Source organism: Aythya ferina (genome assembly GCF_964211825.1).
Source record: "Aythya ferina genome assembly, chromosome: Z".
Classification (NCBI taxonomy): Eukaryota; Metazoa; Chordata; class Aves; order Anseriformes; family Anatidae; genus Aythya; species Aythya ferina.
In genome coordinates, this window is record NC_140299.1 from 24,187,356 (window position 1) to 24,310,534 (window position 123,179).

Below are 123,179 nucleotides of genomic sequence, written 5' to 3' on the forward strand. Positions count from 1 at the left end.
TGCCTGTAAGTGTGGAAGCAAGGGGCTGAAAGGGGTGATTTGACAGTTTATGCTGCTGCAGCTCTGCGGTGGCTTTACTCAGGTGGGCAGCTGAGCTCCACCACAACCACTCTCTCACTCTCCCTTCTCAAAGGGAAAGGGGGAGAAAATATGATGCAAAGGGCTCAAGGGCTGCGACAAGGACCGGGAGATCACTCAGCAATTATTGTCACAGGCAAAACAGACTCAGCATAGGACGATTAATAAAATGTATTACGTATTCTTAACAAGCTAGAAAAGTGAGAAAACAAAACAAAACAAAACAAAACAAACAAACAAAACCAAAACAACAACAACAAAAAAACACCTTCCCATCCACCCTCTTCCACTTCCTCTCCCCAGGCAGTGCAGAGGAACAGGGAATGGGGGCTGTGGTCAGCCCCTGACGCTTCGTCTCTGCTGCTTCCTCATGGTCACTCTGCCCCTGCTCCACATGGGGTCACTCCCAGCAGCTCTTCAAGCACTGCTCCCACGCGGCTCTGTCCCACAGGGTCCATCCATCCCCCAGGAGCAAACTGCTCCAGCACGGGTCCCCCACGGGTGGGGGCAGCTCCCCCCAGACCCCCTGCTCCTGCGTGGGCTCCTCTCCACGGGCTGCAGCTCCGGCCCGGGGCCTGCTCCTGCGGGGGCTCTCCATGGGCCGCAGCCTCCTCCAGGCCACATCCACCTGCTCCACCGGGGGCTCCTCCACCCATGGGGGGGCTGCAGCGTGGAGATCTGCTCCATGTGGGACCCATGGGCTGCAGGGGGACAGCCTGCTCCACCAGGGGCCTCTCCACGGGCTGCAGGGGAACTGCTGCTGCCTGCCTGCAGCACCTCCTGCCCTCCTGCTGCACTCACATGGGGGGCTGCAGGGCTGCTGCTCACTCCTCTATCCAGGCTGCTGTAGCACAGCAGGTTTTTTCCCCTTTTGTTATATCTGCTCTGCCAGAGGCCCTCCCATTCACTCTCCCTGGCTCGGCTCTGGCCAGCAGCAGGTCCCTTTTGGAGCTGTCTGGAGCTGGCTCTGGTCTGACATGGGGCAGCTGCTGGATTCTACTTACCAGGCCACCCCTGCAGCTGACCACTACCCAAAGCTTGCCACATAAACCCAATACATGGTTTATGTATTATTCTTATTTTTTCCCTGCAGAGCTAAGGAAGCACAACAGCACTACAACTTAATTGTTCTTTTCAGTGATGCCCCCTCAGCAGCAGTCCTAAGAAAGGTGTCCCTGCTGGAAGCATCACTCTTTGTTCTCACTGTCAGCCTCACTTCTGCAGTTTTATTCTGCTTTGTCTTCATGCCAGACTGGAAGACTCAGCTGAAGCAAGCAGTGAATCTAGGGAGTATCCAAGGATTACATCAACCAGTAATTTGGGAAGTGTTGCTCTGCATTCATTTCAGTGCCACGAGTCTGATAGGTTTGCTTTCCAACGCGTATGTATGTGATCCATTGGGTTCATAAAAAGTGTAATTAATTGTACTTTAAAAAGAGGAGCTAGACATGCTGTTACACATCTGTTACAGGCTGGCAAAAATAAAAGTCTGGCCCTAGCATCCAGGACATCTCTCTTGCCTATTTGTCCCTTTTCATATAGAGTAAAAGACAGCATTCTCTTGTTCCTTGGGTCATGGCAGTAACAGCTCCAAGCTTTTGATTCCCTGTGCTAACATCCTGCTTTCTACACGAGTGGTGCTGGCCATGTCCTTGGATTTGTTGCTTTATTAGCATCCTTTGGAGGGTGAGGGCACTGTGTCTTTTCCTTTAGCCTATTCCTCCATCACCTTTCCTGTATTGCACAGCCACGGCAGTGCAGGTAATACAGTAGCCATGCAGTTTCAAGAGGGACTATGAGTAGACCATGTGCACCACCTTAAAACACAGATACCTGCCAAGAGAAGGCAGATAACTGTTTTATGTTTGGAAAGTTAAAGCCAACATGTTTAACTCAAGATCAATACTATATTAAGTAAGAGAAGAATTTCACTAATGTACATGTCTTAAATTAATTCTAGTCTTGCTTGGAAAACAGCAGTGTAACAGTAATGAAGACAGAGCTCTGTATAACTGCTTGGGATTTCTTGTAACTCATTTTTCTGTTAGGAGGGATCTTGATTTTTTAAAGATAGGAATATGCTACAAAGTGCTTGGAGAGCAAGTACTCAGTTTTTCCTTCTGCTGAGCAAGTAGCAGTACAACAAACCCTGCCCTACAGGGGCACACAGCCCCATGTTCCTCGGTGGAGTAACTGGGAATGAGGACTTTGGTTAATTGAATGCCATCTTCAAGGAAATGAGTTTAAATTCTCATGCAGTAATTTTTAAACAAAACCAGTGATGTGCAAACCTGCCTGTCCTGTTGGCTCGAGCAGAAGAGGTACTTCAGGGGTGAGTAAGGCCCAAAGTATGCTCTTCCACCATGAATGCTTCTTGCAGTGGAAGTACTGTTCAGATACTCTGCTTCTTTCTTGGGATCTCCAGGGTCCAGGAGCTTTGGAAGAGTATCTGGAAGAAAAGCATACCATTTTCCCACCACAGATACACAGGTGTCCTGGGAGTCCCACACGTTGAGGAAATGCCTGATTTATTGCTCTTTAATTGCCCGGGTGATCCACATGTGGCCAGCAAGCCCAATCTATTCAGGCTCCACTGAACTTACCAAATCTGTGCAAAAGTAACTGCAGACCCACACCACAAAGCTGAGTCTTGTTACATTGCAATCACAGAACATAGCATCAGTTTCTGCTTGAGAAGCATATAATAGAAATATGTGGTCCTAAGCTAAGATGCAAACTTGAACTTGGGCTTAGTGCTATTTTTTTTTCTCCTACATCCCTACTACATACCTACATACCCCTGTCTCCCCAGAATGCTACTATTTAAGCCCCCAAATCTGCTTTCATACCCTAGAGAGTAATGCCCTTATGTACTTAGGGTGGACTATTTACATATTCCTATGTAATTCTGCTATGACTGAAACACAGAAAATTATTTACGTGTCTGAATACATGCCCTTTCTTTGAAAGGGAAGTCTTCACTTTGTACTTTAAATACTGATGCAGATTATTTCCTAAACACTACCAATCATTTAAGTCATCTGCACATCTAGTTGCACATTTTGCACATAGTATTTTTATCAATATTTTTTAAGAAAAACAAACAAACAAAAACATAACCAAACAAAAACAAACAAACAAACAAAAAAATGAAAACAACAACAACAAAAACTTCATGGTTAAGATAATGATACTAGTAGCTACTAGATAGCCAATGTGGACCTCCAACACCAGTGGATGCTGTTGGAGCAGCATGCATAGCTCTCTCCCTTGTCAGCTAGTATTCAGAGCTCACTTGTATTCAGTCTTATTCCAAAGGTTATAATTCATTCTATAAGTATTATTTTTCAGTAATCTTCTTTCTTTCTTTCTTCTTCTTTTTTTTTTTTTTTTTTTTTTTCCAGAAAAACAGACAGACACATATCTAAAATACAATCACAGTCTATGTAAAGTAATCTCTTAAATTCACTTCAAAACGTAGTTATCCTCTTTGCAAGTAAGAGTTGTGGGACTACATATGCACTGTGCATCCTGAGCCAGGCTCATGACATGGTGTGAGATTGGTTTTTACAACATCACAAGGTTGGTCTACACAAAATAACACTCAAATGAAGGTCTCCTTTTGCCAGCCCCAGCGCTGAGAGCCACACTGGTTTATCTGTTCAGCAGAAGCCAGTTCTCTCCTGTAGCTGCTGTGGCCAGGGATCCAGCTCTCCATCCCTTACTCCTCGGTAGTGTGGTAATGCTTTGGCAGGTTGAAATTCAGCTGACCTCTGTATTAGCAGTGTATGATAAGCTATGGGCTATTTCCCTCTCTGCTTGCAGCAGTGCTTCTCCAAGGCTGAGAAAAACATGTTTTAGAAATGTTTTTACCATGCCTCTGTAATATAAGCCCTGAAGAGGAAGGTGTCTTTCTACACAGACATTTTCCAGAGTGGAACTGCACTTGAAATACACATACATTAACTGTTAATAAAATCATTGTAGTGGAGATCTCTTCCACCTCCTTCCAGGCTGTGCTTGTGCTCCAGGAGCTGTCCTGAAAGTGGTCCCTGACCAACAAATGCTACTTTCCACTATGGCAGAAAATCGCCAAACTCTGCATGAAAAAATGAAGATACTTTTCTACTCCCATCTCCCTGCCACAGCACATGGCTGGAAGCAGAAGAGACACTCACTTCCTTGCTGGCTGTGTAACTATCTGAGCACATTAGCTTCTTGAGAGCTAGCAAATCCTTCAGCAAAATGACAATAATGCAGCAGCGATTCTAGCACAAAATGTAGTTTTCCAAATCCAATTTAAACCTCAATACAGCAGAGGTCTTATTTATTATTCTGCAATGAGAACAGTTCAAAAAGATCATAACTTTATATTACTCTAACACCCATTGCTACGTACCTATTCAAACCCCTGCTGATAGAAATTGTAATTCACATGTGCATCACAGACAATATCACAATACCGTGGATTTAGCAACAATTTATTGGTACTGTGCCGTGCTGGGTATATGTCTTACTACAGCCTTAGTGATAACATGTAATTAAGCTCCACAATAGTAGTATTGGGAAGGGGGAGGATGTTCTTAACTTCTAAAGTAAGGTATCAGTGGACCACTTTCAGTACAAACATGTTTACATTTTAGTGACATATTCCTTTGTAAAAAGGGCTCGCATGAGAGTAAAGTTGTCCCTGTATGCAGGCACAGCACGTGCTCTGTGGTTTACAGATACATGGCCAAGCTCCTCTGCCTGATGTTGCAGGGAAGCATTAAAATCTTTCTGGAGCAGAAAGACCTAAGTAGGATTTGTGGATCAATACTACAGATACTAGCAATATTGCAGCCTGGCACTGTTTTGACAGTAGAAATCAATGTTTCCCTCTTACAGTCAGGCCTATATTCTCATTTCAGAGCTTGATGGTTTATGAGCCTAATCTAAAAACCACTGGAATGAAATCTTTCCCTTTAATGTAATAGGTTTCAGATCATTCCAAATACTTATTAATAATAATTGCAGTATTAGGTATCTGCTTTTGTACTTTCAGAATAAAAATAAACACCCAAATATTGGTACTCATTTATGGTTCTTTCTCTAACTCTTAAAATCTAATCCTATGTATTTCTAAGCATGGGTTGATGATCAGACAGCATACACGCACTACGTAACCCTGCCAGCCCTAATACAAAGGCTTAGCTACTGTTAGCCAAGCTAACATCCTTTGCTGGAAAGTAAGTCACACAACTTTTAATATATTTCCAGTGCTAAACTCATGAAGTGCAGGAAAAGACATTGACCAGGAGCTTTTTGCCCTTTTTCCTCTGGTGTGTGGTTACAAACTACAGTGACCAGGAAAAATGGATGCAACAAGTCTCGAAATCTCAGCTCATCTGAACAGGAAGTCAGACAGACTGCACTGTTATATTCAAACGTACATGGACAGATACCTTCTGGAAAGTGAGTTCCTGAATGGTGCCACTTCATGCCCATCAGGTAAATAAAAAATCAGAGCAGATGTACCTCTAGGTTTTCCACAGGTGGTAGAGTTTGTACCATACATTATGACAACGAGCAGCTTGAATTTGGCTTTCAGGATCTGCTTTCCTCACCAGTATGATTTTTCTGCCTAAACCAAATCTTAAGTCTTGCATAGCATTTTTTTGTTTACTGTACACTGTCTTCCATCTCTCCAAACCAGGATCCTGTCTCCAGGCATTTCTTCGCTTGACACGGCTTAATGCAGACCAGATTTAGAAAGTCAAATTAGCTTTTTTAGGGTTGCCTTCAGTGACATTTTAAACTCCAAATCATTTATCCAGCTTTCACATAAACAGTAACTACACTTTTTGATACTACCCAACTAAAACTCTGAGCCTTAAATAAAAATTGGGAAGAAAACAAAGCAGGTATGTTTTTTTGTTGTTGATAGTGGTGTGGCTTTTTTTTGTTGTTGTTATTGATGTTGCTTGTTTGTTTTTCAGAATGAAATAAATATTTCCAACAATGAGGTCCTTTCAGAAACAAATTTTGCCAAGCTGAAATGTTCCGGTAGTTCCTGAGTAGCAGTGTGTGGCAATAGATGAAGCCTTAGCTTTTTGTGTTAAAATCATTGTTTACTCATACACAGTTGCGTTTGACAAGGCAATTGCTTCTTGCCTTAATTGAAAATCTACCCAGATAGTTTCATGTCATTTTGTTCTCCTTGCTCTCTGCCCCCTCGGCAATACATCATGTTCGTGTTGGTGAAGCAATCCCACCCCTGGGACAGCAACAATCAGGGAGGGGAGAGCACAGATACAACTGCCCCAGTGCTGGGATTTTTCAGATTTGATTCAAAGCCCCTTGTTAAGCTCCTGAGACAGCCAAACCTCTGGCGAGCTCAGTGGCGGTGGGAGCCTGAGGAACACACGCTGCTGACACCACTGACCTGACACTTGGTTTGTTACCATCTGCTCTGTGTGAGCTTCCGTCCTGCCTTCTGCCTCCATCTCCTCAGCCTTCACGATAACATTGCCCCCAATACCCTTGCTGTCTTTCTTTTCCAATTAATCCTGGACCTTTTTCTCACCATCCTCCACACTGCTACAAAACACCCTTTTGAGCCAATAAGGCGCTACCCTGCTTTTTCATTCCCTTCTCTCCCCAGCAGGAACTCGGAAGTGGCACTCTTTAATTGAAATGCCAAAAAGAACTCTGGCTTAAGATAAATGGTCACAGGATCTTGTTTATCTTGCCTCAAACATCCCACCCTAGCCTGCTGTGAAACTTAAAGAGTGTGGCTTCTCTGGGACACTGAGCAAATCTCATTAAGCAAGTTAAAATGGTCGTCTAGGTGGTGTTACACCATAAATTAAACAGCAACAGCAAGCACCTCCTCTGAGCATAAAAAGCAGAAGTCTTGTTATAACCCACTGAAGTTCTCTCTTCAGAAGCAAACCTTCTCCATTAGGCTCTTGAAATCTGCTTTTCTTCAGGGAGTATGGCTCTTCAGCTGAGCGCAGAAGTGAGTCTGGCAAAGCAGTCCCCTATGGCAGAAACTGCCAGAGCAGGCCCAGTATAAAAACCACCACCCTTGTTCCCTAAGATTAATTTCTGCCCAGCATTCACTGGAGTGTGGCACCACTGGCCCTCATGTGTTCTGCCTTTGGGGAAGGCAGGAAGAAAGCAGTATCACTGATTTGTGTAGTGCTTTGAAACTTGGTTTGAACAAGCCAAGGGGAAAAAACAGCGTTCTGTTCCTCTGCTGGCATCAACCATACTCAGCCTGCCTTGTTCAGCTCCCCTGAAACACTGCATCTTGCCAATGTGGTTCTGGTGCTGGTGTGGATAACTGGGAAGAGCACAGCAGACTCACGGAAATGCCCACAAGCCTGAAATTAGAAGCATCAAATCTGCAAGTGCAAAGGCAAGAAGCAGTGATGGAAAAAGGGCAATCCACAAGAAGGTTGCTGGTAACTTGACTGTTCTCTAATGTCCCAGGTGCCAACTTCCCCTTCACCACTTAAACCATCCACTCAGCAAATTGAGGGTGAAAAACATAGGGAAAGATTTCAGCACCGATGTTTTGTTTCCTCATACATGTTCTTCATGAGTACTTATTTACATGTACAGATATTTACTGAAACACGGTTAGATTGCTTCTGTTAGTCTGGTGTGAGCAGGGTAGGCAGGTGTTGTATATTCAAACTTCATGTGACTGATGTGGAGACTGCTCTGGGATTCATTCTTTTTGCAAACATACAGATTCCTAAGTTTTCAAGTTTTCTTGTGTATTTAAAGAAAAGTGTTGGTCAACAATAACACATGATGTATTAACCTGCAAGATGTTGCAGTTATTGGAAGTTTTGCACATTTTTCATACACATCATCTTGGATTCGGCTTTGATTGTCCTGGAAAATGATGAAATGATGGCTTTTTCTGACAAAAGAAGTCATGTATTGCAGTGAGAGATGCATTTATTTCATACACAGGCTCATCATCAACTTTAAAAAGACAGCAAGCACTGTCGTTATCTTCACAGGGAAAGTACATTTCCCCCCCTCTTAAAGCTCATATCTAACAAATCATTTTTTCCTCCTCCAAAATACTGCTGTGTATATCACTAGGTGTACATTCCATCTGAAGGTGCTGTTTTCTCTCCCGGCTCAAGGTGATTATGTGGCTGAACACTAACTACAATTACTGACGATGTGAGGGAGAGCCATGCACGTAGCATTCATCAGAGAAAACTTGACATCCCTCCCTGACTATCCCCTTTCCCTCCCTGACCCTAACACTGAAACTGTTAGTATTCCTGAGAGTGTGAAGCAGGGAATTAGCTGTGCTTCACAAACTCTGGCAGCTCCATTCCTGTGTGCAGGGTCAGCACTCCAGCCTTTTCCAGGGCAAAGGCCGGGTGAGCAGCATCAGTAAATTTGTGCCTGATGGCAAACAGCACCAGTCCTCTCTCTGCATTGAAGAATAACAGTCTGCCACCACTGTAATCCAACAGGATGCCGATCCTGGCTGGCTGCTCTGTCACATGGACATCGCTCATCACGCCCGTGTGAAAAAACCTGTAAAGAAAGCTGTGGGAAAACGGAAATTAAAAGCAGTGAGCCTCCTCATTGTGATTTAACAGAAATAATGTACCACTTAATTCCCACCTATTAACAGCGGGATACAGCAGCGTATCACATGGCAACAGGATTTTGCTCAGTGTATAACCTGCCTACCTAAGCAAATATGGCATTGCTTCAAAGCCCTGTCCAGCATGCTGATGAGTCTTTTCATTCAACATCTTCAAACCCTCCTGCTGAAAGCTGACTTGCTAAAATTGTATTCATCTGTATTTTTCTTATTACATGTCTTTGTGGCGATTTAAGCATGAGCTATGCTATGGCAAAGCCCTTTGCATCCCAGGTGTTTCATTTAGTTGGTTATGTTCATGTGTTCACACGATCTCACACACACACACACACAAAAAAAAAAAAAAAAAAAAAAAAAAAACAACAAAAAAAACAACCAAACAAACAAAAACAAACAAACAAACAAACAAAAAAAACACTTGTTTACATCAAAAACACCTTCACATCATTAAGAGGGTTATGACTCACAAATCTCCACTAGCCTCCTGACACTGGCCTACTGAAGACTACCCTGCAGTCCTGCCGCAGTAGCAGGTGGGTCCCTGTTGCTGTGAAGGGCAAGGCAGCAGAAGGCATTCCCTATAGAGGCTTGAAGCTGGAAATAGACTCTATAAAGACTATGCTTAAGGACATTGGTGGCATTTTGTGAAATGGTTCAGGATATGATCCTGGAAAGACAAAGCAGTAATAAATGGAGTTTTGATTCATTGGCTGGGTAAAGGGAGGTAAGTTGGCCTGTTTGAGATTTTTTTAAGATGCATTATAAGACTTTTTTTAAGAGGAGGAGGTTTTAAGATACTTTGTAGTTGCCCTTTTCTTGCTACAAAACTTTCAGAAAGAAAGCAGAGGGGTCCTTTCTGCTCTTGGCATTCTTGAAGCTCACCAATTTTGTTTACAGGACAGACAAGTAACTTCTCAAGCAGCCAGACTCACTCAGGTTTACCTGGTTTGTGTAGGACAGCAGTGCATGCACCAGGAATTATCACTCAGTCCCAGGGCACTGCTCTGAGGTGTTGTCTCATAGCAAATCCCAATCCTGTAGCTTCTGCAGGCAGAGACAACAGTTTCCCAGTAATGACAACCCCGAGCAGGCAGCAGCTCACCCAGGACTGATGGAAACCTATTTGTGGAAAAGGCATAGGGTAAAGTGAGTGTGGTGATAGACAACCATATTGCGATATTCATTATAGTTACATCATGCAGCATCATCTAAAATTACTAATGGGTTACAAAGTGAGGAACAACGTGAAAGGAGAGATTACTTTTAGCCACAACATATTCAAAAATAAACCAACAAATCTCATCTTTTCAGTACAGCAAGTTTCTTTGATACTATAGTGCACTCAAGGATTAAGCAGTGACCACAGACCGAGGCAAACTCAGCTGTCGCACTAGGTAATTTCTCTCTGACCATTGTCTTTGACTTTCTGTGGAGATTCCTCCATTCACCACTGAACTCTGCCCAGCACCTACATCACTGCTGCTACCAGTATTATTGAAGGATTGCAATGTTTAAAAGGAGGTCTGTCACATAATGTACAGGGGCTGCATGACTGAAAAATTCAGTGCTTCTACAAAGTTAGTTAGTGATGTGCGAAAGCTGCCTACAGAGAAAAGAAAGAGTTTTGCCCATCCAGAATCCCCCAGGCTGGCTGCGCTCAGCATGCTGCTACTCACCCAGTGAATTTGGCTTTCTCGGGAAGGCAGATCACAGTTGCATCAGGGGAGATTTGCAAAGCAGGATGAGCTGTGCCACTCAGTACGTGAAATCGAGTTGCTAGTATAATTCACAACAAAGAAATGCCAGTTCAGAGAGGTTACCAACATTAACATGAGATGAACCATAATATATTAAATAACAACCACTGTCACCTTAGCAGGACAGAGCTGTGCCTCCTGGCAGGTAGGAGTAACATAAAGCTGCAACAATGCAAGGACTCTTCTTCTGGAAACCAGGCTCAAGGATTATAACAAGTTATACCATCCAAAAAACTAACTAGCTGGGTGACAGAGAAGTCTTTGGTGTTAAAGATGGTTGAATTTTCAATGGATTGCTTTTTCAGAATAGCAAATTTGAATTTTGAAGCTGGTTTGGAAGAACGATGGATGATTTAATCATTTCAATCTCTGACAGAGTTAGAGAATTCAACAGTTTTGCTTCTGAGGTCAAAACACTTTTAAACTGACAGACAACTACCAACTTCAAGTAAAGTAGTCTCAGATTTTGCTAATTGTAAGGAGATAAAATATGGTGCCTTTTACCTCAATAACTTTCCCACTCCCATAACGGCAAATTCAGTTACGATTTCTGGAGGAAAATTATATACTTGACTGCTTTGCCCACTTACCCCATTGTTTTGACATCAGAAAATGGTGATATACCTTTAGTTGAGATGAGAGCAGCTTCACTCTGTTCACTTGTCCCAAATGTGTTGACAGCCCTCAAGTAGAAGAAATAGTTCACATTGGGCTCCAGGGATACTTTCAATTCATTTCTCTTTATACCAGAAAAAGATCTGAAAATATTTAAGATTTTCATACATGAAAACACATGCAGATACACAAAAAAGGAAAGACTAATCTAAACCACCTAAATATATTGTTGACTATTGAAGCAGGCACCATAGGGAAACTACAAAACAGAAAGGTGATCACTGTTTTCACAAACAAACAGGTTCTGCAGGAGCTTTGCAATTTTACTTGAGATATCCTGACTACTTTTTCTGATGAATTTTCAGACATTTGTCCCTTAACTCCTTCTCACTCAGTGCGGTCATTTGGTGCAACACTGACTTTATTTTGTAGCATAAGTCATCACATAAAATGTTAGCAGCACAGCATCAAATTCTCATCAACCTCCTGTACAAAGCCTGCATTACAAAATAAACAAGCTTATGAAGAAAAAAAAAGCTTTTAATTAACTCAGCTGCATAATTATGAACACTCTTGCTGTGTTTGTACTGTCTGGGCACATGCTTTAGGTCCAAAAGAAGGGATACCCTTTCCTAAGACCACATAGAAACCTTGCAGTTATTATTATGAATGCCTTGCTCACCAGCTGTTCATCAACAAAGTTTTGGCTTTGTCTCCCTCGCTGTGCCATGCCCTCTAACAGGCTGGTTTTGAAAAAGGCAGCAGCAGGAGAACTGCCTTTGCACAGTGCCCTGTTTTGCCTCCTCTTTGAGGTGTCTAAAAAGCTCAAGCCCTTGCATTCTCAGCCACTGAAGTATTGACACACGGCAGACAAATAAGTGTCAGCACCCACTCAATCTGCTTCACAGGCACTTTGAAGCACCAGTGAAAGTACTTTGCATGGCTAGAAAAATGCCAATTTTATTTTATGTATCATTGGGAATACGAAAGATTGGCTTAATAGATTCTCACACAATGGGTCCTGCTTTCCCTCATTTTTGTATCACGTGGCAAAGCCAGACAGTGTATACCTGGTGCACTGTATGCTTGTTGGTAAAGACTGTGTATCTGTAGAGATTAGGCAATTTCCTCCAACAAATGCTTATGGAAGTCTTCAAGGCACGTATTTAATTTTCAAGCATAATACATGTCTTTTGAGATAACCCCCCTGCCCTCCGGGCTGAAAGACAATAACCTCAGCGGTAAGAGGGAGAGCTGAATGCAGGAGTGTTGCTCTGCACTCCAGCAAATTCACAAGCAGGAGATTTGTCTCCAGTGAGCATGCAAGGCACCTTCTTTTCCAAACAGGGTTTGAGAGTGGAGCTCAGGATTGTCTGCCTCCTGCAGGTAATGTCTCCACGGGGAGCCAGATTAAACAAATCACCTTTACCACCACTAATTACTGTGACCCCAGAGGAGGTACGGCAGGCAAGTCAACTGTGAAGTAAAATCATTGCTATTCATTTGTTGTGAATGTTTTTCCCCGTATGTCCCACCAGAGAGCAGCACAATCTGAAGAATAATCTGTGCTCATCCATTATGATTTTTAACACGCCTCCCTCTGCTGCATTTATCAGACAAAGCTAAAATCCCACAGTCCTACACACAGCATATTCCTGTTAACACCACGTAGAGCTCTGCGTCTAGGAGGACAGCATCCTGGGGAAAGGCTGGTGCCTCATCCTTATTATTCTGTAATGTGTATTTTGTACCGAGAGTTGACATTAAAAGTGATTGAAAACACAGAAAAAGCACTGGGTTCCTCTGTGATCTTTCAAATTTGAAAGAATTTCAGACAGTTTGGAGCTCTTGCACGATCAGCACTGGGCCTTGCTGCTTTGGGGCATGTGTTACATTAGTGCTAGAACTCATGCAGTAAACAAAAGAAGTGGGTTGTCCAAACATGGAAGCAATTGCACTCTCGCTTCACCCCTGTAATTAAGCAAAGCCCTAACCATGACAGCACTTCAGCAAGGCACTGGGAGTTAGGCTGGGTGATAACTTCTTCCTGGAAGGTTCAGGGAAGAGGCGCAACCTCACAAGTGAACATCACACATGAAACAAGAAAAAGGCTTTGTTTGAGTACAGGGAACATGAGAAAATGGAAAGATAAGTCAAACAAAAATACATAGGAACTGAGCAAGGAGGCAAATATAGAGGAAGCAATAGAAAGGAAAATGGGGGTGGAAGCTGAGGTATTGGAAAAGAAGTGGACACCCAAGCTTTGAGGAAATTCTGCTCTTTAACAGCATCATCTTGACATCTTTGGTTTGAATCTGAAGCGCAAATCACCAGAAAGAAGTTTGAGCAAGTAGTTGCAGGTGAGATGAGATGAAGATATGTAAGCTATTCCTTGAAAGCTTTTTCTGGCAACATCCATGTGTCTTAAGCACAGTGATGTTCTCTGTGTCGTGCCTTCTTCTGTCTTCTGGAAAATGTTACTTAAGCCAGTGCCCTCACAAAGAAATTAGAAAATATTTTCTTTTTCACTATTAGCTAGTTAACTGATGGCTACTTAGTAAAACATGAAAATGCTTTTAATTCTAAGTAGTCATGTACATTTCAGCACAAGAAGTAGATCTGGGATATTCATATTCTAAAGTGTGGATTCCAGAGCCTGGATGTTCGGAAAAGATTTGGAGTCTAGCTGACTGAAAACAGGATCAGCCATCAAAGTTCAGCCTTGTGTTTCTCCCAAACCTGAAATTCTCCAAATAAGAGTTTGGTTGCATGTTTAAATATAAGAGCAATACCATACCTCTTTTCAGCTGTAATAGTGAGAAGGAAATGCCTGGAGTTTAAGCAGGTCTGGTCAGTAAAACAATGAACAGGTTTTCAAATAGTGTTCTCTGCTTGGCAATCTTTTTTAGCCATCTCTAAGCTGCCTAAGAGTAAGAGTCCATCATTTTTAGCTACGATTAAGGCTTAAAAACAGTACTGCTGCTGCCAACTAATGAAACAGTATATGCCAACAAGAAGGAATTTCACTTGCAACACTGAGCCAGCTCCAAGCTCATGAAAAGCTGAGTGCAAAGAAGAAATAGGTTTTGCTATTGCCTTTCTGTCTAGAGGATAGGGTGAGGGAGGAAAGTGAATACTGAGGGCTTCTCAGGCTCTTAGCAATTACTGTTGTTTGTCATGCTTCAGGTTAACCATGTAATCAGTAATGAAAAAGTAAAGAGGAAAAGAAGGTATGATTACTGCCCAGCTTACAGCAACAGAGGACAAGAATGGGAGAAGGGAAGGGGAAATGCGTTTCTAATATCCTGATTGTTTTGGGTAAAAGCCTGTTTAATTTCTGAGTTCTTGTAACAATCATTGCAGCTAGGTCTTTCTCACTCCCACCTGAAGTATTGAAGCATGTAATTTTGGCCATGAAGGAAAAAGAAATGCAACTACAACCTTTTTTTTTTTTTTTTTTTTTTTTTTTTTTTTTTTTTTTTTTTGTGGCACCTTTTTTCTACGTGAAATATACCTGACTACTTCATAGGTGATTGAAAATGTAATAATGTTATTGTCAAAGCATGATGCATTCTGGCCTTTAGCATAAATATTATCACATTTACACTTTCCCCACAACATCTTGGTATCATGATACAAATTACAGAGCACAGAAATTCAAGAAACATTGAATTTAAGTATTCTGTGCATCTCTTCTTTATCTTCCTAAGAATAATCTGTAAGTTTCAAAATTCAGGCTCCAAATTTCAGGCATGCGCTATTCAAAGCAGAGCAGAAAGGAGTTCCATGCTTCTTCACCTTTAAATTGACAAGTAGCAACTGTCTCCTACATTTGTGATTTCCCTGTTTTTAGGGAAACCTGATTCTGTGTTTTGATGCATGTTCCTCTCATCAGCATCCTCATTTATTTCAAGAAAGCAGTATCTAGAGGGTATTTCTTAATATTGCATAAACCCAGCAAATGATATGCCTTGTAGTGATTCAGAACACCCTCTGTGTTGTCATTGCAATTCCCACCCCCAATATCACACTGAAACAACACCTCCAGACCTGTGCAGGTACCACTGATACCAAGTCATAGCTGAAGATATGCAGGCTTCCAAAGACAGATGCAGAAGCACACAAAAGGGGTACACCATGAGTGCAAAAAAGCCCTAGAAGCTAAATATAAAGAGCAAACTTCTCTGAGTTCCCTTCCAGCTGCGCTGCATGCTTCATTTCCTCTCCTCTGTCCTGGCTCTGACTGTTGCAGTGTTAGATCAACAAAGCACCATCTGCAATGGTCTTCACCTGTATCTAGGATGTCAAACTCAGAACAGGCAGAGAGGAGGAAGATACCCTATTTTCTACACATTGCTTCCTGAGCTGGCTGGAGGGTCATGGGCAAAACAGCAGGAGAGAGGTTTGCTCTCCTGTTTCCAGTGTTAGACCTGTCCTTTGAGGAGACAGAAAATTTCAGTCACTGGTGGTGTCAGTCTCCCATTAGTGGAGAGGGTGACATTCAGTCACTTCCACTTCTATGAACTCACCGCATAATGTACTAATTTCTGTCTCCTTGAGCCTTTCATATTTCTCATGATGTGATACATGGCTTCCATCTGAACAGCCCACACACCTAATCCCTGGACTACACTTCTCACAGTTTTCCATCTTCCACCCACAGTTCCATTGACTTCTCAACAGAAAGAGTCTGAACAGCAAGAAAATAGCAGAGCTCTGGAAACTGAAAGAAACGTTTCAAAGCTGCATAAAGACTCTGGAAAAAGAATCAACCCAGTGAGGAGCTTGAAAAGCACAGCAGCAGGCCAGGGACTTGTGGTTGTAGAAGGCTTAACACCGTTTTATACAAAACCATGCCAAGCTGGCAAAGAGAACCCAGAAATGAAAATCTAGATTTCTTGATGGTATGTAGAAGAAAACTTTTTTTGTGAGGATTTATTTCTAGAGGTTCCTCAAGTTTTCTCCTTGGGGAGCTGGGATTGCCCAAGGACATGCTGAAGGCTACAATGGGCTGGTCCCATCCAGGGGCTCCACACATGGCCCCAGCTGTTTGATGGGGGCATTTCACCCTGCTTGCTCCCTTGGCAGTGTTCCTTGGCTTGTGTGAGCTTCCAGAACAGCTTGCATGAAAACAGCCATGCAAGCTGAGACGGAATCGTTTTCTCCAAGTGAAGTTAGTGAGATATCTGAACATTATTGCCCACAAGTTCTCTAAGTGGCCTTCCCTCACTGCTGCTTACCCGCTGTGCCCCTGAGAGCATCTGTATGAACTTCACAGGGCTGCTGGGAAATGAATTTGGACTCCCACCCAGTGACGGGGGAATTGCTCATCTAAGGGACTGGGGCAAGCATGAGAGGTGCAGGCTGTCTGTTGGAAGGCTGTGTGTTTGGCAGGTCCCCAGGATGAATGTTGTTCAGGAAATGAGTGAAGGACATACTCTGAGCTTTCAAGGAAAGTAGCCAATAGAAACTATAGCATTTCAAGGCCCAAATGCTCCTAGGTGGATATAAATACACTATTTTATCCCACCTAGTATAGGTACTTTACAGAGTAACTCAAAGCTCCTTACGTGTACTTCCAAAAAGCACCTCTGCTCATCTAAGACCTGACTCACCTCCTGGAGCTATGTGTCTCACTGATCAGCTACATGACAAATTGATTTCTAGTCCTAACTTGCACATCAGCAGTGTTGGAAGCAATACAGGCAGTATGCTCCATCTACCAAATTTCTATTTTTTATGAAAAAAATAAAAAATTTAAAAAAGAAATAAATTCTCCATCCTTTACCATTATGGACTAAACTTTCCAGGTTAATCTTAGGGGGGTTGCTTTTGGAAAAGTAAAGAGAGGCAAATGAGAGGGAAAATAAGTGGTAAAAGGTGGTCTTTGACACTGTAGAAAGATGATGTCAGAACCCTTCCACAAACACAGAGATCTTCAACTGAAGCATTCTGAGAAAAGTCATGATTTTGTCATCTGTGAATTTTTTGTAGTTGCCACAGTAAAAAGACAGCTGCTGCCCACATAAAGGCCAAAAAGTCAAATGTGACTCTGTATGATTATAAACATTTTAGATTTTGCACGAGCTTACTCAAAAAAGGTAATGGGTCAGTTCTGGCAGCTTGTTGCAACAGTTATCTCCACACTAGCAAACGGCTTGGTTTTAACAGCACTTCTCTCACAGATTACAGAAATGGACACACTTGCTGGTTCAGTTTTGAGAAAAAGAGGCAATTGCAGTTAACAGCAAAGAAATTTAAGGACAAGTACACAGCCCAGATCTGGGGAACAGCTACATTATCCCTGACCGACAGTGACTTTGGGAGTTCGACAGCAACCTGATGGCCTCATGAAATATGTATAAAACAGAGGAGGTCATGGCTGCCCTCCCAGAGAGCAGGAAATCTGGGCAAGATGCCTCCTCCTCCTCTTGTTTGCATTAACACGGCATGCTGGTACTGGGTGAAACAAGGTCTCCCAACCCTGCAGAAGTTTCTTCTTTCAGTTTTTAGCCTACTTTTCTAAGGAACAAGATACACACAAATGCACTTACTTGTCTACTAGAAACCTGTGAGCTCTTTAATCCACTTAACTAATTTTTATTGCAAGGGAAATTTTTTGAACAAACAAACAGCAACAACAAAATACAAAATAAGGACATACAGACTACCACATATTTTTTTCTGCATTTCAACACAACCAATGGTTTTGCTGCCTAGTGGTGTCTATGTCTCTTCTTGGCTTCTCCTGTATGCCACTCACACTTGCTGTAGGGGAAACCAGAGAGGGTCTCACAAAAGCATATGCCACCCTGAATTTCAAAGCTGTTGTGTTGCTGCAGACTCAAGTGGTATTTTTGCAAAGAGTGGTGCAGACACACACATGCAGAGCAGAACAGCGCAGGGCTCTGCTGTGCTTTGGGAGGGATCTGCACATTCACAGGTGGGTAACCAACATTATGGAGATACCAGTATCTCACCTTGCTGTGTCCTCCAGCTGGCTCCTATCTTGTTCCCCAGAAAGCAGAGAGCACACTGGGCTGGACTCCTCCATTCCACTGTCTCCCACAGAGCTCAGCTGCCCTCTCCTGCCCTGCCTGGGGCTATCACAGCTGTGGGGGAGTGATTGCTTCCCCAGCCAGCACAGCCCTGCAACTTCTGGTTGATTGCAGACAGTGCAACATCTCCAGGGTTTTGACCCCAAGCAAAAGGGATTCTCCGGTTAAGCAGAATAAAAAAGAAGTATTTTTATGTCTCTTAGCCTAATCTCATAGATTAGTATCCAGCCACTAAATTCTTCAGCATGCAGAAGCTGATTTCTTTCTTGCGCAGCTGAAGACAGAATAATCTCTTGCATAATGACCCGCAGTCTGGGAAGCACTCATTAACATCTGCCTAATCTGATTGAGCAACATTTGCAACCGCAGCACTGACCTGAGACCCTCTCCTTCCGGCGAGTGCTGTCGGCAGTACTCCAGGGTGAAGGACTCTGCTGCTGCTGAGCCATCGTGCCAGCGTATGGTGGCTGTGTCCCAGCACACCATGCAGTCTTCAGCCTTGATGGTGGGGATGGCAGGTGCTGTGGACACAGGAACACATTAGCTGCACTGCAAGGCAGGTACCAGCAGCTGCTGAGATGCTGTCAAGGGAAAGGAAGACTCATCTCCCCCCCAAAAAACAAAGGACAGTTAGATTTACCTGTCCAGCAATGATCTTTTGCTTATTTGTGTTTCAACAGCAAACGTTTACATTACAGGGGAAAAAAAGACATGCTGGAAAAGTCACTGTGAATATATGTGCATACCTGCACATCCTTAGAATGTCCAAAGAGATTTTTATGCCTTTGCTCAAGCACATTTTCACCATTTCCACCATTCTTTATGGAGCAGAGCATCAAGACTCTCCTGTGTATAGCCCTGCTTAGGTTACCTCAGTCCTGTCCTCAGCAGTTTCTGTATGAACTGCATCAGAAAGAAATGTACTGCCACAGAACTGAGGGATGATGATGAGTTTCTGCTTAATTATGTCCTGTTTATTTTTGCAATGCGGATTCTAAAAATTGGTTCGGTAATTTCACTTTTTTAGAGCCTCAGTTTAAGAACTGCAAACCCTACTGCAAGACAGAAAACTGAATGTAAAGCAGTGCACTGAATGCAAGTAATCAAAAGCTATTGTGTAAAATAGCACACCCAACACCACAGGCTGAAAATTGTTTAGTTGTATTCACTTACTCTATCTCTTTCCAGGGAACAGCAACATAGGAACATTGCAGTCTGTTGTTGACTCTCAGATAAACAGTCTTAACACTAATCATTAAAATAAACGTTTTTAATTTAAAGATGTCATAGGAAGTTGTCTTGCTTTTAAAGTAATTAAGTTTCAAATAGAAGGCCTACTAGGTAAAAGATGGAAAAAGGACAATTTTATGACAAGATAATCTCATAGAGCTGCAGTGAAGGTTCAAGATCACTCTGTTTTGTAACAAAAATAGTTTCTTATTATCAGAAAAGGAAACAAACAAACAAACAAACAAACAAAAAACACAACAAAGTACATATTGATTTCCTGGTTTAGTGAAAATCAGGTTCCAGGTTAACTTGATGTTTCACTAGAGGAACAGCTAATCTAGGTATTCACCAGAGCAAAGAATCTGTGGGATAGATTCTTATCGACTAATAAATCTGTGCAGTTCCCTTGGCAATAGTCCTTTAATTCACTTCTGACATACATGATTACTGTCTATTTTTAAAAGTATCTATTTCTAGAGAACGAAAAATGAATAGCTAAATCTCCAAATGCCTGCATTCAGAAGCGGACACACATACCCACATTAATGGATATGCAAACAATACATCACAAGATCTCACACACTTTTTTATCTGAAATTATCTGTCTAGAGAATAGATGGAGTCAGAAAGCCAGAAAAAGTTGTTACTGTGCTTCTGAGTTTTTTAGCAAATTAACTGTAGTTACTCAAGCTGTTCTAATTAGAACACATATCTGATTTCCTGGTAATATTCCTGCACACTCATAAGTGATCTTACAAGATGCGAAGAGTGGAAATGTGTTATGTTCTTGCTCTGTCCCTCAGATACAGGATAAATATCAGATAAATTTTGAATGACAAGTTTTGAGTTTAGGATTGCAGAATTATGATCCAAATTTCCCTTTAAATCATATAATCATAGAGTCATTAGGGTTGGAAAAGACCTCCAAGATCATCTGATCCAACCATCACCCTACCACCAATGTCACCCGCTAAACCGTGTCCCTAGGCACCATGTCCAACCTTTCCTTGAACACCTGCAGGGATGGTGACTCCACCACTTGCCTGGGCGGACAGGTAGAAGGGGTGTAGGTGGATATTTTGCTGCCATCACCAAAATATATCTGTGAAACAGTGTGTTCCCCATTAGGAAAGGATACGAGTTTTGGAGGTGAAGGAGCCAGACATAGGAGAAGCTCCTCCTGCCTTCCTCACAGGCCTGCGAGTGCAATCTCAATGGGGAAGCCTTGGGGGGAGGGGAGGTAGTTCCCAACAACTGGAAGAGGCACAGTTTTGATCCACTATTAATGTTCCCATAACTGCATATACCATCAGATGTTTTTCTCCTACAGACATTTCATCTGAAATACTGAAAATAAACTCCCTAAATTATTGTTTTTGAGTTCATGTGGCTAAGTGGGCTATGAAGCACCGAAGCTTTGGGTGAGAGGGGTGAGAACCTCTTTATAAATAATGACTTAGCTGGCAATGATCTGTTATTGATTGACCACTTCAAAGGAATTCTGCATCATGCTCACAACTACATTGTTGATGTCATAACATTTGAATTTCTACTTTAAAATCTTTGGAAAATCAGCTTTGGTAAAAATATGAACAGCAAATTGAATATAATGGAAAAATAACAAATTTGATGTCTAAAGGAATAAGCAAAAGGCTTGAAGTTGTGTTTGCTGCCAAGTGATTTCAACAATACACTCAATGTTGTACAAAGTTATCACATTATGAAAATGTTGAGTATCCTTGTCTTTATTTTGCAAATTCAATTACAGAATGATTTTATTATTTTTTTTTTAATTTTTACCCTTTAGCACTAGAAAAATCGTCTGGCATGAGGGCCTCAGATAAAGTCTAGAATACAAGATGCTTCATCTTGCTCGTAATTTAAGAAGCAACAGTTTTGTCAATACGAATTATTTACGAAATTAAAACTCAGGAAAATGAATCAGTCAAATGAAGCTCATAAACAATACTCGTCTAATTACTCATCCCAATTTACACCACTTAAACAGCAGCAGAGCCTCTCACAGCCACACCTGAGATTTGTGTCCCACAGAGCTAGACATGGCATGTAACCTCTGTAGAACAGGCCTCCCCCTGCAAAGTTAATCATATAATCAATGTAACATAGATGTACTTGGGAGGATGGCAGAGAGGCAAAACCAGGCAGCTGCTGCCTGCATTTTCCACAGGAGAAGCAGTGGCAGAGAGCAGTAGGGTGGATTTCCCAGAGCTGCGCTGGAGCACTGCAGCCCATTCAGAAGAGAAGTTCGTAATGTGCAGGACCTGAGACTGCAAACATCTTCAAATCTGAATACTTCCAAATTTCCTCTCAGGAGCAATTATGCTGCTATCTTTTAGCAAAAAGACTGTGAATTGCCTGCTATCCACCAGATGGACTAAACAAATCGGCTTTATCTGCTTTAGTAACAACATGGACAAAAATTTCTCTAGGAACCTGAAGCTTACACTAATCAAATGCCAAACTATGTACATACCTGTTTTAAAAATGGCTTTTTCACTGGGCAAGCTACATCCTGTGCAGTTCACAGCCATGACCCACACACTGTAAGTGCGATCTGGCTCCAGGTCCTCCAAAATGCAGTGGCTTTCCTTCACTGTCACTCTGTATTCTTCCACCAAAGCTAGGAGAAACATACACAGGCTGTTACACCTATGCATTTCACTGTTAGGGTCTATAATTGCTCCTCTCAACTCAAATGTAAAAAATAGAGTGTTAAAGTCCAGAAGGTGCTATTAGCCAAGATCTCAATATTTTACTCCAGCTCAGTTTTGACAGAAAGTTTTTGACATGCTCGTGAGTTGAGTGTATTCTCAGTCTTACTGAGGATTGTGCTGCAAACTGGGACATACAATCAATAATTATTAGCCCTGGTTTCATTTCTCTAAAGAATATAGAGAACAGAGAATAAAGAATAAGAAATTCTAGAGAATTCTAGAGAATTTCTTATAGTGGAATTTATATCTTATGCATCTTTTAGTGTGCACACATGGATATGTGTACCACCCAGGTGTTTTAAGTGACCCTGTGAACAGCCCATGCTTTTTAATGAATGAGCATTTGAATCCCCTTTTCTCAATTTCCATATTTAATCTTTAAATAATATAATGTCATTTTGAAAAAATAAATATCTGGAACATGTGGAAATACTATGGAAATATTGATTATCTTTTCCTGTATTTTTTTTTTAATTAGGACACATTTCCAAAATACATGCAGGGCCCTAAAAACCAAATCAGGTCCATCCTCTTGGGATCTCTGTCTGCAGCCCCCATTACTACCCACAGGGCAGCAGGGACACATCCTCTCTGAAGGTCAGGTTGCTTCATAAAAGCACCTAAATACACGTGTTGCTGTTTCTCTATGAGCAACTAACTGCTCAGCACTATGCAGACCACAATATTTACCTTGTATTTGGCATGAAGGAGAGAAGAAACATCATCTACATCATGCTCTCCTCCACTGTTATTTGCCCTATATATTATTTTTTCACTGCACCCTGGGCCCTCCCTTGTAGCTCAGGCTCCCCTCTGCTGACCTGAGATCATTGGAGAAAGGGTTGCTGCTGTCATGAAGGCAAGACTGTACGCACCTGCCTCATCTTTGCTGGCTTGTGGCTCCTCCATACAATACACCTGGAAGCAGTCAATGGCATCCCCTTCATTCACAGTCCAGTAGACAGCAATGGAAGTGCTGGTAGCTGAGTTTTGCTCCTGAGGTATTACACTCGGTGTCTGTGGGACTGAATGGAAAGTCTTCAGTTGTTATTCACACCCCGGTATATTCAGGTGAATTTACTACATGTTCAAGAGGCAACAAAATTGCTTATTTTCCCTAAGGTTGTTATTTTCACAGAACAAATATATCAAATATTTGAAATATGGACAAAACTGGTGAAATTTTGCAGCAATAGGTCTGTCTGAACTAGAGAGGGAAGAAATTAATTGTTCAGAATAGAATCTGATGGCCCATTTCCCTCACAGTCCCAGAAAATTAAGATCCAGTTCTGGGACCACTTGAACCCAGCACAAAGCTTGTGTTCATGCCCTGTGCAGATCTCACAGTCCTTCCCTACAGGACCATTGCACAGATGAGTAATTTCTTCTCATTTCTGACTTCCAGCCGGGTGAGGGGAGCAGCACACTGCCTCCCAGGCTTGTGGCAATCCTGGACATGCAGAACTGTCACAAAACCCCAGCGGCATGAAGGACCACTCTCCTTTCCCCAGGAGACCTGCTCCCTCCAATCACACAGAGAGCTTTCCAGCTCTGCACTCCATTTCACAGGCACTCTGCAAGCACATGCACTGAAGGAACCCCAGGAGACACCTATTAACTTCAGGCCGTCTCCTCAGATGGGCCAGGAGACCCTGGACCTCAATGCAAGCTCCTTTGGTCAACTGCCTTCTCCATTACCTGACCACACCAGAGGAGAGAAAATCCTATGGAAAGGATGCTTGTGAAAGTGGGGACTGAAAGTACTTGTTTGTAGCAAGCAGCACAGGATAGATCACTGATGGGGAGAGGGAGCTTGCAGAAGCAGACAGCCTCCTGCAGAGATGTACATAACTGACACCAGAAACACAGGCGGGGGAAAGGAGCTACCACACTGGGGTGTGATTCATGCAGAGTCTCAAATCCACTGATAGACTGGCAACACCAGGCATATGCCTTTAGGATAAGGAAGGCTCAGACCTCCTGCACTCTAAGCCTGAGGAGCAGGAGGCTCATTGCTATCCCATATGCCCAGAAGTGGACCCTCATTGCAGTTAGACAACTGCATACTCCTGGCTGGCATGGGCTGGTGAGACTGAATAAATGCTATAATAACTATAATATATAGTAAATGAATAAATGTAGATGCTTAGCCAAAGCATCTACACCCCATGAGACAGTCAGGAGCATCCCTCACAAAGAGTGCTTCAAAGACCACCACAGTTCCCAAATTTATTTCAGACTTTGTCTGCTGATATGCACGGATCCATCCCTGCTGAGATATTATTTCCCTCTAAGATTATGGCTTAACAGAGAGGGAGGGAGAAGAAAGAAGCAAAAAGCCCCCAAAGATGTTCATTGTTAAAGTAAATGCAGGGAACAAAAATACATGGGTCTTTATCCTCATCTAGTATCACAGAATCACAGAATTTTCTAGGTTGGAAGAGACCTCAAGGTCATCGAGTCCAACCTCCAACCTAACGCTAACAGCCCTCCACTAAACCATATCCCTAAGCTGTACATCTAAGCGTCTTTTGAAGACTTCCAGGGATGGTGACTCCACCACTTCCCTGGGCAGCCTGTTCCAATGAAACAGTAAATTTCAAATAATGAAACAGTAAATTGTTCCAATGAAACAGTAAATTTCAAATAATTAAATTAGTAAATTTCCATGTTGCATGAACTCTGTTAGAATCTCAGCAGAAAGCTTTTACTTTTTCTCAGTTATCTTCATAGTAATGATGATGATCCCCTGTGGCATGTACAAGGCAAATGCAGATGCTGACTGTTGATTTATGCAGAGAGCTACTGGTACAGTAAGATTACATCTGCTTCCCACTAGAAGAAAACATATCTTTTTCATTGCTAAAAACAATCGATGTTTTGTCTTTTGATTGCATCTAGAGTTGGTCAATCTAGAAATTGATCACCTTTAGGAAAGGACTTCCTTCTAGTGGAGCCAGTGGGAAAATCAGCTTTTTTTTTTTTTTTTTCCCTGTGAAGTTGCCTAGAAACTGCCTTTTATGATCACAGAAACCCCACAATTACAAAATTTATTCTTATGCCAAATCTGAAGAGAAGCTAGCTTAATGAATGAGACTTCTGAAAAAATAAAACCTACAACAACAAAGAAACCTTTTGGGTCAAAATTGAGTTCAGTAACAATGAAAAGCATTTGATTTCTAATTTACTATTGCATAATAAGAAATAAACTTTTGAAAGGAAGTAATTTCAAAGCAAAAAAAGTTGAGCTATTCTCTGTGGAAACAGAACATTTCTGTGCTATCAAAATGCTGGTCCTTTTTAAAATGAATTTTAGTCAAACAAAAGAACTATTTGCACCACAAGTTTGACTAAATTATATTTTTCAACAGAAAAGTGGGACATTTTCTGATCAGTTCAGTTTTCACTGAAGTATTCTATGGTAAGGAAACATTTTGTTAATGCTACCTGATCTCCATGGCCCCCAGGTGAAAAAACAGTAATCCCAAATATTTTATGGATATTTACACCTTTCTGGTGTAATAGTAAATAATATTTCCTTTGCTTCATGTACTTCAAGACAGAGAGCATTTACATTCCTCTGTGATTTTAATGGATGATTGTTACCATCACAAAGGTTCTTGTCTTTTGCTATGAATGGGCAGCACTCACAGTAGGCTTTGGAAATAATGATTTTCTGATTTTGAAATGACTTAACTCCTTCTGACAGAGCATTTATTCCAGTGTGACCAAGGGCATACTGCAAGGTTGTCTTTATGCTTACACATTTGTTAATGGGTGGTTTACATGAAAGTAGGAAGAATTTGAGAGAAAAGGACTTTCCATTAGTGGATGTGGAAAATTTGGAAATGGAGGGTGTTTTGAAGGAAAGATATTTTTGAAGCAATGAAAATAAAGTTCTGTGAAATTGTTCAGTGAAAGACTATTACTTGTGAAGGAAAAATATGTTGATTGGAGAAACATAGCAAATTCACATATTTTTCATCAAATGGCTTCAGTCAAAACAAATGCTGAGAGTGTCTGGCATTTGCCTTCAGTATTTGATAAATGATGTACTCAAAGTTTTAAATTCAAAATTGATTTCATGTAGGTATTTACCTTCATTTTCCTTCAGCAAGGGCACAGTGTTGAAAAACTATATATATATATATATTTGTCCTACTGCTCACCAAAGTAAAAATCACAGTAGCCACTGAAATACTTTGTAGTGGAAGTGAAGAGTGAAAACTGTGTATTCTAGAAAAAAAAAGGGGAAAAAGAAATAATAAAAAAAAAAGAGTAGGAAGCATATAAGATGAAGAGCCTTGAAGGGTGGTTGCTATCTGACAGTCATTTCCACTTGGTAAAAGCAAACCTGGTCTGGAGCCATTTGGTGTTCAGTAAACACGGTAGCTAATGCATACAAAACTGAAAAGCAGATCTCAGCAGTCTGGGGAATAACATGTTGGAGTGACTTGTGGGAAAAGGAAACACAACATGTAAAAATTAGGTCTGTTCTCCTGTATGACCTTGCCAGTAGGTAGCAACCTAGGAGGAAAGCATGGTTGCACAAAGGGGACTGTGACAGGGAGTCTAGGAACTAAACTGCAATAGATAGCACATTTACAGTACTAAGTGAACACCTGCTAAATGCAGGTTTAAAAAAAAAAAAGAAAAAAAAGAAAAAAAAGATCTTTTCACATGATTTCTTAAAGAAATAAGGCTGAGATAACAATGCACGCACAAATGCCTGTCTGACTTTACCTGAGGAGTTTGGAATACCTCAGGCAAACTCACAAGCATTACAGGGAAGTGAAGGTCTGAGAGATATCCAGTACGTCTACATCTAATAAAAACTAAGTGACCACTTGCAGGAGAGAGACAATCTTCCCACAGTGACATTGCTGAGTGCATTCAGCTCATACTGAAGACAGGAAAGTCTGCACAAGACAGCACTTTGCCAGTGTCCCACCTGATAACCCAGCAAGGAAACAAAGCACCTAAGGGAAATGTGTGCTCTAGCTGCACTGCCCAGGGACCAAAAGTGAGAGAGAGGCACCACCTGAATAGCCAGAGAGTGACTATGATGGCAGCGGTGCATGTGACAGTGTATGAGAGGTCACAAAAATCATGACAGTGAGGTGTGAGATCCCAGAAAAAAACCTCCTCTTGAGAAGGTTACACTGGACCGAGACCCCATTATGAGGAACAGGGATCTTCCTTGACTGCTGACCAGAACCAGATAATTTCTATAGGTGTGTATACAGACAGAGCAGAAAGCCCCCACAGGCAGGCTTTTTACAGTGTATGCAATATGAGATAGAGATAAATAAATCTCTTCATCACATGCAATTTTTGCCACTGTCCTCAGTAGAGGCTGTTTCCAGCTACAGTCATCACTAGCTACATCCAGCTCCACCACATCCCCCTATACAGTGGAGTTTCAAGGTGGTTTCATTCACATGGCACAAACCCAGGGTCCTCAGCCATCCCCCTGCTCTCCCCCTCTCCCCCCCACCAGCACTGCTGGGGCTACCCCCAGTTGGAAGAAGCAGTCTCAGGAGATCATTTGATTGACTCTTCTGTCCCTGCCTGCAAGGGAACAGAAACTTCTTTAGCCTCAGAAGACTTACAGATAAAAGATCTGCTGCTAGTCTGAGATACTGATATTTTAAATAAGGCAAGAATGCAAGAATCCCCCTTTTTAGCACTTTTCCCTCTGCTCATCTTAATGCCCTGCTATAAGCCAAACACTTGTGCACAATTAGACTTCATTTTATATTCAACTCTGATTGCTAATTATATGGTTTGCAAATTCATACTTCTCAAATAGATACTGTTTTTAGCTTCCCAAAATTTAGAAAGCATTGCCAAAATGTTAGCTTTTGTTAGTTTTAAGATAATATTCAGAGAGTCTTACCAGCCACTTGTTTTAAAGAGTGCTGGTTGCTTTTTCCTGGACTGTCCGCGTAGTGCTCAAACAGTGAAAAAGCACTGGGCACCTTTTCTAAAGAGAGAGTAGTATCCATTGCAGAAAGTAACCTATGTGGAAGAAAACAGCTGTGTAAATCCCTTCTGGTGTCACATAACTTGCAAGGGCCAGAAGCAAAGCACATGCAACATGCGCTTCCCTAAATATTTCCCATGAACTTGAAGACAGCATGCAAGGAGAAGCTGTTTTCCTGATTTTGAACATTTAGAGCATACTGAGATTTCAGATAAGGAGTGTGGTGAGAACAAACACAATCTGTCTACACTTGATCTGTGAGAACACGAGGATTTGAAGTTCACAGCAAGACTCCCGAGAACCCAGGGGTTTGGGCTTGGTAACACACTGCCTTTAAAGGTTACAAACATCAGAGCTAAACTACAGCAGCTGACTCCAGAGACATAATGTAAAGCAGCTGCTTGTGGCAAGCAGGAAAAAAAACAAAACAAAACAAAACAAAACAAAACAAAAGAAGAAATACAGATTCCACCTAATTAGCCCATATTTGCTGAGTTCATTATAGAAAGAAAAAAAAAAAAAAAAAACACTACACACATATTTTTAACTTTGAGGCAGAAGCTGCTTCAAGAGTATGAAAGATTATTTTTTCAAAGCAACCGAATTTTACCTTTCTTCCCTGCTTTTTTTTTCAGTCACTGAAGTAGTTAATTATGCATAATTTTCACAAAGCACAACAAATATAAAATATATTTTCTTTAGAAGAGCATGCATTGTGATACAAGCTTGTTTTTAACCTTTTTAGTAAGTCAGGTATTATCAAATAAACTGATAAAGTAATAACCAAACCCATGCACAAAACAGAATCAACTTTAGGTTTAGCATGTAAGTTAAGAAATAAAAACTAAGTATACAAAAAGCCTTGAAAAAAAAAAACACCTACAGGCAGACTGTCACATTTTGCTATACAACAGGCGAGTCCAAATTAATAACCCTCATTTTGCAAATTAATGGAAACTTGTGAAGGGATGTTTGGCACATACTCATCAGACCATTCTCCTGGGGTTGTAATTTGACTATGAACTGGAACCTTTGTGTCATTTTTACATCTCAGTCCAGCAACCCATGTCAGCACATGCATCACTGTCATGACTGAGGCAGCACTGACAAGGGTAGGTTTGCACCACACAGTGCCCCAGCCCCTTGGGCAAAGTCATTGGTTTTTGAAAATGCACAGGCAAAGAGGAATTTTCCTTGTTTTGTGGGCTTGCATAGGAGAATCCTGGAGACAGCCTGTCTAAATATTCATAGTTCACCTTGGAAGATTTATAGGGTGAATATGGACTTTTGGGCAAACTGAGTATTTCCCTCCTGAAGGATGGGTGTAATCAAAATTATTCCCTTGAGGAAATCACACATGACAGAGAATTATTTGCAATGTATGTATTTATTGGTTTCTGCAGGTGGGCCATTATGCAGCTGTGATAAGGCATGACCCCTTAGACACATCCTGAATCAGATGGTGTTGATGAGGAGACAGGACAGCATCGCTCTGTAGTCTCCTGGTAAGCTTTGGAAAGAGCAATGATGGAAAATGTAGATAAAACTGTTACTTAGTCTCTTTTTTTTTATTTCTTCTGGAGTTTTGTTCACAAATACAGCCCATCAACCCCAGACATATGAGTGATAATTTGCATTATAACCTTTCAGAGATCATATAATACCAAACTAGACTAGTAAACAAAAATACATAATAATGATGTTAAGAAATGTGAGCATAGACAGATGATTTCTATTATATGTGTATATAGTAATAACTACAAGGAACTTGCTTAAAAAGCCTCTGTAGAGATTTAAAATTGAGTTGATATTTTAAAACTGTACTTAACTGATAAATCACAGAACTTCTGCAAAACACCACAAAAACAGTGAATAAAAGCAACAAGTATAAAACATCTTCTCTTAATTTCATTATTTGCAAGGTTTATAAAAGTTACTACTAATATTAGCAATGTAATTAGTAAATGAAGCATCCAGCAGGCAATGCCTAGTATTCACTACAGTGCACTTAACCCATACTTCATATACCTTTTATTCAATTCTTTAGATGACTAAGGAAAGAAAGAAAGAAATGTATTAGCAGTTTTCAAAACCCTGAGAGTGCTGTAGAGCCACTCATCTAGCAGTTCTGGTACTCGCCTCAGAGATAAATACACACAGCTTTATTGACTTGATATTGGCTGGGATGCTGCTCATTCACACCTGCAGAGAATTTGTTTCCTTAACAATATTTCACTTCAAAGCTCTTGCTCAGCAGGCTGTTAGAGTCTGTATCTGGTTTAAAACTCCTGAGGACTCAGCATTCAATATCTAGCTATAAAGACCAGGGTACAGTCAAATACTGTTGTAAATGAAGGCTATTGCAGAAGGAAATCACTTTTACATTTATAACACTTAAATATGAATTCTGGATGAAATCTTCTTCATAGCTTCTGATTGCCAGAAGCTGGGTGAGATTTGTACCCACAGAGGAAGAGTTTCTCTCATATTTAGTGAATCTTCAGCTAACATTTCCTGTCTCAGAGAAAGAGAAGTTCCTGTCCTATATCACTAACAGTAAGGGCTAGGGGATTTTTATGATCATATCTAGTTAAAACCTTGAAGGTTGTGGGAAATAGTTACACATCCTACAAAAGAATTTCAGATTACAAGGTTTTCTTTTTGCCAAAGGACTAATCCAGTACCTTGCAAAGTTCGAGAAGATAAAATACATTTCTCGCCCGTCCCAAAGTAGCCTATTTCCCAAGGGACTGACTTGGTTACAGGATATTAAGTCACTGGGCAACTCAGAATGAGGAAAGCCAGGTATCGTTCCACCATTTCTATAACAGGTATGTGGACCGGGAGCTTCTACTCAGGAAGCCGTCTTATTTTGCGTGAATGATCAGTCTTCAAACAGTAATTTGAATTTTTCGTTTTCTTGCTTCCCAGAATAGTTTCTGCAACTTCCAAACTATTGGCTAATTCTGTAACAGCTAAAGACTGTTGTCCCAGAAATCTCACCCCATGATACACTTCTGTAGAGGAGAAAATGCCACCGCTGACCTGTGGGCAATTCTTGCAACACAAGAACAGTCTTGGAGGACCCAGGCCATTAACAATTAACCTGCTGGACTCTCTAAGACCAGCTTATAACTGTATCAGCCAGGTAACTCAAGTTATACAGATTCACAAAGTTTTTAAAATCCAAAAAGGACCATTAGAGACAAGAGTGTCATGTTCACATTTCTAAACCTAATCCATTCTGAATTTTTATCACAGCCAATCTGAGTACATAACTTTTCCCAGTGTTTCTTCATAAAAACACAAACCAAAACCACCAAAAGAACCCACTCTACTTACAGTTTGGGTAACTTTCAATTACGCTTTCTTTTTCCACCTTTCTTTCCAATAGTAATGTATCTTTTACTGTGACAGTTATTATTCCTCAGTGAATAATTCTAGATTAATTATTGAGACGTCTCTCAGCTTTCTCCTCACAAAACAAAATAGATAGAACTCTTTTAATGGCGTAAGGCATGTTTTCAACCTATGCATCATCTTTGCAATTCTCTCTGAGTGTTCACATGACAAAAACAACTGATCTGGCAGTTTCAGAGTGGAATAACTGAGCTTGCAGAATTTAGTGATCTTAGAAAAATGGAAGATAAATAACTCATTCTCAGCCTCGGCACTGTGTAAGTGCTTTCCTAACTACAATCATAAAAGCTATGGTATGAATGTCATTTATACTTACATTTAGGAAAACAAATCCATCAAGTTCTTCCATTTCCTTTACTGTTGTCTCCAAAGTTTCCTTTGCTGAATCAACAGTTTGCTGGTAGTTAACCATCTGCTCATACAGGTATTCCATTTTCATCTTCTTCACTTCTTCAAAGTTCTCTGATTTCTCATCATATTGTGCTACCACTTTCTTAAGCATCTCTTCATTCTGCTTTTCCAATAACTCTGCATTTTTCTTACAATTTTCCTGACAAATGAAAACAAATGTAAATTGATCTGCAGACTAAAATTACAACAGTTAATGAATACACAGAAATACACGATCCATCCACCAGACTCCTTTTGGCATCCTGACAGTAAGAGAACTTTATTTCTGTAAGCAAGCTCATCTGGGAGAAATTATACTAGAGAAATACACTTAAAACAATGGTACCTCTTTTATTTTATTTTATTTTATTTTATTTTATTTTATTTTATTTTATTTTATTTTATTTTATTTTATTTTATTTTATTTTATTTTATTTTATTTTTTACTGTGAATGTTTAAAATTAAACTTTTATACTTGAGCATAGAGATGGGTAGTCTGATTACAAAATAGCTAAAAATCCATATTTTTAACTGAAATTAATACAGTCCTCAAGGCTTAAGAACTTACAGGCACTGAGCAACTCCTTTAGGTATTCAACACAGGACTCTAAATACAGACACAGTGTGAGCTTTTTATAAGCATAACCAAAATTAAGGAAACTTTTTCCTCCAGTGCTTGATAGTCACATATTCCATTTCGCAATGATGTATGAAAAAAGCAGTATTTTGTCTCCCTTAAAGTAACTCTTTCCTGCAGGAGAAGTGAGTTTGAGGACTGGAGAAACAGCCCATTTTAGCAGAAAAAAAATGACACATCATCAACAACAAAAAAGGCAAACATAATTTAGAAGAAATTTTGTAGAGGGAAAGAACTAGTAAGAAAAAACACTGGACTTACCTCAACACAGTTAAATAGGGATTCAATATCACTCACAAACTCTTCAATCTTCATTGACTTTTCTTCCAGTGCTTTTAGCAATTCACCTAACTGATCCTGAAATTTAAAGTTTCAGAGATTAAGTATGTTGTTTTCATGTGGAGCATAGTTGAGATGAATATTTTGTTTTGCCATAATGGAACAATGGCTAAATTAAGTTCAGCCATCTCCCTGACTACAAGCACAGATATAGCAACTGGAACAGCTACAACATTGTTTCCAAAAGAAAAAAAAAAAAAAAAAAAAAAAAAAAAAAAAAAGAAAAGAAAAAGAAAAAAAAAAGTGATATCAGTTCAACAAGGTGGTGAGTTCTCTACAAGTTGTTGGGCACTACAAATTCTACTGTAGCTTTGCTAGAAACAGAGGGTGCTCTGAGCTTCAGTGTCCTCAAGGAGATAAAGCCCATAAGAAGGAAAATATGGCAGGTAACTATGAGGCTAGCAGATTGATTTTAAGACACAAGCTAACACTGCAATATTTTTAAAACTAGAAATTTGAAGATATTGTCTCTTAACCAGAATCTATCAAAATCACTGATTGAATTATGTGTGCAAAGAAAAGCAGTCCAAGAGACAACAGGCACCAGAGACAATTCAGAACTTTTGTCTTAGTGCTTCTTGACCTTTCTTGAGAGCAAGCTGGAAGAGTGCTCAGGTAAAATTTATAATTTTTAGAAATCCATATTTGTGATTAGCTGGAATAGATCTAAAAGGAAAATTAACATTCTTTGGTAACAGCTTCCTATTATAGCAAACTTCTACAGCCATATCTGCTTGAAAAGTAGCATATTAGTTAATATAAACTAACTATAAATGCACTTAGGACAGTAAAACCAAAAGCTAACTTCATAAATATTAGGGCCAGTCACCAATATTCAGAGGCAAAGTTCTGTTTGTCAAGATAACTTATAAAATCTGACAGGTGCCATTCATAGCTCATTTCTTTTATTGTGAAGTTATGTCCCTACAGTTAAAATTCAGGCAACCAGCATTTTGCTATTTTAATGTCTTCTCAGTAATTATACAGAAGTAACAAGAAACATACAAACACCATCTCAAGGTAACCTGAGCCCTGAGTACTAGAAATCATGTGAAGCCAGGCCTGATTTGTGGCCAGAATTAATACTGGCTTCATGTCCATCCTGCGCAGCCAGGGAGTGATATCATGGGACATTTATTTATGGCTTGACTTGACTTGCTGCAGTGTAGGTACATTTGAGGGATTGCTGTGGTCTGTGACTTTATTACTGAATTATTGCTGGCTAATTATCACTTCTAAGTCAAGCATGAATGGCCATATATAAAAAGCAACACTGCTGTCATACATGTACACCTACGTGCCACGGAGATAGTTTGCAAATGCTGATATTTGAAACTGGCACATTACTCCCCTACTTTTAATTTCTCTTTCTTATATACATAAAAGTAACAGAAATACCAGCAATATAAACCCTTCTGAAATTTTAAGGAAATTTCACTAAATCTGAATTGTGGACAACTGAACCTTTGCTAGAAAAGAGACTTCACATTTCAGACACTGGGGTGAGATTAAACTGCTGCTAAACAAGAAAGGAACATCTGTATATTTATATATAAAAATCTGATATGGGAAAAGTGAAACATCACATGCATGCAGTCTTCACAAGCAGAACTGCAATTAAGTAACAAATGAGCTTCCACAAAAAAAACAGCATTTTCTCTAGTGTTGATAGCAAAGGTGTACTATTTTGAAATGGGACACATTTCCATCTGTCTTTTACAGTAGTACAGCTTAGAAATAGTGGGAAGAAGTAGGAATTGCAAAACTTACCTGTGGTATAACTAAAATGATACTGAGGTGATGAACATGAACTGAACAGAAAATGAGGATGGGGGTTCAATAAAAATTTACAGCACGAACTCTGTAACTAGTCTAACATATCCAAGCAGCAACACACATAACTGGAGTGGAGAACGTTTTATGATGATGGTAGTCCCTGCATATTGAGGTTTCTGTACCTCGTCAATTGAAATGAGCTGCTGTTACTAAAATTCTCTTTACAGAAATATCTTCTCATTTCTTACTCTACATGTACAAAACAGATGAACATGCACAGACAAGAAGACTAGAAGATGGAAAATCTGGTAACAGCTATGTATAAACATAGTCATCCAAACTGCTGAATAAATAAGATCGGCTTAGAAAGCCCAGGGCTCTACAGAATACCTTAATGATAGGATATTCTCCCTTCAAGACCTCTTGTGTTTAGGAATAACTTTTATTTTATAGATATTGTTACAGTCTCTGGGCTGCTCTCTGGGCCTTTCCACTGACTACACAAGAGGCCTAGAGAAATTAGGTTCAGTATCTCCTTCCACATACAAATTAATTCTTACCTTCATCTTGGTTGCAGCATCATCTAGTGTTGTGACCTCATGGTCTTTGTGTTCTCCAAAAAGCTTGTCAATAGCAGATATTGGACATTTGCAGTGGTAACAATATGTGTCTGTTTGCGCTTTCTTTAATTCTCTTTGTGGACTCTCAACTTGAGGAATGTTTGCCGTTGATTTTTCGGGATACATCACCACAAAGCCTGAATCTTCAAGTTCAACAGGTGTTCTTTGCTCTGGTTCATTAACAAATTCATAACTATCCCCAACATGCTCAAAAGAATCCCTGTCTTCAAATAATAGCTCCTCATGTGTGAATTCAGATGATATTTCATCTTGTAACAGTTCTTCTTGTGTAATCACATCATAGTCCATTGACTCAGCAAGATCTTCATAAGCATCAGGGTGCTGCTGCTGCTCTCTTTGCAAATCTGTCTTCTCTCTTTGCTGAACGGTAGGAACACATGAGATACTTTCCTGGGTATACTGATCATCTTCACTGTCTTCAACAGGAGTTCTGATATACGGGACATATTTTTCCATTTGAGGAACTGCTGTTACTTTGTGCTGTTCTTCCCACTTATTGCCAGCTTCCGGATGTGCAGCTCCCTGAGAATCGATTATTTGGCTATACTCTTGACTCATTTGCTCTGGCAATTCCTCAGTTGTTTCTACAGGTACATTTTCTTCTTCTCTTTGTTCAGTAGTATCACTTCTAGCACCTGAAAGAACTGCTTCTCTTCCAAAAGGAATGGCATGCATTGGTTTACAAATTGTTGCTTTAATGTCACTATCAACCTGGACTTTCTCTGTCTCCACAACACCCCTTTCTGGCAGAATCTCAGTTCCTAAAACACCAGCAGAGCTATACTTGTACTTGTCCTCATAACTCTGAACTGAAATTCCTCCACTAAAAGACTCATCCTCTGGTATCTGATCCTCCTGATGATCTAAGACCTTACCTGGAATTTCATCTTTAAGAATGTATTTTTCAAAATATATTCCTGTTCCATCATCTGTGTCTGAATTTCTACTAGGAAAAGATGCATTAGAATTTCCACTCTCCTCATCAGATGGAGTCTCACCCTTTGTCTTTTCTCCTACTGCTTCTGCATAGAGATCCTTGTACAAAAATGACAAAGCAGGTGGCTCTTCTAGAAGCTCTGGGTTAACAGCAGCAACTGATGTTGGAAAAAACAGAGATCGTTCTAGCACTCCTTCTTCTGAATCAAATAGTGGGGTTCCTGGTGACTTCCGTTCATCTTCTATATTTGTAACTCTTTTACTGCTAATGTCAATTGATTTCTGCAGAGGTAAAGATTCTGGAGCTGCTGCATAGGCCTGCATTTTGCTTTCTCCTTTTGCAGTACCATAAAAGACTTCATCCAGATCCTCAAGCAGGGAAAACTCCTCTTCCAAAGTATCTGCCTCTGTGCTTTCTTTAAAAGATGCGGCTTGTTCCACAGGTTCATTAGGATCTTCTGTCTCAGGAAATGATGAACTCAGTCTTTCAAAATGTGGCTTAACTGGGGATTTGTCATCAATCAAGGTGTACTTTTCAAAGTAATCCATATCAGCCATACCATTATCAGGATCCAATATCACATCAGTATTGCTTTCTGGCAACAGTGGACTTTCCTTTTGTGTTTCTTCAGTTTCCTCAGTGTCATCATTCTTGACCAATTCTTTTTGTTCGTGGGTTTCTGGCTTTCCCAACATTGAGCTGTCTGAAATTTCTGTGGTTGTTCCAGAAGCTAAGGCACTATGACTATCATGAGCTAATTTTCTTTTAAATGAAGGATTTGTTTCCAAGTATTCTAGTTTATCTGGCATGTGTTTACTTTCTTCTTGATCAACAGAAGAAATATGTGTAGGAGCATGAATATTGAGTATTTCATAACCTTCTGAAATTATATTAAATAGATCTTTTTGTTCAGTAGGTTCTGGCTCATGCTGAGTGTCTTCTACAGCACTCGCTTGTTCCACTTCTTCCTCTTCTCTTGTCACATAATGTTCAGGCACTTTAGACGTTTTGTCTACCTGTGGATGTTGCACTGCTTCCCTTTCTGTAGGGTTTCCAAACTTAGTTTCACTCTTTGGAACTTTGTCTGCACCTGGATTATCTGCTCTTGGAGACAGTAAATCATGTCTTTGCATTCTGTGACCAGTTTCTGAGGGTACTCTGTGGGAAATTTCACTGGACACTGAATCAGAAACTCTAAATGTATCTCCTTTATTGACGGCAGTGCCATGAACTGTAAGTTCTGCACAACTTCCAGCTGGGAATTGTTTTGATCCAAAGCCAGAAATTCCCTTCAGAGAAAGTTGAATTCCTTGCTTGTCTACTTCTGTAGCTCGAATAGGATGAATTGAACGAGCTTTCACCTCTTCTGCCAGCCAGCTAGCCAAATCAAAAGATGGAATGTCTGTACTTGGCTTTTCATCAGAATTAGAGCAGACAGACTTTGACTCTGCTGAAGAGAGTCTGTCCTGTTCACCAGAAGAATGCTGAATTTTGTGTGTCACAGCTTCATAAACAAGATCTGGTGAAACAGCTCCCATTTGCTCTAAGGATGTATACTTCTGTTCTGCCAAATAGGGTTGCATTACATGTCTTTCCTCTTCTTTTTTTGTTTGGTTTCCAGATGTACCTACTATTTTAGATAGAGATAATGAAATATTTTTTTTCTCTTTATCACCAGTGAAAGACACAGATACTGACTTTTCAGATGAAGTATGAAAAGGAACAAATGAATCTGAGGATATTGGTTGCTGGTCTGCTACAGCAGTCACCTTTGACTCTGTGCTCATCAATGACGGCACCTTCTGCACATCAGGTTGTATTTCTTGCTTATCCTGGTTGGCAGTGAATGTGGGGTGACTTCTTAGCTGCTCTGATGACAAGTATTCTGTGAGGTTTTGCTCGTCTTGTTCTTGTGTGTGCAACAGGGACTTATCCCCCATCTGTGCTATATTCAAGCTTGCTGTTTTAGGTGAATATAGCTGATCTTTTTGCAATTCTGTTTCATCATGTGGTGGAATTACATATCTACTCTCTGATTGTGCAGACTGGGGAGTAACCAGCAGCATGCTCTGCCTTTCGTGTTCAGCTAGGGAGCACTTGGCAACCAAATACTCAGAGGTAGGTTTTGAATAAGGTGGAATTTCTTGCTGACATGTTTCATCAACTGAATAAAATGGAACTGAAGGTTCAGTCTCCAGTTTTGAAGGTACGGTTAAATACTCTTGACCTTGTACAGTTTCTGTTTTATCTGTAGAGTATGATGTATTTAATTGCTCAGATTCTAATTGTTTAGTTGTGTGGAAGTAATGTGGAGTCTGTTCTCTCTCTGCTTCAGATGTAATTATATGTTCAGCTTCTGAATATGCAGCCATATGCAAATGTGGATGAATTCTTGTATTCTCCACTTCTTTTCTTGCAGAGAAGAAACTTGACACAGGCCGTGCAGTTTCTGACTGCTCTGTTTTATAATGGGTGTGAGATAAATCTAAGTGCTCAGGGGACATGCCTCCAGCTACAGGTGAAGACTTCAGACTTCTTTCCATTTTTGTTTTAGAAACAGATTGTGAAACACCCAGAGGAACAGACACGGATTTTTCAGTAGGAGATGAATAGGGTTGAATTTTTGGGCTTGCTGCTTCCTCAGTGGAAAAGGATAAATCTTGTTCAGTTTCCCACTGAGTAGTTAGAGATGAAGTAGTCCCAGTGTCCCCCTTCTCTGAATGTCCTGCTCTCAATAGAGCCATTTCATGTTTTTCTGCTTGTTCAGTAGAGGTTGAAAAAGGTTGTTCAAACTTTGGTTGTGCAGTTTCCTGCTCCCCAGTCCTGCCAAGGGTATAAAATACAGAAGGTGTTTCTGGTTGCTCTGCTTCAACAACAGAGTACTGCAAATTAACACACTGCTCTTCAGGATGGGCCCCATCCTTTTGCTCTGTTTCACCCATGAAGTATGGTGTCTCTGGATGTTCCATCTGGGCAGCCTGTGGCTGCTCTGCTTTGCCATAGGAGTACATTAAACTCGATGGTTTCACTCCATGAGTTTCTAGTTTGCCAAGAGAATATGACAATTCTGGACATTTTAATTTCATTTGTTCTCTTTGCAACTGGTCTGCTTTTCCCATAGAATATGAAAAATCAGAAGGCACAAACCCTTCTTCTGCAGTTTCCTGTATTTCTGTTTTACCAAGCAGATGTGATACACCTGGCTGCATTGAGTCTAACTGTGAAGTTAGTTCCTGCTTTTCTTCACCATGTGAGTGCAAAATGGAAGGCTGGGCCATTGCTTTTTCCTCCAGTTTGCCAAAAGAATCCAAAACCTCTGGCTGTTGCAGTACTATTTGGGCTGGTTGTGAGATTTCTGACCTGTCACTTGTATAGGATAAATCCATTTCTTCCAGTTCTGGTTGTACTATTCCATGGTGCTCTTTTTGGCCAATGGAATGTGACAAATCTGTATAGTTTGATTTCTGATGTGTAGCTTCCTCTTCTATTTCTCTAACTGGATAAGATAGCTGTTTATGTTGCAACTCTGACAACATCATTTCTTGTTCTGTTTTGCCGGAAGAATACTGCAAAGATCTATGTTCCAGTTCACCTCGCACAGTTTGTATTTCATCTGCTTTACCAAGGGCATATGTTAAATCTTGGTGTCCTATATCTAGTTTTGTCCTTTCTTGTGACAGTGGTTTACAAACGGAATATGGTAAACTGGGAAGTTCCTGCTCTGGATGTGCCACTCCATGTTGCTCTGTTTTTACAATGGGATGGGGTGTTACAGTCTGCTCTGATTCCCATTGCATAGCCTGTGGCTGCTCTACTTTGGCAATAGAACGTGACAAACCTGGATGTTCAACCTCTGGTCGTGCTGTTCCTTGCCGCTGTGTTTTACCAGGTGAATGTAGCAAGTCCTGATGTTCTGTTTCCACTTGAACAGTTTGTGCTCGCTCTGTCTTGTCAGGGCAAGATGATAAATCTGCTTGTCCCAACACAAGCTGTGGTGTTTCTTTTCTCTGTGGTTTATCAGTAGAGTATGATAAACCTGAATGCTCCAACTCTTGTTTTGCCATTTCTTGTTTATCTTTTTTGCTAAAGGAATGCAAGACGTCCAGGAGCTCCCCTACCACTGAGGCCCTTTCTGGTTGCTCCACTGTTCTACTTGACAATGTTGGCTGTTCTAAGTTTAGTCGTGCTTTTTCCTCTGGGTGTAATGTATGGCTTTCCCTCTCCTGTTTGAAATCCAGTTGTGCACTTTGCTTTTCTTTTCTAATGGAAGAGGACAAATCAGGCTGTAGTGCTTTGGCCATGGCATCTGAGACATCTGGATGTTCAGGGTCTAGTGCAGCAGCCCATGATTGCTTTGTTTTGACAGTAGAATGCAACAAATCAAGTTCTTCCAACTCTGGTTGTATTGCTTTATGAGGTTCTGCTGTGCCAACAGAGAATGACAAATCTGCATATTCTGATTCTGCTTGTGAATTTTGTAGTCCTTCTGTTTTCTGAACAGAGTACTGCAACTCAGAGCGTTCTGCCTGCATTCCTGCACTTTCCCATTGCCCTTTGCTGAGAGATGATGAAAAATCACCTGGCTTTTCCAGCTCTGGTTGAACTCCTTCTTGTTGCTGTAAAGCACCAGTGGAATGTGATAAATCTGGACATTCCAAATCCAGCTTGGCAATTTGAGTTTGCTGTGTTTCACCAACTGAGCATGATAAATCCATTATTTCTGTCTCTGGCTGCATAACTTCATGGTGTTCTAATCCGCCAGCAGATAAATCTGAATGAATTGATTTCTTATGTGGCGTTTCTTGTTCTGCCTCACTAACAGAATAAGATAACTGTGAATGTCCCAGTTCTGGCTTTGCTTTCTCTCCTTGTTTGAAAGAATGGAAGAAGCTTGACTGCTCCTCTTGAGCAGCTTGTGCTCGCTCTGTTTTGCCAGGCCAAGATGATAAGTCTGGTTTTCCTATCCCCAGTTGTGTATTTTTTTCTGGCTGTGTTTTATCAATGGAATATGATAAATCAGGATGCTCCAGCTCTGGTTTTGCCATTCCTTTTTGTTTTTCTTTTCCACTGTCAGGTGATGCACATGGAACTCCTTGCTTCTCTTTTGCAGGTGGTGGATGCTCTGTTCTGCTGACAGACTGCACCTCATCAGGGTGTTCCAAGTCTGTATGTGCCATGTCTTGCTGTCCCACTTTGTCAGCAGGGGATGTCAAGACTCTGTGGCCCAGCTCCAGCTGAGCAGGTGGATGTAGCTCTGTTTTGTCATGGACATGCAACACATCAAATTGTTCCACTTCCAGTTGTGTTATTTCTTCTACTTTCCTGAGGGAGCATGATAGACCAGGATGTTCAGGTTTCAATTCTGTAGTTTTCAGTTCTCCTTTGAAAACTGAATAAAGCAAGTCAGGATGTCCCTGCCCTGGCTCTGCTGTTTCTTCTTGTTCTACCGAACATTCTCGTTGGCCCACAGAATGGGCCAAATGTGAAATATCCACTTCTGACTGAACCATTTTCTGTTCAGGTTTTCCAAGGGAGTAAGTTAAACCCACTTGCTCTGATTCTAGTTGCACCTCTGATTTATCCAGAGGATGTATCACATCAGCATGTTCTGTCCCTGGCAAGGTCATTTTATCAACTGGCCTGTCAGTGGGAAATGATACACCTGATTGTTCCAAGTCCTCTTGGGCACATTTTAATTGTTGCATGTTGCCAGGAGAATATGAAAGCTTTTCTTGCTGTAACTGTTGTTTTGGGGTTTGCTGATGCTTTTCTCTGTCAACAGAAATTTTTCTGTGTTTCTGATCCAAAAGTATTGCTTCTGGTTTGTTTGCCTCATTGGTGAAATGTGACAAGTCAGTTTGTCTCACTTCTGATTGTGCAGTTTCTGGCTTCTCAACTTTGCTGAGGGAATACGTCAAACCTGGATGTTTTGTGTCGATTTGTGCAATTCCTGGTAAAGCTCTTTTTCTGGCCACTTTAGGCAAATCTTTACATTTTGACTCAAACTTTTGAGTTGATTGTTCTGCAGATTCACCAAAGGAAAATGATATATCTGGATGTTTTGAGTCCAACTGTACGGTTTCTTGCTGTTTTTCTTCACCAACGGAACGTGACAAATTTGTGTATTTAGATTCCACCTCCATGGCTTCATCTTGTGCTCCACTCAGGGTTTCTGGAGAATCTAAATACTCTGATTCTTGTTGCATTTCTCCCATGGAGTGTAGTTCTGACTCCTGCTGTATGGCATCATATGATTTCACTTCAGCCGTGGTACATGAAAAATCTGGATGTTCCATCACCAGTGGTGCAGTTTCTTGTTGCTTCGAACTAAATGGCAAAGTTGGATGTTTAAACTTTTTTTGTTGTTTAGGTCTGTGAGAGGAATATGACAAATCTGGATATTCTGAACTCACTTCCATTTCCAGTGGAGACTCTTTTCCACTGGAAGAGGGCAACAATGTTTGCTCCAGCTCTGGATGTGTTACTTCATCTTGTTCCATTTTCCCAGTAAAACATGAAAGAAGTGGTTGCTTTGATTTGCATTGTGTCACCTCCTCCTGCATGCCTGTACTTACATAAAATGTCTGTTCTGGGTATGCTGGCTTCATTTGCATTTCTTCTTGCATTAGTTCACTGAAAGTATATGGCAGAGGACATGCTAACTCTGGCTGAGCTGTTTCTTGCTGTGCCAAATCCATTTGGTCTATGTCTTGTGAATCTGCTTTCCCCCAGGTTTCTGACAAATCTGAATGCTGCAATTCCATTTGTGTAGCTTTTGGTTGGGCTTCTTCCAGCTCTTCCAGCTCTCTGTGTTCTGTCTTTTCTTGTTCCATTTTTCCAAAGGAATAAGATGTATCTGACTGTGCCAAACCCAGTGGTGATGTTCCCTGTTGCTTACTGTCAGAAGCAGAATAGGAAGGAAATAAATCCTTCTGCTCCAGCTGTGCCATTTCCCCAGAATTTGGTCTGTCAATTGAACATGAGGAGTATAATGATCCTGAATCTATTCCTTCTTGCACTATGTCTCCAGTGGTGAATGACAGGTCCCTGTTTTCTGAGGGTAGTACATTTTCATTTTGCTCTCCTTCACTAATGGAACTTGGCCACCCTGGACCTTCTAAGTCTTTGTGGACAGCTTCCAGTGCTGCTTCTCCCTGGGAATATGGGACATCTGCATGTTTCAGCCTTGGTTGCAATAATTCCTGTTCTGTTTTGTCAGTGGAATATGAAGTACCTGCCCCTTCTGCCCTCAGCTGTGAAGTTTTATGCTGTTGTTCTTTTGTAGTAGAATATGACACAATTGGATGCTCTGACTGAGCAAGTTGAGTAGTTTCTCCTTGTACTGCCTTACCAAGTGAGTACAGTGTACCTCCAAGTTGTGAATCCTGCTGTAGAGGCTGTAACTGTTCTCCTTTGTCACCAAAATGTGAGGAAAGAGAACTGTCCAAATCTACTTGTGCCAATGCTTGATGCTTTGTTTTATCCATGGGATATGGTAAATTTGAATGCCCTGTTTTCAGATGCCCCATTTGCTGCTTCTCAGCTCCTCCAGTGGAATCGTATATATCTGGATGTACTGAGTCAAGTTCTGTAGTGTTTTCTTTCTCTGCTTCTCCCCTCAAACACGATAAAACTGAAGGTTCCAGCTCAAGTTTTGCTGTTTTTTCTTGTTCTGCTTCTTCAGGGTAGTAAGACTCTGGGTGTTCTAGTTCAATAGGAACAGATTTTGGCCTTTCTGTTTCTTCCTTGTAAAAGGAAAAGTCCTGATGTTCTGTCTCCAGTTGTGCACTCTCTGATTCCTCTGTTTCTTCTCTGGAAAATGAAAGGTCTGGATGCTCCAGCTGTGCACTCCCTGATTCCACCATTTCTTCTCTGGAATATGAAAAGTCTGGCTGCACCATCTTATGTTGAGCATTCTCCAATTCTTCTGTTTCTTCGCTGGAAAAAGAGAAGCCTGGCTGCTCCATCTCCAGCTGTGCACTCTCCAATTCCTCTGTGTCTTCCCTGGAAAATGAAAAGTCTGGATGCTCCAGCTGTGCACTCTCTGATTCCACCATTTCTTCTCTGGAATATGAAAAGTCTGGCTGCTCCATCTTATATTGAACATTCTCCAATTCTTCTGTTTCTTCCCTGGAAAAAGAGAAGTCTGGCTGCTCCATCTCCAGCTGTGCACTCCCTGATTCCACCATTTCTTCCCTGGTATAAGAAAGACCTGGATACTCTGTGTCCAGCTGTGTACTCTCCGATTCCAGCATTTCTTCCTGGGAATATGAAAGACCTGGATGATCTGTCTTATGTTGTGCACTCTCTGATTCTTCTGTGTCTTCCTTGGAAAGAGAGATGTCTGGCTGCTCCGTCTCTAGCTGTGCACTTTCCAATTCCTCAGTTTCTTCTCTGGAATATGAAATATATGGCTGCTCATCTTCCTGCTGTTCACTCTCTGATTCCACCATTTCTTCTTGGGAATATGAAAAATCTGGATGCGCCATTTTATGTTGTGCACTCTCTGGTTCTTCTGTGTCTTCTTTGGAAAGAGAGGAGTCTGGCTGCTCTGTCTCCAGCTGTGCACACTCTGATTCCTCCATTTCTTCTCTGGAGTATGAGAAATCTGGATGCTCCATCTTATGTTGTGCACTCTCCATTTCCTCTGTTTCTTCCCTGGAAATAGAGATGTCTGGCTGCTCCATCTCCAGCTGTGCACCCTCCAATTCCTCTGTTTCTTCCCTGGAATATGAAAAATCTGGCTGCTCCATCTCCAGCTGTGCACTCTCTAATTCCTCCATTTCTTCTCTGGAATATGAAAAATCTGGATGCTCTGTCTTATGTTGTGCACTCTCCATTTCCTCTGTTTCTTCCCTGGAAATAGAGATATCTGGCTGCTCCATCTCCAGCTGTGCACTCTCTGATTCCTCCATTTCTTCTCTGGAATATGAAAAATCTGGATGCTCTGTCTTACGTTGTGCACTCTCCATTTCCTCTGTTTCTTCCCTGGAAATAGAGATATCTGGCTGCTCCATCTCCAGCTGTGCACTCTCCAGTTCTTCTGTGTCATCCTTGGAATAAGAAAAGCCTGGATGCTCTGTTTCCAGTTTTACACTCTCTGATTCCAGCATTTCTTCACTGGAGTATGAGATGTCTGGATTCTCCATCTCCATTTGTGCACTCTCTGCTTGATTGTTTACTTCAGTGGAAACAACAGGGTGCTCCATATCTACTGCTTTATTCACAACGGAACTTTTCTGGGTTTCTTGTTTTTCTGTGCGAACAGCATAGGAAATGCCAAGATATTTGGAATCTATCTTTTCAGGAATATGTGATTTTAGTTTAACTCCTTCATCCTCTGTTATCTGAGTAGAGAAATCTTGTTCTGACTCTGTTTGCTTCTGTAAGTGAACATTTTGCATTTCTGGTATTGGGGTCCTTTGACTCTCCATTTTTTTAACGGAATCCAATGGACCTGAAAGATCAGTTTTTGACTGTGCAGTTGCTGACGAGTGACTCTCAGTTTCTTTCTTCTCTGTTTCATCTACAGAATGTGGTAAAAGCACATGTTCAGACTCTGATTGTGCACTCTCCGATGACTGAGGAATAATATCCTCCTGTCTTGTTTCAGATAGAGTGGAATATCTGAATTTAGCTGATGGAGAACTAGGTAAGTAAGACTGAACTGCTGACTTCTGTATTTCCTTCTCAGGATGTTCTGATGCTGATGCTGTAGGCAAAACAGGTTCAGTGCTTTGTCTATCTGCTGAATCAGGCTGTGGTGCTGAACTTGCCTGGGTTTCCTGCTCCTTTGGTTCATCCAGAAGATCTGATGCTGTCAGCAGTGATTGCTCTGTTTTCTTTTTTGCAGTTTCAGCTGAAGGAATCAGCACTTGTTTCTCTGATTTGTCATCAGACTCTAATGCAATGGATGTCGACTGCTCTGTTATTGCCATTTTGGCCACCGGTGAATAGGAGAAACTTTGCTGCTTCCTTGCTTCTTCAGGAGGGCAGGACTTCACTGACTGTCCTGGTACCTCATCTGGAGTCTCCAGTAGAGACTGTCTGTCTGTTCTTTCTTTATGCTGAAGAGTTGTTTTTTCAGCAGAGCTTGAAAATTTGCTTGGTGTATTCATTTTAGTAGGTTTAATATTTTTAACTGAAATATCATCTTTATTAGTACGTTGTTTTTCAAGATGTGTTGCTGAAGAATAGCTTTGACTTGGATATGTTGCAGATTGCTGCCTTTGATTCCTTCTTCTTTCTGATGGTGTTTCAAGATTTCTGCTTATCCTCTGGAAAGGTTTTGGATGTGTTGCTTCTGAAAATGTACTGAACTGATACAATCTTTCTTTTACTGATGTATCTAGGAACTGTTCAGAATCTCCTGAAACTGAGCTCTTTCTTTGGATTCTAGTTTTCTCTAGTGTTTCAGGGGCTGGCCCAGTTCCTCCAAAAATGGAGTTGAACAGCTGAATTCTAGCTTTTACTGGTCCTCCAAGGATCGGTCCTACTTTTCTCAGTCTGCTTTCTCTAAATATGGATCTTATTGGAGCACGTTTTACTGGTTCTTCTGCAATGTTCTCCAGATCTTCTTTGTCATCCAACATTTCCTCATCTGTATCTCGTGTTTCCATCTGTTCAACATTTAACACTGAGCCTTGCACATCTCCTAGAACAGTTCTTGGTTCTTGTCTCTGCATTCCAGAAGAGTCACGTTTTTTGTTGCCCTGGCCTCCTTTGAGAGTTGTAGGCAATGGCACCCTATTTGAAGGTTTACGCTTCCTTTTCCTAACAATTTTACCTTCATCCATGATAAAGATAACTTTTCCTGGAGGAGAACCTACTGGTGAACTTTCCATACTGTAAAGATCAGAAGTTGTACTAGTTTCTGAGGTCCAGGGAGTAGAACATCTGCTCGAGCTGGTTTCCCAGGTTATTCCACTATCTTCACTTTGAACTGTTACCATAGAAAAGGAGGGGTTATTCATGATGTACTGCAGCTTGGGTTTCACATCTTCACTTTGGATAAGATCTTTTAAACTGAAGAAGAAAAAAAAAAAAAAAAGAAAGAAAAAAAAAGGAAAAAAATGCCATAAAATCACATAACATCAAATTACTGCTATGAAATCCAGTACACTAAAACAACAATGTTTTTTAAACTTTCAAAAATACTGCATGTGCATATATTTTGAAACACAAGCAGAAGCGAAGTCATATTTCATCTGACGAATGTACTTTAGAAGCATTTTTCTAAGTGTGCAAGTTGCAAGGTTAGTTCACCAAAGGAGAGGTGTTTAAATGCTCTTGACAATGCAGGAAAAGCAGTCTTTGATCAGGCCTTGATTTGCCAGTGTGAGATTGAATGGATTCTGGGGTTATTCTCCAGTGCCTGATTATCTCACGGTATAATTTAAACCTAGCACTAAACATTTATAAGATACTGTCAATATTTTAATAGCATCCACATTTGCTTTGATATAATGTGCAAAGGAGTAGCAAATCTGGCTCGTTACTGTCTTCACCTATGTTTCACTGTATAAGCACTCTACATATTTAACAAAGTAATTTAGAATATGTTCAACAATTTAAATATTCTGAAATAACAGTGTTTTATAAAGCTAACTTTAAACCTTATGATATGCATGTGACAGTACACTGTCACATGCTGCAATTAAATCTCATCTTAGTTTAAGAAAAAATGAAGAAATGTTTTCTGAGAAGCTTTGGAAAAAAAACAGTCTTAGGTGTAAGAACGTAAAAAACAGCAAAAGCAATTATAAGACATTGAAACATGGTGCTATTTAAAAAAAAATATCTTACTAGCGTTGCAACACTTACTTTGAAAAAGCATAGAAAAAGCGATCATAACACTCAACCCCCATACTCCTGGAGTAGGTAGAAGTTCATTGGGGGAAATTGTGTTAGTAGCTGAGGGAAAGAAATGCAGGGTGCCTGCTGGCAGAGGTGGAGGCTTCAGCAGAGCAAAGCTGGTGAAGGAGGGGTGACCTCGGTCACTCCCACAGAAGAGTGCAAAACTATGGCTACACAAAGCCCTCTGTAGCACTTTGTATGTGATTTGGATAGAGTGCTTCACAAATGTGAAGAAATCTGGCTCCTGACCACGGGCTCTGAGCTGCAGCACCTGACTCACCGAGTGCTGCAAGTGATGACCCAGCTACGACCAGAAGGGTGCCCAAGGCAAGGGGAACACAGGTGTGGAGCTCTCAGCACTGCTCTGCAGGGTGCTGAGCAAATGCCAGGAGGCGAAGGTCTCTGAGGGAGGAGAAAAGGCAATTCTGCAGAGCCATCATCTCTCCATCAAGTGAACTTTGCAAACCATAAAGAATTCGTAAAGGTCACTCAGCAAAACTGCTCAGTACCTGCCAGAAGGTTAAAAAAAAAAAAAAATCTAATACTGCTAATACCTCCAGCACTGCTGGTGTTACCTTTCCCTAACTTTTGCTCCTAAAAGGTAAAAGTACAGCACAAGAGCTGCCCTGGGCTGGCCCATGCTGAGGTTCATGCAAACTGTGTCCCATCTCTGATGTGTTTGGTGCTAACCAAAGACTGAAGTCACCCATGGGACACAGCCTGACCAGGCAGTGGTGGGACAACACATTGTTTAAGTCCAGTGACAGGACTTAAAGACAGTTGTGGTGACTGGGTTGGCCTGAAAGTTGTGCTTAGTAGGACAGCTTGGAGTCATGCCCAGAGTCTAAGTCTGACAGTACAATGACAAATAATCGTGTCTTAGCCAAAAACAAACAAACAAAACACCACCAAACCAAACTAAACCAAAACCAAACCAAAACAAAACATAATGCAATGCCCAGCCCACAAACCAAAGCAAAACCAAACTAAAACAGCAGCATAGACAGCTGATTACCTGCCTAGGTGTGGTACTCCCTAGCAAGGCTAGCTTCATAGGTAAGATTTATAGTGTGGAAGAACAGACAAAGCAAACAAAACCTGCATCAATTTTGCTGCTACCTCTTCCTTTGCCTGTTTCATGATTTGGTATTGGGTTGACTTGGGCATAGCATAAGCAAATAAATAAATAAAATCCATAGCATTAGTACTAAGGAAGTACATTCAGGTCCTATCTGAGTCCACAATAACAGAAGCCTAATCTTTTTATAGATTTTTCAACTTCTGAATAGCCCTCATATATTTTTTAACCTTCTCCTCTGCACTGGTGTTATTAAATAAAATCCCACACAGAATAGAGCAGCTCTCCCACTTCATCTAGTATTAGTTATTAAGAACAGGCTGCCCTGGCCCTGCCTATGCGAAGAGCTTCAATTATTCAAGTCATCCTCTGTTTTCCAAAGTTGCAGTCACAGTCCATCTTCCTCTGCAGCGCAATGAGCTGCTGCTTTATATTTTTAAGCCAGAATGAAAGACATACAATTTAAGCCTTTTCATCCAACATACTTCCAAATGCTCCTCTAGTTCTCTGTAGAATTTGTATGCTGTACAGCAGTAGGCTTCTAGTCACTGGAAGTGTCTGCCATTGCAAAAAGACATTCCCAATGTTCCAGGTGCATAAATAGAGATGTGAAAGTGCTGACATCCAGGGACATCAGACAACGTTGCTTTTTTCCAAACAGACATTTCACACCCAATCTTGTTGGCAAACCAGCCAGTCTGTTATTTCCACGCTAGGACATTGGCTCAAAACTTTTATAGTTCTTGAAGACACCAACAATCTGTTTTGTGCTTCCTGTTGTAATAGCCCAAACCCCAGAGATTTCTTATCTTCTTCTGTTTCTCACAGTCTCCTGCCTCTCACCACAACTTGCATGCTGTGCCTGCTGGGATTTCAGATTTCTAGCCCAGCGTGGCAGGCTGAGCTCGTGCTCCCTTGCGTATGATGCTGGGGAGGACTTTTCACCTCCCTAGATGCCAGGATGTCCCTGTACGTCCTGGATGTCAAGCTGTGGCAGTGGCCTGCACAGGCAAGGTCTCTCATTTCCTAAAGTCTCCTACCACAACTCCGCAGCACAGCGCAAGGAGAAAAAAATTGGTTAGGCCAACTTCCCATCCTAGCTGAAAGAAACATGTTCTTTTTCTGTGATTTTGTTCTGCGCATTCCTGCAGTCTCTGCCTTCACCATGCTGCCCCTTTCGCCCTACAGCAATCTGTATGCTCAACTGTGTCTCCCTATTGCTCTGCATTTCCTAGGGCAATAGATCATCCTTTTCCTTCTGCAGGGTAAGAGAATTAGGAACTACCAGAAACTCATTATTTTAAACCCAGCCTTTCATGTATTAGCCTACTGTTAACTTCATATCTTCCTGTGGAATGACTACTTCATGTAAAAATGAGAAGGGGGAAAAAAAAAAGGAAAATAGGGGGAGTGGGAAATGGAATTTCCAGAACTCCATGACTTTCTCCCCATTAACTGGCCTTCTTAGGTCATCACTAAATAGATAAAAAGAGTCCCACACCCATTCCAGCTACCTGGAAACACACATAAATTGACTGCAGAGCCCTTATAACATAAGCCCTGCCTTATGTTATAAGACACATCCTGAGACCTTCCCTTTCTGCAAAAGGAAATCAGTTGGGAAAGTTATGAGAGGCAGAACTGTGCTGCAGCTGCTCAAGTGTCACGTAGCGGTTAGAGGCTCAGGTATTCTAGCAGGTACACAAATCACTTGGGTGCTATCTTCCCACAACAAGACTGTAATCTCACAGTTACCAGCACAAAAATTAAAATCTACTCATATTTGCTGTTTGCCTTAAAATATAAAACAAGCGCTTTGAAAATATTTTTGCTATTTAAACGATTTATTCTACATGGAACTAGGAAAAAAATAAATAAATAAAGACATCTGTCAAGAGCCATTAGTCTCAGACAGCAAAATGCCCAAAGGCAAGAAAATATTGCATGAACCTTCCGAAGATGAATGGGTTATTTACACTGACCAGGATGTGATGCCTTACACCAGCTTTATATTGGGTTCTGATGTCGTGTGTTAGTCTCACTACTTGCATAACAAACTGTGATAGGAAACCAAATTGTTTACAGATTACATTACAAAGCTTAGTAAAACCTGAACTTTTCTGCTTTATGTGCAGGCATCATAATTCTTGGGCAAGCCATAAGCTCTGCTGCAACTTTATGCATTTTTTTAACACTCTAAAGAGACTTATGAATTACTTGGTGCATTTCCAACAGGAAAGCACTTTCTATCAGGGAAGAATAATTTTCTTAGTCCTCAGAAGTGCTCTCAGTAACCCATGCGGGTCTGATAGCTGGCTGGCGTTTTACCTGTGCTATGGAAGGGAAACAAAACCAAACCTTTACCCTGGCCTGCCATCAGAGCCCTGTACACAGACACCTGCTCGTTGCTCAGGCAGCTGGTGGGGATTAACAAGACGCAGAAGCCAGGCTTCTCTGCTGGAAGGGGCATGCATGAAAAAAGCTGCAGCAAAAACTATGCCCAGCTCCATAACTTCTGCAAAGGAACACATGTGGAAGTGGTGCAGGTCAGCCAGGGCTTGTACAGTGACGTGAAGGGAGCAGGGGAACACCGAGACTCTTCTGCTTCACTCCCTGAAGCACTTCCCGACCTTGGGCCAGCCGTTGTGTTGCATAACTCTTTTATAAAATAGGAATGAGAATTTGCGTGCTCGAAAGATGGAAATAGAAGGAGCCAATGGGGAACTTCCCACTGACTGCAATGTTGCACAATCAGGTGCCATTCAACTGCATGTAAAGGAGGAACACAAAAACGGCAGAGAGCTTGGGGCTGTTAAAAATAAATCAGTGACGACAGGGGCCAGGACAGGCTGTCTTCAGCCAAGTTTGCATATTGGTTACATCTCCTCTCAGCTACGTTTTCAAAACACCAGAAAATTATGTTCTGCATCCGAGGCTTTAAAAAATGTTTGTCAACCAATAACTATCTTACAGACTCAGTGAGTGCATGGAAGGGGCTTCGTCCTGCTGTTCTTGCTTAGCCAGTACTTCCCAGGAATTTTGCCCAGGCAGTGAGCATAGCAGAAGGCTTTAAACTCTACTAGCACATTGACATTTGCAATAGCAAAATTTAAGCTGTTAAAGAATCCATTTTATTTAACTTTAATAAGCTATTTCTGAATGCCCAGTGCAGTTAATGTATGTGCCAAAACCAAAATTTTGCATCTCAATTACCCTAATTAAACTAATCAAATGGAGTTATATACTCAGTTACCACTGGGCACTGCTGTTAAAGAACTCACTGGTAGGCTCTGATCTCTCTTATTAGTAGATGGTTAAGGGTAGGTATGAACTCTGGAATTTGTAATATAACTGACTGCTAAAGGGAATTATTTCTGTGGTTTAATTAAGCATTGCAATGCAACGCCTGAGCTTTGGTTGCAGAGGCTGCTAGCCAGCAGCAAGTCACAGCTGTGGGGAGCTGCAAACAGGCACCTGAGGAGAAGTCGTCCTCCCATCGTGAGCAGTAAATAACTGCAGTGCTACATACAGGCATGTATTTCCATTCCTTTAATGGAAAAGTTAGCCATTCCTACTCTTGCTGTGTTCTACAATTTGAGTTTTATTATTAGCCATTTAATTGCAGATAGCATTAAAAAAGAATCCAGGCTGTTGTGTTTTAGCTGTCTGCAGTGAGTAGCTCCAGCTTCAGCTGGTTTTCTTGTCAGGTTACAGCTATGCGCAGGTGTAAATACCATTTATAGTCACGTAACCCCTCTCACTGCCTGTGTGGACCTGAGTAAACGTCTCCCTTGGGAGAAAAGCAGCATTACCTACAGGAGGCATCCCCCCCTTTCTGGAAAACTGGCTCTTCATTCTCAGAGCACAGAACTTTCCCAGCTCTCCTGAGCTACGTTTCCCTGTTTAAATTTCACTCCTGCAGGACTCAGGGTGGTTTAGGCTGCACAGATGCTGCCCCACCACCTCTCTTCGGCCATCTCTTTCTCTCCTGGTGAAGCTCAGTGAAAATGAGAAATGTTTTGCATTTTCATACTCAGAGCAGTTTCTAAATGCAGGATGGCTCCACAGCACTTTGGTTTTAGGTCCTGTATGACCAAAATTTCATATAAATGTTCTTTCTGAAAATATCTTAAACAGTCAACGGTGATGTTACCGGTTCTTCCTGAAGTATGCACCCTGAACTGGTTGGCTTTGCTCCAGAAACCTTGCAGCCTGGTACAAAGGAGTGGCCTCTCTGTCTCTTTATGAAAGCAACAGCGTTTGCATGGCCAAAGATGACGTTAGGGTGAGTTGAGCTGCAGACGCCCCCACATGCAGTGTGGGACCAACACCCCACATTGTGTGCTGGGCCAAGTTCCCTCTTCTTATTTTCCTCACAGCAGAAACACAGTGTTAGGAAAAACAAACAAACAAACAAACAAACAAACAAACAAAACCACAGCTTCCACGTAAGAGTTAAAAAAATCAAAAAATCAAAAAATCAAATGACACCTCATTCCACTCCACAAATCTCCTGAGATCTCCTGTTAGTGGAGTGTGTAGAACAAGTTTTACTTTTTTGAGAAACAAAATGACTGATGAGGGAGGGACGGGAGCGAAGGCAGAAAAAAGGAACAAATTTAACTGCACCATTATCATATTTGACCGTTTTCTCTCCGACAGGCAAATCTCCAGCACGTCTCAGATCGAAATGTGACAAAGAGTCAGCCAGAAAGGGAGGAGCAGAGGGAGATGCCACTTGAGCTGGCATGCCGGAGGCTCTTTAAATAGAAAAGCTTTCAGGGAACTCAGAGCCGGCGCTTGCTGCACAAAACCTAATTACGGCCATCCCCACCCAAGACACCCCCCACCTCATATCTGCAGCAGCCAAAGAGCCCCTGCAGGGGTGGGAAGGGGGAAGAGGAACCGAACCGGGCCCAGGCCCAAACCTTCACCTCCACAGGGCAGTGCTGTCAGGCGAGGCCGCCAGCAGCCCCCACAGGGGAGGCAGTACCTGTTACTCAGCTCCTCTGCTTCCTCTGGGTCCACGGCCTCCTCCTCCTCTTCTTCCTCCTCTTCTTCCTCCTCCTCCTCCTCTTCCTCTTCTTCTTCATCCTCTATGAAGGAGGAGGTCTCGGATGCCCGGTCACACTCGGCGCCACGGTACCCCTCCATGCCCTTTCTAGCTCAGGCCCTCTACGGTGATTTTTACCCCCGACCCTGTCCTCCCCAGGGTTGCCTGAAGCAACTGTCATCCCCAGCAGCTCTCGCTTCTCCTGACTCAGGGCAGTCTTTAAATAGAGGCAGTGAAGTTGCAGCACCGACTCGCTGCCGGTCCCACCCCGGGTCCTAGCACCAACCGGGTGCCAGGGCACGTGGCAGCGGCCGCCTGGCCGCACGCCGCCCCAGAGGCAAAGGCCACCACGGGCTGGGGAACGGGGCCCAAGCCCCGGCCAAGCTGCTCCAAGTGGGTCTGGTTAAAGAGCTGGAGTGGGGGGAGGCACAAACAAAGCGAGTGTTTTCTCCTGCCCCTGCAAAAAAAGGCGCTTTTGGCATGCCCAAATGCTATTTCCAGCGTGGAGCCCAGCTGGGGACATGTGGTGGCTCAAGGCAAGACCTCCTGGAGCTAGAGAGGTCACAGGAGATTACCCAGGGGGTGACTTGGATGTGCACCTTTAGTAATTAATGCTGTGCTCTGAGGGGTATTGGGTGCACTGCTGATTTCAACAACATGTAGGGCATATGTTTGAACCCCGAAATCAACTGATGTATTAAATCCCAGGGCATCTCAAGTATCTTTTTCCGGTGGACTAGAACTGATACTAATTTAAAGCAAAACCAAATCGTATTACCATGAAGAGTTAACGTCAAGCCCCATTTGTCCTTTAACATTCTGCATTATCACTCAGAAGCCTGTGGTTTTCACAAACAAAATGGAAGCACTTCCAAATCACTAGCCAAAAAAAGTCTTTAAAAATAATAAAAATGAAGTGAAATCAAATAAAACAAAAATAAAATAAAGTAAAATAAAGTAAAATAAAGTAAAATAAAATAAAATAAAATAAAATAAAATAAAATAAAATAAAATAAAATAAAATAAAATAAAATAAAATAAAATAAAATAAAATAAAAATGAAAGAGGGAGAGAAAAGCATCTATGCTCAGATTCTAACTGAAGAACTTCCAAATTATTTCAGGTATATACAATGTTTGTACACCCAGCACAACTCTAATCTCAGTAATTTTAGTTCTAAGACAGTTGTCAAGCAATCAGCGAACTCTTCCTAGTGTTTTAAGTACAGAAACACCCAAGCAGGTATTTCTAAGTACAAGATCTTTCTGCAGTGCTAAATTAAAACTTTACTGTCAAATTCACCTGATGTAAAATACCTCCTAAACAGCATGTGTGTATAAAAGCAATCTGTTCTCCTGACCAACCCACTGACACCAGTGGTACACAATTCACAAGGTCAAAATGTAATTTCTCAAAGAAGAGTACTTGAAATGCATACTAAACTTAAACTCTAAATTTTATTGTGAGTGCAGAGAAAGTGTATGTATGGTAGATGAGCATTACAGCCTGGTAGAAATGAATCTATATGAAACGTGTGTATTGCACAAGTTTTGATTCATTCCACATACAGTGAGAGGAAGGTGACAACAAGGTGACAACCCTTTCACCAGTACCACTCCAAATTATTTTCAGAACTTGTTCTCTCCTTTCTGTATTTCTCACAATTTACTTTAGCCTTTAAGTTGACCAAAACAGCATATTCTTTCATGCTTCTCTTACAACCATCAAACTCTGTATGAGGGAAAGATTTATATCAATACACATAAGGATTAAAAGATCAACTGAATTTCTAGAGAAAACAAGACAAACATGACAAAAACAAACGCTACAAAGTACATGTGAGATTCTCCAGAGCAAGAGTACATTAGATCAGGAGTGACATTCTCTGAAGGACTGAAATTTAACATCAAATAAATGTACTGTGAATCAAGTTCAGTGACCTAAATTCAAATAAAGCATTGTTTCCAAATAGGCATTTAGAATGATATTCACAAACACTACCTTTAGGTGATCTAGAATTCCTCTTGCATCCTCCTGTTATGTCTGCCTATTTATCCAAAATAACCATGTAACCCTTCAATTTGGGTCTTAAAATTGTTTTATATTGAATTCTTTGAGCAACCTGGTCTGGTGGGTGGCATCCCTGCCTATGGCAGTGGGTTTGGAAATAAATGATCTATGAGGTCCCTTCCAACCTGAGCCATTCTATGATTCTTCTGAAGGCATTTCTTAAAAATAACTCTCATATTGTCAGAACACCTTAAGATACGTAGAGTATATTTGTTATGCCCCCTCCCCCAGTTAGTTCAAATATCACATATAATGAGAAGCAAGAGAGCTAGAAGATACATGAAGTTCAATTTTCACAGCATACAGCCTATGCCAGTTCTGGTAGTACTCTTATTTAATTGGAAGCTCTTGGTAACATTGAACTGGGAGCTCTTGCTCCCATACAAATCTAAGCCGATTAATTAAAAACCCCGCTAGAAGATTAAAGAGAGTTCCTAAAATCCTAGATAAGACATTAGCAGTTTCTGACATTATTTATGTGAGAAGTGACAGGTGAACCCAATGCCAAAACAAGTACACAGAACTACCCCTAAAATTACAGAGCTGAAATAAAGCATTTTTGATTGTAGGTAGTAAGAGGCCTCAGAGATGTGAGTGTCTTGCACACACATTAAAATGTTGGTCAGCAATGAAAAACAGACCTTTTAGTATATGCAGAACTGAATCCAAGTTAAAGTTCAACTCCTAGTCCTTATCCCAAAACAATTGATACTGTGGCACTTTAACTGAAGTTTTCGGTCAAGAGTTGCAGCCTGACATCATGTCCGCTTGTTCCAGTTGTCTGGCATTTCCATGGAAAGTAATGACACTTGTTTGCCTTGACAAAAGAATAATATAAGATGACACTAGTGAAATTTGTTTTCTGGACCTCTCAGATTATCTTTTAATACATGAAAGTATTGCTGCTGTCTGTGCTCTTGCTAGATACCCACTTGTCCAATTCGCTTCTTTCACCGTAAGGTAAACCAAGTCACATTAATTTGCACGTCACCGGATAGTGCCTGTAATTGAGCTAACACAGCTAAGTGCTACTTCAGTGTTAATTACTGTGGAGTTTTCTCTTAAGAGAGGATGTGACAAAAATGCTTGTCCCAACATTTGCAAAAACTAACATCTAGACTTTACATTTTTGATTATAAATATAGCTTATCAGAAGTACATCAACTTTTTTCTTTTCTTTTTTTTTTCTTTTTAATATTATTTTTAAGGATACAGGCCATTGTAAGATTGTATTCAAAAGATTACTGAATTGGGTCACTTTAAGAAGTTGCTTGAAGGTTTCAGATTTTTATTGGTCTATTTTGAAACAGATACTGAAAAAAAAAAAAAATTTCTAACACAAAACAACAATTTAAGGTGTGGGACATGTTAACTCCAAAAGTGATGGTTATTTTTTACTGTACATGTGCTGACCATGAGCCAGCACTGTGCCCTCATGGCCAAGAGGGACAATGGGATCCTGGGGTGCGTTAAAAGGAGCGTGGACAGCAGGTCAAGGAAGGTGATGCTGCCCCTCTACTCTGCCCTGGTCAGGCCTCACCTGGAGTACTGTGTCCAGTTCTGGGCTCCCTGGTACAAGAAAGACAGGGATCCCCTGGAAAGAGTCCAGCAGAGGGCCACAAAGATGATATGGGGCCTGGAGCATCTTCCCTGTCAGGAAAGGCTGAGAGACCTGGGTCTGTTCAGCCTGGAGAAAAGACTGAGAGGGGATCTCATCAATGTGTATAAATACCTGAGGTGTGGGAGACAGAGGGATTTGGCCAACCTCTTTTCAGTGGTTTGTGGGGACAGGACAAGGAGTAATGGTCACAAGATGGATTGCATATAGTTCTGCACCAACACGCAAAAGAACTTCTTCACGGTGAGGGTGACAGAGCACTGGGACAGGTTGCCCAGGGAGGTTGTGAAGTCTCCTTCTCTGGAGATATTCAAGGCCTATCTGGACACCTACCTGGGCACCCTGGTCTAAGGAACTTGCTTTGGCAAGATGATTGGACCTGATGATCTTTCGAGGTCCCTTCCAACCCCCTCAATTCTGTGATTCTGTGAGTCTATATCTCTTATGAGATAGTCATGCATGAAGTTTTGTCATTCATGTCCAGCTCACTTAAAACACATTTTTGCAAAGTTTAAACACATGCCCATTCTTAGTTATACTATTTTCAAGAAAGTTTACATTTTATAGACAAAAAGATGGCAAGATTTTTATTTTATTTTTTTTTAAAGCAACATCTCCACCTCCCCATTTGTATGCCATCTTTTAATCAAGGCATCATTCTGCACTAAAAACTTCTGGTTGCATTTCAAATAAAATGAGGTAAAAAGGAAGGTGGAAAAACCTATCAACTTATAAAGATGAAGGCCAATATGGAGGCAAATACACATGGAGGGACAATATTTTAGTGGTTTGCCAGTCAGATTAAAACTGAAAGCCTGTGTACATTGCAGAAGGAAACTGTTTCAAGAAGCAAGCCAAACTATTAGATAGACTGGATCACAATTGTTTGTGTAAGTGACATCTCAGGAGGAAGTTTACAGTTTGTATTACTTCTGCATTGTAACACTTACATTAGAATTTACATTTTGCACAAGAAGCAATGTTTGCTGTTTAACAGTTATAAGGGCTTTCACAACCATGGTAGAAGCGGCAATAGATGAAAGTTATACCTGGATGCAGTGCAAAATAGCCATAGAAAAGTTTTAACAGCTGCCTTGACCTTTACATTCATTTCCTTTTCTATTTAATTTTAGAAAATATTTTAAATGCCCAATACCAAACAACAAAAAAAGGAAAAAAGCTGTATTTTCCATATATAAACTTTATTTCACTGGACACCATACAAAATATTAAACTTTAAAAATGAACACGATTTTGACATCAATTTTAAGTACAGTTTCGACACTTAATTGGTCTTTAATAACAAAGAAATGAGAGGCACAAACTGTGCTACAGCAGGTCTAAAAGAAGTTTCACAACTTTCATTTGGAAAAGGTAAAATTTTCAAGATTGAAATTTTCAAGACTTATTTAAATTCATTTTATAGTACCTGACCAATTTACAAATACTTGCACAAAATCAGAACAAAAGGCCAGCTTACTGTAGCAGTTGAAGGTTGAGTTTTTTTTAAGCAGACACCACTACTACTCTGAATATGTAAAATGAAGCACTGAAAATTATCTTGCCTACTGTTGGTCAATACGAAGCATTATATAAATTGTTTTGTCCCTTTTTATTTCAACTTCTTTGTAGTAGAACTGTTGTTTGAAAATTCCAGTTTACAGTTCTTGGTATCCAGGAGTTAACAAATATAATCTTAATTTGCATAAACTTTTGCCTTTTGTTCCATATAAATGGGAAATAAAACCAGAAAGTGCTGAGCCGAGCAAAAGTGCATACTGCGTTAAGCACACATAAAGCACAGACTGTCTGTTCATCCAGAGAGTAAAGTGTGCAATGATTTAAGGATTCAGACTCAATCATTTGCTCTGAATTCCTATATTTCATTGTTAGATGTGTCTCAACTGATGATTACACAGATTATGGAAACAAGTCAGTACATTCCCCATATCTCCTTAGAACATATTTATTCATGTAGTCTGCTGTTTGAGTCACAAGTCTCTTCTAGAAGTCAACAATGCAAGTGTTTTCAGAAAACACATTTGAATAAACAGCAGTATTAACAAGTGTCAATAATAAAATATGTATTCTGTCTTATAAAGATTTCCTTAACAAAAGTTTACCAAGAAAAGCACGTCATAAAAAAAACTCGTGCCCATAACTGCATTTTTATTTTGATACTGTTCTGTATTTCAGCAGGATTCAAAATGGAGAAAAAGAAGTTGGTTATTTTTTCCGTCGACTTCCTCTTACGGGTAGTATACAGTTTAGGTTTTTCTTTATTTGCAGTATCTGCCAAGACTGGGGGAAAAAAGTAAAAGAATTAAAAAGGCAAAAATCATCTTTGCCATTTATATTTAAATATCACTGTAAGTAGTAAGCCTCACATATCCACAAATATCAGTTTGATTCTTTACCTCCACTCCAAGTCATAATATTTATTTATTTTAGGGAAGAAGAATCCTAAAGGTACACAAGATGTACTGAATTATTGAGAAAGGTATGTGCTTTCAAGAAGAGAGTAGATTTAATGTTTGTGGAGACTGAAGTGTTCACATTATTTATTACATTGATAATCTGCCTGTAAAAAATAATTATCTGAAAAGCATGCCACTGCTCCTGAGGCAGGAGGTTATACTCTAACATTACCAGAATTTGTGTCTTTAAAATAGGTTATTTACAATTTTTTCTGTATTCTTTTCTGGATTCCAGGATACTCCAACATATAAGCTTCCAGACAGCTTGGACAACTGCTCTTACTTTTTCCAGAAAACCACACAGGTTTGAAAACAATTTCTTAATTCAAAACTCTGAAAGGAGAAGTTCATTCTCATTTCAGCACAGAACAGCACTGAGATCCCAAACTATGTCAATCATTGCTTTAGCGGATTATCAAGTATTTTATGGAAAAAAAATGTGGACAGTTAGGTATTTTTTATGCTAAAATAGATAAATAGAAGGAAGCCAACGTTTGTGAACAGAATTACGATGTCTAACTGGTTAAAGGTGGAAGCCAGTTCTGCACACCAATCACTACTTATAACTGCGCTATGAAGAGTCAAATCTCAGAACACCAGAATTTGAGCTTAGATACATGAGCATATTCCCAAATGTAGTAACTATCATAGCAGAAAAGAATACAATAACTGGATGTAAAGATTTTTAAAAGCACAATATTTAACCAAGGCCTAAATCACAGTTTTTTTCACTCAAAGTTTTTGTCTCCTCCACTGACTGGAACAGCGTAAGCTCCAGTTTTAATTACTCATGTGCTAAAATTATGAGCGTGATTTCCCCAAAGAAAACTAACAAATCACTTCTGTTGTCAAAAAACAGCAGAAAAACAAGGCATTAAAAAAAAAAAAAAAAAAAGGGGGACGGTAAGAGGTATAAAACATTTTTTATTACCAGTCAAATTAGCGTAGGAAGAAATAATGAGTGAAGATGGTTATGTTTTTACAGCTATCAACTATCACAGTATTTTCTTGTTTATGTAAAACTGAAAATTCTTAAGACAAAGGGTTTACGATTTCAAGTACTCATTTCAATTTAAGCCTGATTCTTATTAGCATAGATATTAATAGTTTTACTACTCCTATTTAATCAAGATTTACATATATATGTAATTTTATATGCAATATGTGTAAGTTTGTATATACATACACACACTACAAAGCATAAATCCAATCATAACACAAACATCAGAAGCAGGACAGTTCAATGACTATCCTTTTTATAATTATTTTGAAAACTAAAGTGACAGGAAAAATGACATCAGATGCAACATTTACCTTGAGAAGTTCATCTTTGATACAATCAAACTTCTGTTTTTCATGTACAGCTCTAGCAGTGTTTGTCCCATCAAAGGGCTCTGCAAGATCAAATGCAAACATTACATGTTAAAAAATTACAGCTATGCTGTCTTCACTGAGCTAGGAATGAAGAAAAAAGAAAAAAGAGTCAAGGTGTCATTGCTTCCCAAAAGGTAAAGCCAATTCCACTTGTGTTATGTCTATATAATATTCCTCCAAAAAATGCTCACACCCTGAGCACTCTAATGGTAGGTAAACCACAATAAAGCAAAATTATTATTTCTATCTAAGCATGGTATGATTGTGTCAAATTCATGCATCAGTAATTATTTGTGACTTCTTTGCAGTCTGTGATGACATATCAGAATATGATTTTGCATATCGAAATGTTCTGAGACTTGCTGCATGTTATGTTCATCTCAATCAACAGTTTTAGTGAAATACATAAAGAACGTTAAAATATTTGCTGCAGCTTTTTAACCTAAGTGCTGTAAAAACATTTTCAGTTCTTACCTGTTGTACGGTATCTGTTCAAAATTTGCAGCTTTCTCCTTCTAACAGACTACAAGTTCGTGATGTTTTCCTTTTTTACCCCCTAATAATTAATACTTCAGAACTTTTTTGTAATTGAAGGATTAAAGTATTCCTTGCAATTGATAACATGCTAGTAACAAGGTACCAGGTTCTAAACAATTATGCATTGCAATGCTCTAGAAAACAGATTTCATACAGTCTTTTTTTTTTTTTTTTTTGCCTTACTAGAGAACTATGTAAATAACACATTTCACACTGGCACAATGTCTTAAAGTCCTCAAGGACCAGTGAAGCACTTGCTAGATTAGGTAATTTTTTGTTTAGTTGGTGTACTGGCCTTATATGTCTTTCATTTGCTTTTAGTTCTTGCTGTTCTAGTCTCTTAGTAACAGGCAATAAATGACATTAATCTTCCCTATACTGAGTCTGTTCCCTACATTGACTGTCACAGTAACTGGTGAGTGATCTCCCTGTCCTTATCTCAACCCATGAGCATTTTTCATCTGATTTTCTCCCCCTGTCCCATTGAGGAGGGAGAGTAAGAGAGAGACTAGAGAGCGGCTGTGTAGTACTTGGCTACCTTCCACTGTTAAACCACAACAGTTGGTTATGTATTGCTTTTATTCAGAAAGGGACATAAAGTAACATAAAGCATTAAACAGACATCAGATGGGATTGTGCCATTACATAGAGTGGGACTTTAAATTTGGAACATGTTCCATGGCATTACGATTTTATTACTGAAGGCTATTTAAACTTGCAATGAAATAAATTGTTTAAAGCAATAAATGTATTATTTCTGTAAGTTTTTTCTTCAAACTACTTATAAAGTTTTCTAGTGGATGTTTACAGGCAGATTTATTTTACTGTAGAATGAATCAGACATTTAGATTGCAGCAGAAAACTGTCAATGAAATAAAAAAGGTACCTCTTCCTCTACTACCAGCCACATAATTTGGTATACTGACCTTCTACTACAAAGAATTCCATATCCCTTAGCATGTTAAGCAGTACAACTTTTTTTTTTTGTCTTATATCTGATGTTAACTGTTTCTTTAATTCTAGGACCTTTACATATTTAATGTTGAGTCAGGAGATTTTTTGAAGCAACAAGACCAATGCCATACAATCTTCCAAAACTGTCAGTGGGGAAAAAGGCATTTTTCCTAGTCAAAAAAAGCTGACTCACACCTTCCCTTTATTCTTCTTGCACATTTACTAGCTGTCAAAAGACAAATTCATGCCCTGGAGCGCAACAAGAATACTTTTATAATCAGATACTACTTACACCGCTTTATATTTTCTAACCACCAGAAGAGAGTCCATCATAAGTCACCTTGTTCATACACTGAGTTGAGAAAAAAAAGTAATCCAACTCCAACACTGATATTAGAAGAAAAGACTAAAAGGGATCATATTTCCAAATAAAAATAAAAGAAATCATAAAACTTAATAATTCTTCAGGGTGTGTTTTGATCGTTTTTAATACCTGAACTGAAAGATTTGTAAATACGAGGATGAATCAGATGCAGCTTATACAGGTTCTGATCCAGTTTCCCTAAGTGACTAAGACAATTAGTTGTCACAAAATTACCAAGTTTCTATCTTTTCCAAATTTGTCTTTTTCAAAAGAACAGTTTAATATTGATATGATGTTGTTTGATGTAGACAAGATTTAAACTCACACTACAGCAGTCAACAGTAATTTAGAGATAACCAACAATGAATGTTCACCGTCATTAGCTAAAAGCAGTATTCTCTCTACACCCATGATAGTAATAGCTTGCCAGATTTTAAAAAAGATCACCGCTACTCCATTTGTTTCTCCAAAAGCAGAAAAACTGAGAATCAGTCTTAAGACAAGTAAAACTTAAAACAGAACAATTTTTTTTCTTTGAGTAACCCTAAATATTGTGCTACATAGAGAATTATGACAACTTGCTGGCACAGACTTCTATAACCTATCAATAAATATATTTAAGATATTTAAAACACACACGCTATACCAATTACTAAAGTTTTAGTCCTCTAAATGGAAAATCTGACAGACTTGGAAACCAGAATATGCTGACGTGTTTAAGTAGCTTTTGTAAGCTTCTTCTCAAAGTACACAGAAGTCTATCCAAATACTTTGTTAAACTTTTTACAGCAGCTGCTAAACTGAACTATGAGGCCTATTTTGGGCTGAAATAAGAAATGTAATTTTCTCCCTTCTGATTTATAAATAAAAATTTAGTATATGAGGATTAATCCCACTCTTAATAAAGTCTGGATGCACACTGTAGCAGGAAGGAATCAGATATGCCAACTATAGATAATTTTACATTTTAATAGTTCAAATGCAAATGTACTCTTAGGAAAAAATTACATGTAATCAAGAATATTCAATACAAAATCTAGGATGACTATTTTGTGTCCTAATATTCTGTTTTCCAACCTAGCAGAAAGAAAATCTAATTATTCAACCACTTTGCAATGTCGTGAAAAGATTGAGAGCCTGAAACATACAGCCGCCCTGCAACTCAGAGGATCAGCATCATATGACAGCAGCAGGCACAGCTGCTCAGCATTCCCACCTCCCACATTCAGAACAGAGCCTTGGCAATGCCTGCACTACTAGCATAGTAGTGCATTTCAGTTGTGCAGATACTCTTAATTCTCTTATTTCTTAACTCTGAGACTGTGAAGTCAAATGTGCAGCCTTCTTCATGGGTTTCAGTTTATTTTTCCCTATGACTGATATTTGCTTTTTCGTTTTTGTCTTTTTCTTCTCCCTCCCCCCCCCCTTTTTTTTTTTTTTTTTTTTTCTTTTTTGCTTCCTTTTTTCCAACCCCCCCCTTTTTTTTTTCCCACAAAAAACAAATAAAGGACAGGAATTCCGGCATGTGGGTTCACACTGTCACCCATACAATTACAGCCAAGTTGGTGAGCTCCAGTCAAAGTATAACTAACTTCACCAGTTGGTAATTATTCTCTGTATAGAGCAGCACAAATGCAGGAAATGAAGTGCACATCCTGCACTCTCTCCCCACAGGAATTTTGAAGAATATCTGCACCTAACCCACAGGTCTTCTGCCTTACTGCCCCCATAGCAACAAGATTTTCCCAGTCTCTTTAACAACTCTTTTCCATACTGTTGGGCTCCTATCCAAGCTCCATCCCTCTTTTAACCTAAAATTTCAACCCTTGATACTGTAATCCCCAATAGTCTCCCATTTATTTACAGCCAGGACCCTGGCCACCTCCCACATTTCAGACCTTCCCTCTTCACCTTAATGTCCTAAACCAGCTACTTCTAATTCCGCTTATTCTCCATCCTAGTACCTCTTCCATGGTCTTCTGTCCAGCCGATTCACCTTCAACTCCTGCATTCTACATTCACTTCCCTTTTTTGATTATTTTCATAGTCAACTCTTCCCACTTCACGTGGTAGTTATCGGCCCCTTCCCTTTTTTTCTTTTTCCCCCCTCATACTCCTCTCTAACCACAGTCCCTCTCTTAGTCTGTTATCTTCTCTCTCCGTGGTCCAAGATTCACCACCTATGCATGTTAACTGTTTGTTTTCTCCATGAAGACTACCGATTCACTGTTGAAAGGTAAGAAGCGCACATGGAGGTTCCCTGTATTGTGCTACTCCCCAGTTCAGTCTAAATTTCAACAGCTGATACCTCTGACTCCAAAACGTAGCCTCTTTTTTTTCCCCCTTCAGTTCTGGAGGGCATCACATAGTTTCTATGGAAATTGTACATTCAAAAGACAGTCAAAAATAGTAGCCACAAGTGGATCAACATATGCACAATTTAGTTACTGCTAGGACTTGAGATGCCAGAGCATTACTAGAACAAAGAATATTCTTAGAGAGGAATCTGATTATGTGCCCACTGTGTTTTTTCAGAAGCACAATCTTGGCAAAACTGAAGACTATTTTTACAGAGCAGCAAAACATGCTACTGTTCGTAAAGCCATTCCTTGTCAAAGCCCTAATCTCTGTTCCAAAAGTAACAGGGCAATGAGTCCTCTTGAAGAAAAGGTCAGGAGAACTATTTTTAAACTCTATAGAACTTAAAGCTTCCTTCTCAAATGTTTTTGACGAGACTGTTTCCAAAACTATTGACATTGGTTAAACTTCATTTTCTATATACATACACTACATGTGTGCATTATTAAAATATAATCACTATAAAGTGACAGATTAATGTATTTAGTGACTTAGCAGTTAAAGATGATAAAGTAGCTTTATGTTTTACCTTCTATGCATATAAATTTGTTTCTCCATGCAACACCATCAGGTCTTGGAAGAGCTTTGCCCTCACGAACTGAAATCATTTGATGGCTCCAACTGGGGAAAAAGAAAACAATTTGCAGACCTTTTAACTCTTGATTCTGAATAATGTCCATTTACATTAATAAGTTGTCATACTGCTACATAAACAAGCCTGGATAGCACAGTACTTTACAATACCAAGCAATTTAATATAAAGTGCTATACAAGAGTAAGGAATGATGGGTAGGAAACAAGAAAAAAGTTTCCACATGCACTTAAGTTTTTGTAAGTAAACATTTGCAAAACAGAACATCAGAGGTTTCCCATGATTAACATATGTTCATGACAGGTTTTTTTTTTTTTCCAAAGCCAGTATCAACTTGAATATGGACACCTACATTTATTTCTAAATTCAAAAGAAATTACAGCCTCAAAAGTTTGTCTTTCAGGTATTTCTGTGAAGGAAAAAAGGCCCATAAGGAATTTAAGTGCAGAGGAAGTCTGATACTGACTGACTGATACTGTACATATATTCAACAATCAAGTGACACAAAGAAAGCATGCTTACAAATTAGCATTCCCAGTAGAAGAGCATTATTAGAAAGCACTAATACTTTGAATATGTGGTATTTTTGATATTCTGTAACATCAGTGCAACAACTCAAATGTGCATCCAAAGATAATCTACTGCATTCTGCACACAGATTTAGAACAATGAAACCATAGGAAATGATCACACAAACAGGAACAGCACTACAGCATAGAGGGCTATCTTTATGAGTCCTGGCACAAGGATATGCCAAACACAACGGCAGCCAAAGCTACCACCTGCAGTTTTATGATTTTAACCAGTTCTACCCAGCCAGTTTTCATTTGTTTTTAACTAAGCCAGACAACTGCTGTATTAGCAAAAAGCCTGGAATGCCAACAAGAGATCATCATACACCCTGACTAGATAGGGATTAGAAATAGCAGGGTAGCATGCTGATAGCTGAACTGGTGTTACATACACCTGACTGGATCTCCTGAATGTATGGATGTTTTGACATAATGCAAAGATACAGGCACTCAGCTGAGTATATCAACCAACTGCAGTAGATCTGTAAATATCAACTGCATAACAAAATACAATCTCTAAATTATCAGTTAAATTTGGAAGAACTCTATGTTCCATAGGTCGATCAGCTCTCATAACACCACTAAGTCAGTAGCAATAAGACAGTTATAGCAGCTAAAAGTCTGTGCCTGCAGATTCTACAAGTTAACTTGGGTACAACTCATTATTAAACATACTTATGAAATTCGGTTGCTTGAATTTAATTCAACATTTTTAGTCCAACATCTTTACTTCCATAGAGCACATACACTACTCTTCTGTTTAGGAATATAAATAGGGCTTTGAGAATTCAAAAAGGCACAGGGCACAACCAGTGAAGTACATGCTTGTACACCTTAGATTACTTGTTACCCACTGCCATGCATTTTTATATTTTTCTTCACTCTAGAAAATTAATATGAGTGAAGATCAGTCCTAGCATTCAATGTAAACTAAAGTGAACACCGAATCCTATCACTCTCCCTCTTCTTAATTCCTGGAGTAGACTACTCGTCTAATTTTGCAAGAACTAGAGATATTTTAAAGAACCAAATACTCAAATACTTTTCTGTCATGTCTTTTTAATAACCTGTCATCAACACAAGCTTAATAAAAAATTCAGATGAATTGCTTATAAACAGAAACATGTACACACACACAGAGATTACAACAACAAAATAAGCAACCAGAATTATCAAAAAAGCTTGAACTGCAGCTCCAGTACATTGGTCATGATGGGAAGAAGCAGACAGTTAAATACTATTTTAGACAATGCAGAGTAGTTAAGAGAGATCCAGACAAGCAACAAGTTACACAACAAAAGCATTTGATCTATATTTAGTTTAAACAGGCAATATTTTTTCATTTCTAACACTTAATTTTTGCTCATCTTTTTATCCACAGGTTATACTTGATTCCTCAGCAAGAAATAAATGCATTTATAATACACTTGTTAGCTAGAAGCAACAACAACAAAAACACATTTCTACCTTTTAAACAGTTCCATATTTAAACTTAGGAAGGACTAGTTTCTCACATTAAACCTTCATTAACCCTGCCTTGGTACCAAAATCAACTTGAATTATAAGTGAATTACGAATAGGAAATGATTTGTTTATTAATTTTAAGCATTTTGGCTTGCACACAGAAACTTCATAATTGCCAGTGTTAAGTGAATAGCCTTAAAATATGTATTTCAATCTGTAAATTAATAATAACCATTTGAACAGCAATCATTAGTTTTTTCTAGTGTCACACTCCACATCAGGTACGAGTGCCTCATGAAGAACACAAGAATTTGAAACAAAACCAGGAATTTCCAGGTGTAAGCCTTGTGTATGAATATGTTACAAATAGATTAAAAAGTCTGTACTTTCTGAAGCAATATTATTAATCTATTTCTGCAAGTAGCTTTGGCTTATGAAATGTGTACCAACTGCAAACGTATTTAATATAGTTCTATTCAAAAATATATTATTATTATCTGACTAATTCTGCCCTGGAGAGAGCAACTGTATTTTATATTTTGTCAAGACAGTGTAGCTTATCTTTGATCATGTCTACCAAATACAACCTAACAACAACTTAAACACCTACAGCATAACTCGAAATGAGAAATACAAAAGCAGCACAGTCCCAAATGACAATCTCTAGGCTCCCTAACAGCATTTTAAGGGTAACAAGGCTTCAAGGTCTCACTTTATAAAGAGGCAGCCAAGTGAAAACCTGCTGCCTTCACTCACTGCTGCAGATGTGAAATCAGACACTTTTTTAAGAGAGCCTGGTAAACATGGAGCAGTTTCCAAATACTTTCTTCTAAGACACCTCCATACATTTTTCTCCTTTGTCACATTCACTGCATGATCAGCAGAGCTTTATTAATTTGAAATAATGAAAAATAAAACAGCTATAAGCATACTTTTTGTCAGCTGTATCATGTGAAACACTATGCAGACTTGAACTCTGTGGCAAGAGAATCTCCAACCGTGCTGGTGTATTATTTAAGCCTTGCTCTCTATAGACTCATATGTGCAGCAATTTCCAAATCACGTTTCTGATAACTTCTGAAGGGGAAGAAAACAACAAAACAAAACAACAAAATCTTCAAGAAAAAACAAAAATCCCAGACTCAGACTGTGCAATTAGCACATGGTAACCAGCAATCTCTTCTTAAAGAGCTTACAGTCTAAATAAACAGAACAGATTAATAGCATATGGGAAAAAAGTCACAGCACAAGGTGATAAAATTATTTATGTCTGTGCAGAATGCAGTGCTCTTTTTTCTTCCTCTGCACCCTATTCCTTGGACCTATCCTGCTCTTAAGTATTACTCACTGCATGAAGTGAAACAAAATACACATTCTAACTGAAATACCTGCTGGCCTTTGCTATACTGGGGAGGGGTGAGGGGGGGAGAAAGGTTGAAAACAACATATTTCCATCTTCCCTTCACCTTCGTGACACATACATGCACATAGTTGATCAGTTTCATTTAATCATTTTATACAAAGTGATGATCTCTACCCATTATCTCATTGTTGACTACATGCTGTTCCTTCAGCAAATTGCATCCCGTTTATCAAAACCCTGTATTGTGGTGACCTACTCCATAGACAGGAATCTACAAAAGTCACTTTTATGAAAATTGATGTAGCAACCTTTTTAATCAAATTACAATTCCACAGTGACAGCTTACTGACACAGTACAGGTCAGTTGAATGTGACCTAACTTTATACTTTTGTAATTTGAAGAATAATTTCAAAAATTCTGTGCATAAAAAGAACACTAGTTTTAGTGGAAAAGGAAAGAATGAAAAAGACATTGATTGCAACAATGAAAATATTCAACACATACAGGAGTAAAATACTAGCTCTTCCACTAAAGGCACCACAGATCCCTGTATTTTGTCTATTTAACTCTTACCCTCATATGCTAGTGTTTCCATCAGCAACCTCAAAGCAAAGATAACATACTGTGGATAGCATAACTCTGTTTCGTTCTCACTGGCGGGCTATCACACAGAAAATATTTAAACGCTATGTTCTGCCTGCTTTTTCCCCAGCATGGGCATTCATTTGGGTTTCTCTCCTAAAGCCAACTAGCAATTTCTTAATGAAACTATACAGAATTCTGATATCTTCAAGGCATACGTTTTGCTCATTTCAAACAGGATGTAAAGTTATCAGGGATGTACAGATGGCTAAATCAACAGTACAATTCATTTTTATTTCCCTAGCAGAAAGGGTCAAAAATAATCTAAGTTGCTGAGTGACGTGCAACATTTCACAGGATGACTTCTCAGCTATAGAACATTTTCAATACAGGATTTGTAATCGATAATTTTTACTTTTTTAAGCAAAATATCATTAGTCCATTGTTTAAATAATTTGCAGTTACTTTATGCTGGAAAAACTAGCACGATGTTTTTCTTTATTTTTGCTTTAAATTCCCTATCTGAATGAATAATCTGCCTAGTTAAGCAAAAGACTTCAGACACTCTATCAGCGTTCCTGTTTTCCTTCAGTCTTCTCATCTGTTTTATCTGTCAGTTATTACTCCTGCATTACTGTTATTCTTTCCTCTTCAAAGGTCATGAAGTGTTGATATAATGAATAGAACGAATGAAAATTTTAATATTCTGAAACACTAAGAAGAGTTTATTACTTACTCAAATTCCATGGCATAATATTTGAAGAAGCCTATTAGCAGATCTCCAAGGCTTGATTCATTTTTTGAGAGGTAGGGAGGAATGGTACATGGAACTTGATGAATGACATGCAGCTGCATAGCAGGATCAAATAATTCCTGACAAAATAAAATTAGAGAGTAGGTATACACACACATACTGCTTTAATTTAGGAATAGATTTTTTTCACAAAGTTACTCTGACTGAGCTCAGGTAGAACCATCTTGCACAGGAGCATCTCTGAAAGCACCCTTGCCTTCTGTTTGCTAAGTAGTTTTAACACAGGAGAATCTTTGAACTGAACTTTTGTTTACACGCTAGTAAAACAACATGAGTAGAAGCTGAGTTAGGTAGGCTGCACTGAGCTGGCTGCACCGGAACTGACATAGGACAGGGGAAATAAACAGTAATCACCAAGTCACCAAAACTGCAGCATAGAAACAATCCAAAAGGAAGGCCTGACTAATTTTCCCCATAGCATAAATTTGCATGTCAAACCTACTAGCTCTAATGTGAGCCTGCATTCTGCCACATAACGAGTTCAAAGACTCCAGTAGCATTTTCTCTATCCAACTTATCTGAAAGAATAACAAGAGACTCACACAAAACACTTGAATACACAGAATGCAGCATTTAAGCTGAAGTTATGCTCTTCTATCAAAAAATGATGTTTACATTAAGGAACGTAATTATTGCCATCTTAAAAGTTCCTACACGAGACTAAATTAAGATGGCTTTCGATTTGTTATAGTATTGAAATATTCAGCGTATGCCTTAAGTTCTTCTGAGAGATAGGAGTACATGGAGAACATACCTTGTATTGCTAGCTAAAGAAACAGCTTTCAAAACCTGGTAGTATGATGATACTACATTATATAGTGATGTCATGCATTTTAAGGAAAATGAACACAAGATAAACAAGAGCAAGTTTAACATTCACGTAGGAAGATACACCTAAAAATGCAGTGATCTGTTAAGTTATTACTGTATTTTTTCCTGCACCCTCTTTGTTATTTTGAAGAGTAATATGCATGACTCTCAAACTTTATGTACTGGAAGCACTATGCACTATTTACTTGTTCACAGCAGGCAATGTCTCATCTGAGGAGGGCAATGTTTTGTCTGGGGAAAGTATGGTTAGTGATCAAACCAATAGGACTGGAAAGTCTGAGACTCCTGTCCTCTTTGCCAATTCTAGCAGGGCCTCCTGGAACCTTCTGTGAAAAAAAGGCCATTTTTACAGCTGTGAAAAAAATGAGGTAGTCTTCTCAAAAAATATGATTTTGCATATATAGTTGTTATAGTTACAGGAGTTCAAAATGCAACAGCAAACAATCCAACAGAACACACCAAAAATATGTATTCAGACATAAAAAGCAAACATGCAGCATACATATAAAAATCTACAGGGGGAACAGAAGATGTTCATAGGTTATACAGCATATACAATTTTGACCCTGAAGTTAATCAAGCTTGTACTGGAGTGAAAGTCACTCCCTGCAAAAATCCACAAGAAGTTGTAGAAGAGTCACAAAAAATTATTTTAGTATCCGTAGTTTAACAGCTCACGAGGAAAAGGGGATAAAGGAAAAAGAGTAATGAGAACAAGGGCTATTGGCCTCTAACAATATAAAACAAATACAATGAAATTACTGTAACAGACATCTACTAACACTAGTAAGTGAATGTTTGGAGGTAGCAGACATTTTTTGAAAATGAACACAAGATTTCTTTTACATTCAAATGCCTGAGAACTTCTCTACTACAAGAAGAATCTGTAAGTACAATGAACTTGGCATTCTGAGAAGAAAAGCTACATTATGGGACATTATTTTTCAGAATAAGCTATTTTCTTTAGCATTAGCTTAGAGGATGTTGCTTTTTCTTAGCAAGATTGACATTAAGTATATTTTACTTGCATTTTTATATATGACTTAGTTTGCACTGATGTTTGCACACCATTTGAATAATGAAAAAATTATTCATGTGGTAACAGCTATACCAACAGCAAAAGTCAATATATCAAATATTATTGTAATAAAACATAAGGCTAAAGATTAGAAGTACATGTATGCCTCTGTGTGCACGCATGCATCCAGAAAAGAAGAATAAAGCTATTTCATGTAGCATTTTATCCAAGTAAATTTTTTCAGTAAAGTTTGCTCACAATTAATGGAAAATTAAATTACTACACTTTGCAGCATTTCAAAGGCTGATGTTGATACAAGCATACTCCAAATGAAAGAATTTTTCAGGATATTCAATTCAATGTTTCCTCAAGGAATTTAGAGCTGACCAAAACTCATGTAAGCACCAGTGTTGTAAACTTGAAAGGCTGCTTCGTTGAAGCGTACAACATTTCAAAGATTCCTACCCAGAGCAGAAAAGATAGAATTCCTAAACTTAAATTGATTGCTCTTTTCTAAATCCTCATCTAGCAACTAGGATTAAAACTGTACTCCAGAAAGCTAAAATTACAATGTTTAAAAAAATAAATCTGTTCAAAATTAAGTTTAATTTCATGATAACTACAATTCTAAGTTTCACTGTGAATATTAAGTACATTCGCTTTACATAGGTTAAGTGAATCAAAGCTCTTCTTACTCAGAGTGTCTGCCTTCAAAAAAATCCATACTATACTACGTAAGTGTTCTAGTAAAAATTAAAGTTACAGTCTACAGCAGTCAGTCGTTACAAGAAAATCATAGTTTTAAAGATGTATGCAGTTATAAGTAATTCTCGTCTATCCTCTTGCTTTAGTAGTTATACCAATCCATGGAAATGAATTTCTGGAAAGCATTACTGAAACTACTTTTTAGGAAGAAAATATTTTTTGCATTAACTTGAATTACCTAAAGCAAAATGTTACTTACACGTTTAAGTACACTGTAAATCAAATTAGTCAACTATTTTATTTATTTTTATTTTTCAACATTGCAGGTTGCTGATCACAACACATAGAAGAGAAAAATGTATTTAATCTTTCTAAAATACTGCATGTTTGTTATGGAGGGAACTTATTACCGGATTTTTACAGATAAAACCACATTATTATTATTTAAAATTAAGAAAGGGCATGGCGAAGATTTCATGGCAATTTCATGGCACCTATTGTAGACCAGGGGTGGTGGTATTTTTCTTGCTACCAAAGGGACTTGGAGAATAACTAAATTAACAGTATAAAGTATAAATTATAGATACTACACATAATGGGGGTTGTTAATAAAACAAATACAAGTCATCCTTCAAACTAGCTTGGCTTCCAGTAGGCCTTCCCTGTATTTTTTCCTCTTCTTAACTTGTTCTAGGAAGCAAGAAATTCAGCTTCTTTTAAAATTAGTCCTTCATTTGTCTGCCGTATCTTTGCCTCATGACATGTTAAGAAATGGAAAAAAAATTCAGGATCTGATTGAGAAATAAATAACCAATCTCCATTATTTCAAAATATTCAAGGAAAAAGAGATTCCAAATCCTTTTTTTTTTTTTTTTGCTAGATCTTTAGTTAGATTGGCTGCTTACTCAATGAAACACCAGCATTCAGCAACATGCTTCATATTGCATAGCTTGATAACGCATACACGTATTCATGTTTCTACCTTACACACTAGAAAGGGACAGAAGTATGTATCCCAAAAAAAAAACCACCCTAAAAATCAAGATATTCAAATGAAAAATAAGCTTAATTCCAACTGTCCAACATTCTTCCTTCAAAAAAAAAATTAGTGGTAAATTTACATCAGCATAGCATATTGCCATTGTTGGTAGGTGTCTATATTCAAGCACATAAAATACCATTCCCTAGTCTTAGGAATGATCATTTAACTCAAGTTTACACTTCAAGAAAGTGCAGCTCAAAGGGGAGAAGCAAATGTTATCTGTCCAAAGTCTGTCTTTCATGCATGAAACAGTTATAGTAAGCACCATCCTGTACTCTACCCCATCCTTTTGGGAGTGATCTTGCTGCTTGTCAAACTGATGCAGCAGAAACAAGTGTGTGCTCACAACCCAGAGCACCTGCAAAAACCCACCTCCTTCTTGATTTAAGCTGATATGCCAGACTGCTCTGGAGCACTGGGGACTCACAGGCACATTGCCTTCTGACACTCAGTTACAGCAGTGTTTACCCCTAGCAAACATGCAGCCAAAGGACCAGAAGTAGTAACTAAGTAAGCCATCAGAGGTTTTACAGAGATCATCTGTGAAAATCTTAACTCAGAGGTGAGTTTTGCATGAGCTTCAGAAAGGAACAATGCTTTTTGTGGGCTACTGTCACCTATCCCATCTGGCTGGGCAGCCAGGAAGCTCTAGAATTCAACTCCATGCCTGATATGCTCCAGCACTCCCTCTGAGTGTTGCAAAGCAACAGCTTGGTGCCAGCTGGAGACTACCCCATGGCAACAGAATGCACAGGTGGGCAGATCTGGTGTCTCTCCGGGACTTCTCACCCTTCACATCTATGATAGTGATGCACTGAGTCACAGAATTTGCCTTTTGTTTCTTGTTCAATCTAAGTGTGTCTATTTCACATGGCACCTATAATCTACAGCAGTTTCCTTCAAAGCGCAGAAGTATTTTCAGGCTGCAGAAAGAGCTGCAAGTGTGATTTTCAAAGAAAAACAGATTGTAAGTAGGGTGGTTTCTTTCAGAAGGACAGAAATGGTATTTCTGTGTTAGAATGGAGACACAGGTTTGATCAGCTACAACCACAAGAAAAACATACGGTTTCTTAGGAAACTGGGATTTACCCATGCTTTATAATTATTACTGCAACAACAAGACCAAAATCATTTTGGTGTACTTCTCATTTTAAAATTCTTCACAATATCAGTTTTCAAAAGTTGTAGCTTCTCAACACATTTTACATACTTCGTTCTATTACCAATGGAGAGAGTAGATAAAAGTGTATTTGCAAATTTCTAGCATCGCTTTTTTAACTTAATCCACAGCTCTGATTTATTTTTACAATACCTATGTACAAAATATTGTTAATTTATTACTTATTCTACAGCATTCAGTTCATTCTCCAGAGGCAAAATAACTAACAAAAAATTATGCTGAAACAGCATAAAAACACTATTCTTACAGCAGTGGTCTTGAAACACAGCAATCTCCAAGTGATTTACCACTTTTACAGATGAAATCTTCTTTTTAGTGCAAACTTGGATTTTTCAAACTTATGGTATAGTATATACTTTCGCCTTAATCACTTAAACCATTAATGTTTGTAAAGTACTGTAAAGGCATTTATGCAGTTCAAACTACAAATATAAATATTTGAATTATTATTACAGAGTAAATGTTACTATTCTTGCAGTTGTTTTCTTTAAATTACATGCCACACAAACTTAAAATACTACAGCACATAACATTTATGCAAATAAAATTACTAAATTTAGTTATTAAATGAAACAAACCAACAGATAAAGCTAAATGTACAAGAAATGAAAAGCAGCTTCAAATAGTTTTTAGTACTTCTTTCAACAGTGAAGAGATTAAAAGGTATAAGGTTATGAAATAGGAATAAAACTGCAGTTTACTATAGCTCAAAGCCTTCTGCATCTTGATTACCCTAATTATCCAATATGGTTGACTCCTATTTTCTCCCTGATGTACAGTGTCATCAAATATTCCCATTTGAGAATTATAGGAAATATATGCAAAAAAAGAGTGGATTTCAGACACTACCTCAGCACAGTTATCAACTACAATAAAAAAAAACAAAAACACCTAGTTGGGGATACCAAGCCATAATAACTATGAATAAAGAAAAGTGTAAAATGTGACATGTGAGAGGAAATGTAAGGAGGAAGGAATAAGGAATTTGTTTGAATTATAGCACAGGACTATTCAGCAACAGTTCTTTTGTTCTCAAACACGTGTTTAAGAGAGTAGCTGTTATTTCTAGGTAGTCTTTTTTAGATGAAAGCTCACTAATTACAGTTCTAATTCTGCAGTGCATCAAAGCATACAAATTCACCAAGTTCTCTGGAAAACTGCGGAGTATGATCTGAACATAGTAACAATGTCCCCAAAAGGTGTTTTCTTGTTTGAGCTTCAGTCCAATATTGTGAGGTTTCGAAAGCCTCCTAGTAAACGTTTACTCTGAAACCTAAAATAGCAGGCAACTCATCAGCTATTAGAAGGCATGGAAATCTGAAATACCACCACTGGATTTCTTATAAATTCCCAAAAAACACCACTACTTAACTTATAAAGAAATAACAATCAGAAAGTTACAGATTACAGAGGGATGTTTTCAGCCCAGCATAAATAGGATCGGGTCAGCAGTTGTCATTTTCTCACTGTGTGAAACCTTTTCATGTAAAGCAAACTGTTTTCATTAAAGAAACGATCAAAAGCAGCATATAACTTTTTTCACACTTATTTAATGTATTGATGACTACGCTTACAGACCGTTTAACTTAACCCATTACAGATACTTAAAAATTCATATATTTTAGATAAGCAGTTTACTACATATGTATACTTGCTATATATGTATATGAAATTCATAAGAAACACTTACTGGGTAATTTTTTTGGAGGGATGGAAGGATGGGTTCAGGTAGAGCTATAAAAAAAAAAGTTCAAAGTTGCTGTGATTCATGTAATTCACAAGAAACAATATCATATCAATTACCCCAAAGGGTTGGACTGAAATTCCATCATTTAGAAAGATCTACTATGAACTTCATTTTCATACATTTCGTAAAGTAGAAGTTACTCTACAAATATTTCTATTACTACAATTTGTATGTAGTAGTACAGGGAGTTAATTCAACTAAGGGAAGCTCTTACTGTGATACTTCTATCTGTAGAAGACAGAAAAGATTCTACAACAGCTGGGTACTACTTGATTTTTAAAATTCACATTCATTCATGTTTATAAGAAACTCACTGAGATTCCCTAAAAAGCATATCATAGCTTCACTTCCTGCCTACCTACATCTAATAGGATTCTGTTGCAGCATAGAACTGCATACATACACATTCTTCAGCAGCTAAGTATTATCTATCACTCCAAAAAGTCTCCAAAAATGACTTAAAGATAAAACACCCACCATGCTTAGTAGCCATTCATAGCAAAATCCACGTTAAATACATAAACACATTTTAATGCTGTTACCTGGTCTACTAAATGGCAAACAGGATATGAAAGTCATACAGACAATAATGACACTAATGAACACAAAATAAACAATTTTAACTTTTATGAAAGTCGTGAACCAGGAAAACATATATCGCATGATAAAAATAAAAGGGAAAAAAATTATCTCACAGGTCTGATGGTGCTACAGACAGAAAAAGCACCCATATCCCACTCAAGTCTTAGAGCACCTACAGAACTGCTGGAACACTCCTTGCACTAAAGCTTTAACATCACTTCATCAGAATATCTTTTTAGACAGTTGGTCTACATCATTCACTAGGGAAAATGAAAATTAAGTTCACCATACAGGACTTTGACTTGGGACCTAATTCAACCTTCAAACAAGGTCTCAAAGAGAATGAGATGTTAAAGAATCTTTCTTCCATAGGAACTAAGAAATAGAATAGTAGAATTCTCAGAACATGCTTTGGATATCTTCAAAGAGTATAATATATTAACTAGCAGGATTGCTAAGAATACGATCAGCTACTTTAATAATCATTTAACTTTGTTTGTGGGTGTTCAGAATTATGAAAGAGCATCTTATAAGACATTGGATATTTTCTAATTCATTGCTACAATGAAAGAAAAGGTAATGAGATCTGGACAATATGAGTAATCAAGCTGTATCATCTGGCTCTGCATAATATACTAAGAGGATGGAATTATGGGGAAGAGTTAACCACCTACCACTAGCATTTGCCACGTGAGTTTTTCTTTTCCTGCTTTACAAGACTGTTGGGCCTGTTACACGGAGGAAAGTTCACGCACAAGACATCGATGTAGCTACAAAATAAACTCAAGCCATGGCCACAAATCTTCTGCATGAGCATGAGAACATGGAAATGGATTAAGAAGTAAAAGAAAGTGATTTGCCTGGAGAAGATGGGGACACTATTTATTGCTAAATAAAGTTCTTATTGTTGTTTATTTCCTTGACCAGTACCATCAACAAAAACCTTATTAGAAAACTGTATGGCTGACACACAGGCTGCTTTCCATAGTATCACATGCATGTAGCAAAAGTGGAAAAAAAAATAACCATGTTTAGATGACACTTCCCCAACCTTTTCTAAGCAGAAAAGACTGATGAAGCATAGGTAAAAAGGCTCCCCTTTGGTCTGTACTGTTACTGCTGATACTTCCTAGGCAGCTGACTGATCACACGCAGATTTGAATGAAAAGAATTATTCAAACTTTTTTTTCTTCCCCAGAGAGCTGTGGCAGCTGCCACAAATGACTATAGCAAATGCCCTCATGCTTGCAGAATTGTTAACATTATGGCAAGCCTACACATTTACACTTGCTTGTAACACCTACTCTCTTCCTTTGTGCATTACTTTGATCCAGTAATGGGCTATTCATGACTGCACACAGCACACAATACAAGAAATCCCTCACTCCCCATCAGTCCCCAGAGTTTCTGCAATACACTGAAAATAAATTTGGAGAATAAATTTCAAAATTAAAAGCCCAGTTTCTACTCAAATTGTAATATCAACTATTAAGTGCTTATCAAGTCATCAACAAGATGTTTGCTAATTGCTAGACCATGTAAAGATACTTTTCACTTCTGCTTCACCTTTGCATAGCAACGTTTGCATCCCAGAGTAGCTCCCAACATTTTAAATTCTGTATCTAATAATTTCTTTGGCCTTTTTAAGTTGACTATCATCTCACCTCCTCTAAATCAACCACTAGCTTTTTTTTGTTTGTTTCTGTTAAGGATCTATATAGAAGTATTCAGTTGCTAATACTATGGTTTCAGAGCTGTGACAACACTTTTTCTTTCCACATAAACAAAAGAATCTATGGAATTCCACCACATCAGATGTGAAGAAAACGTCACAGAGAAAACAACACGGTCACAAGACAGACTTGCTTATGTCCCTGGGATTGGTACGTTAATAATATGCACATGGTACAGGCTTCGAAGAGTTCAAAAGTCAGCCAGCCAACTGGATGGCAAACACACAAAACACCCTCCTAGGTCCTCTACTACAGATACTGTTCATTGAAAGAAAGCCACCAGCTTGAGTCAACTATCATAAAAAAAACCTTCCACCCCAGCAAAGAGTGGGTGTAGTGTCATCTTGAAACTAATAAATAGTTGGCTACCCACTCTACAGGGAGTATTTTCATTCCAGGCCAAACAAGCTGTCAGAGGAACTAGGCATTGCATCTTTCCATCTCATTTAAAACAAACAAACAAACAAAAAACAAAGAAAACACAACCACCACCACCACAAAAACCTACACAAACGGATAAAGAAAATTCTAAATAAAATGAGAGCATATGCAATTCGTCCACAGATATTATCATAAAATGTTAAAAGTCAGTTCTTACTAAAGTATTAGGAAAAGAACAATCAGGACATTACAAAAATAATAAGAAAAAAGATGTAGAACTGACATAAGCAACAAGATACAGAGGCTACTCGTGAACTAACATGAATTAAGAAAAAAGAAAATAGGTCTAGGGGCATACTGCTACATCAGATGTGCTCTTCAGGGGTTTCTTGCCTTCCTTTCTGAAATCACTCATCTCCCAAATAAGCAATCAAGAAACTCATACTGAGCTAAGTGATTTCATGCATGTCTCCTTAAGTCTCAAACAAGAATTGAAAACTGCAAAATTACAAAAGTGGATTTCCTCTAATGAAAGAAAGTGATGAGGGATAAGCTCATTTCTATCTATTCCTCAGGAATATTTCTGGGCTGAATGACTTTGTTGAATTCTCAGCAGGGATCCTTGGCCTTCCTGCTCCATACAGGCGTTCAATGTTTCCATATGTTGAAGTCACAAGAAAAGATATTGCCCCTAGCAGTCCAATATCCTAACTCCTAGTGGTCTTCAACATCAATCACCTCATATAAGTCAGTAATCAGAAGAAAATCTAACTACATGGTAGTGCACTCTTGTATATACACATCCTCCTCACATTCAGTTCTTCACTCGTCAGAACATGTAAAAATGATCCCACAGTATTCTTCCCTTCGAATTTTCTTGTCAAATTCCCAAGTTCCCAAATTAAAAAAAAAAAAGTTATTTTCATGCTTAAGCCTTTTTAACACAGGCACATTTTTTGTTAGCTGGAGCTTGAGTTTATTTTATAGTTACACAGTGTTCTGCAAGTACATCGACTTTTTCTTTTTTCTTTGGAAGCTGGTAATTGCCTCCTAGGAAGAGGTCCACTTTTTATATAAAAAAGCATCACTAAGGAAATGAGTAAAAAACACATAGCTTTCAGATTTTTTTTTTTGTGTGTGGAAGATCATTTCTAGCAGTGTTTCATTTTATTAAAGAAGAAAACTATTCAAATGTAAACTCAAAAAAGGACAGTGTTAACATGCAAAAACATACTTACTCTGTAAATAGTGCAAAACCATCAACACCAGACTGTAGCTGCTTAAAGTACCACGACTGGCATCATTTATGTCATGAAAACTCGCCCACTTCTTAACAACCAGTACTAATGGACGAACTCTTTTCTCAACTGTAAATAAAATAAATACTTCTCAAAAAAGGGCATGTTTAGACAGAAATAAATCAGTTTTTGTTCCTTCATCAACATGATACTCTTCTTGTATTCTAAGGTTACTTTTTGCAAACTGTCACAGGATTTACTTAATTATTCTACAACTACTATCTATTTCATAGAAGTCACAAAAAACATTTGTATTTGAAAAACAGACGTTCAAGTACTCAGATCCATAGATACCCAGCATAACCCCTGTAATTGCCAAAACTAGGCACATCTGTCAATGTAGCAGTGTCACATTCTACTTCCACGTTGTCCCCAGTTCATTGCACAAATTCTCTGAATTAATTTGGTGCCAGGAAAGACCAAAGCTTGTTTTTTTTTTTTTAATTTAGATTATATAAACTATGAAGGCAGGGAAATGAATTTTGACTGGAGGAGACAGAGCTCATTTTTTAAGTTTTCCTTGGAGGCCATGAAAGTGGTAATCACTTAATCACTGCATCCAAACATTAATTTTAAATTGCCTTGGCCTAAGTAGCTTTTATTCACCCCCCCCTTACACCAATTCATGCAGCATGAGAAACAAGCAAGAGAAGCTAGAAGCCTTGGCTCACTTCCAGAGCTACAACATCATTAGCATATGTAAGATTTGGTGGGAAGAGTCCTGTGACTGCTGTGCTGTCATAGACAGTCCTAGGCTCTTCAGGAAGGCCAGGCAGGGCAGCCACTGTCTGTAATGGAGAGCCTGAGCTGAATGGAGCTTGGAATTGGTGATGACATGCCTGAGAGCCTCTGGGTAGTGAAGAACAGACAAGCAAATAAAGCAGATTTATTCTGGGAGTCTACTATAGACCAGCCAGAATAACAACACCAATGAATTACTCTATGAGGAATTAAGGGATGTCTCTAGATCAGATGTACTTGTCCATATGAGTGACTTCAACTTGCCAGACATCAACTCTAAATATCACATAGTTGATACCAAGAGGCCCAAGAGATTCCTAAAACACCTTGATGATAACTTCTTGATACAGGCAAGGAATAGGAAAGGTGCCCTCCTAGGTTTGTGGCTTGTGAACATAAGAGGATATCATGGGTGAAGTGGCAATTGGCAGTCATCTTGGCCACAATGACCATGAAGCAGTTTAAAATGCTTGGTAATAGCAGGAAAACCATCAGCAAAACCTCAGCCCTGGGTATGGGGAGAGCACCGTGCTGGCTGCTTTTTATGCGTCATTGCTTAAGAGTACTGGAGCAGGCAATTTAAAAATGTTTGGAGTCAAGCAGGTGGGGCAGAAGGCCAGCTTGACTGAGCAGGCATCTTCTTCTAGAGGTTAGGTAGAAAAAGAAACACCTGGATTCTCTTGTGCCCTCCAGTGATTTGCTGAGAGGAGAAAGGAAAATCCATGGCAGAAGCTAGAAACACCAGCCTTTGAGTTGTTGACATAACCTCTAATCTATAATCATGAATGGCAAATGTTGTTTTCCTACCCATAGAATGGGTAGAAATCCCTTCCTAGGCATATGCCTTCCTGGATATATAAGGAAATTATAGTCAAATAACTTATGCAGGACAAGTTGCAGACCCTCACAGTAAAGTGAATATGGGATACTGAAATGTCTCTGTTTGAAATCTTACTCAAAATTAACTAGTAAATGTACTGATAGCTGACAGCATCCTACCCTAAAGAGGAAAGAGTTCCTGTATGTGAAAACTGAATGTCCTGGTAAAAGAAATGCACGTGACCTAGAAAAATTAGACTGAAGTCTGCTCCTTATGCATTTATCTGCCAAATAAAACTGTGATGCCAAGCAAGAAAAACATAGCTTAGGTAAGTTCTTAATACTGCTCCTTTAGAAACCTATTTTATAATCTTTTCCTGAAAAACTACCTCCTGAGGAGACACAACCGAGTATTGTTTTGGGGGTAAGTATAAAAACTGAAGCTGTATTTTTGATTTTTCCAAAGAAAGACTCTGTAAGAGCATACAACCACACACACCTACCAGTGGCTGTCAAGGAAACAAAAGGGAAGTATACAATGATGTACATGTATTTGATTCTTTTCGTCTTCCTCTCCCTCATCTATAGAAAACAGAAGCAGCCCTCATAACAGATATATGGACCTTAATATGAAGAATCTTTGTTATCTTGTGAATATTACACTATTCAATGAAAAACATACATAGCTGATATATCAGTTTAATCCATATATTTAGAGTGAGCAACAAGAAGTTAGATGAAACCTAATATAGCTAATATGGTAATTTAATATAGTACCTTAATATATTTGACTGAATTTTAGCAGTTTATCAATACCAAAACACTAATTTTAAAAAGTATAAAAAGTTTATAGAAATAAGAAAATAAATTAGACACTTACTGTATGCATAGGTTCTCAGAAGGAATGTATTTCTTATTCCCACAATATTGTTTACATTCAAGTCAAACTCCACACCGCTATCGGGAACAAGAAAAAAGAATCAAGTGTGATGGTATTCAGTTCCAAAGTATTTATCACCTACTATTACCTGTTACTATTGCCCTTTACCTACCAAGTGACAGAGGTGGAAAAACACAACTTAAAGATGATAATGTTTTAAAAGCTTCCACAAGTAGTACTTGTCTGCAAGCAGTTAAAATTATCTGCTCTGTCTGCAGTAGTTATTTGTAGACTTGAATTCCATTATTATTAAAATGCAGCAGTAATTTTTATATGATGAATAAATGTAGACAGAAACGTAGACCATAGTACAACTTAATGTATTAACTAGTAGTTGGAATTTTAACAAATCTCTCAAATAGAATTACAACACATGATTTACTACAGACAACATCTGGTATCAGGAAGAATTCTCTGAAGTATTAATTCAGCAAACCATGACAGTGAATTGAAAAGGATACAAAACTAGAAGAGGTCAAAATGTAAGAATCTCTTTTTTTTTGCTATGATGGCTAGAGATAATCAGCAGACACTTTGAAATGAAGACTCTTATTAGAAAATGGGGCATGCTTTGGGCTGGGGGAAAGGGGAAGCCACTTATGAATTTTAACTGTTTCAAAGCACGTATTTTTTAATAAGTTCCATATTGTTAACAGCAAAAAATAAGGCAAACAAACATTACCTATTTTATCAGTTCAAAAATGAAATTTTAATTGCTTATAGATATTAATTACTCTCAGTACTCAAGACGCTATGTTAAATTCATAGTTTATAAGCTGCTACAACATTTTAACTTGCAAAGAGAAGAGCCTATTATTGACAAAACAGTAGATACCGATATTTCCATTTTACATATCCAGGCCTCATTCACATAGCCTTTGTCTGTCTGAACATTCATTTGGATTTTCTTGAACTACTACTATAAGAGCATGCTATCAGTGCATATGGACTTGCAAATGTTTAGTTTGCTCAAATATTCCCTGACCTAATCAAAGTATTCCATGACCTTTCACCAAACAATACATATCTTCATTGCTCCAGTCTTTCACCTTGGCCTCTGGGACCTAAGAAACCTGAAAGCTGCTAGTAAAGACAGAGGCAAAGAAGGCGTTCAGTACCTCAGCCCTTTCACTATCCTGTGTAACCAGGTCCCCCATCTCAGTCAGCACTGAGCTCACATTTTCCCTAGTCTTTATTTTGACAAGGATGTACTTAATCATGCAATGGATGTAAAAGGCAACAACTTCTTTAAATTCCATTTGGGTTTTAGCTTTAACAGCTTAATCCCTGGATACTCAGGCAAAGTCTCTGTATCCCTCCCAGGTCATCTATCCTTACTTCCACCTTCTCTGGACTTTTGTGTCTGAGTTCTGCTAGGAGTTCCTTGTTCATCTACAAGGCCTCTTGGCACTTTTCCATGACTTCTTCTTTGTTGAAATGCACTGCTATTGAGCTTGGAAAAGATGATCCTTGAATACTAACTAATTTTGTTGGGCCCCTCTTTCTTCCAGGGCTCTATCAATAAAATAGAAATAAATGATGTCCTACTATTAATTCACATCACAGAAACTACATTAGGTGCTTCAGGCCATCAAGTAAGTACTCTGACTGTCCCTGCACTAGCTTTATACTAGCTGTATAAATTTGCAATTCAACTAAAATACAACACAAAAAACCAAAGACTTCAGTGGAATTACTCACATAGAGAGCACATATATAGAGTACTTTCATGTGTCAGTGTCCAAGAAATTGTGTGGAGCAGAGTACTTGCCTGACTTTATCCCTGAATTTCACTATTGGCACTTTTGCTCGAATTAGCTGAGGTCGTTCAATGTAGCATGCTGAAAAGGAGAAAAAAAAACAAATTAAGTTTCATGCAAGATACTTATATTAAAAAAGATTCTACGTGAAATGAAACTGATGATCTATGGCAAATAGCAGCTTATTAAATTTAACAAAAATATTCTCCAAAGGGCTGGACTGAAGTAAGTAACCTTTAGCAACTGTAGCAGCAGTGTTATCTAGGAAAGAGTGTAAAAAAGCACTAAACATCAGAGAAAAAGATTTGTGGAAATTTTATCTTCAGGAAGTATATTCAATAAATTTGAACATATGGAATGCAGTTCTACTATGCCTTTGATGAGAAGTACTTTAGTTATAATAGAAATTATTATTTTTTATTATAATTTTTACAACAGAATAATTAAGAGATCACAGAGAAGGGAGCAAGAGCATACCTATCCAAGGTGGCCAGATGCCTGCATTATGTCACGTATAGCAAGAGGCACATTTTCAGCTGCACATTTTTAATTGCATATAATTTGCTTACTGTTGAAATTATGCATCTTACTAATCAAAAATACTAACTGTATGTAACAATGTTATGTAACATAACTACCTTCACGATGCACTATTTATGCTTAAAACTTCACTTAAGCTGTTTCTTTGGCTAATAGAGTACGTAACAAGAAAAAACTTTTCCTATCAAATTAATCCTGAACACAAGGAATTGGATTTGCAGCCAAGACATTGGTTTCCACCAAAGATGTGATAAGCTTTATTTACCTTTCATGTTAATAGAAATAGGACATGCAATAAATCCATGGTCCCAGGGCTGCACCTCAGATGATTATCCTCACAGTATCAAAACACACGCTCAATGCCAAACTACCAAAACCTACTAAGCTCTGCCAGATCCAACCAGTGCCACCAAATGCATCTTTGCATTTCACTACTTGAAACTGCTGCATCAGTCATATTATCTGTGATTTTTACCAGTTCTCCACAGTATCTCAGACTATACTTACAGTTACCCATATACTACATTATACTACAGTTACCCATAATCTCAAGTAAGAAATGGCCGAAGATGACAATGGAAAAGAAAATCTTTAGTTCAAATGGCACAAACTTGGGCAAAAAGTACAGTTTTAGTAACTTCTTACACTGCAAATTCTAGGTCCATTTGTATTTGACCATAGATAACTTTAGATGATACGTTCAGGTTTGTTGAAACACTACTGTGTAGTATTCAATTATAACAAGTTTTACTTTTTTTTTGTGGGGGAGCTTTCTGAGAGTGTTTTATGCATATATGTATACATATTTGGAAAAATTGACCTGAAGTAATCCTTTACTTGGGATTCAAATGCCTTGTATGATCCTAAGCAACACACAAGGAGACACCAAAACAAAAAAGAATGCATCTTACTAACTCAGTAATTTTATAGGAGGACATACAGCTGGTATTTGAGAGGAACTCTGATCTATATTCACTGAATGTACCATGTAGTACACCTTAAACAAATGTCCCCTATTTCCAGCTGTACCTGAAGACGTCCAAACATCTCTCCTATAACATCCCAGAACACTTTTAATGCAAAGCTATAGAGCTCTGTCTTCTTTCCTTTCATTACCAAATTTAAGATAAAGATGCCCAACACATAGCCTATGGGAGACAACTGTGAGCATCTACATACATATCACAGCTATTTAACTTAACTCACTATAATCGTTCTCAAGAACCCTTCAGATATTAACTGGATTCGTTCTAGTGGCAATCCACTTCAAAACACATCCTTGTCTGCAAGTGCCTCCCAACACTTGACAGGTACTCATGTCAAATTAGTTGGCTAAGAAAAATAAAAAGCCAGTCCAATCTGTTTCCCAAGAGTCAAACAGAGCAAATAATGACAAAAGGTGCCCGATGTTTTACCCTCAGTGCCTGGCTCTGATTACACTGGTAACAGAATCTCTGCTGTACATAAACAGTAGATTGCTTCTTCCCTGGTATGGACAGACAGAATGGACAATTTTGAAATATAGGGGGAATGGACAGAGAATGAAGGGTCCTTTATTTTTTAAACAGAATGTTCTTCTTTCCATGTAAGAGTTGGAAAACAAAGACTTATGTCTATACCATCACTAAAAATGTCATATTCTCACCTATGTGTAAAATCCTTCAAGGCAATTGATATAAGTTCAAGTTCTCTCGATTCTCCTAGTTGCTATGTTCCTCACTAGAAAACAGCTAAGTGGATTCCACTCTGATACTCTCAACACTACTGCACCTTTTTGTAAAGCTTAGAGAAAGTGGGCTCTTTATTATTTATTTAGGTATAAATACCAGTCAACCCAGTATTGGTAAATTGCTGTTAAAATGAATCCTGTCTGGACTGGATAAAGCTAAAGAGAGTAGCCAACTTGTGGTGGTTCAGACTGTACTCCCTTCAATACATTGTAACTGCTGTCACCCCAGATTCACTTTTCACATTCCTAAGAGAGTGGTTTTTACATGCAGTCCTGGGGATGTTAGCCAATATTACAAAAATAGATATATGCAGGCATCTGAACAAATATATCTACAAATTACAAATCTATCATATGCCATGTACTCCACTACTCTTTGAAATTAAAGATAAATTGCTGCTTTCCTTATATTTCTGTGCTCTAGTAGAAACATAATACCTAACTTTAATACCTAACTCTGAGACCAAAATGTCATAAAGTATCAGTAAGTATCAGGAGCATTCTCTTGCTTTACTGTGCACCTTGAGTGTTCAAAAAAAAAAAAGAACAGGTCATGATTCTAGTCCATATTCCAAATGCAGAGTGAAAACACAAACTATTGCTCTTAAGATTTGAAATACGATGGCCTTGAGATCCTTGCTTACACTTGTTACCTTTCGCAAGCTCAAATTCAAATAAACTGGAGTTTAGATACATTTTCAATCCGATTCCCAAACCACTTGACTGAAACACTGACTGAAAAATCACAGTTAACTATATAAAAGATAAAAAAATGACACAAAGTTCTGAAAATGGTTCAACTAGAAGAGACGTAAGAAGTTGAAAAAGAGATAGATCTAATCAACACTCAGAGTATTTCCTAATTATCAATCAGTAATGGAATTACAGTGAAGTAGAAAAATCACATTTTTATAGCCTTCATTTTGGAACGTACAGGAACATCATAGCACAGGAAGAAAGAAGGAAGTTAGGAGAAGCACAGCTAGAAAAACTTCTTCCACATTTCTAAACTATAATGGTCTAGGAAAAGGCTTAAAAGAAAAAAAAGCTTAGAACATTATCCATTTCACAAATATTGCCTTACAAAAAATATATTCTTTCATCCCTTTAACTCCTTACAAAACCAGATCAAAACCTTAGTTTTAAGCAACATTTCCCCACCCCTTAATTTCTCTTAAAACCTGGCATATTTAGTTCGCTTTCATGTTTCGCCTATGTTTTTTTTCTGCTCCTTATTGGTTAGCAAGCAATAAGTTTAATGGCAACTCACGCAGTTGAGAGCATGATGAAGTCTTTCCTCCACCAAAATGAGAAAGAACTACTTAACTACTGTGGTCAAAGAAGGATTACATTAAGATAAGGCAGCATCACAAGTATTAGCTAGACACAACTTAACAATAATGATCAGAAGAAACTTCATACTTTCCTTGTTGTTAAACAGCACATGCAGTAAAAGACAGGGCATTGTTCAAGTGAAACTGCAGTTCTTAAAGAAGTTTTGTACAGACGGATCTTACATTTGTTTTTACACAGTACTGGCATATGTGTACTCATGCTATCCCTTTGAAGGCTGCAAAACTAGAATTCTGGCTGAAGTTGAAGCACTGGTTCAGAAGTATTACAATCTCTGTATGCTTTTTCTTTAAATATAAGTAGAGGTAGACCCCACCTTTAGTGGTTAAGTGGAACTTGACTTCTGAAGACAGTAAAGGTAAGAAATTACTTTAAAAAAAATCAGTCCTATTAAAACAAACAAAACCTTAGCCAGTCTGGAGCTGACGATGGACAGACATTTCTAAGCACATCAAGCTTGACACTACAAACCCGTAGAAGTGCCAACAGGACAACACTGAAGCATACTGCTAATATTGCCTCCCCAGAGGTAAAGAAAAAGCATATGAATCCATTAGCTTCTGAAGTCTAGCCTGGGGGAAAAAAAAAAAAAAAATCTCTCCCCAAATCCCATAAACTATTTTGCAATTGTAGATGACAGCAATTATATTTTGTCTCATTAAAATAACTGGCAAACCTCTGTTTCAGAAGCAGTAAACCTCAGCATAGTTGAGAAGTTTGTAAATGAATTAAATCTAAATGGAAAGATGCATATTGAAAAAATTTCATTTCAAATCAGGTGAATATTTTAAATGACTTTGAACTATCAGCTCTATGCAGAGAACACTCATAAAGAAACACAAGGATGGATGGCTAGATACAGGAACTCCTGCCCATAATGATGTTAAAGCTATGATGAGATGATCTAAGAGATCTACATATCACAACTGACAAAATCAGAAGGAAAAAGAATATCAGAAGTGTTTTGTCTTGCCTAACCTCCCATTGAAGAGCTGGATTAAATGAAGTTCACTGAAGGTACTCACAAGGCAAAAGGGAATTAAGAATACAGCCAAAATGCGTAATGGCAGAAAAAAAACACTTCAGGGATTGCTTCCCCATGACAGAGATGCCTTTCTGTTACTGGTACTCCCTGGCAAACAGGCTTGAATGTCTAGAACTCTCACACTGAGCACCATATATATATATTTTTTTAAGTGATAGTTTATTTAGATGCACTCTTCCCGGTCTCTAAAACTACCGCTATTTTATCACTGTGTTTCTCAGCACTGGAAATTACTTGTATCTTAAGCATACCAGATTAAGTTCTAGACTGGTTACAGAAAAAGATCAATATACAACAGCAAAAAGTCATTAAATATCAGATGCTTTTACTGAGACAGATGTGATCAGTCTCTTCTCAAGAGAGATGTTGACATGTGGGCATACACACCTGCCGGTAAAGAAATGTTGAAGTCTGCAGAGAAATTTATGGTTTGTTCCTCTTGCCATTGCAGACTGTTCAGAAGAGCAGTATATGGAACGGCATCAAAGAATGTATCACAAGCCTAAGAACTAGGGGGACACAGCCATTGATAATAAAATGACAGGATCTTTTACAATTCAAAGAACTGGACAAAATCCTCTTTGAAGTAGGAGGCTTTCACTTTTAAGTCAAGAGCTACCCCCTGAGAATTTTTCATCTGAAGGCAGTCTAAACAACAACTTATAAGAACAATGAATTGACCTGTTTCTACTGAACGTGCTAGTACTGACAACATTTAAATTCTCTTCACTAGGTACAAAAGTTAACTATTTCACTGGATCAAGGCTCAAAATAGTTTTACACAGCCTACCGCAAGTGATATCTTACTTTACAAATTCTTAACAGTACTGTCCACAGGAAGGCACTACTTCTAAAAGAATAGTAATAATTCACTAACAGGCACTTCCCAAAAACAAATCCACTCATCCTGCCTCCAACTCCTTCAGTTGTGGACCATGACTCAAAAATTATTTGAGATCCTACCCGTACTTGAAGTCTACTAGTTTGGAGGGCAATGCTTAGGTTTTTCTATCGGTACCATCATACAAGGTAAGTAATGATTTACTAAGTATTTTAAACTTTGCTCCAAACAATATTGTGATAAGATGGTAGACAACAGGCAAGTACATCAAGTAATTCTAACTGTGCATCAAAACTTCTTCCAAAATTGCCTATAGTCTTACCACCTCATTGTAGCTTGGAACTTACAAAGTTTAGTACTGAAGAGTTTTTGGACTAAGCTGAGCACATGCCTTGCTTCTGTCTTCTGATTTACCTGAAATATAATACTAAAGTTAAAGAAAGACACTGCTATCTCTCATTTAAATGTTCCTTATTCTTATACAATAAGCATGACTTTACTTTTCAAATTAAAACAACTACCAGTTCTCAAAGTAAGACACAAACATGCACACCAACACATTCCTCAGTCTACATACAAATTTAGTGTGGAAAAAGCCAGACAGAACAATTCATATCTAACATGCAAAGTAACTATCAGACATCCACAAACTATAGAACTTGACGGAGAACTAGCCCTACTTATACAAAAATGTAGTAATTCCTTTCCTGCCTCCTATTTGATGTTCTAGTTATTTTAAAATTATGTTCTAAGTTTTTTTGTTCCATCAATACTCTCAATTCCATCAATTCTCTCAAAAACTCTCTTACAAAGATACTTAAATATTTTGCAGATCAAATTTCTTTTTACGCCTGCTCACTAAAATCAGTGTCTAAGAGTCTAAATAATAAAATAAAGTTGTTCCTGCATCTAAAATGAGTTAGAGTTCTTTAAACAACTTTCTTCATGATCTTGGCAACCTCCTTGTGTTTTGTTATGCTTTGTCCATTTGTGAAATGACAAGACAATACTTATTTTTGGAATGTTCTTTTGGGTAAAAGGGTTTACAGGGTTAACTCACTAACTGCAATGTTATGGGAGCCATAATCCATAGCTATCACCAGCGCAGAAATATGTTATTAAATCAGAAGAACTTGATTCTTTATCCTCATTTTAGAAGTTTCCTTTATAAAAGCACATACATTTTAAAAAGTTATTGAATATGAAGTGGTTAAGTTATTAGAGAGTACACCTAACAAAAAGTCTTTGTTCCAGTTATAAATATATTAGAATTAGAATCATAGAATGCTTTGGATTTGAAGAGACCTTACAGATCACCCAGTTCCAACCCCTTGCCATGGGCAGGGACACCTCCCACCAGACCAGGTCGCCCAAAGCCCCATCCAGCCTGGCCTTGAGCACTTCCAGAGATGGGGCATCCACAGCTTCTCTGGGGCACCTGTGCCACGGCCTCACCACCCTCTGAGTAAAGAATTTCTTCCTTATATCTAATCTAAACCTACCCTCTTTTAGTTTAAAGCCATTTTCCGTTGTCCTATCCCTGCACTCCAAGAGGACCTCCCCAGCTTTCCTGCAGGTCCCCTTTAGGCACAGGAAGGCCACTGTAAGGTCTCCCCAGAGCCTTCTCTTCTCCAGGCTGAACAGCCTCAACTCCCTCAGCCTGTCCTCATAGGCTCATAGGCTCCAGTCCCTATTATCAGTATAGTGGCCCTCCTCTGGGCTCTTTCTAGTAAGTCCATGTCCTTGTTATGCTGGGAGCCCTAAAGCTGAATGCAGCACTCCAGGTGGGGTCTCACAAGAGCAGAGTAGAATTACTTACTGGTTCATCTTTAACCACCAAGCATAAGTCACCATCACTGCTACGAGTTCCAAATCCATTCAGTGATGACCCAACCAAAAAGAGTCTGCTCTCTGTAACAAGAGAACCACAGATTAAAACCTGATGTGACATGTCAAAGTTTAGAGGAAAGAACTGTGAATATCAACAGTGCTGAGACAAATAATAAGTAATCAAAACATACGTGGAAAAATTCGCTGGATCTCCCTCTGGATTCCTATTCTGCAGAGCTCTTTTTTGTTCAAATCACAGGTCTGTTGCTGACATACTTGAAATAACTCCAAAACCTGTTGACTTAACTTGACACACATTCAAAAAGTAAAGATAAAGGAAGTGAACATTCTTTACTGTTGCCATTATAAGAAACAGAAAACTGAATTTGAATAAAAAGCCCAGCATTGTTTCACGTTATCTGTTCTGTAGTGTGGAGTTTTAGTTTTCTTGAATTCATCCTGAACACTTCCCCAGAAGAAATTTCTGTGAATTTTTTACATTTAAATTTGTTCCATCTGTTTTAAAATGTCTACCCACAAGAAATAATTGTTGTCCCAACAGTATCTGCAACCTTTTCTGCAAATAAGTAGTAGAAGACTGGAAATATGTTCTGCTGACTATAATGTCAACTGTTTTCCTACCAGTAACTGGGACAACAGTGAACACTAAAACTGACTTATGTTTTCTTCATTTTTTTACCCAATGTAAACCATTAAAGAAGTGATTAGACAGACATTTACTGATTCTCTTTAACAGCACCACTGGCATATACTATGATCAGACATACATACTAAAATCTTCTGTCACGTTGGGCAGATAAAATATTAAGACTGATTAGCCACAAGCTTTTTTTTTTCTTCATAAAAAAGAGCTCATCTCCCATTGCTTAATTATTTTCATCAGGATTCTCCTTGCCCTGAAGTCCTTGATAAATGCACCATCCCTCCAGTTTCTACTGTTTCTGGAGCAGATATAGATTTCCTTAGATCAACATGAAAGTCAAAAAGCACAGGCAAACAACATGCCTACCCCCAGAAATGCTTCAAATGCCTAGGACTTAGCTGCCTAGTGGCAGCTACATTTTTGATACTCCTTCTAATGGCAGCTCAGCAGTAGAGACCACAAGACACCACCAAAGAACCCTGATGAAATGTGAATGGCCTCCCTCAGCAATATCAGACCCCACCTACAGAGAAGATAGATGTCAAACACAGGCATAGAAAGAGATTACCTTATCTTTGGCCACAGGAAGTGTGATTTCTGTAACAGATGAAGAATCTTGCAATGGAGGGACACATGCAGTTACATCTGGTAGGTAACGTGTAAACAGTGGAGATGGGATTGAGCTTGGAAAGGAGCATGTAGGTTCTTCTGGTAAAGGCACTACTTGGTTAACTATAGTTGTTTCACAATGAAGTGAATCAAACCGCTGTCGTTTGGTATCATACGGAACACTTTGATCACTTAGTCTCCTGAAGAAAAAAAAAAGAAAAAAGAGACAGTAATTCCTCTATCTTGCCAGCTCCAGCCTACGACTAAAGAGTAGTTAGTGCAAAGTACAAATACTAATGGTTAAATGATGTGACTATTTCACTAAAATCAAGTGTTATTCTACAGAACAAAAAGCATGCCCATCCTAGATATTAGGTGAAATAAACCTGAAACAGGAAGAGAGAACACACAACTGCAAAAGTGCAGCTACAGCTGAAGTGAACTGACACAACTACCACTGCAAAAGTATTTATATTAACTTTGAAATTAAATAGCAAATTCAGTTAATCAGGACAGCTAAAAAAGGTCAGTGCTAGTCATACTATTTTTGTGACCAACTACTTCTTTTATATAAAAAAAAGACATATACAGACTATTTAAATGTACTTTTCTTTAAACTGAAATCAACAGAAGTGCAGTGAGAAGTTTTGTGAATTCTGAATACCCCCTGATGAATATGGTAAGTTCAGTAGGGGAGAGGTGAGAAAAAGAAAGGTATCAGAATAGTCACTCAAAACGTAGCATTTGTCTATTTATGCTTGAATAGACAAATAGTTCCTGTATATAGGCAGGAGAATGTGTAATCCAGGCAAAATAAGACCACTATTCTTTTGACCTAACAATTCTACTAAGTCACACATGCTGTAATGTTTCATTTTGAAACACAAACTTGTGTTTCTTCATTAACTCATTTGTGATAGGAATTCATGTACCTTGTAAGACACACAGCAATCTTATTACAGACAGCCCTTTGGAAACCAAACCATTCATTAAGGAAAAGTTATAATGAGAGCTGATCAATGGTTGATCAATGTGGTCTATCCATAATAAAGCAAATGAGAGAATAATCATATTGTGCTTATATGTCAAGTACTGCATATAAGCTTACTAGTATGAGGTTTTTCACAAATTTTAAAAAAGTGAAATCCAATGTTCATATGTATCAATGAATTAGTTACTTATAAAACTACAAGTCTGAGAGAAGTTCTGCTAACATTACCTACACTTGGCCTGAAAGGAACTTGCAGCATAATGCTAAATCAAAACACAAAATTGTTTCAGTTTATTTTAACTGAACAGAACTTACATGACTGATCTTCAGCAAAAAATACCTTAAGAGGAGTTGACTCATGATCTACGGATTAACTAGTGGATTGCGAAGGTCTTAACATAGCATAGCTTTCCATAAGCCAGGCTAGTCAAGAAAAAAAAAAAATCACGCATGCACCAGGAAATTCTTTAGTTTGTGGGATGCCTATATACTCAATTGTAATTTAACTCCGTGTTTTCAATTTTACTTAATTGTTCTTAAGTATGTTAAATATGGTAGAGAAACAGCATACAAGAAATAATTATGAAGATAAAGTTTCATCTGAAAATAGTTTGTTCACAGAATTAAAAGTTGTGCAAATACGTGTCAACTATTGTTTCTAAAGTCATAAAGCAATTTTTTCTAAAACATTAAGCGAAAATAAAAACTCACACTCTTATCTGAAATCCCTCTTCCTGTTGCAGCTGAAGTAACTAAGTTATGTAAATTCACATCACAGAATCACAGAATGGTTTGGGTTAGAAGGAATCTTAAAGACCATACAATTCCAACCCCCCTGCCATGGGCAGAGACACCTCCCACTAGATCAGGTTGCTCAGGGCCCCATCCAGCCTAAAGCCATTCTTCCTTGTCCTATCCCTGCACTCCCTGACAAAAAAGTCCCTCCCCAGCTTTCCTGTAAGACCCCCTTTAGGTACTGAAAGGCCACTGTAAGGTCTTCCCGGAGCCTTCTCTTCTCCAGGCTAAAGAACCCCGACTCCCTCGGCCTGTCTTCATATGAGACTTGACCAACCCTGTGTCCCTCCTCGGGACTCTCTTCATGTCCTTCTTGTTCTGGGGGTCCCAGAGCTGAACACAGGGCTCCAGGTGGGTCTCACAAGAGCAGAGCAGATGGGCAGAATCACCTCCCTCACCCTGCTGGTCATGCTGCTTTTGATGCAGCCCAGGACTTGGTTGGCTTTCTGGGCTGCAAGCTCACATTGCTAGCTCATGTCAAGCTTCTCTTCAACCAGCACCCCGAGGTCCTTCTCCTCAGGGCAGCTCTCAATACATTCTCTACCCTGACCATATCTGTATTTATCTATCTATAAATACACATTTATATAAATGAACTAAGTCTCTCTCTTATTTGTTTGAAAAGTAGCCATTTTGTTTCCATAAAATTTCTCTTAAAAAAAAAAAAAAAAAACATATATGCTTGAATTTAGCACTTTCTATTTGAAAAATAAAACATTACATAATTAAGCAAAAACAGAAGAAATATCTACCGTGTCATCACTCCCCAGAACGCTGAAGAGTTTTAACTTGACAAATTAACAGGAAGGGAACACTCATCTATTGACACAAACCCTACTATAGTCAAGCATACACAGGCTATGATCTGTTTTAGTACTAAAATAAAACACCCAAGTCACAGTTCTGTAAGGTCACAACTGCTGAAAAGAAAAACTACACAAACTAAGTCCCTTATGAAGACTAAAATTTCTCAAAAGCAGATACAAGAATGATTTAAGAGCCATGACACGGCCTGCTTCATCAAAAAGTTTTATTCACTATTCTTGAAACTTCTAACAAAATTCATCTCGCACAAAAAAAATGGTATTAGACAAGCGTCCTCATAGGTACAGTACAACCATAATTAATGACACGCACCCACACCCACTTCCCCCCCATCTTACTTTCTTCCTCGGAATGACACAGGAGCAGGAGATGTATGTGCTGGACTGCCATTTCCATATGTCAATGTCTGTGGTGTAACAGCAGTTGCAAGGTTTGCATTCAACAGAGCCCTGGAAAGACTATGGTCCGTAACAGTTAATTCATGTAGCAGCTACTAAAAAGCTTTTTACAAGTTGGTCATATTTTTGTGCATTATCAACTCTCACTATTGCAATGACGTATGTTGTGCAGTACACAACACAGGAGTGCATTAAAACTTGCAAGTCAGTAGCATAAATGATACAGCTCTGCACATGACACCCTTCTATTTTCTACCTAACACAGTTTAATGTTAAAAACACTGAAAAACACCCTCCATTAGCAGAAATTCTTTTAGAACACAGTAGCTGTATATTTCAACTCACTCCCTTATATCAAATCTTACTGTACTTACACAGCATTCTGAATGTTGACCTGAGCTTCAGTAATTTGCTGGTTAGAGAGAAGAGTAGATGGCATATTTATAGGAATCTTGTTGAAAAAAATATTCTGTTGTTGATATTTTGGTGGGAAGGATGGACAACCCAAGCTGGAGGAATTTCGGAACATGCTCCTTTTCATATGAAGTAAACATGTATCTTTTTACCTACATTCAAAACAAACAAACAAAATTAGGCAACAAATAACTACTAGTTACCTTTTAACCTCTTGGGTTTAAAATTTGGAACTGTTTAGAATATATCTTTATGTACCGCTTAAAAGGATTGTAATTCTGGGTTAGTTTTATCTCCTTTCAGGACAAGATGCAAAAATACTATATTCTCTAAGTTTCACACTTCAGTTGGCAGTTGAAGTTTCTTCAATTGTTTTCTCTTTTAGGTTTCTGTTATATAAGAACCCTGCAAATAAACAAGGGGTGTCACTAGCAAACACAGTTGCTCATGGTTAACCTTAACACCTTGCATAAAACGATTTACCCAGTTAGTGCAAACTCAAACATAAGAGGAAGAAGTTTTAAGAAGTTTTAAATGGAACATTCAGAAGTTGTAAGAGTAACAGCAGTGATTCTGTAATTATTGTACCAAAACCTTTTATCAAACCAATGCTATAATAGCACATATGGAAAAAGTGCTACAGAGTAGTCTAAGTTTAGAGTAATGTAACACTTCTTAAGTTCTCTCAATTATCAATCCGTATGCACATAAATACACTACATACATGCGCATATATATTATATTTAAACTATATGCACACATGTAATAAAGTGTATTAATAATTATGTTAATAGCCACTCTGTCATACTCTGAAATAGTAATAGCTATAGTAAGAGCTCACTGCTACCACTGTCTCGATGTCTTCTTTCACCTACCGCTGTGAGCTCCTGTTGTGTTCCGACCTCTTCAGACGGCTCCTGCCGTAGCTGCAGGCAGCATCAGCACAGAACCTATGCAAAAATAAGACGAAGGGGTTTATTCGCTCAGCGATGACATGCCTTGCTTCTTGCAGCTCGGGACTCCACGATCCTTGTGGGTCCCTTCCAGCTCGGGGTACTCCGTGATTCCCGTGGTGAGAGCCCACTCCAGTGGACATCTCTTTCTCTCCCCGTCCCTGATGTTTACACGCTGTCTGAACGACGCCTGCGTGCAGCCCCGAACCCACAGCACAGTACAAAACCGAAACACACACGGAAGTTGTATTAAGGAAGTACAACGTAAGGGTTCCAGCGACAAATTCTTAATTTGTTGAGGGGACCTTTCACGAAAGCAAGTCCCTTAAACTTCCCATTTCTAGCACAGACAGGCGGCTGTTGACACCCCTCCTCTGGTCCCTGGGCACTTCTAAGCCATTCTCTATGGGACACGTAAGGAGTTGGTGGACATAATTAATTAGCATCAGCAGCAGAACTGCATCAAAAGTCAGGGTTTCATATAGCTCTGGGAGCAATAGGTTTTCAACCTTCAAGGTCGTAAACACCCCGAAACGGAAAACAAGCCAAAAGCCACGCCGGGAACATTAAACACAAGCTCCCCCGCCCGCAACCCAAAACTACGCCGGGCTGCCGCCTCACGGCCGCTTCCCGGGCTGAGCTACCTCAGAAGAAAGTCGCAGGGCTCTCCAAAAACGGGCTCCCTCGCGATACGCCGCCGATACCCCTCCTCGGACGGGCGCTGCTCCCAGGCGACGGCGTCCTGAGGGGAACAGGCGAGCAGCCGCTGACACCCCCCCCCCCCTCACCCGGCCGAGACCACCCGCTTCCCCCCGGCGGCACCAGCCCCTCCGCAGCCTTACAGCGGGCCAGCTCAGGCAGTCTCCGTCCTTCGCAGTCGCCTAGACCCGTGCCCTGCACCCGGCGGGGCTCTCGGGCAGCTGCGCGGCCCACGGGCGAGCAGCGCGGCTCCAGCCGGGGACTGCCCCTTCACCCGGATCCGCCGCCGCCCGCAGGAAGTGCCCGCCCCGCCGGCACCGGCCGCCATCGCCCTCCTTCCCCCTCCCTCCCCGCCGGGCGCATGCGGACATGGCGGCCGCCGGCATGGCGGGCGCGAAGATGGCGGCTGAGGGGGCTGAGGGGGGCTGGGGGGGGGCTGCGGGGGGCTGCTGGAGGCCGCGGCGCGTCCCCGGCGGCGGAGGGCTGAGGGGGTCGCTGCTCGGTGCTGCGCTGTTGGGCAGCGCCGAGGCAGGCTAAAACGTAGCACAGCGACTTTGGTTGCGCTTATCCGCAGCTCAAGCGTGTGTGGAGGTGATAATGTTTGGGTGGGTCAGCAAGGAGCTGGCCCCAAGCGGTTGTGGATGTGCAGGGGTGAATAATGGGGTCTAAGTGAGTCAAAACACACATCCACTGCAGCGTAAAGGAGTTCATGAGGCAGGAGACACACCAAAGTTTGGTTCCTTCCCTGGGAGAAGGACAGTTGCCATCAGTGAACTCTTGACTGAGGTAAAGAGCTCAGGCATTCGTGTGGAGGCACTGTGGGAGCTGCCACCCTGCAGAAGGAAGGGGCACGTTGAGGACTGGCTCACTGTGATCTTACTTTACTCACACAGGTGGAGCTGTCATGGCTAAAGGTTCTGCGCTGTGCATTGAACATCAACACTTTTTGTACAGATAAAAGCAATAATTTGGAAGAGCATGTGCCCAAGTAACCTGTGTTGCTATGTTTTTCATTGTATGCGTTCCCTCTGCTGCCCCGCACAACTTGATATTTTCCGTGTGCCTTAATCTAGGTACTAAATCTAACCTTTTTTTTTTTTTTTTTTGGCACGGAGTGTTCAGTCTTAAGGATTTTACCCCATGTCATACCTGCTTCTGTTTTTCAAAATAGCTACCTGTTTCAGTGAAGCACCTCAAATAACCTGATGCTTTACAGATCAGCAACAGCCTTATGAGACAAATCTCTGTGCTTTGCCGTGCTGAGAGGTATTGTTCTATTCTTTTCAATATGTGCATTCTTACATCCTGACCCCAACTGTGATCTCAGAAAGTTAACGGGTAGCTCAGATCCTCTTCTATCAGAAAAGAGCTTCAAAGCCTTACTTCTGGTTTTAGTCATTCAGGCAAAGAATGAGACTGCTGGTCAAGAGATAACAACCATAAGAGAGGGAATTTGAGAACTAGCACTAGAGGTTTCACTTGAATACCAAAATAGAATAGGATTAGGACGGGTCTTATGTTTCTGCCTCCAAAGACAATATTGTTCTAGAATAAAAATGGTGTATTTATTAGAGCAGTTTGTAAAGCAAATTTATTGGAACAACAACAGAGAAACTAAATGAACAATGAAAGAAGTATGATCTGTAATAGAAGCAGAGTGCTGAATTCAACCTCTAAAAATATAAATAAGACTTATTTCTAGTGGATAGAGAAGAAGATTCTTTCCAGAAGTCAATTCTGGATACAGCAATTCTGGTTACTACTCTGATCCAGCAGCTGCAATCTCTGTCATAGAAAGGAAACAATTATACAACATTCAAGTTCCAGTTTGGTGTTGGTCACAATTTTCTGAAACTTCTTTAGAGCTGAAATGTTCCAGGTTTAGGTGCTGTCTCAAGGTAAACAGTGCTGGAAAGCTTGGTTAGAACAGTTCAATATTCAATAGCGCAAGCAGAATAAGTAGACGAAAAAGCTATTCTTTTATGGAAACCTTAAAATCTTCAAAAGTCTATAGGCTATTTTCTTGCTGGCTTAACACTGGGTGATACTTGTGGGAACTGAGGAAGGAGTATGTTTTGAATATACTTTAGCAAGCAGCCTTGTGCTCATGCTTTCCCTCTGGGGAAGCTGCTCAACGTTCTTGAAACATTTTTAAGTATCAAAACTAGCCATAGTAGATTGTTGCTTTTTATGTTACTAGGCTCCAGGACGGGGTCTGAAATAATGACACTTGTATCAACACAGTATTTCATTGTAAGTATGCCATTTTTGTATATTGCACTAAGACCAAACATGGTAAATAAATTAAAAAGAAATGTAACTCTAACTAAATAAATTAAACTATACCAGAGATTAATATCATGCAGGATCCAAAGTGAAGACTGCAGCTTTTTAAACATGATGGTATATATGATACACTTAGCGTTTTGTTTAGAAATCTGGATATTCTGGCATTAAAGCTAAACCAGAGACATAGGTCTAAAATAAATGTTATGTATAAGGCAAAAAGCACCTTTCCTCAGGAAAGCAATACAAGATTTTAATAACAATACAAAGAAGTTAAATCAAGTGTACATTAAGAAACTGTTAAAAAAAAAAAAAAAAAAAAAAGCAAAAAAAGCACAAATCAATCTATTGCTAGATGTTCTCTGGTATCAATGTAAATATCTAGTCCGTTGAAAACAAGACTCAAAAGTTTAGCAAGCAAATAGTGAAGGTAAAAGTAGTAGTGCTTTTGTTTGTTTGTTTGTTTGTTTGCTTTAATTAAACAAATACAACTTTTTTTTTCCTCACTGTGTAACAGCCTTGTCCCAATGTTCAGCAATGAACCAGGTTCAGTGACATTTGTGTTACGCTTATATGTGTTTTCTCTATTGCTTTTTAATTGAGAAATAAGTTGATAAATGTATTGATTGCAATAAGTTTTATTGTATTTTTATTAATTGTATATACCAATCACACAGTATACAATGTACTATTTACGTAATAAGTATACCGTAAGCATTAATGTGAAAATGTATAGGAACTATATAACCAGTATACATATACTTACGAATTCTAGCTTAAAATTCTAAAATATAGATTTTATATATTTGTTGTACTAATTTATAGCAAAATATGTTTGCACAGTTTTTTGTTTGTTTGTTTGTTTTTTTGTGAGAGATGATGTAAAAATGTGCATACATATGAGTGATCTATCTTTTTCAGATTCATTATTTGTACTGTGCCATTTTAGGTCACTGCTGAGAATACAGTATTTGTTTTTGCTGAGAACCATGGCTGTTGTGATAAACATTAATGTTGTACACTAATTGTTGTAATGTCCTTACTTGCTAGTAATTTCATTACTTCAGTTTTCCAGTTTTGTAAATTTTGTTATTAGACTCCTTTAGATACAACTTTTTTTAAAAGGAAATCTAAGTTCTTATTTTTCCTAAATGTTACTATTTTCTCTTGTGTGGAAAAAATGCAAGTTTTAACATAAATAAATGGAGTTATGAACTTTGATTGAAAATAGTGGATGATGTCAATTGTTCTGCACAGCTCTACAAAACTTTTTTTTTTGTTTGTTTGTTTTTTTTTTTAGTCCATTGTAATCCCATGGGGATATTGGGGATATTACTGTTCATCGAGTCCTAAACTAGTGAGTAAAGTTTTTGTGGTGTTTGCCTTATAAACCATTTACTGAGGGTTATATTTTTATCAAGGACTTTGGTTATTGTTATAAAAGTATAGTAGACATTTCACTGTGGCCCAGTTGGTCTTTTTTTATCAGTGGCTGAGAAATAACCATTTAGGATTAATGGATCTGGAGACAATACTTAATTAATAAATTAACTGTATGCATATATTAATATAGCCAGACTGGGGAACAAACAGATGCAATCTTTTTTTTCTTTCTTCAAGCACCAAGCATTTTGTTGAGACATTAAATATTATATCTTTTACATTTTGCTAAATTAAGCATAGACTTGGTAGGTCTCAACTAGGATGCTGAAGTTTGAACAAGTTAGGGAGGACCTCCTGTGTGCTAATAAATAAACTACAGCTTGCTTGCTACCTGGTGTCCTGAGTTCCTAGCACTGTGGAAGGTTAAGCAGGTTGTAAGAGCTAGCTGTGGTGGTCAACTTAGATACTGTTGTATTACACTTCTTTACTGTCTCCTTCCTGGCTTTATGTCTGGTTTTGCTTTCTTACTTGTTTGTGGATAATGGAGATGAATACCCTGTTTGTTTGACTCAAACACCCAGTTTGACTCAGTTTTCCCATGTTTAAAAAATAATTTTGGTCATTCAGATATATATGATGATAGTATTTTAGGGGGAAAAAAATAGTGGCTTTGCTGACAAAGAAATATATCTTTTAGCTAGACCTGTATATAAATTCCATTCTCTTTTCCCCTCCACTAGATTATTAAAGGTAAGTCCTGATTTCGGGTGAGATAGAATTAAGTTTTCTTTCTAGTAGCTGGTATGGTGCTGTGTTTTGGATGTGGGATGAAAGTAATGCTGCTAACACACCCATGTTTCAGTTGTTACAGAGCAGTGCTTGCACAGAGCCAAGGATTCTTACACTTCTTGTGCTGCCCTGCCAGCGAGGAGGCTGGGGGTGCACCAGGAGCTGGGAGGGGACACAGCCGGGACTGCTGGCCCAGGCTGGTCAAAGAGATGTCCCATACCACGTGGCATCATGCTGGAAAATAAAAGTGAGGGAGTTGGCTGGGGGGCTGCCACTGCTCGGGGAATGGCTGGGCATTAATTGGCTAGTGGTAAGCAATTGTGTTGTGCATCATTTGCTTTGTAATTTTTGCTTTTCTTGTGATTTTATTTTTCTTTTGTTTGGCACCATCCGTGGAGGTCTTTAAAAGACGTTTAGATGTAGAGCTTAGGGATATGGTTTAGTGGAGGACTTGTAAGTGTTAGGTCAGAGGTTGGACTCGATGATCTTGAGGTCTCTTCCAACCTAGAAATTCTGTGATTCTGTGTGATTCTGTGTTTTCCCCTTTTTCTTATTAAAATCTCCTTATCCCAACCCATGAGTTTTCGCACTTTCACCATCTTTGATTCTCTCCCCAGTCCCACTCCAAATGGAGCGAGGGAACAGCTATCTGGTAGTGCTCAGCTGCCTGCCAGGTTAAATCACAGCACTACTATTCTGGGTAGTACAGGCCTCTCTACACAAAAGCTGTTGTAAAGTTTGCCAAGTTTTGCCACTTGGCAGAATGAAGTACATTTATATGTACAATAGAAACTTTGAAATAAAATGTTTTAGTATTTCAGAGTTTTTACTCTAGAAATCAGAGTATTTTTGTTGTCAAGTGTCAAGAGTACCTTAAACTTTACAATACGTGTGCATGTGCTTTCTTCAGTGTTTTTCTATGAAGCTTTAAAGTAGGAATAACTGAAAATATGTTTTTATTTAACTATTAAGTAGAGCAGTCTCTATGGATTTTTACCTATGTACTTTGGCTCTGCAAATCCAAGTGTCTCTCTCTGTCAGGGTATTAACATTTATGTTACTAGTAACCTATACAAGTGACTTTCTTTCTACAATGCAGGCAGCCAAGAGATGGACAGATATTTATATGCATAGAATGCTCCTATGCACTTTTTCCTGAGTTACAGAAGTCTAATCAAAAGTTACAGGTTAAAACTTGGAACACTTCTGTGTACTGCAATAGGTTTTCAGTGTTGCTTTTATTCACAGTCATCATTTTTCCACATGCACATGATGTATGTTCCTTAATGAGTTGTAATTCAAATAAACTATTTTTTCCCCCATTTTACATTTGCAGACATGTTTCTTCCTGCTTTCAGTTTTACTCTGGCATTTTTCAAGCCAGATAGTTTTTCAGACAGTGTCACAGGAAATGAAACTGGGCTCCAAAGGGAAGCTGCCAGCACCTTATCTATGAAGAGGCTACCACATATCCATAATACATTACACCAGCTAAAGGCAAGTTCAATCTTTGTTGTGAGCTCTGTATTAGTACAGTTTCTTCTGAATAATTTATAATGTTGCTGTGCAATCCGGGTTAGTATTAGGATCCCTAGAAACTTCAGGTTTCAAAATAATCCTTCTATTGGTAAAAAATATTCAGTGCGAAATACTATATTAAAGCAACACTGAAGCTGAGCTTTGGAAATACAAAAGGCAGGAAATGCAGAGTTACGGTTGCCATGGAAACCTTAACTCTACAACTTTAGATAGGTAGTATGTTACTGGTTTTAATTACTTTCTCTTTGTACAACTCTATTATAGGTGCCCTCTTTTTCTTATATGAATTCTGTTGATATTGAATGCTATTTATAATACATATTAATTGCATTGACTACTCAGTAAATGTTAGAAATCAGGTGTTACCAGTGACTGACTGTATGTAAATATCTTGCACGCTGATATTAAGATGACTGGTTTATCTAGAAAATATTACTACAGCTAACTTGCTGGCCAAGGTATTAACAGGTGCTTTTTCTGAAATAGCACAGTGTGGCTATGACATTACAGAGCATCATCACAGCAAGAGCAGAATTGTAGAAAACATAGGCAATTTACAGGAGGTAAATTGGAAGTGGTACTTTGTGGAAAGTTTACCCACGATTGTGGTATGCTTCTTCAGCAAAGCGTAAAAAAAGAGCATGAGTGCTTTACAAATGTGTGTTGTTCCCTCCAGTACTCCATCTTCTACTTCACAAGAACACAGCTCTTGCTCCTACTCTGGTTTCCTTCCCGATGGCTTGGCAAGTTGTATGAAAACTGCAAATTTGTGTTGGGCTGCAAAACTGAGATTTCCCCCATCCAGTTCAAAAAGGACTACCTGAAGTTTTCTCAATTATTGAGATATTTCTTGCTTATATACAGGATCCAATGCAAAAATATTTTAACCTTAAAGTCCTTTTCTGTAACAATCTCCACATGCCCTTCTGGCATGTGTACATATGTTTAATTTTCTTCCCATACCCAGAGTTTGTTCTTCTGCTGTGTAGATACCTATTTCTATTCAGTGGTTTTACTTCTACTGTACCAGCATGCACTTCCCTGCTCTACACTCACCGTAACTCTGTAGTGCCTATTCTCTCCCCAGCATGCTTAAACCAGCAACCCACTCATATACCAGACATTCAGTGAAGTTTATCTTGACTCTGTTCAGTTCAAAACCCACAATACACACCTCAGGTTCCAGCAGATGATCAGCTCCTTACATTCCCAGTCAGAAACATTTTCCTTGCCCCACTAAAATCCTGTCTATTGCAGCTGATTGTCAGGCCCTCTCCTGTCTACTTTCAACTATTCCTCTGTTTACAACACCAGCTTACCTCAAGTGAATCACTGTTTCATCTCTTTTCTATCAGAATGTTTTTTGTTTGTTTGTTTGTTTCAGATGTAAGTGTTGCATCATACTTAAAACATAGGGCTTTCACTAATTTATTCTTCCCTTTGCATCCAGGATACATCTGGTTACATAGGCTTGTCTGGAATCAGCATTCTGCACTCAGCAATTGCTGGTAACACAACACACAAAGAGAGAAAAAGCTAAGAAACTCCTGTACAGTCATCATGAAGACTGACAGGACCATCACCTCAGTGTATCTACCATGCTGAGACATGAAGTCAAACTGAAGGCCAGTAACTAGTTGTGTATCCCAGGTGTCAATACTGGGTCCAATGCCGTTTAACATTTCCAAAAGTGATTTTGGCAACATATCCTCAGCTAGTTTGCTGATGACATAAAACTAGGAGGAGTAGCTGATACTCAGAGGACAATACTGCCAGCTACTGTAACCTCAGCAGTCTGGAGAAATGGGCTGACAAGAACCTAATGAAGTTCAACAAGGGGAATTGCAAAGCTCTGTACCTGGGGAGGAGTAAGCCCATGCAATATTATATATGGTGGGAGTTGACTGGAAAGATCCTTTGCAGAAAGGAATCTCGGTGTCCTCATGGAAGACAAATTCAACATGAGACAGTGCATCTCTGTACAGCAAAGCAGGGGGTTGGATGAGAAGACTTCCAGAAGTCCCTTCCAACCTTTGGGGCTTTCTCTCAGGAGACAATAGGCAAGTCCTGCTCCTTTGACAGCCCTTGCAGGAACCAAGTCAGGGAGCTCTGTTTGCACTGAGGAGGTCACCAGGCTTTCATGTCTGCCCTCCACATTGCTGGCCCAGCATGCCCAAGGAGAACCAGCCTCTCATCACAGGACCTGACAAGCCTGCAGTTAAAACCCTTTCTCCCACAACCCCAAAAGAAGATGGCAAATATCCTGTGAAGCAGCAGGCTTCCTACCTTTAGGACATTTGCACTCCTCTGTGGGTGTCCCTTGGGTAGCAGCCGCACACCCCCCAGGGATGTAGCTGAGAAATGTCTGTGACTGCCCATGATCTTGCTGCTCTAGAGCAGATGCTGGTTCTGTGCCAGTGCCTTAGGTCCAGGGCTTCTGTGACGGCACACACACGGTGTTCAAGTGACTGCAAGACTGTGGGCTTCCCAGTGCCTTTGTGCAGAGCCATGGTTGGTGGGGTTATTGTGGGTCTCGCAGGGTGGCTGTACCAGGGCTGTGGGCACCATGGAAGACTCCCATCCAGCCCCTCCATCTTCCCTGGCCTGCTCCTTCAGGTTCCCTGTGCTAACTCCAGCTGTGCTGGTTGTCTGGGAGAGAGCAGGAGTCCTGCGGGTCTGGTACTGGGGACAGTGTATGGGGGTGAGGCAGGACAGGAGGGTCTGTCCTTGGGTTGAGTGGCCCACCTGCAAAGTGGGGATGCACCTGCAAGTACATCCTTTGGGGTGCCCATACCTCCTCTCTCCCACTGCTCTCTGGGCTTTCCTTTGCTTTTCTCCTTCCAGTGCCAAAAAAAAAAAAAAAAAAAATTTTTTTAAATGCAGAGGTATTTGGGAAACCTCTCTTGGCCGGGCATAGCACTGGGCACCCAGAAGGCTCCGGAGCAGAGCAGCTCTGCAGAGATGGGCAGCGTGAGCCAGCTGCAGCAGGCAGATTGCCAGTGCCCCATCTGCCTAGGCACCACACAGCCCACGTGCCTGTCTGCTGCCGCAGTTTCTGCTTCCACTGCATCTGGCAGTGGGCTGCCACGAGAGCTGTGTGCCTTCTCTGCAGGCGGCCTTTTGACCACATCCTGCACGCGGTGTGAGCAGGTTCTGGCTAAAAGGAGCATGTGGTCAGCGTGTCTGCCCAGTGCCAGAGGCATGCATCCAGGGAGAGGGCACAGAGCAGGTCCCCACAGTGGCACTACAACTTGTACCTGCTGACCAGCAGCAAACAGCCTGCGGATGGAAGAAGGGGGTCTGTGGGAAGCCAGCGAGCACTGCAGGGTGACACAGCTGCAGGGCCTTCCAGTGCCTCCTCCCTGCAAGCTCCCACAGCCAGCGCTTCTGGGGAGCCAGCACTGCTTAGTACAGGGCAGCGCCTGGCCAGCCCTGAGGACAGGACCATCCTCTGCTTTGGCATGCTGCAGCTCTGTGCTCAGCTCCTGTGCTTCCTCAACATCCAATAAACAGCCAGAAGCATTTTGGGGAGTTTTCTTCTGAACCAATCAACAACTCTCTGCAGGGAATGCTTTCCAGCACTGTCTCTGCAACGTGGGAAGGCAAAAAGGGAGTCTTTCTTGGTTGTTTGGTTTCCCACATATGCAGCAGAAGAGCCCAATTTGCTCATTCTCTCCCAGCCTCCCTCTTCAGGCAGCAGGCTGGGGCTCTCTGAGTCCTTTGAGTATCAGCCGGGCACTTGCCCTAAAGACCTGCTAATCTGGGTGCCATGAAGAGCAGCCATGCTGACAGCCCTGTCCCTGCTTTCCTTTTCAAAAGCAGGCTGGAGAAGTACCTGAGCCTCCTAGCATACAGCCAGACAAGCGCATAATATGGTGGGTGAACAATTGGCTCATGGTTCAGATTCAAAGGGTTGTAGTAAATGGGGTTGTGTCAGGTAGGAGACCAGTCATTAGTAGGGTTCCTCTGGGCTCTGTTTTAGGGCTAGTTCTCTTCAGTGTTTTTATAAACAGTCTGGATGCAGGACTCGAGTGCATATTAAGTAGGTTTGCAGGTGATACTATGTTACGAGAAGCTGTTGACGCCCTTGAGGGCCTTGCAGAAAGATCTTGAGTAATTAGAGGGCTAAGCAATCACCAACCACATGAAGTTTAACAGGAGCAAGTGCCAGATCTGGCACCTGGGATGGGGCAAACCTGGTTATACATCCAGGCTGAGGGACAAGAAGGTTGGAGAGCAGGCCCATGGTAAGGGATCTGGGGGTTCTGCTTGACAGTAAGTTGAAAGTGAATCAACAGTGTGCCCTGGCAGCTAAAAGGTCCAGCCAGACCCTGAGGCACATCAGGCACAGCATTGGTAGCTGAGAGAGGTAAGTGGTGGTCCCACTCTACTCTGCAGTGGTGTGGCCTCACCTCGAGTACCGTGTGTAGCATTGGGAGCCACAGTATAAGAAGGACATAAAACTAGCAGAGAGGGCAACAAAGGTGGTGAAGTGCCTAGAGGGAAAGATGTGTAAGGAGTGGATGAGGTCCTTGGTTTGCTCAGCCCCGAGCAGAGCAGGCTGAGGGGAGGCCTCATGGCAGCCTGCAGCTCCCTCACAAGGGGAGCGGAGGGGCAGGCACTGAGCTCTGCTCTCTGGGGACAGCGACAGGACCCGAGGGAACGGCATGGAGCTGGGACAGGGGAGGGTCAGGCTGGGGGTTAGGGAAAGGGTCTGCACCCAGAGGGTGGTCGGGCACTGGGACAGGCTCCCCAGGGCCCAGGTCATGGCACCGAGCTGCCAGAGTTCAAGAAGCATTTGGGCAATGCTCTCAGACACATGGTTTGATTTTGCGGTTGTACTGTGTGGATCCAGGAGTTGGACATGGTGATCCTTGTGGTCCCTTCCAAATTAGGATGTTCTATGGTTCTGTGATTCCTGGTGTGATCTCCCGGCTCATGCAGCTTAGAGCAGGAAGCTGTTCTGTGCACCTCCAAATGTCCTTTCCTTCCCCTTGCCCACACTGCTTCCTCCCCCAACCAGCTGGACCATCCCCTTCCCCTGCCTTTGGGTCTTCCCTGGGACATCCCAGCATAAGCCCCTGAACAACATCCCCTTGTAACATTTAGGTATCCTGTGTCCTGCAAGGACTCCCACAGCCCTTCACACATTGAATCTCTGCAGCAACTTGCACAGGTTGCCCTGAGAGGTTTTGGAGTCTCCACCATTGGAGATCTTCAAGAGCCATCTGGACATGATCCTGTGCAACCTGCTGTAGGTGGCCCTGCTTGAGCAGAAGGGTTAGACCAGGTGACTTCCAAAGATCCCTGCCAACCTCAGCCATTCAGTGACTTTGTGATAAAGGTGAAGGGGCTTTTAGACTCATAGATGTTTGGGGTTCAGGAGGAAACCGAACTCACCTCTCTAAAACAGCAAAGTCCTCCATCCTAAAATCCTCTGAAATTCTGTTTAACGATAAGAAGAAACATTTTCACTCTGAGGTTTGTAACACAATAGAACAAGTTGCCCAGAATGGTTGTGGTGTCTCCATATTTGGGAATATTAAAACTCAACTGGATAATGTTCTGAGTAATAATGTGCCGTAGTTGGGTCTACTTTGTTGGGTGTATCTGGACTGGAGAATTTACAGAGATCCCTTCCAGTCTCAGCTATAGTTTGATCTCTGTAAATGACTGGCAGCTGCTTTTGTCTATTCAGGTTTTGTAGACAACAGCTTTGAAGTTCAACTTTGTGCAAAATATTTTAATCTTTTGTCATACCTGTTCAATTTTCAATTATATTGAAGATGCAAGCCTTCCTCTTAAACTGAAATAGAAGGAAAAGGAGGGGCTGTTACTGTGCATTAGCTATCCTTTTGCCCTCTGCCTGCTGATTGATCTTACATGATGCTTTCATTTCTACTGTACTGTGTACATCAACAGAAGAGAAAGATCATGCTTAGAAGTTACACAGAACACAAGAAAAAGTAGAAAATTATGCTTATGTTTACTTTCTAAATTAAGCCTTAAATGTGTGAGGAAGAACTTTTTTAGCTGTGTCTTCCAACATTTTGCAGTAAGGGGAGGAAAATTATCCCTTATCATTTCCTGTCTCTGCACCGGTGTTGGGTAGAGGGGCTAACAATACTCTTTCTGTGTGATAATCCTGTATATACTTTTTTCTCAACTGCATTTTTTCTTCTATTTCATAACATATGAGATAAAACTGGATGTATTTGTTAATGTGCCTCTGAAAAATACATTAAACAAATACCTAGGCAGCACCTGTTGCATGACCATATAGACTACTGCCACCCATCCTTTTAATGGACAAGATTTCTTTGGTGTCCCCCACAGTTCAGAGAGTCTCTGTGTCATGTCCTGGCAGCACAGAACCTTGGTGCCTGTCATGAGGATGACCTGCTAGTCACAGCTCATCTGGTGGTTTGACTCCTGCCACGTGAGAAAAACTGCAGCATTCCATAGCAGTGGGGCCATGTGTGCAGTATAGCAAGGTGTTACATGTCTCTGATTGGAGCTGTGGCCTTCCCCGTGCAACCTATCTGACACTACGATTGCATGCAGTAAGACAGGAAAAGATGATTGTAACTTGGTTACCTAAATGTTATAGATTAAGTGTAATTCTCATCCACTTGCCTAGGTAAGTTGGTGGAAGGGATGTATCATCCAAGTTATCACTGATGGCATGAATCATAACACAAGAATCCCTAGTTCCAGGAATTACAGATAGATAGATAGACAGACAGTGATAGATAGCTCATTTTCAAATAATTCAATTTAGAGGCATTCTCGAAGGTGTTTCCCCCCCTCCCCCCCACTGAGCAAAGTTTATATATGTTTACCATGCTATCCCCTTCCCTACCACCCCTGAAGACATTGGAATCACAACATGGAGTTTCACAAATAGGCTATGAATGAGATCATGCTTAAAAGGCAGTCTATAGACCAGAACATAAGAAGTCAAAAAGGATGCACTTTCTGTTACTCCAGATACTGCAAGGTTCAGGGAGCACAGGGCGGTCTTCTGAAAGGTATTGAACTAGCCAGAACATTTTGGCTAGCATTTATTATACAATAAATCCTGTTCTCTCTCTGTCAGAGTTTCCACAAACAGGTCAAATCTAATGGCAATATTCTTCCCTAGTAACACAGCAATATATCTGTGAATCTACTTTGATGAGAGATTTCTCTTATATTTTGGGGGTGGGAGGTATGAGAAAAGCTGTTGTGTTTTGATTACAGGAAGAGAACTCGAAACTACAGTGAGAGGTTTTGAACAGCAAAAATATTTCTAAGAAATAAGAGGTAAAAGCATGTAAACTGTAATTATATGCTTTCCATATAATTTCCAAATATTGTCCAACTCTGGAGAGGTGAAGAGGTGTAGGAAATAACATCCTATTATTCTCTTTGTTAGATGTCATTAAGGGAGTACTGGGCAGCAACAGTATTTTTTCTGTGCATATTTATATGCTGTCAAGTCTTTGAATAAACCATTATTTTCTATGGCTTAAGCAGCTCTCTGTTATTGATAGGGAAAAACTGTAAATTCTATATATTTGCATTTACAACTGAGGTAATAAAATAGCTGACTGCTCACCCTCAAAAATAACTCAAACCTGATTACAACAAACAGGTAAGCACCTGTTTGTGCTTTAGTTTTCTGTCATATATACTGGACAGTTCATGCAGGTAACTCTTTGCGGTCTGAGGAGATTAGATGTCCAAGAGCATAAGTAAACATGTTGACTTCTTCAATTCTTATCACTTCATTTTTTTATTTATTTTTTTTATTATTATTTGTTAAGAACTACAGTGCTGAAAGGTATTAAACTTATTCCTCTTGAAAGGTCACATCATGATTTTCCTTCCTCGCTTGAAGATTGTTTCATACTTATAACTAGTTTCTAACATAATCCTCAAAACACAGCTGCAATGTAACTACTGCAAGATGGAAGGGAACAACTTTCAGGATATGCTTTTCTTTAAGATCTTGACTGCTGCCATAGCACCATTCTTGTACATAGGGCAAGCAATAAATAAATAAATAAATAAATAGGATTAGCCTACAAGAAATTGAGATGCAAGCAAGCTATGAGAAAACATCAAAGAAACATCTTAAATGCTAAAATTATAACAAAATATGATTTACTTTCTTTTAAACAATTAAGAAGACATGCATTAAGACTCTGAGCTTTATTGCTTGTGGATGATTCACTGACTCTGAATTTATTAAAAAATGTAGTATATGTCCTCCTCATCCCACTGAATTTTCTGACTGTGGAAAAACTCTTCTGAGTGTGTCCAGATAAAACACTTAAAATGTAAGGAAAAATAAATTATATATAAGCAGTGAATATCGTTTTGAATACATATATATATATATATATATTCAAAGTGTTACCAGCATGATGCTCACCAACCCCTTCCAGGAGTGGGGCCAATTGGTGACAAAGTAAGAAATGATCCATTTCACAGAGCCCAAAGTCAGCCAGCATCCCCAGTGAAGTTTTGTTCTGTCCAGGAGGTCTGACAGAAGAAGTTCATGCAAGGAGATGTCTCTGAAAGAGGGTCCATTCTGGGTAGAAATCAAGTTATTTCTATATAGTAGAGACATAAGAGGTCATCAGACACCACCACCTGAGGCAGCCAGTAGCTACTGCTAACTTCTTTTTCCCCTAGGACAGCTAGTAGAGGATGTTTTTTTTTGTTCTCTCAGACAAATGTTTACTTTTCCCAAACAGTTTTTCTACTCTTCAATCTGAAAGAGCCAGTAGCTGTTGCTAATTCCCTTTTTCCCAGGCTGTGTCCCACCCTTTGACTGTTGTTTACCTCTCTGGACAATAAGTAGTTTCTTGGTTTTGTGCATCTTGAGGGTATCTCAGGATGTCTGTGGTTCTCAGGTACCCAGCTGCACTTCAAAGCTGCCAGCTGTGCTTCCCAAGGATGCTTCAGGTTCACAGGGCTGGCTTTTAGGTCAGGTTCCCAGCCTAGCAGCTCCCAGGCTGGCAAACATCTTCTGTCAGTGTTTCAGCAGATATTCTCTGCTGTCAGTGTTTCCCTGTTACAACTAGCTGTCTTTTATGGCTGCTCCCATCAGATAGGGGAGGAGTGTGAGGAGGAAGAAGTGGCCAAGACAAACTGTTACGGACTGACCACAGGTCCCCTTTCCCACCCCCTTCTGCTTCTTAAGGGAGAAGGGGACATAGGAGTGAAGTTAATTCTGGGAAAAAGGCAGAGAGAGATGTGTTCAGGTTTTTCTCTTTGTTTCTTATCATCCTACTCTGTTTTTAACTGTCAGTAAATTAAATTAATTTGCTGCAAGTAAAGTGTGTTTTGCCCATGGTGGTAATTGGTAAATGATCACCCTGTCTTTATATTGATGCATAGATATTTCATCTTATTTTATTCCAAATCCTTTTGAGGAGGGGGACAGAAACTATGGCTGGGTGGGGATCTGCCAGCCAAGGCCAGCCCACCACCTACATCTACAGAAAATAATTTTTCAAAAAGCTACCTAGTATCCTTATTTGACTGGGAAAAAAAAATATCTTTTGGCATGCACATCGAAAATATCTCACAGAAGTTATTGTAGGCTCATAACTACAATAAAGAATCTTAAACCTTAAGAAATTCAAGTTGATGGTTAAAAATCAAGTATGTTACTATGTAGAAGTCTAGATCAAAAAAATTTCCTGTTTCATTAGAACACACATTTTCCTGTTTCATTAGAACACACTCAGAGCTGTCGCCTGGGCGAGTGAGGGGAATATCTCAGTTTTTAGAAAAGCAGTTTACTCAGCTGTGGAACAACAAGGTCTGAAATGGTTTGACTTTGAGGTCACTGCCCAGTATCATTTCAGGGTATGCAGTAGAAGTTTTAGGTTTCCTTCTGTGACAAGTATGAGGATAGATACTATGAAGTTAATTAATACGCTGAAAATCAGATTTGACTTTCTATCTCAGATTTTTCTTAATTTTTCTGAGTGGGAGTTGTGCCCTCTATGGTGCTTCCCATAAGGTAAAAGCAGAGATGTGTACAAGAATGCTTCCTAAGGTTTATATAGTTCCCATGAAGTAAGAGAATCTGTTAAAAATAAATAAATAAAAATTAAAAGTACTAACTGCAGTAGACAATGGGGTGGGGTGGGGATGAATGCTACCTCATGGCATCTGTCAGGATACTCTGACCTGCTTTAACTTTCAGACTACATGTACTGGTCAATTGATGGGTAACTGATTATCTACATTTATATGGCTAAAATCAATATCAAGCAGCATCTGAAGAGATTTAAGGCTGAAATACTTAGTAAATTGATTCAAATTACTCTGTCCTGGTGATTTGAACCAATTTTGAGTGCTTAGGGCTCAGTTACATGGGCAAACAAGCTTATGAGCCCAAATGCCTGGTTATTATACACAGGCCCAGCAAAAGGCATGCAACCCCAGGACATCATGCAGTGTCTCAGCAGCAGCACCCTTGTCCCTTCCTGGCCCTCCATGAGGCCGTGCCACAGGAGGAGGATGTTGGATGGGACTGCATGGGAGGCTGCACCGGTTGCCCTGCCTAGCCCATGAGCTGATAGTGTGGCTAACAGAAGACAAGGCAGAGTAGCTGGAAGCACACTGTGAGGTGTTTGGCCCCATCAGCAGGCAAGAGGAAAAAGAAATAGTATATTTTTTTTAGACAGCTTGAAAGAAATATGGGGGTGGAAGTGTCTTGGTTGGTGGTGGGGCAAGACAGTGGGTGCTGACATGGGGCTATTACTGAGCTTGTTAAGTCATTAGGTGAGCAGGATTAAGATGAAAAGACAAAGAGAATAAATGGAATGCATCAGAAAATAGGAACAGAGATAGAGGAGAAAGGTAACATCCCAATCTGAATTCTGTATTTCACAGATTTGTAAAAAGGAAAACCTTAACCCCTTTACATAAATCATAGACATAGAAAGAACTATGCTAAACTATGCCGGTAGAATTTAAATGTAATGCCAGGCATTTGGAGGTTGGGAAGTGACAGAAATGATGTTGCTTCTGTAATTTTAATTCAGCTACTTTATGTGTATGCCTTATGTTGAAATAATACATCTGTTAGTCTGTTCAAACAGAAATCCTATTAACACTAATCCTAACTGTTAGAATCCCCCAAATCTTTAGTCTCCCAGGAGATGGATAGAACTCATGCCAACTTTAGAGGAGCCCCTCAGCTAGAATTGCACAGGTAGTGTAGCAAGGAGGAGTTAGACTTCCTGGAACAGCATTTAGCTGCAATGACTATAAAATCATCCTCTCTGTTCCTTTATTTCTCTATTTGCACTTAAAACCTGCTTCTGTGGCTCTTCTATGGCTCTGTAGCCTTGCACTGTAAGCCTTTTTTTCCAGGCAGGTAAAGATTGTTTCCTCCAGGAAAGGCATACTTTCCAAGTAATGCAATAAACAAGACCTCTTAGAGGAAAGTTTTCCTTCTTTGCAGATCTGTCTTCATAGCAGAACTGTCCTATTCATTGAGTGAGGTGGGAATTCTGTGCAATATATATACATTTATATAAAATCATGTAATGACTTCATCATTATGTATATACACAAGAAGAAGATGAGTTTTCCTGTATACCCTCACTTCTGGAATTTCTAATGCTTGGCAAAGGAATGGAAAAGGACTAAAACTGGGGAAAAAAAAAATAAATAAAATAAAATAAAATAAAAAGATATTCAGAATATTCACGGCCAAATTTCTCTTTCCTGCTTCACAGCATGGAGATGTTAGTACTTCTCAAAGGAAGCTTGGTCAAAACTTTCTCATGGGCACAAGATAACAAACGTGTAGGACTTCATTCTTAGCAGCAGCTGAAGTCCAGGTGCATGGAAACTCTGTAAATAGAAGAAATTTATCCAAATACCACTCTCAAAGTCCCAGAAAAACTCACCACTAAGAAGGAAAACTCAGGCAGAAAATTAGGCAGTTTCTTCAAATATTTCCAGAGAGATTCCATTGTTAGAACTTCTAGAAGAATTTAAAAAAAATAAGTAGGAAAGAAGAACTGCTGGAAACAGAAGCTAATTATTCTAAGGCAATCTCATACTCAGTAGTGAATGAATACTTCATATACTGCAAGCTTTCAGACACTGGGAAATAATCTTAATAATACCAATCTACTATTTCAAAGATGGGAGCAATTGGAGGAACAGATACAGAAATCATGGATGAAATTTGGTATTTGTTAGGAGCTCTACTAGAAATCAAGTTAGTCTGTTTTGACAGGAGTTTGATATTTTTCTCTATCAAAAAGAGAAATGCCATATGACTGCTATGACTTAATCTTTCTGGAAACACAGATCATATTGCCTGTAGTGTAAATATTACTGAAAAAGGTTTTTTATAAGTATGCAGTTTCTCGGATGTGACCCACAGAGAAAAGATGGCTTTTTGTCTGCAAATACAGTTTTGCCAAGAAAGGAGCGTTCTTGGAGAGGTTTCATATTCACAATGCCATTATTGCTATATTCCAAAACTAATAAGCAAAATATATTTGTCTTCTTCTTTATGTTGTTGTTTTATGTTTGTTTTACAGTATTTTCAGCATCTTCAGCTGAAATTGCAAAAATACCTGTAAGGAACTGGGGAAACAAGTTGAGTAATGTATCTAGATAAACTTGGAGTACTTAGACAGAAATGACAAGCTGACATAATCAGTCTGCTGGCATAAACTGTGCTTTCTCTGTGGTCAGAAAAAACATGGGAAGGAATTGCAGCCACTGATAAATCTGACTAAGAAATGAAAGCATTACTCAGGGTTCAGTATCTTAAAAAAAAATCCTGTAGGGGTGTAGTGCCACAGAACTGTGTAGGAGATGTGTGATCTATTTGTGGTGGTAAAACAATGAGATGTTGGAAGTGGGTGCCGGAAAACTAGCATTCACTGGCAACAGGACTGAGTTAGAAATATTGGACCATAAGGCATCTGAGGGAATTATGTCATACAGTTGCTTTCAAAAACAAATCTAGTCCTAGTTTCACAGTACCACATTTCCTTGAATATAAAGCAGCACTTAAGTTCCTTCATCTATTCCAGAAGAAAAAAAAAAATGGTGAATATAAATTCTTCCAGAATCCCTCCAGGCCCACCTGATATGACAGTGAAGATTTTTTTAGACTGATGAAAATGCAGACAGAAACCTTGAGCTCAGGGAAGAAGAGGCCATTTACTCTCTTCCCCTCTCTTCTCTATTTCATTTATAAATTAAATACAGATCCTGCCAGTGAAAATGATGGAGAAGTGATCCCACTCACTGAAAGAACCATGTGTGTGGGGAGAAAGATTTGTGATTAGGCAAGAGAAAGCAGGGCAAAGAAAAGGCATAAAAGAGTAGGAGGGAGGAAGAGACACAGAACAGCGGCAGTGCATGAGAAGAAGTGAGGAAAGTGCGAGGTGCTGGCTCCCTCATCTTCAAAGGGAATAAACACTCCTTAGGGATTTTGGAATTTACACTCCTTGGGCATTAAACCAAACAGCAGCTGATGTAAGGGAGCAGCCCAGAGTCGTGGTCGCAGTGGTGACTGCAGGCTGCGATCCACCAGAGCGTGTCTCCCTACAGCTTCCTTCACCTCTCCCACCTGGAGGCAGCGAGGGCTGCCACCCGCATCCTGTGATGATTCTTCAGTCATTGTCTCTTTTTCACCTGTTTTTTGAATTTAGTTTGGATGGCTGCTCTTGAAGCTACCAGCTCCTTGAAAATCAACCTTTGGATTGCCAGGAGAAATTATCAACAGAAAGTTTGTATCTTCTATTCTTTCGTCCTTTAACATCTTTTGCTCTGTTGTTTGTGTTGGCCTCAGCCAGAACATTTGGAAAGCATAATTACTATGTTACTTCATATTTTAGTTTGACAGACCAAACTAGCCAAGTTTTATTTTTCTGCTCTCAAATAACAGCGCTCAGGTTCCCTAAACATCCTTATCATTTGTCTGGTTTTGTTGTGGGTACAATTCCTTTCTGTTCAAAGTGCTGGCTGGAGCTGAACAAGGGATTACATATCAAATCTTTCAACTGGAATTTCCCTGTCTCTCTTTATCTTTTTCATAGGAACCATAGCTCATAACCAATGTGTGATCTATGTATAGAGATCTGGTTTTGCACGGGAATACAGAGTTACCAGGCAGAGTTACTCAAAACATAGACCCTTGTGTTGCTTCCTTGCTTTTCCAGCCCTGTTCTGCTGCTGTTCTGGGACTTTGGCCAGGCCAGTGGCCATGCTGGTGCTCAGCAGGCTAGGGACTGGGATGGCACAGCCATCTGTGTTTTTTTTCCATCTGCAGGTATCCCACTGGGAGATTCAACCCACGCTCCTCTTAGAGGTACTGATGCTGCTGCCAAGTTTACAGGTGTTGCCCCAGCTGGTTGGCCATTTAGGGCAAGGGTGTCAGAACAGGGCTTGGCAGCTCAGTCGCTGGCTATGAACACACGTGCCAGGAATACACTGCTTCACAGCAGCAGCCAACAGGCTTTCTCCTGCACCATCCTGTGCTTTGCCCTGCCTGAAGCCATCCACCTCTCGTCTGACGGTGGCATTCCTTACAGAACGTTACAGCCACTGACCTGCTGGTAGTTTCCAGCGGGCAGTGTGTGCTCTGCAGCTTAAGACTGCCTCCACCAGTGCTCCAGACAAAGAGAAGGTTCTAAAGCAATGGCAAAGCTGAACCTCTAGCTATCACCATCGAATTTCACTGCATTGTATTTCTTCAGTCTTCAAGATAAGGTGATCGTGTATCGCTTCTGTTAATGGCACAGTATGCTGCCTATCACTTAATCTCCTAGCTTGCTGTCTTTATATCTGCATGTACAGTGCAGCTTTAGCTGATGGATGTCACCATGTTTTCTTACATTAATTTGTGGAACGGCAAGATGGAGAAGTGATTTCAGTTAGCTTGGCAAGCATAAACAAAGGCTTTTTCCACCAGACAAATAATGTTAACTCAACCAAATCAACCTGGAAACTTATCAAAATTGTAAAAGCATGTAATTGAGAGGAAGCTTAAGGCTTAGAGATAGCTTAGTCAGACCTGAAGAACAATAACAATAAATATGGAAGGGAAGCAAGAAATTACATGGAGCTGCTACGCTTAATTGTAACAATAAATTAACACTGTTTAAAAGAAAAACTAAGAATAAGGAGAAGAATACGGAGAAGAAGGAGAAAGAATACAAAGGAGGAGAAGAAAAAGATACTATGAGATTTGTAGGCTTTTTTTTTTTTTTTTTTTCCCTGTAGCTCTTGTTACCCTACCCAGGATCTTACCTGTCCCCCCGGTACTCACATATTGTTATTTATAGAGGAGCATGAAACGTATAGGGCATTTCACAAGTCAGTATAAATACATTCTTGGTATCCCACACAGGGTTGTTCTTGAGATGGCAGTTTTGTTTTGTCCCTGAATCTGTTCACACCTCTGTTTCTCAAGTGCACATGCATTTTTTTTTCCCCTGGGGGCTCACTGTCTGTTTGGTTTCTTTTATATTTTTTCTTTTATCTTCAGTCTCAGTGAATTCTGTTTTTGCACCCATGCAGTGGGAAAACATCATACTTCATGCAAGCCAAATATGTGAACGAGTTGAAAGGCAGAGAGACAGATGGAGCCATCTCTGTGATATCTAAACAAAATACTTTGGGCATAGTGAAATACTAAAGCATTTTCATTAGTGTGCGAGCTTGAGCTGAAAGAATAAAACCGATGCAACAGTTGCTTGTGTATGGATTTAAAGCCTTGGTTTCTTTGCTCTTGACCTGCTGTTACTGCACGCAAAATGTCATGTGGGCCTTTGAGAAGCTCATCAATCTGGGCTCCCAGCTCCTTGACATCAATGAAAATATTTATAAGGCGTGTGCTGTTTACATTTGTCTAGACTGAACTATTTTTTATCCTAGTCTGTAACACTGAAAAGAGTGAAACAATGTGGAAGAAAAAAAAAAAAAAAAAAAAAACAACAAACAAACAGCATGGATCTTTGTTTTTCCCCAAACAACAACTGAAACTGCCATGAACAGGCTTGCTGCTAGAAACCTGTACATCTCGTTTGGTGTTTGGTGGGCGATGCATAGAGCTTCATCTCTCTCAGACTGAGTATGTGAAGCCCCCCGGATGACAACAGCAGCCCAGAAGAGCAAAGCAGCCTGACTGTAACCGTGCACATTGAGCGCTGCCCACACCAAACCTCAGACCGACGCCACCACAAACACTCGGAACTTTTTGTAGCGTGGTGCCCTCTGTTTAGGCTTTAAGTTAGTGAGAAACGTGAAGCTGAGGAAGGCGTCGTTCTCCCCCCCGTGTCCATCCGTGTGGCACCCCGCTGCTGCTGCTGCTGCTGCTGCTGGGGACGACTCACGGCAGGCTTCTCACGCTGGGGTCTGTCCGCAGCTTCCCGTTACCATTTGGCTCACTCGCCCTCCTCCCTCCTCCCTCCTCCCTCCTCTCGGGGACGGGTCTCCTTCCCCTTCCCCGGGGCGCCCACCCCCCGCGGCTCGCCCACAGCCCCCCTCCGGCGCCTCCTCCCGTCCCCGACCCGCAGCGGGCGCACGGAGGCGGCCGCACTCCCCCCCTCCCCTCAGCCCCTCCGCCCTGCCCTATTATAGCCGCGCTTCCGGCCCGGCGGTCCGCTCTGACGTCATCCCCCGCACGGCGGTGACGTCAGCGCCGGGAGCGGGGTGTGACGTCGGTGCGTAGGGGAGCGCGGTGACGTGATGGGCTATTTAAGGGCGGCCGGGCGGCGGATGGAGGCAGAGCGGGCGGGAGCCGCGGCGGGGCGGCGCCGTAGGGGCGGGGCGGGGCCGCTGCCAGCGCCCGGTACCGGCACCGCGGGGCCGTCGGGGGCCGTCGGGGGGGTGCGGGCGGCGGAGCAGCAGCAGCAGCAGCCGGGCACCGCCTGACGCGGCGCTGCCTCCCCGCATCCCTCCCACCTCCTCCTCCCTCCCTCCCACCCCAGCGGCGGGGCTGTGCCGAGCCCGCGGCCCCGCCGCAGAGCATCGCGGGCTCGCTCCGCGCCGCCCCTCCCCGCTTCCCTCCCTCCCTCCCTCCCTCCCTCCGCACCGGCACCGACCCCCAGCGCGATGCCCGCCGCCCGCTCGCCGCAGCAGGAGGCGTGACGGCCGCCGCCGGACCCACCGCCGCCACCTCCCGCACCTCCACAGCCACCGCAGCCACCGGCGGGGGCGAGCGCAGCGGCGGCGGCACCCCCGGTGCCCGCGGGGGGACGCGCGGCCGCAGCCCCCCGCCGCCTCCTCCTCTTCCTCCTCATCCTCTCCTCCTCATCCTTTTTCCTCCTCCTCGTTGTCGTCGTCCTCCGGCCGCCGCACGCCGGGAGCCCGATGCCGGT

The 123,179-nt window shown here is 39.9% G+C and overlaps 2 protein-coding genes across 6 annotated transcripts; both read right to left on the reverse strand.

Annotated features, from left to right (window-relative positions):
- Positions 1–8,013: 8,013 nt before the first annotated feature.
- Positions 8,014–54,390, reverse strand: CMYA5 (cardiomyopathy associated 5). The gene is made up of 13 exons (XM_084503227.1): positions 54,154–54,390; positions 35,209–47,251; positions 32,795–32,890; positions 31,822–32,055; positions 30,114–30,136; positions 27,999–28,120; positions 22,975–23,124; positions 21,859–22,005; positions 18,511–18,655; positions 11,086–11,219; positions 10,381–10,480; positions 9,647–9,823; positions 8,014–8,643 (listed from the first exon to the last, which is right to left on the reverse strand). The coding sequence occupies exons 1-13, from the start codon at positions 54,312–54,314 to the stop codon at positions 8,391–8,393; spliced, it is 13,785 nt and encodes a 4,594-aa protein (XP_084359353.1). The 5' UTR covers positions 54,315–54,390; the 3' UTR covers positions 8,014–8,390.
- A 4,692-nt stretch (positions 54,391–59,082) lies between these two features.
- Positions 59,083–100,109, reverse strand: TENT2 (terminal nucleotidyltransferase 2). Of its 5 annotated transcripts, XM_084503233.1 has the most exons (18): positions 99,960–100,092; positions 99,762–99,859; positions 99,040–99,114; positions 98,423–98,569; positions 98,125–98,316; positions 97,691–97,810; positions 94,701–94,941; positions 93,660–93,774; positions 93,458–93,549; positions 91,986–92,052; positions 86,142–86,211; positions 84,311–84,387; positions 81,811–81,939; positions 77,820–77,863; positions 71,276–71,412; positions 66,495–66,586; positions 61,693–61,772; positions 59,083–60,202 (listed from the first exon to the last, which is right to left on the reverse strand). In XM_084503233.1, the coding sequence occupies exons 5-18, from the start codon at positions 98,289–98,291 to the stop codon at positions 60,128–60,130; spliced, it is 1,506 nt and encodes a 501-aa protein (XP_084359359.1). In that variant the 5' UTR covers positions 98,292–98,316; positions 98,423–98,569; positions 99,040–99,114; positions 99,762–99,859; positions 99,960–100,092; the 3' UTR covers positions 59,083–60,127. The 5 variants fall into 5 exon arrangements, with proteins under 5 accessions (XP_084359359.1, XP_084359358.1, XP_084359357.1 ...); XM_084503232.1 differs by lacking the exon at positions 99,762–99,859 and having other exon boundaries at positions 99,960–100,109; XM_084503231.1 differs by lacking the exon at positions 98,423–98,569.
- Between the last annotated feature and the right edge of the window lie 23,070 nt (positions 100,110–123,179).

Coding starts and splice junctions, on each gene's coding strand:
- CMYA5 (XM_084503227.1), bottom strand. CDS start 54,314: ATGGAGGGGTACCGTGGCGCCGAGTGTGACCGGGCATCCGAGACCTCC. Junction 47,252..54,153: donor GCAGAGGAGCTGAGTAACAG/GTACTGCCTCCC, acceptor TTTCTTCTTCAG/TTTAAAAGATCTTATCCAAA. Junction 22,006..22,974: donor AGCCAGCAAAGATGAGGCAG/GTGCGTACAGTC, acceptor TGTTTCTCCTAG/CTTTGGTGGAAGAATACAGA.
- TENT2 (XM_084503230.1), bottom strand. CDS start 98,291: ATGAAAAGGAGCATGTTCCGAAATTCCTCCAGCTTGGGTTGTCCATCC. Junction 94,942..97,690: donor GTGTCATTCCGAGGAAGAAA/GTAAGATGGGGG, acceptor TTTTTTCTTCAG/GAGACTAAGTGATCAAAGTG. Junction 71,413..77,819: donor CCCTCCAAAAAAATTACCCA/GTAAGTGTTTCT, acceptor TTATTTTGTCAG/GAATTATTTGATCCTGCTAT.